The sequence below is a fragment of the Monodelphis domestica genome, chromosome 3, assembly GCF_027887165.1.
Source record: "Monodelphis domestica isolate mMonDom1 chromosome 3, mMonDom1.pri, whole genome shotgun sequence".
NCBI lineage: Eukaryota > Metazoa > Chordata > Mammalia > Didelphimorphia > Didelphidae > Monodelphis > Monodelphis domestica.
Window position 1 is genome coordinate 208,538,204 of NC_077229.1, and position 144,179 is coordinate 208,682,382.

At 38.9% G+C, this 144,179-nt stretch overlaps 2 protein-coding genes and 1 pseudogene across 3 annotated transcripts; all 3 read right to left on the reverse strand.

Annotated features, from left to right (window-relative positions):
- Positions 1-10,458: 10,458 nt before the first annotated feature.
- MCUR1 (mitochondrial calcium uniporter regulator 1) lies at positions 10,459-33,457 on the reverse strand. 2 transcript variants are annotated; one of them, XM_001376992.4, is made up of 9 exons: positions 32,811-33,457; positions 30,299-30,418; positions 27,767-27,870; positions 27,006-27,107; positions 26,076-26,117; positions 22,929-23,000; positions 19,731-19,784; positions 14,767-14,881; positions 10,459-14,120 (listed from the first exon to the last, which is right to left on the reverse strand). In XM_001376992.4, the coding sequence occupies exons 1-9, from the start codon at positions 33,322-33,324 to the stop codon at positions 14,065-14,067; spliced, it is 1,179 nt and encodes a 392-aa protein (XP_001377029.2). In that variant the 5' UTR covers positions 33,325-33,457; the 3' UTR covers positions 10,459-14,064. The 2 variants fall into 2 exon arrangements, with proteins under 2 accessions (XP_001377029.2, XP_007487986.2); XM_007487924.3 differs by lacking the exon at positions 19,731-19,784.
- A 2,375-nt stretch (positions 33,458-35,832) lies between these two features.
- Positions 35,833-45,314, reverse strand: LOC100617362 (protein kinase C and casein kinase substrate in neurons protein 3-like; annotated as a pseudogene).
- An 8,619-nt stretch (positions 45,315-53,933) lies between these two features.
- Positions 53,934-101,079, reverse strand: LOC130458090 (T-box transcription factor TBX21-like). The gene is made up of 2 exons (XM_056821054.1): positions 98,858-101,079; positions 53,934-54,016 (listed from the first exon to the last, which is right to left on the reverse strand). The coding sequence occupies exons 1-2, from the start codon at positions 100,653-100,655 to the stop codon at positions 53,934-53,936; spliced, it is 1,881 nt and encodes a 626-aa protein (XP_056677032.1). The 5' UTR covers positions 100,656-101,079.
- Positions 101,080-144,179: the final 43,100 nt, after the last annotated feature.

Consider the following 144,179-nt stretch of genomic DNA (forward strand, 5'->3'; position numbering starts at 1 on the left):
TTACATGTAAAATCTATGTCATATTTCTTGCCATCTTGGGGAGAGAGAAGAAAGGGAGTAGGATAATTTGGATCAAACTTTAAAAAGAGGTGAAACAAAATTTTTTTCATGTAATTGAGGGAAAAATTTTTTTTTAAAAGAAGAAGGTTGGAGAGTGGTCTGACACAGGGCAATATAGCTCAAAAAACTATCAGTAACTTTTCACTGCTTCTAGGCTAAGTGCCATATTCTTCAACTTGGAACTTAAGGCCCTCAATAATCTTATATGTCTGCCTTTCCACATTTATTTTACTTTTTTCTCTTTATGTATTTTATATTCTAGTCAAACTGGGCAACTAATTGCACCTCAAAATCAGTCCATTTTCTGCTTCTATACAGGGATTTTTTATCACAAGAGCAACTGCCTATGAATGAACCAGAGCCTTCCTAGAATGAACTCAAATTAACTTAACAAGCAGGTTTTAAGCATCTATTACATCCAAAACACTGCATTAGGTGTTGGAGATACAAAGACAAAAATGAAAACCAGGTCTTGCTTTCTCCTCATCTCCAACTTTCAAAATCTTTATCTGAATCCTTCTCTGATCCTTCTTCCCCAAACCAATTGCTTACTTTTTCTTTGAATTACGTTTTAGCATATTTAGCATTGTATCTATGGGACTTCCCTCCCCACAAAGGAAGCTCTATAAGGGAAGAATGATTTTGTTTTAGTTTGTATCCCTGGTTCTTGGACTTGGTAAGTGCTTAATAAATATTCATGAAATGGAATTCATAGGACAGGATTGAGAGTTTAGGTATCTTGGAGATCATCTAATTTAAAGTATTAAAGAAAATTTTAAATTATATTTGTGAAATAAAACAAAGGAGAAGCATATTACTCTGTTGTGTAATCAAACATGCTAACAACTTATACTTAACTGAATAGTTCAATTGGTCTTAGTGAAAATTAAGTGACCATCATGTTTGCTTGTGTCCAGTTAAAATAAGTATAGACATTTACTTTGAATGAAATAATCCCTTATTTAGTTGTTCATTAGATCACTCAGATAGACACAGACCATTATTTTCTAGGACATCCATTTAATATTTAGCTTTCTGAGATGGACAGCTAGAAGGCACAGTGGATAGAATGCTGGACCTGGAGTTAGGAAGATTCATCATACTGAGTTCAAATCTGGCCTCAGACATTTACTAGCTGTGTGACTCTGGGCAAATAACGTAATCCTTTTACCTCAGTTTCCTCATATGTAAAATGAGCTAGAGTAGGAAATGGCAAACCACTCTAAGATCTTTGCCAAGAAGAGCTAAAAATGATTGAATAACAAAAGATATTTCATTGATTAGGGGAGAAGGATGCTATAAATTAGTGTAGTGGGGAATAATTGTATAGGTCCATCTGGGCCCACTGGATAAAAGTCATTGTTTTCAGGGTGTACCCCCACGGTTTCCCCTTAAAACAGAAATAAATAGTGCCCAAGTCTCAGCTCTGGTCACAACCCTGCAGGTTTTTATGACTAGAATTCTTATAATAGAAAGTAGCAATATCTGGAAGTCTATCAGTTTATGGTAAGAAACCCATGTTTTTGGCAGACTAGGGGAAATTTGTACATGGAGGAGATTAGGATATAGGGGTCAGATGCACTGCTTTAGGCACGAGGAGATTAAGATATGATGGAGGAGTGGTTATAAAGGGAATAGGATTCTAGTATACTAATAAGTGGGTACTTGTAGCTGATGTAAATTATTAATTAGTTCTATATCTTGTAAGAAAGCAGCAACTGCTTTCATCTTTTTGGTGGTGGCCTTTGGGGGCTTTTGAGGGTGAAGGAGCCATGCCCTATCACATACAAGTAAGGCAAGACAGAATGTACAAACCAGGATATTCTATTTCTCATACTCTCTCCCTTGACAATCTCATTCTATCTCATCCCTTGAAGTGCCATAAAGTGTCTATAAAGATGACTACCAACTAGATTTCTAGCCCTGATTACTATTCTGGAATTAGACACTCATCAATAATCTGTTAGACATCTTTACTTAAGTAGTGAACTGGCACTTCACATTTAATAGTTTAATTCATCAGTACTTCAGGAGGTCTGTGATTTCATCAGTGATGGCATTCCTTCCATAGGTGAATATTGCAACATATTCCTACCTTCTCATTCTGTTCAACTCATCCATATTCTCCCAAAAGTCTTTCCTAGGGGAGTTCATGCTAGAAGCCTTCATTTAGAACACACACTGTGAATTTCAAAACTACTCCACCCTGTTCAGACCATTCTTCAGAGGATGGGATTTAGCTATTTCCTGATCAATGACAATGGTGTAACAGAGTCAGGTCTTGGAAACTGCAATCTCCACCCTACTCAGGTAGAGATTAGGAAGGGCTGCAGCAAAACTCAAGATTTTATTATTTGAGAATATGGCCCTCAACAGACATGTGCAAAAAAGGACTGCCCACCTGGGCTGTCCTAAGCTAAGCTTGAGCCACCATTGGCACTTGTGAGGCACAGGAAGTGAGGTAGGGAACAGCCTCTGGAATTCGCTCACTTCCTGTGGACAGAGCGAGAGGGCAGTTCGTGCTAGGAGCTTGAGGAGGGAGGAGGCCCGTAGACAGCTTCCCTTCAGATCAGTCACATGAGTCAAGGACTGATTTTCTTCTCTACCTTGGCCCTTTGGGCCTAAACTCCCTCTGGCTCAGCCAGAAGGTTGAGTTAACCCTTTCCCCTTTTCTCCTCTCTCCTTTCCCTCTCCCTTTTTCTTACTTCCATTGTGATTAAACCACCATAAACTCCGTTCTGACTTGAGTGTTTCATTTTAGGAATTTCATAAGTAAATTCCTTGGCGATCATAAATTAATATTATAACAACCCTTAAAGGTGACTTTCACCTTAACAACACAGACACACAGACACACATGCACACATTTCTAGTCAAGTACTTTGGCTGGCTGTCCATCTCTTACTTACCCTTGCTTTTACCATATGGTTAATTCATCCTTTTTCTTCTGATTTTACATATTTATTTTTACATTTTTTATCAGTCCCTTCCATTTTTTATACCATATTCATTCCATAATATATCTTATATCCCATTGAATCATTAAAACTGACTGATGCAATCAGTCTATCAATCAAGTATTAAGCATCTGCTATGTACCAGGCACTGTGGTTTATAATTTATAGTAGGAACAATGTCTCAACCCCTCCCCCTATACAAACTAGTCTATTTTTTTTCTATAAAAGTATTGAGATCATAATCAAGACTAGTTTGGCTCAGGGGACTAAAGGCTCAGGTTGTTAACATCCCTTCTATGTTGTTTGAGTACAAAACCACCAAGAGGTACTACAGACAACCTGTGGTGCTTGATTGGTGGTCTGAAATGGGCAACTTAAAACAAGGGATGTTCATTTAGCTGAATTAACTCAAGTAGTCCTCAGTGCCTTTCCTTGTTGAACAGTCTTCTACTATGCCTAAGAAAATCTCCTTTTGTTAACTGTTGAATGACCTATGAGTGTCTTATTTTGCTCCCACATCTAAGCTAAACTATCTAAGTCAGGTCCAGTCCAGAATAATTTTGTTTCCTATTGATTCTGCCTTTGTAACATTTCGTGTAAACACCTCTTTCTTCCCTCTTATATTGCCATCACTCTGATGCAACCCCTTATCACCTTGTACCTAGACTATTGCAATAGCTTCTTGTTGGGTCTCTCATGCAAGTGTCTCCCCACTCTAGTCTATCCTCTACTTAGCTGTCAAAGTAACCTTCCTGAAGTACAAGCCTGACCATATAGCCCCTTACTTAAATAATTCTAGCTGTTCCCAGTCCTTTCAGGACCAAACAGAAAATCCCTGCTTTGGCTTTTAAAGTTCTTTGTTACCTGTCCCCTTCTTATCTTTCCAGTCTCCTTACACTTTATTCTTCTCCATACAGTTAGTGAATCAGGGACTGTCTTTCTGGATATTTCTTGCACAAGAGACTACATCTCCCCACTTCAAACATTTTCACTTCTCATTTCTGTCTCCTGGCTTCCTTCACGTCTTCGCTAAAACCCCAACCTCTGCAAGAAGTCTTTCTGGGTCCCCCTTGATGCCAGAGCCTTCCCTCTGAGATGATCTCCAACTTATCCTGTTTATAACCCATTTGCATGCTATCTTGGGAACAGGAACTGTTATTGCCTTTTTTCTCTCTCCAGCATTTAATATAATGACTGGCACATAATAGACACTACATTGCCTTGACCTCTATTCCTTCACTAACATAAAAAGTGCTGTTATAAATATTTCAGTCTTTCTTTCATTTTTGACCTCCTTGGTGATATATGCCTAGCAGTGGGATCTCTAAGGTCAAGGGCTATGGACATTTTACACACTTATTTATGTAATTCCAAAATGCTTTCCAGATGGCTGAAACAATTCACAGCTTTACCAACAATGTATCAGCATGCTTGCCTTTCAATGTTCCCTCTGATACCTGCCAATTTGTTGGGTGTGCAGTGAATGCTCAGAATTATCTTTATTTTCCTTTCTCTTATTAAATATCTATAGCATTTTAAAATAGTTTTGTTAATAGTTTTCAATTCTTTTGAGAATTATTCATGTGCTTTTCTGACTTCTCAACTGGGGAACGCTTAAGAAATAAGTATTGATTTGGTTTTCACAAAGTAGTCTCTGCTTTAGTTGCCTCTTAAATACCATACCCTTCTTTCATCTTCCGCTCCCCTTTCCTTACCCCAAAGCCTGGGAGCCAATATGGGTGCATTGCTAAGGTACACTAGGAAAGACCTCTGAGGCAAAATAATCCACTAATATGAGAAGCAAGCTAGAATATTATGATAATGAGATTAAGATCAGCAGTTCATTCCCAGCATAATCTAAAATAGTTTGTCCTGGTTTGTGGAACTACAGTATTCTTAAATTGAGCCAGTGTTTATGAATAAAACACTGTTTTTATGAATAAAAAGTATTATCAATAAGTGTTTTATGTCACCTGTTAAAAAGGAGACTAGGTGAGACAATGAAGATGAACGGAACTTGCCCTGTTTCTGTATCTCTAGAGGACTTTTTTTCCCTAATGGAAGACCTTTACCTATTATTGTATCCCCATGGACAAGCTGACAGCCGAGTCATCATCAGCACTGAAATTCTAGTTATAATATGTACACAAGCATCTATTCAATTAAAATTTGCAGTGCTAGAATGTTCCCCCCCCCCCCCCAAAAAAAAGCAAGTACTCTGAAGACAATGAATACAATTCTGTCATTACTAGAAAAATCAGGACTGACAAAAAACAAAATGCCATTTTTTTCAACAGCTGATAAGGAAAAATTGTAAGCTCCTTTAGTTTTCCCTCTGCCAAAAGGTGGAAGAAACATTGAAAATGCACTCTTGGCTCTGATAGTTCTAATTCACTTGACCACTTTTTATTAATCACATCCTAAAGAGATAGAAACAAAGATAAAAAGGTAGGTCTTTGCTCACATGGAACTTCAGTTGGAGGACTGTACATGTTTAACAGAAACAGAATAAATGAGAACACAAGAGCACAGGGAATAGGAAAGGTCATGAACGATTTGTGAATTTCCTGAGGTACCCTGGAAAGGGCTTCTGAAATACCACAGCCTCCTGGTTTGGGAAGTGAACTGGATGCTCTGATAATGAGACTAAGCTCAGCAATTCATTCCCAATATAAGTAAACATATTTTCCTTTGCTTCACAGAACTATAGAATCCCAATGAACCAATGAATAATGAATAATTGCGTCTTATGAATAAAAATCACAAGGGAGACTAGGTGAGTCAATGATGATGAATTAGCCTAAATCCACCATTTGTATATCTTTTAGTAGTAATTTTTGTTTAAAAAAATGATTAACATTTTGTGATATTTTTCCACTGGCAGAGTCTGCAGTCTTTGTCTCTGGGCATAGTGGAATTTTAAGAATATTAATTTCTTAACCCATTGAGGTGTTCATTTCATCTAAGAGGTTGGAAACCTGCCTCTTACCCTTATTTGCTGTGTGACTTTGGGCAATTCACTCAACTCTTTCCTCATTTCTAAAATGGGGATGTTGTTCAGTAGTATCCAACTCTTTGTGACCCCATGGGTCATAGCACACCAATACTGTTCAAGAGGTTTTCTTGCCCCAAATCCTGGAGTGATTTGCCATTTCATTCTTCAGTGGATTAAGGTAAAAAGAGGTTAAGTGATTGACCCAGGGTCACACAGCTAGTGTTTGAGTTTGGATTTAAACTCAGGACTTCTTCACTTCAGGTCCAGCACTCTAACCAGTGGGCAACCTCACCACCTCCAAAATGGGGAAAGTTAAAATGCCTCACAGGGTTACTGTGAGGTTCAAACAAGATCATGTATACAAAGAGCTTTTTAAAGCTTAAAGGATATATGTCACCTTATACTGTTTGTAGGAGTAATTCTAATTCCTTTAATTCCTAAAAAGTTTTGGGAAGGCAGGCAGATGGAGTTTTAACTAAAATTAGTTTTTAATGAATGGACTTCCTCTTGCTTGTCTTTCCAAAACTTTTTACCCCAACTACGGAACATCTTTGACTCACCAATGGTGGTTGATCACAACCATTATCTAGTCTGGACCTATCTTAGAGTTGAAGTATTCAGTAGCTTGAGTAATTCCAGTTCTAAACTTGTTTCTATGACTGTCTTTGCTAAGCAAATAGCCAGTTGGGGGCGGGGCAGGGAATAGTATACAATTTACTGACATATAATATTGCTGCCAAAGCATAGTGGCTTGCAGAAGTGACCTTTGCTTTACACAATGGATATGTTTCTAATAAGCTATACAACAATTTGACAAAAGAAGGGCTCATTTCATTAGTTTTTATATTAAAGCAAAACAAATTTTGTTATATTGGTCATTTCATTCAATACCTTGAGTCCATCATGTTTCACCAAGAGACAGGAAACATGCTTCATCATGGAGTTGATTGGTCATTGCATTGATCAGAATTCATAAATCTTCCAGTTCTTTTCCTTGGTAATGTTGTGGCCACTGTATAGTTTTTATAGTTTTATAGTTTTATTCTCTTCACTTAGCATCAGCTCATACTCAGATCTCCAAATCTGTGCCTTCGGTCATTTCTTTATAGCACATTAATATTCTATTAGATTCTTTAAACAATTTATTCAGCTTTCTAGTTAGGAATCTATTATTTCTAGTTCTGTGCTACAACAAAAAGTGCTGCTATAAATATTTTTGAACACGAGTCCTTTTATTCAATTTTTGTCTCTTTTGGGGATTACATGCCTAGTAGTGAATAAGTTTAGTGACTTTTGGGACATAGTTTCAAATTGCTTTCTAAAATGGTTGGACCACTTCACAGCATCAACAGTGTTATTAGCATGCCCATCCTCCCACAATTGTATCATCTTTGCCAATCCTGATATGTATGAAGTAAAAATGCAAAAATGTGTTAATTAGCATTTCTCTTAATTTTTTTAGCATAGTTTTCATTTGATTGTTGATTGTTGATACTTTGTATTTCTTCTGTTGGAACCAGCCTGTTCAAATCTTTTGGCTATTTATTAGAAAATGGCTCTGGTTGTTATATATTTGTATTAGTTCCTATGGCTATTAGACCTTTGTCAGAGATACTTGCTGCAAGACCTTTCTTCCTCTTAACTGTTTCCTTTCTAACTACATTATTTTATTTGTCAAAAACTTTTCAATTTCATAAAAATCACAATTGTGCAAAATCACAATAATGCATTTTGTCTTTCTATACCTTGTTTTATCAAAAATTCTTCTTTCTGAAGAGTCATTATCTTCCCTTCTCTAATATCTTTTTTATGGCTTTTAAAATATTGGTCCATTTGGAGTTTATTGTAGTATCTAATTGTGAAGTGTAGTATATGTTGATCAAGGTTTAATTTCTAAGTCAAGCTTTAACAGCACTTTTTGTCAAAAATTATTTCTTAGTCCATTAGTCAGTGCTCTGAGAATTACCAAACATTACACTGTGTTCAAATAGATGGAATGTTATTTGAATTAACCATTTATTAAGTGTCTACTATATGCCAAGTACTGAGGATAGGAGTACAAAGAAAGAAAATTATCTCACAAGGAGCTAAAATCCTAACAGAGGAGATAAGTACATATAAAAATACATACAACATAAATATAATGTGAATAAACATAATAGTATCAATATAGTTCAATACAAGGTAGTTTGGGAGGGAGAACCATGGCACTTGGGGTATCAGAGTGGCCTTTAAACATAAGTTAGGCCTTGAGATGCATCCTATGAAAAGAAATACTATGTATTTGAGATGACCAGGGCAAAGGCACAGAGAAGGGGAATGGAATGTCATGTGATGAGAGGCCAGTTTGGTTGTATTGCAGTGTAGGGATAGTATGAAAATGGAAAGAGAGGTTGGGGCCAGATTGTATACTACTTTAAAAGCTAATTGAAGAGTTTATATTTTATCTCAGAGGTAATAGAAATTGTTGGAGTTGTTTCTGTAGGCATGACATAGCCAGATCTATGCTTAAGTAGAATTACTTTGACAGCAATGTATAGGATGGAGTGGTGAGAGCTCAATTAGAAGTTTTTGCAAGAACCTGGGTAAGAGAAGAAGATGGATTAAGGTAGAAACTGGGTGAGTAGAGAGAGACTTGGATAAAAGAGTCGTGGAGAAATGGTAAGACTTGGCAATAGATTGGATATAAGCTGATGGAAAGTGAGAAGTTGAAAATAATGCTAAGGTTATGAACCTGAGAGGCTGGATCAGTGATGTCTTCAACAAGAATATTTAGGTTTGGAAGGTCGAGGGCTTAGGGGGATCAGCAATTCAGTAGTGACATTTTGAGTCTGAGATATCTCCAAATGTCCAATAAGTTTAGAGAGACTGAGACTAGGGATATAGATCTGTAAGTCACTGGCATAGAGATGGAAGTTAAATTCATGAAAGCTTATAAAGTTATTGAGAGAATATAAAGGGAAAAAAGGGCTGGGAAATGAATACTAGGGAACATGCACATTTACATGGCATAATGTGGATGATAAGTCAGTACAGATGATTAGGAAGTAATGATCAACCAGATAAGAGGCTAATAAGCAGGAAAGAATACCATCACAAAAACCCAGAGAAGAAAGAGTATCCAGGAGAGGATGGTCATCAGTGTCAAACGCAGAAGATACAGGAAGAATGAGGACTAAAAAAGGTCATCATATTTGGCAGTTCAGAGATCACTGTCAACTTTGGAGACAGTAGTTTCAGTTGAGTGATGAGATCAGTTGCTAGACTAGTTAGGCTTAAGGAGTAAAGAAGTAGATTGGAGGCAACAAGAGTAGAGAGCTTTTTCAAGTTTAGCTGGGAAAGAAGGAGATAGGATACTAGCTTGAGAGGATGATAAGGTTTAGTGGCTTCTTAAGGACAGTGGAGTCTTGGGTATGATTGAAGGTATAAGAGAAGGAACTAGTCCTAGATTCAAATCTGGCCTTGGATACTTCCCAGCTGTGTGATCCTGTACAAGTCACTTAACCCCCGTTGCCTAGCCCTTACCATTCCTCTGCCTTGGAACCAATACACAGTATTGATTCTAAGATGGAAGGTAAGGGTTTAAAAAAAAAAGAGAGAAGGAACTAATAGTGAGAGGTTGAAAATTTTAGTCAGAAAGCAGATGATTTAGGATGCAGTCTACTGAAGTTAAGAGTAGGGGATGGGATGAAGAAAAAGGAGAAGGCCACTTTTCTGTCTGAGATTGTTGAAAAAGTTGAAGAAGAAACAAATCAAGTGGCATTTATTTTCCAAGAAGCAATGTTCTTAGCTGAGAAATGGAAGATGGTTGCAGAGTTTTTGTGGAGGTGTGAAGGGATGGTGGTAGAGCCTTGAGAAAGGAAAAAGTTTATGTTGCTCTGGGTAGTGATATCAATTTAAGAATAAAGGAATTGCCTCATTGAAGATGGAAAACATGAATTTGCAATATAACTAGTCACTATGACCAGGAAATTCCCTCCAACTGCATTCATCAGCAGTAGAAGTGAGGAGTAATCCAGGGTTGAAGTTTGGCAAGAGATGAAAAGTGATAAGGCAAGAAAACAAGGGCTGATAACAATATAGAGTTGAAATGGTTATCTAGTGGACTGAGAATGGAGAGGAGGAAAAGTCAAGCCAGAGCAATAATAATGGCCTAAATGGATTAGAAATCTTGATACAGGCAAAGAACAGGTTTAGGAGGGATGAGGTGAAGGGAGAGATAGAATGATGAAATTATAGTGAGATCGGGGAAGTCACAGAGTTTCTAATTAGGGAAGTGGGTAATATGAAGTATAATATGGGATCATTCCTATGTGGCTAATGTGGAATGAAAGAGCAGGTCATTAGTTTAAGGAAGCTAAGGAATCAGAACAGAGGTTTGATGGACAGGGTACTGAGTAGTTTTGATTCTGAATTACTCTGATTAGAAAAAAAATTCAGTAATCATAATGTTCTCAATATATTTTATTTTAAGTATTAAAAATATTTCATGGCCTCTATTATAAAGGCCATTTCCACTCTTTGTATATTTAAATTTAACTCAACATTCATTGAATAAAAGTTAAAAATGATTTAGGAATGGAAAAAAGACAATTTGTTTCAAATAGCATACATATAAGAGACCCCAAATAGTCTTAGACATTCATGTACATGATGAGAGTTGTTTCCAAAAATAGATTTTTTCCTAGTATCACCAAGAAACTTCCATGTTAAATTATTTAAAGGCTTGATCTATCTAAGACCTAATTCCAAGGAGTCTTCGGTATAATACGTCAAATGTTTTAAAAAGAAGGAATAATAATGGAGGTATTTGTCAATACTGACATGGTTAATTATAAGGCAGAAGTGCTGAGGGAAAAAACAGATTAGAAATCTGAGAAGTTATCTGCTATACATTGTAACAAAACTAAATTCAGCTAACATTTATTAAGCACCTGCTGTATACAAAAGCACTATGCCAAGTGCTAGGTGTGGTACAAATTTTAGATAAGACATTTTCAATTATGTCATTGTTGGAGTGAGAGCTCACATCAATGAAATAAAAGATTTGTGAAATTATCAAAGTACAGAAACAAGGAGCAAAGAACATCTTCAGTAATAACAGGAGAGAGAAGGTAGGTTAAAGTTGGAGATATTCACTATTGCTCAGAAAAAGCATGCAGGATTTTACTTTTATTAAATCTTTAATGCCAAATTTCAACTGCATTTTTAGTTTCAGTAAAATCCTTCTCCTCTAACTTCTTGTTTCTCAAAAGAGACATTTAAAACACTTGAGGGAAACAATGAATACATTCAGATGCCTTTACTAGATATTAAAGTAGAAACCCAGCTAGATAATATCTAGCCACTAGATATTAAAGTAGAAACCCAAAAAGAGCACAGTAATTTAAATTAAAACATGTTTCCAAAGGAGAAATACTACAAAATATACCAACAGGTGACACATTATCAGAGGACTAAAAGAGTAAGTAATGCCTTTTGGTTGTTTTGATTATAATTATTTTTTATTTTATATATAAAATTATATTTGATTATAATTCTATTTTTAGGGGCAGCTAGGTGGCTCAGTGGAGAGAGCCAGATCTGGATCCTGGGTTCAAATGTGGCCTCAGATACTTCCTAGCTACAAGACCCTGGGCAAGTCACATAATCCCAATTGCACAGTCCTTATGGCTCTTCTGTCTTATAGAAGGTAAGAGTTTAAAAAAATACCTCCCCCAACTCTATTTTTAAAGGTATGAAGCAACTCCCCCTCCATTATTCCCCACTAAGACTTAAGTATTCACAAACATCCCACATCAGAAAGGAAGAAAACCCTGACTGTCTAGATTCTAGAGACCATCTATGCTGCTGTTTTGAAGGGATTTATTTTTAACATCTAATCAGAGCAAGATGTTCAATGTATTACAATGTGCCTCTACCATTCCTATCTACTCCCCCCACCTTCTTTCTCTGCAATTATGACAACCTAATTAAGTCCTAAGTAGGACAGAGTTCTTTCCTACTATTGGGTAGGATATAGCTTTCTGAGTATACAGTAGAAAGGAATCTGCAAGGAATTTTGGCTTGAAAGCTTTTAAAAGCGAAATAAAGGATGTAAATATTCCAAGCTTTCCTAATCTTCAGATATATGTGCAAAACACATAATAGAAAGGAAAAAATACTGGACCAAGATCCTTTTTACTATAGTTCCAAGTCAGGATAGAGAAGTTCAATCTCGCAAATTACCTTCTGCTAACAGTAAAATGCCGAATAAATAAATAAATAATTTCTAACGTCATAAATTATAAAATACATTTTTATCAGTAAGAAATGTCAATTCAGCAATGCTTTGATATACATGGTTTGACAGACATCCTTCTTCCCAAACTCACCAGAAAGATGTGAGGACTTTAAATATCAAGAAGGAATCTTTAGATATGTATTTAAACAAAACTCTAGTTGATACATAAGATTTGGTCAAGCTATCATTACTGCTGTTGAATATCATTACTGTTGAATATCTAACCCTTCCTGAAAAGTCTTTTCTGAAAAGGGGTAGAGTGGGAAAGATGTTTTTTCATTCAACAAGAAAAAAAGAAATATTAATATTAGATTAATTTGTCACTTGGTTGCTGATATCCCAAATAAATTCAAGGGTGTGTGTGTGTGTGTGTGTGTGTGTGTGTGTGTGTGAGAGAGAGAGAGAGAGGGGGGGGGGGAGGAGGAGGAAAAGATTGAACTTTTCCTGTTTGTTTGAGTGTGTAAGTGGGTGGTCTTAGAATTTTTCAACCCAAATTTCTGGAAAAGCCCTCTGTATTACTCTAACAATTAGGAACTGGCATTGATTATATTATCGGCAAAATTCTAAAACATAGCTAACAATCTAAGTCTCTTAACTTTTTTACCTAATCATAGCAATTGTACTAAAGTGTTATATTAATGCAAAAATTGACTTGAAATTAAAATGTTTATTCTTATCTGTACATGAAGGATTCAAATTAAATTGGGATGGGAAGAAAATGCTTTTAAAAACTGGGGCTTTGGCTGGATTGAAAACAGAAAATTTTCTGATGTTCTTATGAAAAGAAAAAGCACATACACCTTGGGGAAAAAAACTAATGATACAAGAAGAATTACATTTCAAAACTTAAGGTAAGTTAATGTTTGAACAAAGATAATATTTGGGTATGAAGAATTTTTGGGCTTGAGTGCCTGACTGAATTAGTGACAGATGGAAACAAAATCATCAAATGGATCAGTTTCATTTCTACTGAGATAGATGTGTATAGATCACCATAAAAACAAGACCAAATTTTTCCACCGTAAAAAGTGGATAAAAGTCTAGAAGAAATAGACTTATCATACAAAACAGAAATCCCATATGCTCATCACTAATAAGTTTTCAAGGTCACTAGAAAACAACAGAATATTAGTTCCCAAGTCACTCCACTGATAGGGAAAGAATTAAAAAAGAAAATCCCAGAATATTTCAAGAGGTAGAAGAAATTCCATACTATGCCAATACACTATATCAGACAACATGATTTGGATATCACATATGTAAACTACTACAATAATTTAGTTTAGTGAACAGAGCAATCAATCCAGGTTTCAACAAAATGCAGGGAAATAAAAGCATTCTGGTACAATGCACTAGCTACTTGTTGCTAGAAGTTTTGAGTCAAGAGGGAAAAAAATGTTGTGGTCTTAGACCAATTAGTCTATAATTCTTTGTCACTCATGAAGCCAAGATGACTTCTTAATAAGTAAATTCTTTAAAGAGTAAGTATATGAAAAGTGGAACATCACTCTTGTCAAGGTGAATAGGTTCTTCAGTACTTCTGCCAGTGGTTATCTTCCGGGAGAACATAGTGAGGTCAAAGGATATAAAAAGAGATAAAGAGCCACAAAATGGATTTCCTGATACTTTAAAATTGGTTATACATCATAATTTGCCTTAAAAATTAGTAACATAAATAAAATCAAAATAGGGCTAAAATTTGAAACAAGTAAAAAGTAATAACCTCAGATTCTTAAGGCAAGACAATAAAAGTCTCTTTAAGGAGGCACTTAAATCCACAGACGATAAAATCCCAGAGCTACAGTTAGGCATGTAAATATAGAACCTGTTAGGAAAAAAAAAACAGCAGGGAAAAAGTATTAGTTCTTTTAACAGCTACTTCTTTAAGAAATCTTAAGTATAGGGGGCAGTTAGATGGCTACGTGGATTGAGAGCCAGGTCCAGAGATAGGAGGTCCTAGGTTCAAATTTGACCTCACACTTCCTAGCTGTGTGACCCTAGGCAAGTCACTTAACCCCCATTGCCTAACCCTTACCACTCTGCTGCCTAGGAACCAATACACAGTATTGATTCTGAGATGGAAGGTAAGGGTTAAAAAATAAAAAAAAACAACCTTAAGTATATACATGCCTAATCTTTTCTCTTCGCACAGAAAACTAGCAGTTCAATTTATCTGCTATATTCTATGAAATATTTGCTTCTAAAAACCACAGTTGTTCAAAAGCCCCAAACCAACACTAAACAATTCGTAATCTCCAAAGTATAAAAGAATGCATTTGTTTTAGAAGAAAAAACCCTTGAAGACACCAAATCTAGTATGTAAACATCTTGCGGCAGAGAGCAAAAATTTCATTTCTAAATGGTTAAACTTTAAGATAATTCAGGATTTATAAGAGGTAAAAATGCTAATTACTTCTGTTTTTGTTTTGGAGGCTTATCTTCAATTTATAGCTAAATATAGAACATCTTACCTGCTAAGTATTTAATATTATCAAGCTTGTGTGATTCAAGCATGGTTTTCAGGCCAGCAACTTCAGTGTCTATCTTTCTGTCTATCTGAGTAATTGTCCGATCTTGTTGCGAGTGCTATAAAACAAAAAGATAAGTGACGTTTTATGACTACAGGTTATCAAGTTCCATTCAACTCATACATCTAATTTAAGAATCTTGACTTGACCCTACTACACTGTAGGAAGCAGTATTCCACAATGGATAGAATGCTGGACTTGGAAGTGAGGATGAAGTGTGTACAAAAAACTCTGAGCCTTAATTTCTCCATTTATAACATAAAGATTATCTCCAGGAATATTATAGGGTATCAGTGAGAGAATATATATATATAAAAGGACTTTCAAAATCTTTTGAGACTTCCCCCTAGCAACCACATCTAGTTTCTACCACATTTTTAATTATTTTGTACCCCAATTGATCTATGAATCTGTTTACTTATTATACTATGAGTTTAAGGGCAAGGATCATTTCTTGGCTTTTAAAAAAATAGTGTAGTAATGGCTACAGAAGAGACAAGCCAAAGATGCCTATCTGAAGTTAATTTGAAAAGTGTTTTGCTATTTTATATTCCCAAGTTTTCTAAGATTCTTTATTCATAAACAAAGAACAGTATAACCTATGTGGCTGAGCATTAGTGGTTTGGACACATATAGAGATATATATGAAAAAAAGAAATGTTAAACCTGATTACAGAATAACCTCTACAAGTTAGTCATGTTCTTCCTTGAAATATTATATTCCTGTTCAATTTACTTGCACACAATGAAACCCTGCATTTAAAAAAAATGCTGAGTGGTAAGTACTTTTATACTGCTACCATTCTAATAAAAAGAAAATCTACATAAGTAGTTTTCTATTGATCATTAATGAATATGCCATACTTCCTTCATATGGACCTAAGAAATCTCCTTTTATTTCAAAGGGGGTATTTAGCTTCAAAATTAAAATAACACCCACCATTTATATTTCACTTTAAGATTTGCAAAGCACTTCAAATGCTATCTGATTTGACCTAACAATGACCCTGTGAGGTAAGAGTTATCATAGCACTTTCAGTTGAGGAAACTCACTCTGAGAAAGCTTAAGTGATTTGTCTAGTCAGGGTTGAATAGCTAGTACATGTCTAGGCAGGATTTGAATTCAGGTCCTCCCAACTTCAAGTCTAGCATTCTATCTAGTATTCCATCTAACAGATAATGCACAAGCAAATTTGTTGGTATTCTAGAAAGGGGCTGAGGAGGTGGGGGTTAGCTCCATTTGAATTACTGAGTTTACAATCATAACTCTTTTTTTTTTCACAGTCAGAGTTTTAATTTGACGAAAAACTTACGATCTATAAGGGAGAGGAAAGCTGCCTTTTGGAAACAGAGTAATCATCTTTCAAAATAGAAAGGCTCTCCCAGATGCTTAGTACTACTAATAATTGAATATTAGTATCTAAATGGTTCAGATGGAATATAAGAATTACTAATTTATCATTTGAACATTATTGAGTCATACTACCACTAGACTTTTACTTATTTTTAAAACCATTCCTTATCTTTGAACTGGCACTAAATGATAATTCATATATAATGCAGATTGAATTGAAATGCTTACCAGCTCTGGGAGGGGTAAGGGAAGAAGGGAGGGAGACAATTTGGATTATGTAAATTCAAAAACACTTGTGGAAATTTGTTATTGAAATAATAAAAAAAAAGAACTGACACTAAGTATTGATTCTAAGGCAGAAGAGCAGTAAGGGATAGGGAATTGGAGTTAAGTGTCTTGCTCAGGATCACACAGAAAGGATTGAGAGCCAGGCCTAGAGACAGGAGGTCCTAGGTTTAAATCAGACCTCAGACACTTCCCAGCTGTTTGACCCTGGGCTAATCACTTGACCCCCATTGACTAGCCCTTACCACTCTTCTGCCTTGGAACCAATACACGGCATTGATTCCAAGACGGAAGGTAAGGGGTTAAAAAACATTTATCACTTTTCTAGTAAAGGAAATATTGGCCAATCTGATATGTATGAGGTGGTATCTCAGAGTTCTTTTAATTTTTATTTCTCAAATCAAGAGTGATTTAAGAACATTTTTTCATATGACTATCGACAGCTTTGATTTCTTCATCTGAAAATTGCTTGTTCACATTCTTTGACCATTTTTCAAATGGCGTGTGTGTGTGTGTGTGTGTGTGTGTGTGTGTGTGTGTGTATTTGACATAGGGGGCAGCTAGGTAGCTCAGTGGATTGAGAGCCAGGTCTAGAGATGGGAGGCCCTAAATTCAAATCTGGCCTCAGACACTTCCTAGTTACCTAGGGAGTGACCCTGGGCAAGTCACAACCCCTGTTGCCTAGCCCTTACTGCTCCTCTGTCTTAGAACCAATACTTTGTATTGGTTCTAAGACAGAAGGTAAGGGTTTTATAAATAAAAATTTTTATTTAGTTCTCTATACATTTGAGAAATCAGACCATTATCAGAGTTATTTGTTATGAAAATTTCCCCCCTAGTTTGTTGTTTCTCTTCTAATCTTGGTTATATTAGCTTTGTTTGCACAAAAGCTTTTTAATATAATCAAAATCATTCATTTTACATCATGTAATGTTCTCTACCTCTTGTTTGGTTATAAATGCTTCTCATATCCATAGATCTGCCAGGTAAACTAATCTATGTTGCCTTAATTTATTTATGGTATCACTCCTCAAATCTAAATCATATAACTATTTTGACCATATCTTGGTTAAAAGATGTTTGATATTATCTATACTGAGTTTCTTCTGATCTGCTTTCCCATTTTCCCAGCAGTTTTATTAAATGGCTAGTTTTCATCTCAAAAGTTGGGGTCTTTGGGTTTATCAAACACTAAGTTGCTAGGGACATTTACCCCTATACATTATGTATCTAATCTACTACACTGGTCTACCATCCTATTTCTTAGCCAGTACCTGTTTTGATGATTGCTGCTTTATAGAATAGTTTGAGATCTAGTACTGCTAGGCCACCTTCCTTCACATTTTTTCCCAATAATTCTCTTTGTTATTTTGACCTTTTGTTCTACCAAATGAATTTTATTATTTTTTTCTAGTTCTATAAAATAATTATTTGGTAGTTTCATTGGTATGCACTGAATAAGTAAATTAATTCAATAACTGACATTTTTAAAAATAATTAGCTCAGGTCAACCCATAAGCAATTAATATTTTTCCAGTTACTTAGATCTGATTTTGTGTGAAGTGTTTTGTAACTGTTCATATAATTCCTGGTTTATCGTGGCAAGTTGATTCCCAGTTATTTCATATAGAGTTATTTTATTTTATTTATTTTTTTAAATCCTTACCTTTCATCTTGGAATCAATACTTTGTATTGGTTACAAGATAGAAGAGTGGTAATGACTAGGCAATGGGGGTTAAGTGACTTGCCCAGGGTCATACAGCTAGGAAGTTTCCATGGCCATATTTGAAACCAGGACCTGTTGTCTCTAGGTTTGGCTCTTAATCCACTGCTGCCCCCTTTAGAGAGTTATTTTAAATGGAATTTCTCTTTCTATGTCTTGCTACTGAACTTTGTTGGTAATATAAAGAAATATTGTTGATTTATGTGGATTTATTTTGTATCCTGAAACTTTTATAAACTTATTTCACCTGATTTTTTAGTTGATTCTCTAGGATTCTCTAAGTATATATACCATTATATCATCTGCAAAGAGTGACAGTCTAGTTTCTTCATTGCCAACTTGAATTCCTTCAATTTCCTTTTCTTTTCTTATTACTAAATCTAGCATTTCTTGAGCAAAACTAGAACATTGTATACAGTAACTGAAACATTGTGGGATGATCAGATATAATAGACTTTGCTACTAATAGCAATGCAATGATCCAGGATAATCCTGAGGGCATTATGAGAAAGAATACTATCCACATTGAGAGAAAGATCTGTGGGAGTAGAGATGCAGAAGAAAAACATATGATTTATCACTTGTTTACATGGGTACAGGACTGAATAATATGGAAATACATATTGAGTAATAATACATGTATAACCCAGTGGAATTGCTTGTCATCTCCAGGAGGGGAAAGGGAAGAGGGAAGGGAGAAAACATGAATTATGAAACCTTGGAAAAATACTTTAAAATAAAAAAATAAATTTAGCATTTCTAATATAATATTAAATAATAGTGCTGATAATGGGCATCCTTGCTTCACTCCTGATCTTATTGGGAAGGCTTCTAACATCCTTACTGCAGGGGATACTTGCTGATGGTTTTAGGTAGATACTACTTATTAAAAAAAAAAAATCCTTACCCTCCACCTTAGAATCAATACTATGTATTAGTTCCAAGGCAGAAGAATGGTAAGGGCTAGGCAATGGGAGTTAAGTGACTTGCCCAGGGTAACACAGCTGGGAAGTGTCTGAGTTCAGATTCAAACCCAGGACCTCCCGTCTCTAGGCCTGGCTCTCAATCCACTGAGCAACACAGCTGCCCCCACTACTTATTGTTTTAAGGAATGACCCATTTATTCCTATCACTTTTCATTTTTAAGGAGATGTGGCTGTACTGCCAACAGGATTCAGATATCTTTACTTTGGAATTATTTCAGCCATGAAAGCAATTTTCAAATCCCAAAGCTCTACAATCCTCATAAACACTGCCTTGGAATTCAATTCCAAAAAATGCAATGGAAGCCATCATGGCAAAGGAGAAAAGCAGGGAAAATCTCTTGATAATTTCTTTTTAAGAAACCAGTACAAAGGCCAAATAATGTTTGCTACTAGTTAAGAAGGAATTCTGAATCTTTAGGATGTGATTCTACCATCATTGATTCTGAGTTCATACTCTTACCACAGGCACACTGTCATTATCCATCAATACATTATCCATAACATGAAGCAAAGGTGAATTTAAGATACAATACAACACCACTCAGTTTAACTTCTTACCAATGCTAATACTTCTGTTCTAAGTTGAAGTAGCTTCTTTTCACTAACTGAATTCTGAAACGATAAAATTTAACTTGTGTTAGACTACAATTTCATTTCTGTATATCTTTTGCTCTAGTATCATAATTAATATCATGGTTGAGTGCTGGGCCTGCAATCGGGAACTCATTTTCCTGAGTTTAAATCTGGCTTTAGACAATAGTTGTGTGACCCTGGGCAAGTCACTTAACTTTGCTTGCCTCAGTTTCATCTATAAAAATGAGCTAGTGAAGGAAATGGCAAACCACTCCAATATTTCTGCCAAGAAAATCCCAAATGAGGTCTCAAAGAGTTGGCCACAACTGAATAATAGCAAAACATTCCAGAATCATCTGATGGTATAGGAACAACCAAATTACTTTTGTCTAGGGATGAAATATTAACAATAAAATGAAGATGAGACTTAATCCTCCAAATGTGGTATCATAATACTCTGGACTCTCCAATTCTTATTGCTGTTTCAATGTTAATTTCTATTTTGAGAATTTAATTTTGGGGAGAATGAAAAAGTTGAGGAAGAGCAATCCAAGACCCATGTTAGATGTTGTAAAAATCAATAGACTATCTAAGGGATGGACAGAAAGATTGGAGGGATAGGGGAATAAATTTTTTTTTTAAGAACATTTTGATTTACATGCCAAACCATATAAATTCTATAGCTTATTTAAATATAGTTATATGTATATATATAAAACTATATATATATTTACCTCATATAATTGAAATGAGAACAAAACAATGACTTTCTTCAACTGTTAATTATTAACTGTAAAAGAGCCATACTACTAGGTCACAGTTGGTGCTACTTTATATTCAGTGAGAATACTTAGAGCTATGCTTGTCTTTTCCCTTTGGCCATAGTTTAGTACAATTTTTTGGCATGCAGATTACTTTAGTCATATTACCAAGTAATTGCCATTCTTGAAATGAGGGATGGTTAGGAGACAATATGATGGGCAAGTTAAGTGGCTCAGCAGATAGAGCACCAAGCCTGGAGACAGGATGTTCTGGTTCAAATATGGTCTTGGACCCTTCCTAGCTGTGTGATCCTGGGCAAGTCATTTAATTAACCCCAATTGCCTGGTCCTTATCACTCTTCTTCCTTAGAACTGATATTTAGTATTGATTCTAAGACAGAAGATAAGAGATTTAAAAAAGACAATTTGTAGTTTGAGTGGCAAATGGAAATGATTTAACTTACGTTGTTTTTTTTTTCAAACATATAAGAAATGCTAACATTAAAAAAAAATCCTGCTACATTTTCTATCTGTGAAGAATAAAAAGAATCAGGGAAGTGATGAAGAAGAGGTCCCTAACTAAAATTAATCTTAGAAGTAAGACCATGAAAAAGGAGGTAGCTGTTGAGCACATTAAGTGGATAGTGGTTACCTCCATTTTTTAAGATACAGGTTCAGTGCAAGTAAGCTCACTACCTGAGGGTAATGTGACACCGTTTTCTAGCATGTTTACTGCTCTAGCCTTAACTATCTAAATATTAAGTAGTTTTCTTCCCACAAGAATACTCCATGCTGTTTTACTTTTTATCCAAAAGGAAGGGGAAAATCAGCTGAAGACTAAATAATAAAAGTAACCTGTTTGTATTAGGTATCTAATCAATAGCTCCATGGAAAAAACAATTACATTGATGGCTTCAGTTGAAAATAACAAGAGCAGCCCTTCAAGCAGGGGAAAAAATAGTTCTTGACATTTCATTGGTTTTGTCCATTTTTCATCCAACTGCAAGGGCTCCCCTTGATCCAACTAGATTAAAAAATAAGCTGTCTGTAGGAAATACAGTTTCTTGCTTGCAAAACCATTAAAATCAAAAGGTACAAACAAAGAAGTATGTTTTTCTTTAGGAATTTGTCCTATCCTAATGGCCACTTGGCATATAGTAAGAATTTGAAGTGTAGCTGACACTTAAGACTCCTAGTCACTGCTCTAGGTTAAAAAGTGACTGTCTTTTTATTGCACTTTGGCCTCAGTTCTCAGAGCAACACCACTTGATTATGAGAATATTATCAAGAGAAGAAAAACAAGAGGTTAATAACTCATACCTTCTGTCTTAGAGTTGATACTAAGTATTGGTTCTAAGGCAGAAGAGCCGTAAGGGCTAGACAATTAGTGTTAAGTGACTTGCACTGGGTCACAAGGTTAGGAAGTGTCTGAGACAAATTTTGAACCCAGACCTCTTATTTCTAGGCCTTGCTCACAATTTACTAAACTACCTAACTGCTTTTAATAATTATTCTTTAGTTTTGTATGTACCAAGTCCTATGCCAATAAAAATAATTTAGAAACATACCTTTTTTTTTTAAACCCTTACCTTCTGACTTAGAACCAATAGGTTCTAAGGCAGAAGAGTAGTAAGGGCTAGGTAACTGGGATAAAATACCCTACCCAGGGTCATATTAGCTAGGAAGTATGTGAGGCCAGATTTGAGCCTGGGACCTCCCATCTCCAGGCCTGGCTCTTTATCCACTGAGACATCTAGCTGCCCCCAGAAAAATACATTCTTTAGCAAAAAAGACAATGAGAACTGAGTTATATAGAATTTCATAGACTTGTACTTAAATCACGAAACCCACAGGTTATTTTTCTATTAAAATATTTTGCTGCTAATAAAGATGAGGCCAAAGAATATAATTTCAAAAGGAGACACAAAAAACAAAGAGTACCAGTATAGAGTTAAATCTTTCCCAGTCCAGTTATCCATATCTCTTAGTTAATGACTTAAACAGATTCGGAAGAGATAATCTTATTCAATATAATACTGGAACTAAATTTGATTCTCATATTAAGGTCTAAGTAATACACTAACAATTTATAAGTATAATCTCAATTCAAGTATTTTTTCAAAGTATCCAAGCTGAGTTTGACTATGCTTTAAATTTTTCATTCTGATAACATATGCCAAATTAAATGAAAGAAAAGTTCCTGCTAATAGAATAAGAATCACTCTAAAAGCTATTTGAAATTTAAGGAATAATGGGGCCTGAGGAAAATTTAAAATTCCAAAAATAAAAGAAAAGCTTTTATATGTGTTCAACACAACCAGAGAATTATGCACAGGATGGTCTTATATGTTCAAACTGCATGCAAATTCAGGTTACATCTAGAATTTTATGTTAAAATGAAACTCAGTTCCAAAGAACATACCAATTCTTTTACTCTGCTCTTTTCTAGATTGAAATCCAATTTGTTATCTGTCTTGACCTTAAGTATTTCATCCTGAAAGGAAGAGAGGTGGAGAAAAACCAAACAAAACAAAACATCAGAGAAGAGTTAGAACCAAAAGATGGATGATAATCAATTCTACTTTATTAGAATATCACTGAAAGGCAGGTAACATATAATCCTTTAAATATTCTAAGAATTTATTTTTCACAGGGCATTCTAAATCTGATAATCTTGATCTATCTCAATTCATAAAGAAGACCTTTAATGAGATACTATATGAGCAGTGGATAGTTATTTCTATATTTACAAAGACATGGGTTCAAGTCCAAACTCCAATACACACATCATGTGTACATCTTTAACTCTCTTTATATGTATACATATTGGTGTAAAAACACATACATATACACGCAGGTAGTTAGGTATCATAATTGATTAGAATAAATTGACTACTGTCTCCCTGAAAAACCACATAATTGAATAATCAGCATCTAGTTTTTGTGGTCACTAGGGTCCTGTACATTGGTAAAAAATAATAGTAAAGAAGTTACCTTAATTTATTTTGTATCAATGTGTCCTCTTCTAGACAAGGAAGAATAACCTGAGTTAGGAGTTCTTAGTCGGGAGTATGTCAATTTATTTTTTTGATAATTTTATTTAGCCATAACTAATTTCTTATGTAATTCTAACTATTTCATCTTACATAAATACATCAATTTGAGAAAGGGTCTAAAGGCTTCATTAGACTGCCAAAGGGACCGAGACCCAAAAAAAGTCAAAAATTCCTCATCTCATTTGAGTGAAGATATTTTTCTATCTTTTTTGAACAATCAGCAAACATTAAGTGCTTGTTCTGTACCAGTCACTGTGCAAGGGCTGAATGCATGAGAGGCAAAAACTCATATCTCTGATCTCAAGAAGGTAATACTGTGAGCGAGAAGACAACATACAAATAACTATCTCTATATAAGATGTGTGTATTGTAAATGAAAGATAATCCATTTACAGAGAAGGGACATAATGAGGCATATCCTTGGATCTATGGGCATCATGAAAAAAGGGGATCCAAGCTTAAATAAGGTCCAAGAAAAAGGTTTTCTGGAAGAATAAAGATAGATGAAAGAGAAATAGGAGTTCAAGTGGCAGATGGATGTTGAACAGAGGAAGTGTCAGGTACACTGGTTCCTTTGAAATGCCTCCCTTGCATCTTCATTCAGGGGACAGGTAGTGTAGATGCAGTAATATGACCCATATATCCATTGTAAGGATATTAGAAAATAAGTATTGATATCCATTCAGCAGCTTTCCTACTCTAGAAAATGTCTCCACCTCTATAGCCCACTCTACAAACTGAAGAGTTTCTCTCTAGGACCTCTATTGGGGGAAGTTACTGAGCCAGTCATTCTCATTTTTCTCCTAGTTCTGCTCTTGACTCTCTAAACTTGTCTACTACCACTCTAGCAGTCTTCTCACTTTGGAAAATGCATCTTTCTTTCAGTTGGTGAATAGCGTATTTCTATTTGGTGAAATGCCTAAGTTAGCCATGCTTACTCCTCTCCTGGTTCCACTCCTTTTTATTCTTGATTCCCATGAAGATACCATACCAATGAATAAGAATTCACTCCTCCTCATTCCCATTTATATACTGTCTTCCTCTATTAGAATGTATGCCCCTTTAGGGCAGAGGCTTTCTTTTTTACTTGTCTTCGTATTTCTGGCCCTTATTAGCACAATGTCTGACATATGGTAAGCTCTTAATTGATGTTCTATGTATTTATATATATCTCAGAAGAAAGGCATTAAGCCATGGTAGGGAGTGGGAGGGATCAGGGGTGGTAGAAGAAGCAGGAAGAGCCTCCTGCAGGAGGTGGGATTTGAATTGAGTCTTAAAGGAAGCCAGGGGCAGAAGTGAGGGAGGAACATACCAAGTATGGGTCACAGCCAGTGGGAACAGTAGGATATAGAGTGCTGTGTATGAGGAAATACAAGCAAGATGGATTGGCTGGATCATAGAACACATCAAGTATAAGACAGAGAGGTAGGAAAGAGCCAGGTTGCAATGGGTTGTAAGTTGATCCTGGAGGAAATGGGGAGGCAATGAATTATTGAATTGGCACGAAGGGTAATATCTTCATATTTTAGGGAAAAACAAAACAAAACAAAACCTTTAGTAGTTGAGCAAAGGAGAGATTGAAGTGAGGAGACCTGAATTAAGGAGTCCAAGCAGACGGCTATTTCAGTGACTCAAATATGAAGAGCTGAGGGCCAGCGCCAGTGAGGCATCTGTGTGCATGGAGAGAAGGGAACTTATGTGAAAGCTGTTCTAAGAGTAGAAATGACAAGTCTTGATAATAGACTAAATGGGGAGTGAGGAGAAGAAGATACCATAGAAGTTACAGGTCTGCATAATTTGGAATATGGTGATGCCTTCAACAGTAAGAAGAAAACCGGGAAGAGAAAAATGGCTGAAGGAAGTACAATTAGTTTTGTTTTGGACATGCTGAATTTGAGATATCTTGGGTTTATCCCAAAAGATAACCCAAAGGCAGGTGGTGATGTAAGACTGGTACCCAGAAGAGGTTAGGACTGGATACACAGATCTGGGAATTATCTGTATATTGAAGATAATGAACATAGGGGAATAGATAAGATCAACAACTAGGCTAGTATGGAGGGACAAGAAAAGAGGACAAAAGTTGAAGCTACTCATTGAACAAAATGTTTTAGCTACGTCGAGATAGTGCTTCTCTAACATAAAAGGTCATTTCTTTAAAGTCTTCTGGGAAAAAATATGCTGGAAAAGAAATTCTCAAATATTAGTAAAAAAATCAAAATCTTGAAGAAAAAGTTGAGACTTGTCATAGGTTGTCTTTCTGGTATAGGAATTCCTACTGTTAAAGTCTGTTTTTTTAAAACTAAACACTAGAAGAACAAGGCAAGTCAATTGTCCCAAAAATATTATATCAAACTTTGAGTAAAACTGTTCATCCTACTATCTCTATTTTCTTTGTCTCATGGATTAAAAAACTGCATTGTTTCAATTGATGCAGTGTGATTTTTTGAGGTATTCTTAAATTCTAATGCTTCTAATGTTAAGGATGTAATAACAAATACTTTTAATCTTACCGTTACTTGCTGTTTTAATTGCTGGAGTTCAAGCTTTAATTTCTAAAAACATCAAAAAAATAAAGTGTCAAATGGAATCATAAATTAAAGGTTGGGGGGGGGGAGCTAAAACTCAGTTTCTTTCTGTTGGACCAGGATCTTTTCTTTCTTTCTCCTCCAATTTTATGAATTTCATGTTTGTTCAAGACAACTCATTTATGTCAATATATTTCTCAATCTAATAGATTAATAATAATACCACTAAATTAATTACAGAATGTTCCTTGAAGGAGTGTAGTAATAAATATTAAGTCAAAAAGTTTTTGTGTTGATTTGCCTCTAAGGCTTAGCTTTCCTTTTTCGGTACCTCATTCAAGTTTCTTTCAACTATTCTAGCTCTCGGTATAATATCAAATTATAGCCTTCAAAGCTATAAAAATAAAGCTTTAAGTCTAAACATTTGGCCAAAATGAGAGTATTAATTTTGAGGTTGAGACCAAACAAAATGAGCCTCTTTTTTAGATTTTTTGAAGAGGAGTAAGAGTATACACAGTATTGAGTAAAGCCTATGAGTTAAGCTATAATAAATGGAATATTTTCAGTTAAATGGCAAATTATGAACTAGAAATTATCATAGAACCTGGACTTTATATCCTCTAAAGCAAGATTCTTAATGTGACACCTGTGAACTTGTTTTAAAAAAATTGGTAACTATTTCAATAGAATTAGTTCTATTTTGTAGTCTTATATAGTTTATGCCTTGAAAAATATTATTCTGAGGTGTTCACTGGTTTCACCAGACTGCCTAATCTTTAAGAACCCCTGCTCTAGAATATTGAGATTTTTTTTCACTGTATAAGGAATTTTAAAACTTACATCAACAATTCAATTTGACAGCAGTGCCTTAAGATAAAAGGTTTTACTAGTTAGGAGGAAATTATATGGATTTACCTCATTTTCTGCTCTGAGGGCTGAAAATTCACTCTTTTCTAAAATGATCATATCCTTTTTGACACCAGCAATCTTAGACATTATCTGCTGTACACTGATCTCCTAGGAAAAGAAAAGCCCACACACAGTTGACTTGCATTGCCTTGAATGTTTAACTTATCCTCTTTGTGCTGGAGTTGTGGTCAAACTTTTACCCATCTCTAGGTCTGAATGTAACATATCAGCTGTTAACCACTAACAAGAAGATAATTAAAATTGTGAAACTGAAAATGTCTAATCATATTTTTGAGAACAAACTGCTAATTTTTGGTTACTTCCAAGTTTACTAAAATAAGAAAACCTTTTTGATACCTAGTTTAAAGATTGTGTGCCTAGATTAAAAAACATTATCGAATATATGTAAAATGCTTTTCAAATCTTAAAGTGCTATATATGCTTTGGCTATTGGTATTACTAGGAAGGCTTAGTAGAAAACTTAACTCTGACTTTCTTTGTTCCCCAAACCATACCATACAACACCACAGCAACTATAGAAAAAGCAGTTACATTCTTGTTTTCAAAAGCTGAATTTTCATAGCATTACATCTCTATCTCTGAAGACTTCTGAAATGACCACAGGGCACTTTTCATTTGAAAACAGGTGCTCAACAAGTGTTCAAAACACACATGCATATGTGCACACACACACGTATACCCCCAATTTACTTATTTTAAATTGCATTAAGTACCCATAGATCTAGAAGGCTTTCCTCTCATCTAACCTGCTGCATCTTGCTGACCATATCCTGGTAGACAATATCCATGTTGGTACTCATGATCTTCATTAATATAGAGACAATGATTTCTGCTTGTTGAATGGTAAACCCTAAATAAAGAAAACAACATTTTGGAAAATTCAACTCCTCAGATAAATTTTTCAAAAAAAATCCCAATTAAAAGACTATAAAAAGGACATATTTAAACCAAAGGCTTTATTTTTGTGTGTCAACTTGACCAATCTGTACCAATGCTACAAGAGTCACAAGAAAACAGTTCTGTGGGTATAGGAAATATATAGGCAATGTAGCAGAATGTAAAGAATGAACAGGATTTTTGTCAAAAACTTATATGGCAGGCACTGGGGGACACAAAGATTAAATGAAGAAATAAACAAAAAGAGTTTCTGTTTTCAAAGATCATAAATCTAGTGTGGAAAGAGAATATGAAAAATACAGCCTAAACATTTCATTTTAAAGATAAAGATATTAAGGACTCTGAAGGTTAACAGACTTGCCTCAGGTCACATAGGTAGCAAACATAAAAGGTGGAATTTGAATATAGGCACCAGTGCCTTCTACTTGATTATGAAGAGCTTACATTCTGTTTGGGGAAATAGCATGTACTTATTTAAGTAAATACAAAACACAGAGTAAATAGGAGATAATGATGGGCAGAAGGAAGACTATAAAGGCTTTTGAATACCAGGAATTTGTATTTTATTCTAAAAGTAATAAATAGGAGCCTATGTAGCTTTTTGAGCAAGATAGTGATGTGGTCAGACCTTTGGTTAGGATAATCAATTTGCCAGCTGTATAGAGAATAGATTGGTGAGGAAGACCCAAGGAAGGGTGTCCAATTAATAAGTTATTCAATAAATCAAAAAGTGTTGATAAAAAATTAAGTGCTTACTATATACTAGGCATTGTGTAAGAAGCCTATATTCCAATGGGAAGATAAATATATATGTAAATAGATACAAAATAAATATAAGAGATACAAATAGATACAAAGTAGTGAATTATCAAGTCATGGAGAGGATACCAGTAGTTGGGTAGATTTTGAAAGATTTCTCATAGAAGATGGTGCTTGAGATGTGTCTAAAGAAAGAAAGGGATCTATAAAGCAGAAATGAAGAGCAAGTGCTTCTAGGAATGGGGGTGGCCAATGCAAAGTGGTGGAGACAAGAAATGGAGAGTTGGATCATAGAATGCAGGAAAGGTAGTAGTACAATGAGTCTGAAAAGATAGGTTGAGGCCAGGTTCTGAAGGACTTTAAAACCTCAAACAGATTAGTTGAGTTCACTGAGTAGAAGGATAAAATAATCAGATGGGATTCTTCAGCAGAACAGAAGACAGCCTAAAGTGGGGAGAGACTTGAAGCAAGAAGACCAATTAGAAAGCTATCAAAATAATCTGGGCAGGAGGTGATAAAGACCTGAATGGGGGTGTGGGGGTGGGCTGGGGGGGGGTGGCATTATGTCTATAGAAAAGATCAGATGTGAGAGATGTTACATAGATAGAATAGCAAGATTGGCAGCTACCTGGATAGATGGGATGAGTTGAAAGTAACAGTAAAGCTATTAATATGGGATTCTAAAAGAACAGTGATGCTTTGCCAGAAATAGTAAAGTTTGAAGGACCAGGTTTTGGGGGAAAGAGAATGAGTTCTTTTTTGTATATGCTGAGTTTGTGATATCTTCAAGTAACTTAGTTTGAAATGTTCATTGAGAAAATGGTGATGCAAGGCTCAAACTAAAGGAGAAACTAGGAATATCTATCTTGTCATATCAAAGGGATTAATAAATCCCATTGCCTCACCTCTCCTAAACTTATTCTTTACCCTCATCAATATCTCTCAATCTTTTAATTTTATTATTCCTTTATCAGGTCATTTACTCTTGCTCTGATCTGACTTCCATCCCTCTCCAATCATGATCATATAGTTAGTAATCCCAACTCCTTATTTTCTTCTACTCTTGAATGGATTGTAAATACCTTACTAAAAGGAGTTGTTTCATTCACTATATTTGTATTCTCAGCACCCAGTATAGTATCAGACACATAGTGTCTAGCAAATACTTGCTGATTGACTACAGAGTTTGACTGACTAATAAGGTAGTCACTGGAAGCATAGGAGAGAGAGAATGATAGGCAGTTATGGTCAGACACAGGAACGTCAATTTTTGATTAAAGAAGTGGAACATGTTACTATAAGCATTCAAGGAAAAGGGGGCATTGAGTAGCTCAGAGGATTGAAAGCTAGGCCTAGAAAAAGAGGTTCTGGATTCAAATATGCCTCAGATATTTTCTAGCTGTATGTCCATGGGCAATTCACTTAATCCCCATTGCCTTGCCCTTACTGCTCTTCTGCCTTGGAACAATACATAAATACATAGTATTGATTCTAAGATGGAAGATAATGGTTTTTAAAAAATTGGAGCAATAAAAGAATAAGTTTCATGGCCTAGATAAAAAAGTGAATTAAATTGTATTATAATGCATTCTTTCTGATCAATACATATCTAAAAAAATTACCCTTTTTCTCCAGAAGACACACTACAGCATGGGTATCGAAGAGGAGCTTCTTATTCAATGCAATGGAATATTCTATTATCTTTTTTTCTTCAGGTTGTGACCCAGTAGAGACATTCAGATCTAGGGAGGAAAGGAAAAAACAAGGACAAAAAACAGAACATATTTAACAGCAACCAGAGGCAATATAACATGAAATAAAGCACACATAAAAAATGAATTACTTTAGAAAGACCCTATCAACTAACTTATATGCTTAAAAAAATACTTTTAACACATGGATGAGTCATTCCTTAATTGTTCTATTAATCTCAACTCTTAGATTTAAGATCATTGAATCTTTGGCCATAGGAATCACCCATATAGCTGGGAAAAATACCTCAGAAACTATCTTTTCCCAAATCTTTATCCCTTAAATACTGTAAAGAAAAAATTCAGAATCTGTCAGGGTAGTGTAGAAAATACAGGGTAAAAAAGACAAATGGGAAGCTGGAACAGATAATTTCTAGGGTTCCTTTCAAGTTCCCATATTTTATGATTCTACAAAAATGGAAATATATGAATGATACAGTGGTATTCTCTTTTCTTCCTACCTAATTTCTCTAAAATCTAACACTAAATTAGCACCTCATCATTTCACTTTTATCTCATGCTTAGATTTGGTATAGCCTCTACTGGAGACTGCCTCTCTTTTACCTTCCACATTATTAAAATATGATTTTCCCCCCTCCCTCAGGGTCAAAAAGATTGCAAATATCAATAGATCTTTGGTATGAGATTATTCTATTTCCAATTTCTTATATGATAATCATAAATGAGGACTTAAAAAAACTACAAATGCTTTCTAGCAAAAATTGACCCTTCTCTGAATAGTATTTGTACATGTTGGACTGCAGATTATAATAAAAGGTACTTGGTCCAAGAACATTAAAATGAATGTCACTTTATGAAATGTTAAATAATTGTTTCACTTGACAACCTCACACCCATAGATTAGAGGCATAAACTGTTTAGACTTCAGTCAAATATATTCTAAGGGCAGCACATTTAGTATTTGGATTGCCAATTTTCCTCCAATAACAAAACGGGAGATTTTGTCAATCAACTGAAAATGAATAGATTCCACTGAATTAGAGTTTCAACAAGACTCAGTATATTTAGTTCTCAGTGGTTCTTAGTATATCAGAGAGAATATTTTGAACATCTCTTCAAAACAAAGAAAGTAAAAAATGGAAAGAACAGTAGTTTTAGAGATAGAGGATCTGGCTTCAAGTAGGGACCTTGGACAAGTCAATTAACTTCCTGAGATTTCCACATCTGTAAAATAAGGGGGTTAGATTACATGCCTTCTCCAGTGTCCAATGAATAATTTAACTTTTCATTTCCAAAACACACTTTTTTGAAAATACAAAAAGGCCACTAGTAAAAAACAGCAAATAATAAACCAATGAGTAGAGAATAGAGGCTTAATACTGGGCACTAATTATTTCCTTTCTGGGTTCCTTTTGGTTTTGATCTTCCTTCCATTCTCTTTGAATTTATTTACTGGTCATTAAGGGAAAGTAATGTCACTTTAAGGGGTAGAGACTATTGCAGGCAAAAAAAAAAGTTATGTGATTTGCTTTGCTGATGGTACTACATAGTTAATGACATAAAAAAGTTGGCAAAACATTAAGAGAAGCTAGAACACACTCCCAGTCCAAAATTCTATAGGTTATAAACATTATACAAATCAGATTTCCCCCAGAGTATTTCAGCAGGGCTCCAACAAGAAAGACTATGTAATCAAAGTACAATACTATTAAGATCAAATACTTCTGGCTCTGAATTGCTAGGTGACCTTGGGACCAGGAGTACTAATCGTGTACAAACAAGACTAACTCACTATTATCTCTCCTCAAGACAGCTGACCTTTGGCAACTCTAATTCCTATCAAAAATCAGATGCAATTTAGTAGTTTTAGGGGTTATTTAAACTTCTGCATCTTAATTTGGCAATGCCAGCACTCCAAAGTTTCAAGTTGACAAGCAAAAAAGTCTCTTCACTTTTTCCCTCCATCTCCCTTCCCCAATCCTTATTTCACTTGTAAGGGGGGGGGGGGGGGGCAAAAACCAGAGATCGCAGTTCAAGGTGTCCCAAGTCCAAGATCAAGTTCATCCTACACTCGGGTTTCCCCCCACTTCCATCCCATTAAAAACTAAAACCACACACACCCTGGGCGCACTGAATCGATGTTAAATTTTAAGATCTTCTTAGCTTGGGAGAATGATTACTCAGTTCAGGGAAACTTTTTCTTGATGAGTCAGGGGCGAGGCAAGGCCCTTTGCTTTCTTTCCTCTGGGAAGAGCAAAGAACTCAGCAGACCTAGTCCTCCTCCTCCTCCTTCCCCGAGGCTTCTTTTCCCGAAGGCGAGACCCCAGACAGTGGCTGCGGCATCCGCGTGCTTCCCGGGGGCCGGGGCGCCGGGCCTCCCCCACTCAGCCGACCCCCTCTCCTCTCCCCACCTTCACCTCACCTCTCCTCCTAGGAGCCAACACCAGGAAGCTGCTCGGGTGAAGGGAGCCGGCGACGCGGGGGACGAGGCACGAATAGCACCGCCGCGACAAGCCCCCGCCGCCTTGCCCCCTGCCCGCGGGGGGCCCCAGGGCGGCGGCCCCAGCCTGCGGGAATAGGCGAGGAGGCGCGGGCTTCTCAGTCTGACTCCGGCTTGGGCTCCCGAACATCTCGCGGGGCCTCAGGTGGGAGCGCTGCCAGTCTCCAAGGTAACGGCGCGAAGTTGTTGCTGCCACAAGTCGAGGGGAGGGCAGGAGGAAGAGGAACAGAAGAGGGGAGGCGCGAGACAGGCAGTCGAGGCCTACAGAGGAGATAGGGGGCAGCCGCCGGAAACTAGCCGGAAAAGCGGTCAACCCACGGAGGGTCCGCCAACAGCCGACGCCATTGGTTCGCCACCGCCTGGCAGGCAGCAGCAGCAACAGCAGCCGCCGCCGGAGCCCCTTCGGCCCGACGGCGGCGATGGCTTTCCCAGTCATCGCCGACGCGCTCTTTCACTGATACCAGTACACGTACATTCCTTCCCTGCCGTGGGTCGCGTAGAACAAGCCTTCCCGGAATAGGGTAGTAGAAGTAGGAGGGAACGACTGTCAGACGCAGGACGCGCCCCACCCTTTCCGGAGAGGGCGGGGAGTGGGAGGAGCCGAGTTGCGGGACCTAGACGTGCCTCCCGCCGCCAGGGGAGGGTGTGTGGCCTGGAGCTGCGCGGAGGCGGGGGTGTTGGACCCCAAGTAAACTCTCATTTGCTATAACAGGAGCCGGGAGAGGCTGAATCTTCTTGCACCTACTGTGTGCTCCCAGCATCGGAAGACAGGGCTTGGGAGAATTGAGTCCCCCGAGCTCCAAGCTGTGAGAGAGAAGGATAACTGGTTGCGGTAGTCAGTGTTAGGGAACTACGCAGCCTTCTGAGGAAACTACATCCATGCTCGGGGCTTGCAAAAAGTTCTTAAGCTGGTCAATGGGTTTCTCGTGCTTTGAGAATACTTTGCTTCTGGGAAGAGCTTCTTTATTGGGGGGAGGGGCGTATAATTAAATAATAGCTTGCATTCATATGTATGTGGAAAGATAGAAACATGCAGAGACAGAGAAAGACAGATATACAGAGAGAGATGGCAGGGATGCCATAGATTTCCCCAACAGGGCTATAGATAGTTCTACAGCTACTCCTTTTATGGGGCCCTACGTTCATCAACATTCCCATTTCGGGGGCAAAAACAGTCATAGCTAGTGTCAGCAGAAAATTACAGCTATGGAGTTTTCAATTTGTATGAATATCATTCCTTGAAATTCGGGATATCTGAATCTCTTTGACACTGATTAGTTTGTTTCCTTGTAGCCAGGAAAGGGCCAAGTTAAAGATATGGTGGGGTCATGAGAACATACAAAAGTTTCCTGTTCAGACAGGCAAAGTTTGGTAAAGAGCACAGGTATACTACAAAATAAATGATTTTGTATTTATTGTATTTGTAACCGTGAAATTTTGGTTTGCCAAAACTGTAAAGGTTTCAGCCAAACTGTAAAGATAATTTTTAGTGTCGATTTAAAATTTAAAATTAAGTGGTCGCCATGGGAAAATTCCCAAATATGAAAATACCCAAGTCAGCTGGGTTTTATGGAGATTTTAATTAATATAAATGAAGGAATTAAGGGAAGGAGAGAGAGAGGGAGAAAGAGAAAATAGAAAGGGCCTAGGTATTTGGCCTAGGCCTGAGCCTAGGGGAGAGCAAGTCAGTCTTTATCACTCACCACAAGATCGTCTTAAGCAAGCTCCAAACCTCCGAACTCCAACTCCAACTAACTTCCAATCCAAAAAAAACCTTCAAACTAACTCCCTTTTAAAGAAATTTTCTCTTGTGTCCCCTAAATTTTCACATCTACCAATCACAGTAGACACTTTTTCCCAGGACTGTCCATTCTTAGTTCACATCTTCTTTTGTTCTCATCTTCTCTGGTTAGATTAAATCCTCTGAGTACTTTACACCTCTTTTGTTAAGCTTGCTTTTTGTAAGTTGCTTGACCTTTTAGTGACTAATTTAACCTTTATAGGTACTTAGCAACCTTTTGTATTAGATCTAAAAATAGACCTAGCTTAAGGCTCTAGCTTTACTATAAGATATGAGTTGGGGACTTTCATTGTTCAATCAGGAGTTTGCAATTTTATCTTCCCCTAAGGCACTGTCTGAGTAGGGGGGAGTAATTTTAAAAGTTCTCAATATGTTCCTGATCAAGTACCTTCATTGTTAAAAATGGGGAATAGCTAGACCAAATCTTCTAAGGTACAGTCTGAGTAGTTTTAAGATTCACATATTTCAAATCTCTGTTTTGAGAAATTTGGGAGTTCTGGATATTTTCCTCAAATAAATGGAATTTCCTTTCTATTTATGACTTGAACAAGGACAAAATAAGCCTAAAAATAAATTCTGGCATTACAAGCCTACCAGCTGATCAGCAGTCTCCCTACTACCTGAAATAAATAAATAGGAGTGGGGATAGAGATACTATACTACATAGGTCCCTCTGATATTTGCCAGATTTGCTGGATGTCTAAGCCCAAGCCTGAATCTGGCTTAGAGATTTATTTATTTATTTTTTAATTCTTGTTTTCAATTGTTGTTTTTCAGGTTTAATGCACATTAGGAACAAACCATAGTTAAAGGGGAGGAAGGCCATGACACCAGAGCTACCCCATCCCCTTGGCACAGGGAACCTCTGGGCCTGGGTGGCTCAGCTCCCGGAGCTACAGGGAGAAGGGAGAAGGTGGGAGGCCCAGAGCCTCTTACTCAGCCCTGCAGGTTCCCTGCCCAAGGTTGGAACCTTTTCCTCCAGTAGTCTCCCTCTTCCCCCCAGGGCTCCACAGCTCCCTGACACAGGAGAAAGATGATGATTTGGGGCTTCAGGAGCTGCCCCCATAGTTGGCCATGGGGGGGAAGAGGGTGGCTGAACTCTGACCCAGGCTGGACAGAGAGGGAATATGGAAGAGACTGCTATCAGGCACCGACACACTCCACACAGTTCACAGGGTACAGACCAATGTGCCCACTCTGTAGCTGGCCCTGGCACCAACTCTGTTCATCTTTGTTGCTCATCTTTAGCAGTTCCTCACGTGCTCTGAAACTCAGCTCATCCGCTTCCTGACCTACATAATCATATAGTGCTTGTACTCTGATCCCCATGGCACCCTTCCAGGACTCTCGTCATTGTTGTCTGACCACTCTTCATTCTGCCCATTCCCTGAGGTTGCTGGGGACTGCTGGGGGACCAAAGAGCCATCCCTCGGTGCAATGCTGGTCAATGTCACTTCATCTGGGTTCTGGCTGCCCTTATCCTTCAGGCTAATTGTCTGCTGAGTGTCTAGGGACGACTCCTCAAACTGCAGCCAGTTCATGACCATACCTTGTCCATGGGTGCTGCACCACAGCATAGGTCGTCCTTGTCTTTGGCAGCCAGGATGCCCTGGTGCAGGTGCCAGTGGAGCTGCTGGAACCTGCATTGGCAGAGAGATTGAAATGCTGGTGGAAAGTCAACAGCATGTCTTTAAAGAAGTCGCTGCCTCTCTGCTGTCTGGCAGTCCTTGAACACTTGCTCCATGTCCTCCATGTAGGAAGGGGGCTGGGGTGAGGGTGGGGGGTGTGGGGGTGTAGTATAGTGTGTGTAGTGGTAAAGCTCCTCCAGTGTCTGCTTATAATGCACTTTTATCTTCTCGGCCTCCTTGGCACAACATTCCACCTGCTTCTGTAACTTCCACAGCTGGTCCTGGGACACAGAATTGTCGGCCCTTGAGTGACTCTCTGTGACAGAGGCTGGCACTAAGAGTTTCCCCTCCTCAGGGGAGGGGCCCCAGGAGGCTGGAATCCCAAGGAGCCAGAAGATTCCTTTCTGAAGAGCAGTTGGTCTCCCAGTTTGGAGAAGCTGAAGAGAGAGGGCAGGTTAAGACTTTCTCTTGAGGGTTACCCACCTTTTTTCTGCTTGTGACTGGAAATCCTTCCCTGCAACATTTCCCAAATGGAAAAGACTACTGAAGAGAAACTTGAGAAAGACATTTGGAGTTTCTGCCAGTCTTTACCTCAGTTCCTGTTGCCCTGTGTCTGAACTGTGGCCAAGGGGCCAAACCCAGGGTCAGTCTACCTGACTATCTCTCAGGGGTCCCAGGCTGCCAAAGCCTGAGGAAAGGGGAAACAAGTCTATCTGTGAGAGCAGCCATATCTGAGGAGGGAAGGTTGAAGGGGAAAATTCTTCAAACCCCCTCTCCTCTCTCTGAGCCAACCCTAAACATCAGCTGTTTCTCCTAGATCCTGTTTCTTTTGCCATTGACAGACCTTTCTCCATTACATCTCCTGCGTCTGCACCATTTTCTCCTCCTTCCCTACCAGGTGGTAGCTCTTCTTGGAGGCTTCCACCTCCTTCAGCCTCTTCACCCAGGGCTTCTGGGCTTTTCAGAAGCTGTCTTCTGCTGCCCGACTCTCTCAGAAGATTTAATTTTCATTTTAAATTCAACTCTATTAACAAAAATTTTATTACTTAATACCCATCTACTTAGTACCCATAGAGAGTGTTCTGTGTGCCATCTTTGGCCCATGTCATAGGTTCACCATCATTGCCCCAACATATCATTAATCATACCTTGCCAAACCTCATCCTTAGATGACACTGATTATCCAGTGCCTTTAATACACATACGACTTAAACAAAGCTGAAGAAAATTACTAAACCATGCCGACAGGATCCACTACAAATTTGTTATATAACCTCCACTAGACTCCAATTGTTGCAGGGCCTAATTTACTATCTCACTCATCATAACTTCTACCAAGCCTTTTCATCCTTCCAATCACCTTTCAGTCTGCAAACCTCTAATGGTTCAATCCACCCCACTCACCATCATCTTCTCAGCCAAGAAGCTTGCCCCACGTTTTGTTGAAAAAACTAACATTACTGAGACCTCCATCTTTCTTTGTTTCACTTCACCTCATCTTACATGGAGGGATGGTCTTACTCTTTTCAAGGAAAACTCCTCTACCTGCACAAGCAATCCCATTTCATTTCTCTTCTTCAGCAGGCTGCCCCTTCTATTGCTTCTTTAACTTTTCTTCAAATGTCTCCCTGTCTTCTGGCCATTTCCCTACTACCTATAAATATGTATATATTTCCCCCATCCTAAAAAAACCCTTACTTGATTCATCCACCTATGTGGATCTATTCAACTATTTTCCCCTACCTCCTCTCCCTTTTGTGGCTAACCTCCTTGAGGTAATTTATGATAGATGTCGCTACTTCTTTCTTTTTTACTTTCTGTACTTGCTGTGGTCTGGCTTCCAATTACATCATTCAACTTTTTTCCCTTTCCAAATGGGCAGCTAGATGGTACAATGGGTAAAGTGCTGACAGTGAGGAAGACTCCTCTTTGTGAGTTCAAACCTGGTCTTAATCATTAGCTGTGTGACCCGGGAAAGTCACTTAACTTTGTTTGTCTCAGTTTTCTTCTCTATAAAATGATCTGGGGAAGAGAATGACAGATCACTCTAGAATCTTTACCAAGAAAACCCCAAATAGGGTCATAAAGAGTCTGACATGACTGAAAATGACTGAACAACAGCTCTTTCCAAAGTTACCAATGATCTCTTAATTGCCAAATCAAATGACCTTTTATTAATCTTCTTCCTTCTTCATCTTTTTGTAACCTCTGACTCTATTAATCATTCTCTTCTTGAAACTATCTTTAGTTGGATTGTTTTTCTTCCTAGAAATAGCTCTCTCCTATCAACATGACTATGCCTTAATCTCTCTTGCTGGATCCTCATCTAGGTCATGCCCTAAGTCTAAAAGGATTCTGTCCTAGGCCCTCTTCTCTCATCTCCTTATTACTATTTCACTTGATATTGTGAATTCCCATGTAGTCATTTTATCATATCTGTAGATGATCCTTCTGGCATTTCTAACTTCCTATTAGACATCTTGAACTAGATGTCTTGCAAATTACTTAAACTCAGCATCTCAAACAATTCTTTCTCTTCTCTCCACCAGTTCTCTCTCCTTCCAAGCTTCTCTATTGTCAAGTACACTAGCATTCTCCCAGTGACCCAGGCTGGGTGTTATTCTTGACTTCTTACCATTTTCTTTCCCTCCCTCATTCCTCAATCTATTGTCAATGCCTTCAAATTTTACCTTTATCTCTCACATATACTCCTCATTTCCTGACAATGCTAAAACCCTAGTAGAGACCTTCCTTCAATGGGATATCTGGGCTATTGAAATAGCCTGCTAGCCAGTCTCCCTTCTGGTTCCCCTAGCTTCCTTCAAGTCCCAGCTAAAATTTCATCTTCGGTAGGAAGCTTTTTCTCAAGCTTTCTTAATTATGGTGCCTTCTTTTTTTTGAATCATTTCTAATTTATTTTTTGCTTCTCTCCCACATTAGACATAAGCTCCTTGAGATTTGGTACTGTCTTTAACCTTTCTTCCTATCTTTAACACTTCCTACAGGGTCTAGCACATAGCAGGCACTTAAATATTTATTGACCAACAACTTCTCAGTGCTCTAGGCAACTCTCCAAGACAATAATACATAGAAAATGTGCCAAACTGAATTAGTGGAGAGAATATCCTCACCTGGGAATACCATGGAGCAAGGTAATCACACTTGTACCTTTCCCCATCCTATATGTAGACCACTGGGTTATATATGAGGGACTCAAAGTTTAGATAAGACTTAGTCCCTGTCTTCATGGAACTTTTAGTATGGTAGGAGAATTTCATAAACATAAACAAGTACATACACTTTAATATATAGTACAAAATAATACTTAATTTCTCCATTAATGTCTTACTGTATTTATGGGTTCCTATAGAGAACAAGCTTTATCAGATCCCAGCAAACTAGAAAAGGTTTCAGTATCTCATTTCCCATTAGGCCACATTCCTCTGAGCTTTTCTACCAATATTCCAAAAACTTTTTCATCCTGGAAGATCATATCTACTCTGGAACTCACATTGTGGAAGTACCCTTTGCCCTGGGGTTCTTCTATCTTATTAGAGGGCTCTTCCCAGAAACCCCATTAAGGAGGCTGCCCAGGCTAGCCATATCTTCATTTCCCAGTAGGCTGCATGCCTCTGGATTTCTCCATCTTGTTGATTTCCTCCTGTCCCCAACACAAATACCTCCTCTCCCTTGACTCCCTTTGTAGCTTCCTTTTATGTCATCTTCTCCATTAGAATGTAAGCTCCTTGAGGGATGAGACTGTCATTCTTTTTACCTTTAATTGTATTTCCAGTGCTTTGTACATTGCCCAACACATAGTAAGTACTAAAATGCTTGTTGACTGATTATGGATATCAGGACAGGTAGTGAAGGACCAGACTAGATCCTTCTAATTGTATAGGCTTATTGCCCAAAAGGTGGCTGTAGGTAGATCAACTTTTTCAGGCCATCTGCTAATGTACTAAGAACTATGATAATTGTTCATGGAGCATCAGAATCCACATTAGCATTAGAAAGTATCTTTGGGGTATTGAAATCTAATATATGAAAAAATACATTAAAGTTTATTCCAGCTTTAGGACTTATTAGCTGTGTCACCAAGGGCAAGTCCCTTAACCTGTCTTAGCATCAGTTTCCTCACCTGTCAAACAAGGTTATGCTTGTAAAACAAGCATTGCTATTAATGATTATACTATTTTCTTCAGGGGGGTGCTTGTGAGGGAAGAGTTTTGTAAACCTTAATGAGTTGTAGAAGTGTGAATTATTGAATAGTGAATAGTGTAGTGATATAACTGTTGGGTTTTGGGGATGAATTTGAATGTTACTTTAGGACAGTAACCTGGTTTGAGAAAGCTATTCAAGCCCAGTGCACTCAGAGCCAGACCCTGAGATCACACACAAATACACACACACACCCACACACACAGAACCCTAGGTTATAAATTACAGGTGTTTAATATAATGATAGGTTGGAAAGGATTTGGATATACCTTACTCTATATCTCCCCAGATTTACAAATCTCTGCACAGAGATTGCGTTTGAGTGGTTTCCTACTCTATTTTCTATACTCACTATATAACACAAAATTACTATATTTAACTAGACTAACACTAACCCCCCTCCCCCCTTCCTTTGGATAATCTAAAGGTAAAAGGTCTGTGTGCAAGTCTGACAGGGCCCAACGATGGTATTATGATCAGCTGTTAGTTGTCACAGTACAGGAATTCAGTAGATGTCAAAAGACCAACAGGTACAGGATAAATCAAACAGCAATAAGATGTGATGAACAAGCAGTCAAATCCACAGGGAAAAGCTAATTCTCCTCAGGTCACCCAGAGGGAAAAAGCCATAGCCCTAGGGTTAATTGTCTCTAACTACAGCAGCTGCTCTCCCAGAATTCCAGAACTCTGCCCTTTTTCTGTCAGTCTGCAAACTCACACATATTTAACTTTTACTCATAACAGTAGAGACCCACTCTATATAAAATTCCCCTGTGGGTATGAGTCACCTACGGAGGGGAGCTGAAAGCTGGAAAGTAATTGGTTAAGTTTATAGGCTAGAGAGAGTAAACCATAGAAGGAGCAGAGAGAGAGAGAGAGAAGGAACACAAGGACAAAACTTTAGTGTGGTCTCAGCATGTCAGCAGGTCAGCTCTTCCTCCTCAGATAGTCAGAGAGAGAGAGAGAGTGACTGAGCTGAATTGATTTTATTGAGGATTGTAGGAATGGGGGTTGTAGGATGTCAATCAAAACAGTTGGCATATCAGAAGTTATAACATGGTACTGACAAGCAAAAAGAACAGGTGGCCACAATAGTATAGCCAGGTACTCAGGTAAGAAGCATATGTGAAATCCTTTCCTTTCCAGCACATTGTCACCAGCTTATGCAAATATAGGGGTCAGTTTTTGACATTACAAAGGACCTGTAGAACTGGTCTGATAGCTTTCAGATTGCAGATCATAGTAAAGGCTTGATTCTTAAGTTCCACAAAATTTAAGACCCAATCAATTTAAGGATTCAGAAATCAATCATGTGAAATATTAGAAATATGTCCATAAGTCTGGTTCATGAGCACTTTGTTCATTAGAGTCAGCTTTTGAATACATCTTTAATACTTTCATGATTCATTATAACTGAAACCCTACAAACAGAGTGCTGGATGTAGAGTAAGGAGATCTCAGTTCATTCCCACCAGAGATACTAATAGTTCTCTTATGAGCAAGTCGCAACCTCTTAAAAGCCTTTGTTTTCTTATCTACAATAAGAGGATAAATAACTAAGCTGAGTCTTTGCAGGCTCTAAAATAGGCTATTCAAGCAAACTTAAGATGATCATTTTCAGAAATCTATAAGCAGATTGTTATATGATATCTAAGAAATGAAAAACCATTATCAAACTGGAGGAAGCAGGGAAAGCTTCTTGGAGGAGGTGGAATTTGTGTTAGGGTTTCAATGGTTGAGGCAAAACATTCTACCATAAGAATTATTGTAAGTATAAAGGCACAAAGGTACAGGATATGTGTGAAGTTTAGTGAGTAATTAGCTGGAGTATGGAGTACATGGGACAGTAAGGTGGCACAGTGAATAGAGTTCTGTGCCAGGAAGCCAGGAAGAATATCTTCATTTTGTGATTTCAATTTTGGCATTAAACATTTAATAGCTATATGACCCTGGGCAAGTCATTTAATCCTTATCTGTAATTTAATCCTTATCTGTAAAATACCAAGAAAACCGCAACAGTGTCACAATGCATGAGACACAACTAAAAAACAACTAACATCAACAGAGTACATAGGAGTGAGTACTGTGAGATTGTTGAGGCATAGATTTAGTACCAGAAGGGATCCCAGTGATCATTTAATCCAACTCTCTAATTTTATAAGAAATTGATGCTCACTTGCCAATGGTCACAGTGCTGATAAATGACAGTGCAGTGATTTGAATGTAGACATTCTAAGTCCAAATCTAGTACTGTCTCAACTACATTATGCTATGTAGATGAGATGCTACCTGAACAAATGAATTAAAAAGTATCTATTAAGCACTTGCTATTTGCAAAGCACTGTTTTAAATACTGAAGATTGAAATAGAAAAGACAGTTCTTGTTTGCCAAGAGCTCATACCTCAGTAGGGGGAAATAACATGTAAAGGAGGTTTTAGCCATATCCTATGGAAAGACTCACAGTAATTAGGATACAGCAGCACTACAGATGGCAATGCATCTTTTAAAATACTATCTTCACTAAAAAACAAACAAACCATAATTTCTGATGTTGAGCCATTTGACAGTGTCAAGGACTTTTCCTGGAGGGGCTACAGCACTTGCAGAGGTAGTTGCTAAGTACCTCTCCTCAAGGACTGATTTCCTAGTGCAATACATACTTAGTGATATGTACTGCAAGCAGAGCCAGTGATCTGGAAGAAGCTGGATATTTTCTGGAGTTCTTGGGTTTACTTACTCATTGGTTGCAAAATTGGTTAGCACAAAACACTTTGCAAACTTTAGAGTACTATATAAATGCCATAGTACAGTTTGCTACTGTATTCATAAGTATGCTAATATTTTCAGAGTGTTCCTGTCAAACTGGGTTTGTGACTGGATTCTGAAAAATTAGTGCCCTCAGACAACTTTCTATGATTACAAGTTTCAGAGTCGGTACTGACCTGTAATGGTAGAGGAAATTGCTTCACCAGGACTTCCCAATACTGTGGAAATTACATTTCCTACTGTGACTGTGAAAATGTGGGTTTCAAGACTGTGAATTGCCAAAACTGTAAAGATAATTTTTAGTGTCTTGATTTAAATAAAAAATAAGTGGTTGCCTTGGGAAAAATTCCCAAATATGAAATACCCAAATCAGCTGGGTTTTGTGGAGAATTTTTTAAAAACATTATTTTATTTGGTCATTTCCGAGCATTATTCATTGGATACAAAGATCATTTTCTTCCCCCCACGCTCCCACGTATCCCATAGCCCACACACGATTCCACTGGGTATCACAAGTGTTCTTGATTTGAACCCATTTCCATGGTGTTGGTGTTTGCACCAGAGAGTTCATTTAGAGTCCCTCCTCAGTCATATCCCCTCAACCCCTGTAGTCTAGCAGTTTGCTTTCCTCGGTGTTTTTACTTCCAGTTTGTCCTCTGCTTGTGGATAGTGTTTTTTCTCCTAGATCCCTGCAGATTGTTCAGGGACATTGCATTGACACTAATGGAGAAGTCCATTTCGTTCGATTGTACCACAGTGTGTCAGTCTCTGTGTACAATGTTTTCCTGGTTCTGCTCCTTTCGCTCTGCATCACTTCCTGGAGGTTGTTCCAGTCTCCATGGAATTCCTCCACTTTATTATTCCTTTGAGCACAATAGTATTCCATCACCAACATATACCACAATTTGTTCAGTCATTCCCCAATTGAAGGGCATCCCTTCATTTTCCAATTTTTGGCCACCACAAAGAGCACAGCTATGAATATTCTTGTACAAATCTTTTTCCTTATTATCTCTTTGGGGTACAAACCCAGCAGTGCTATGGCTGGATCAAAGGGCAGGCAGTTTTTTGTCACCCTTTGGGCATAGTTCCAAATTGCTCTCCAGAATGGTTGGATCAGTTCACAACCCCACCAGCAGTAAATTAGTGTCCCTACTTTGCCACATCCCCTCCAGCATTCATTACTTTCCATAGCTGTCATGTTAGGTGTGAGGTGATACCTCAGAGTTGTTTTAATTTGCACCTCTCTGATTATGAGAGATTGAGAACACTTTCTCATGTGCTTATTAATAGTTTTGATTTCTTTATCTGAAAACTGCCTATTCATGTCCCTTGCCTATTTATCAATTTTTGGAGAATGGCTTGATTTTTTGTACAATTGATTTAGCTCTTTGTAAATTTGAGTAATTAAACCTTTCTCTGAGGTTTGTATGAGGATTGTTTCCCAATTTGTTGCTTTCCTTCTGATTTTGGTTACATTGGTTTTGTTTGTAAAAAAGCTTTTTAATTTGATGTAGTCCAAATTATTTATTTTGTATTTTGTGACTCTTTCTAAGTCTTGCTTGGTTTTAAAATATTTCCCTGGGGCGGAGTCAAGATGGCTGCTTAACAAGCCGCAAAAGTTCAGACCTGGGAAGACCCTTCCTTACCAATTACAGACTGAATGCTCCTAGGACACCAAAATTCAAGCTGAGCAACAGGACAGAGGCGGGGAACCCTCATTCTGGACTCAAATCAAAAGGTACGCCCCCCAAAAGCTGGAACCTGAGAATTCTCGGGTCTAAGGGGAAGGCAGAGGGAGGGTCCCAGGACCCCTCCCCTCCAACCCAGAGGGCTGAGCCCCCAGCAGCAGCGGGAACCTCTGAGCGGGCAAAGGTGCTGGTTTGGAGGGTCTACCTTGTGATCAGCGGGGTGCCGGGCACCGAGCATCCAGCATGGACAGCGGGGAGGAAGCCAGGGAGAAACCGGGGCCATGGCTGGGCCCCTATATCAGGCTCCAGTCTCACCATTGCCTTGGAGCACATCCAGACCAACCCAGTCGAACCTAATCCCATCAGGACTCCTCAGAACTCAGGGAGGCTGGCAAAGGCACTGGGGAACCTTGCAGATAGTAGAGAAGCAGCTGGAGAGAACTGGAGAGAGCCTGGGCAGCCCAGTCTTCCAGGAGTCTTCCGTCTCAGAGAACATACAGCCCAACCCAGTTGAACTTAATCGATCAAAAGCCTCCAGAGGACAGGGAAGCTAACATTCCTCCCCTAGAGACTGTACCAAGAGATCTGACAAAGCTCCAAGAGGGGAGACTGACAGCCCCAAAACCAAAAAAAAAATGAGAGGAGAAAGAGCACAGACAAATACAGGGAGCAAAGAAGGGGTAAACCCGAGCAAACAACAGAAAAAGAAGAAAGAAATCACAATAGACACTTTCTGCACAGGTAATGAGCAAAGAGCGAATGAAGCAGAGGGGGAGGGATCAGCAAAGGAAAAATCAGAAATCCCAGTGAATTGGATACAGGCTTTGGAAGAACTCAAAATGCAATTCAAAACACAATTAAGAGAGGCTGAAGACAATTGGGAAAAGAACTTAAAAATTAAGATAAGTCTTCTGGAAACAGAGGCACTTGAACTAAAATGAGAAAATAGTGTCTTGAAAGCCAAAATCAACCAGCTGGAAAATGAGGCAAAGGAGATGAAAGATGAGGCAAAGCAGATGAAAGATGAGGTGAAGAAGATGAAAGATGACCTCCAAAAAAATCAGACCAAAAGGAAAAGGATGACCAAAAAACTAAGGATGAAATCCAGTCTTTAAGAACCAGAATACAACAACTAGAATCAAGTGATCTCACAAGGCAGCAGGAAACTATAAAACAAAACCAAAAGAATGAAAAAATTGAGGAAAATATGAAGAAGAAAAAGAAATTGAAGGTATTAAAATCGGCTATGAGGAGACCAAGCTGTCACACTCTTTGCAGATGACATGATGGTTTACTTAAGGAATCCGAGAGAATCAACCAAAAAGTTACTCAAAATAATCAACAACTTTAGCAAAGTTGCAAGATACAAAATAAACCTGCACAACTCATCAGCATTTCTATATATCTCTAACCCATTTCAGCAGCAAGAATTAGAAAGAGAAATACCATTTAAAATCACCCTAGACAATATAAAATACTTAGGAATCTATCTGCTGAGACAAACACAGGAACTATATTACCAACTACAAAACACTTTCCACACAGTTAAAACTAGATCTAAACAATTGGAAAAACATTGATTGCTCATGGGTAGGAAGAGCTAACATAATAAAAATGACAATCTTACCCAAATTAATTTACTCATTTAGTGCAGTTACCCATTGAACTACCAAAAAGCTTCTTTACTGAATTAGAAAAAACCATAAATAAGTTCATTTGGAAGAACAAAAAATCAAGGATATCCAGAGAAATCATGAAAAAAATGCAAAGGAAGGAGGACTTGCAGTCCCCGATCTCAAACTATACTATAAAGCAGTGGTTATCAAAATAATTTGGTACTGGCTAAGAGACAGAAAGGAGGATCAGTGGAATAGACTTGGCGTAAATGATCTCAGCAAGACAGTTTATGACAAACCCAAAGACCTCAGCTTTTTGGACAAAAATCCATTATTTGATAAAAATGCTGGGAAAATTGGAAGACAGTGTGGGAGAGATTAGGTTTGGATCAACACCTCACACCCTACACCAAGATAAATTCAGAATGGGTGAATGACTTGAACATAAAGAAGGAAACCATAAGAAAATTAGGTGAACACAGAATAGTATACTTTTCAGATCTTTGGGAAGGGAAAGATTTTAAAACCAAGCAAGACTTAGAAAGTCACAAAATGTAAAATAAATAATTTTGACTACATCAAATTAAAAATTTTTTGTAAAGACAAAACCAATGTAAATAAAATCAGAAGGGAAGCAACAAAGTGGGAAACAATCTTCATAAAAACCTCTGGCAAAGGTTTAATTACTCAAATTTACAAAGAGCTAAATCAATTGTACAAAAAATCAAGCCATTCTCCAATTGATAAATGGGCAAGGGACATGAACAGGAATTTTTCAGATAAAGAAATCAAAACTATTAATAAGCACATGAAAAAATGTTCTACATCTCTTATAATCAGAGAGATGCAAATCAAAACAACTCTGAGGTATCATCTCACACCTATCAGATTGGCTAACATGACAGCTATGGAAAGTAATGAATGCTGGAGGGGATGTGGCAAAGTAGGGACACTAATTCATTGCTGGTGGAGTTGTGAATTGATCCAACCATTCTGGAGGGCAATTTGGAACTATGCCCAAAGGGCGATAAAAAACTGTCTGCCCTTTGATCCAGCCATAGCCCTACTGGGCTTGTACCCCAAAGAGATAATAAGGAAAAAGACTTGTACAAGAATATTCATAGCTGCACTCTTTGTGGTGGCCAAAAATTGGAAAATGAAGGGATGCCCTTCAATTGGAGAATGGCTGAACAAATTGTGGTATATGTTGGTGATGGAATACTATTGTGCTCAGAGGAATAATAAAGTGGAGGAATTCCATGGAGACTGGAACAACCTCCAGGAAGTGATGCAGAGTGAAAGGAGCAAAACCAGAAAAACATTGTACACAGAGACTGATACACTGTGGTACAATCGAAAGTAATGGACTTCTCCATTGGTGTCAATGCAATGTCCCTGAACAATCTGCAGGGATCTAAAATACACTATCCACAAGCAGAGGATAAACTGTGGGAGTAAAAACACTGATGAAAACAACTGCTTGGCTGCAGGGGTGGAGGGGATATTACTGAGGAGAGACTCTAAATGAACACTCTAATACAGACACCAACAACATGCAAATGGGTTTGAATCAAGAACACATGTGAAATTGAGCTTTGGCTATGGGAGAGGTGGTGGGAGGGCGGGGGAGGGAAGAAAAGAAAATGATCTTTGTTTCCAATGAATAATGTTTGGAAATGACCAAATAAAACAATGTTAAATAAAAAAAATAAAGTTAAAGAATTTCAGACTCCAGTGGTTTATAAAAATTTCTGTATTCTATTGCATTTTTTGTTATGGTTTAACTTTGTGATTTTAAGTTCATATATTACTGGATTCAATATTATTCTGCTTGAACTGAAGGTTGATTGACTTTATTTTGAATGTACTGAGTTTTGAAATTCTGTTGTTTTTCCCCTATAACTGTGTTGAAAAAATTTTAGTGATTAAGCCCATATATGAAAAAACAGCTTTTTTTCTATTTTGCCAAGGATAGATGGACTTCAGAACTGGTTATAATTTTATTAACAACCTTGGAAAAAATTAATGTGCTAAATACCTCAAATGATTTTATTTTAAGGGTTTTTTAAATATGATTTTTGGAACTTTTTAAAAACAATCTCTGGTTATTTTTGCCTGCCCCTACCACGAGGTAAGGCCTGAAATGCCTTAGAATATAGCCACTAGTCTTTAAAGTTCCTTAGGTGTGTTTATCCATTTAAATGTCTATTGTCCGAAGGCAGAGTAGTAAGAGCTAGGCAATGGGGGTTAAGGGGTCTGTCCAGGGCCCCATAGCTGGGAAATATCTGAGGCCAGATTTTTACCCAGGACAGAATGTCTTCAGGTCTGGCTCCCAGTTCGTTGAGCCACCAATTTGACTCCCCAAAGTTGAATCTTTGGGCTGAATCTTTCTTCTGGCATGCAGGTGAAATCAACGAAATTACCAGAACAGTCAAAAGGGATTCTTTTAAACAGCCCATTGCTATTAAGTTTCTGTTTGAAAAATCTGTTTCTTCTCCTATCCCTTTTCTCTCTCCCTGCTCTGATACCCCTGTGGCCAATACCCCCATCGATGTGGAGGCTTATCCTAAAGGAAAATTACCTGGTCTCCTTTACCTCTCTCCCCTCCACCCACGTGGCCAATACTGTTACCAGCTGGTAGCAATGAGTCCTCAGCAATCTACTCCAAGGATCTGGGTGATGAGGCGGCTGGTGTCATGCTCCTGGGTCTGGGGCTGGGGTGATGAGCCATTTGGGTCAGAGGCCAGATGGGCGAGAGACAGACCTCCGGGGTGGGTCGGGCTGGGAGCCGGAGCGCAGCTCGGGCACCAGGTGAGAGGCCAGGAGCAGAAGCAGGAGCCAGAGAGGGCCCCAGGCAGGAGCTGATCAAGATGGTTTTCTAAAGAGCATCTCGCAGAACCGAGGCTTTAAAAAAAATCATTATCTAGGCTAAAAAATTTGAGAAGTTCTCATCCAATCTAGTGGTCACCAAAACTGTAAAGATTAAAATTAGGGAATATGTCGGTAGACTGAGGCAGGTAGAAATTAGTTTCTCTCTGCAAGGAGTATTATATTTTTTAGAGGTTTATTAAGGATTAAGGATTAAGGAATATACAAGTAAGAAACATGTGCCTAGGCCAGAGGCCTAGACAAAATAACCTCACATCACTGAAGAGACGTGTCTGCTCCAAAACAGAAGTCCAAAAGAGAGAGCCCCCAAAAACCTTTGCCACCAGCTTAAATCCTTCCTTGATCTCGGCCTACCTCAGAATTCCCGTGAGATTGCAAAGCATTTTGGGGAAGTGGAGCAAAGGCTTGTGGGGATTGTAGTCCTGTAATCGAGTCTATTTTTTTACAATAGGATACTAGCAAAAGTCATAGTAGATCAACTAACCAGATGGCCAGAAGCATTTCCTAGGACCCGAGCCACAGCAGATTTTGTTGCAAAGATACTTTTAAAGGAAATTATTCCTCATTTTGGCCTGCCAGCACGTATTGACTTCGATAGAGGGAGTCGTTTTACCGATTCTGTCTTAAACCAAATATATTCTTGCTTGGGGATAACTCCCAAATTCCATGTTCCATATCACCCCCAGAGCTCAGGCCAAGTGGAGAGGATGAATAAAGAACTTAAGACTATGATTGGCAAATTATGCACTGAGACCCATTTAAAATGGCCTGAAATTCTCCCTCTGGTCCTATTTTCTCTTAGAAGCAGGCCTAGAGGAGACTTACATATTTCACCATTTGAGATGCTTTTTGGACATCCCGCCTATACAGGCTAAGCCTTTCTCCCTGGCTTATACATCACTATTAGGGGGAGATATTACTATTGCTTCCTATATACAGGAGTTACAGCACAAACTACGTGAACTTCATGAATCCGGAGCTGCAGTACAAGCTGGACCATTAGACTTTTCTCTGCATGATCTGAACCCAGGAGATAAAGTTTATATCAAGAATTTCAAGTGAACTGGAGCAACTCAACCTTCATGGGAAGGACCATTCCAAATATTATTAACTACTCCAACATCTATAAAGATTGGAGAAAGAGACTCTTGGATTCACTGCTCACATGTGAAGAAAGCATCTTCTGCTGAGACTGATTGACTCTATCCTATCATATGAATTGTGACTATATCTTATCATATGAATTGGAGATAATAATCCATAGACAAATGGATGCTGTTTTTTCAAGAACACATTGAATTACTGATTTTTTTCTTATTTTTCTTATTTCTTTTATTTTTCGATCAGAATATTTGATTTTTTCTCATTTTTTGTACTGAAGGTACACATAATTAATATTAATATTATTTTTATCCTGCAGTAATACAAGTTAATATATATACTCTTGCTATCATATCAATATATGCCTAAAAGCTTTAAACTATGGGAACCTGCCATTTATTGATAAAATATTATAGGACTGTGATTAATGTTTGTGTCTGATTCCAGGAAAAGGGATAAAAACAAGGAGCACAGACTAAACCTGAATAGTGCCAATAGAGCACACAAGAAATATTAAAGTGAGACTCAAGGTTGCGACGCTTAACTTATGTTTAAGTCGTAGGACTTCCTTGTATCTACACTCTTTATGATGTACTCAAACAAGTACAAAGCTTGACTATCATGCTGGCTCCCTATATCCCTGAGAATGACAAAAAAAATCAGACGAGGGAATGACATTTCCCCATCAGAATAGAATTCTAATTCTTTTCTTCTTATATTATGGCAACTTCCTGTAGTCTTGGCTACAAATGGCTAAGTGAAATATTACTGCATTCTGTCCTACATACTTGTGGGATAGAAATTACTTTAAACTGGACCTATACAAGGCGTATTTTGAATTTTTCTTATGTTTTTGATTATTTTTCTATTCTTTTGATAATTGGCACATACACCCCCATAACTGAACATTGCATTCTGAGCTAAACTTGATATTTTTTTAATACTTACTTCAGGGGGGATTGTATTTTAATTTAAATTGTAAGAGTTTTTGAATTTTTTTGTTTAAGATTGTATTTTTATAAAAATCCAAGAATTTTGAATTTTGTTTAAGATTGTACTTTTGTAAAAATTCAAGATTTGATTGTGTTCGAGAAAAGATCTTCAAGAAATAAGCTTGAAACTTTTATATCCAGAGAATGAACTGTTGCAGAAAGATGCCAAAAACCTACACTTCATCAAGAAGATCAAGAATGAACTTTGGATATGATTGATTGGACTGAACTTTTGATTGAACATTTATTGTAATTGTACACATTTATGCCAAAAGAGATGGCCCCTAATTTGGTACAGGTGGGGATAGGGGAGATAAGTGGGCACTGGGTCGTTAAAAGGAGGGTATGAGTGGTGGAATGTTAAGGGAGGGTAGAGAGGTAGATTGGGGGGAAAGGGGATGGGAGGAGTAGGGGATGAGTGAGGTCTTACTGGAAGAAGAGTTGAGGGGTTCAAGTCCTGGTTTGGGTCAGTTTGAGGTGAAAGCTTCTCATAGGCCAGGTGAGATAATAGAGTGTGTTTCTTGCTAGATTTCACTGAAGGAGTTAAGCTAGAATGATTTGCTTCCAAAAAAAAAAAAACGGTTTCCTCACTGGAGTGAATGGTCGATTTATCAACATGATATGCTCACAAGAACCAGTATTTATAATCTTTGGAATCTTTGTTTTTAATGGCTAACTTCAAGTATTTTAAGATCTTAAAGTCAAAAGAGCTATATTTTGGCCAGGTAAAAGATATGTCCATCCATGCCTTACAAAGCTTTCTAATTTATTTCTTTGTCATCCAGTTCTCTTTAGGTAAATTTGGATCATTCCAGCAATTTAAAAGTCTATACAGGGCTGAATCAGGAGGAATATTTCCTGATTTCTCTTGATTTGTTGCAGTATTTCCCATATTGTCTAATCTGTATGTCTTAATCTGCCTATTTAAGATAATCTGAGTGTTGCTAAATGGTCAGCTTAAACAATGAAAAGTTCCTAAAACATTAAAAAAAATAGAGGCACAAAGTTCTTCAATGGCATTGTGGAAAGCAATTAGAGGAGTTTTAAAACAAAAAGCTTATGTAAAGAAACAGTAATTGTTGCACAGCAATAGTACCAATAATGAATGTGTATTTAGTGTAATAATTATTGTTATTAATAATTAACAATAGGCATCTATTATAATTATTGATGGTGTTATTGATAATAATATGCATTTATTATAGTTGTTATTGTTATTACTGATCAATAACAATAAAAATAATAAACAAGTATCAATCAGCAATAATAATTATTAGTAATTAATAATAGGAGGTCATGACTAATAATAGTTATTGAAAATTAATAATTATTGTCATTGATAGTATTATGAGTACTATTGTGTTCTAAAATTATTCCTTAATATTGCATGTAATAAATTCAATTTAATGTTGGCTTTGTTCAATTTTAGAAATTTGGTTTTCAGTTAAATTCAATATTATTAATATTTAACTATTAATTATCCTTTTATTTAAATGGATTTAATTTAATATCATTATTTTAGATCACTAGTAGCAGTAGCAAAGGAATTCTTTTTATGTGTGTAGAGTGGAACACACTTGAGAGTAGGTGTTTATATAAAAGCAGTCAGATAAAGGAAGAAAAAGAAAAAAATTGTGGCTTTTGATATGCTAAAGGAAGCAAGCAGTCTACAAGGAAAGTTTGAGGGTGGGGAGAGGGAGAGAAAATTCAAGAGAACTTCCTTGTAAAAATGCAGTCTGAAGGAACATGTGTGTGTGTGTGTGGGGGGATAATTCCAAAAAGCCTTTCCTCTTAGCCTAGTTCTAAGGACTGTTTGAGGTGGGGAGGGAGAAGGGAAAGAAAAATGGAATTAAATCCTGTCTCCTCCCCCAGAGCACACAGCCACATATTTCTTTCAAAAGTTGGGGGATACTGGTAACTGCCAGGGATCCACTCAATCAGTGCCAGTTTTTTTTTTTTAACCCAGGAACTCCTCCCTATTGGTCTGACTATGGAGCATATGAGTTCCCTGTTCCAGCCCCTCATGGCCAGATTCAAAAGTTGTGGCAGAGTGGGGGTCTTACACAAATTTCTAGGGGGCAACCCTGTGTACTGTTCCCCCAGTCCGCAAGGGCCTTGCTGTGCTGAGTGCAGTGGGAGGGCTTTGGGTCAAAAGTCCCAGCAACCAGGTTGGAAAAGTCAGGCCTGGGTCCTGTCTGTGCAAAAACCATCCTTCCCCTTCTCTACTGCTCCAGGGAGCCCCTAACTCTAATCTACAGCCTAAAAGGACCCCCAGGATTAATTTAATGGGTGTCTTTGTGCTCAGCTAAGCAGCTAGCTGAGCAAAGTGGCAGTAGGAATCACCGGTTTTGCGTGCCCAAGTAAGTCAGGGGCTGGGCTGGGTTCCTGTGCTCCAGCCAGGACTCTACAGGCCCACCCTCGCCTAAGGTAAATGAATGGGTGTGGGGAAACACATGGGAAGAAGTTTTCTCACCAATAGATCTGGGGAGGCAGAGAAGTTAGAAGACTCTGCTTTTATTTCTCAGTCAAGGTGTGTTTCATATATGCAAGCAGGCAAGCAAACTGAAGTCGTTTCTATTCACCTATGCTTACCTAAGCACTCACTCAAAACTTCTCAGAAGAAAATTAAAAGTTCGTTTAAAACCAAAGTGTTTGCCATCTGTAAGAATTGAATTAATATTTCTACCCAGATATATATTTTATAAAAGTTTATTAGAAAGGGTAGACAATCATAGTTTTAAATCTCATCATTCCTCTAAGTAACCTGACCATGAATTGACTGGCCTACCAATTCCTTCCTCCTTCCCTCTTACCTGCCTACTCTGTTCCTGCTTCTTCCAAGACTCAAGCCCAAAGTCTTGACTTTTATTGACGTACAACATGTACAGGGACGCAAAACCTGACATAACTGTGTTATTTGAGGAATGTTGACAGACAGGTCAAACTACTCAGGAGGGGGAGGGAATGAACTTCCTTGACACACATCTTAGATAAACCACTGTCTATCACATCTAATAATCGTGGTTGGGCTTTGGAGACAAACACAGTCATACTTGCTCCCATCTAAATAGTCAAACAAAAGTCTTCTACTTTTCAGTGGGCCCAGAGGACCAGAAGGCTCTGAATGCAATCAAGCTGGCAGGTCATCATTGCCCTTACTGCCACTGGTTGATGACTACCAGGTGGAAGCCTCAACCACATCCACTCATGCCTCCTGAAGTCTATGGAATCACAATAGTGGCGAGAGATGGGGTTCTGGAGTGCCGAGAGCTCAGAGCCTGCCTTGCTTATGGCTTCAGGGGTTCTCAGCCAGGTGTGATGGCAAAGGCAGAAATGAGTGACAGAAGACAGTTCTGTATCTGTCAGCCTGTGGCCAAGGTTTGCATGGAACTGCTTCCATCAGGCTTCCATCCATTGATTTCTTTTTATACCCCAAGGATTACATACTTTTTGGCACACAGCTACATTATTCAACATACATGCTCAAATGCAGATAATTGGATGTGATAAGTTAACCTTTAACAAATCATCTGATTAGCATTCTATGAAGATAATCGACAAACATTGTGGCCAAGTTGATGGATCAAAGGGGTAATAGAAACGCAATTCAGTTTTAATATTAACTAATCATTTTTCAGAATTTCATTGGGAGTACCCAAGATGAATTTCAGTTAGTAAATTGAGTCACTGAGGTATGATGTACTAAAGCATAGTATACAAGCCTCTCCCTATGATGATTTATGTACTGGCTTAAGGAGAATTTGTTTCTGTGCATGGGAGTAGGGGATTTTCTCAGCACAGCTTTGTTAAGAGTTATATGCATAAGCAGAAGTTAACTCATGATAGTGTTTTGGGTTTGGTTTTGTGAGTATGATCTTTTGGTGGTATTCTGGGGAAATAATGTGCAAATATTTGCTCTTATGTTATTTTTCCTAAAGCTGGGGAGCGAAAAATAATCATAGTGATTCTAGTAATAAGGTATGTTAGTGAGATAAGTCACACAGAGGGGCTGAGTGGGTATCTCCATCCTGCCAAGGGGTCATTTTGTGACCTCCAGACTTCCACGTGTGACAGTGTCAAGACATCGTGACTTGATAACCCCCAGCACTGAAGTAAGAAGCTCTCAGATATTGTTGCTAGGTATTCACCCCTGGAGAGGTAAGTGCTGCCTGCATACTGGGCTTTAATGACCAGCGCATCCTTAACAAGCACAGGTTTTATTACTCTAAGGGCTGAATTTCCCATACTGCCCTGGGTTAGGGAAAACACCCCCCAGAAAACTGTGGTCAGCTGGTGATATGTTATATGATGTAGTTATAATGGAAATGGTATTTCTAGGCCCTCAGGAAGTAAGCAATTTCCATGAGTAGGTGGCTCAATCCCCATTAGGGCCTCTTGTTCCAGGAGCTATGCCTCCCTCACTGCCTGACCCATTCACTGAGTGGAGCCCACAATGGAATCAATTGGTAAACACCCACAGGGATGAGGTTCATTTCACAGATGCCAATGTCTCTAGTTCTAGATTCTCCACTGAGTTGCTGTAGCCTTCCTTTGTACAACCTACATCCATTGGGGCAGAGCTGAAGGCCATACACCCAACTATGAGAGACTTTCTAAAGCTGTGGTGGGGTTTTCTCTAGACCCATACTCACTCCTGGACAGTTGTCAATGGACTTGCAGTATGTGTAGTCTGGCAAATAGACCAGGATGACTGGTAGATCCAAGGCTATCCAGGATGAGGTGCTGAACCTTTGGGGAGGACATTACAACTTATACACAAACCCACCCAATCTGGGTCAGTCATGTCTCTGTGCCTATAGGAAGGAATCCACTGGAAACAGAACTCAACCCTGTAGTTGACAAGTTCACACAACCAACATCCCTGACTGCCCCCTTTGTTGTACAGGAAATATCCCATGTGGAAACTGGATTTATGAAATGGGCACATGGATGCTCTGGACATTTAGAAGCTGCAAGTCTTACATTCTGGTTGAGGAGGCTGAGTGTGAGAGCCTACAGAACATTCATGGGCCATATTAGCAGGGAATCAGAGCTATGTAATACCTTCTGCCTATATAAGTAGAAATTTTGTATCCTTTGGACTTCATCTCCCAGAATTCTCTCCTTGTCCCAAGATTCTTTCCCCCTTTCTGTTTACGTGAGTCTTCTACATTTGTATATAATTTTTCATGGCTCCTCCCTCACGCTCCCTTTGTCACATGTGAGGCTGGTGAGATCTCCCTGTTTCTATAGCATTTTAGTTTCCTTTTTCTTCAAGTTAAATATTAATAAATATTACTAAATATAATACTTGGAGTATTGAATATTAATTTTTAATTTATATGCCCCAGGAAACAGGGACTCAAGGGCAGCATTGGTAAGGGACAAGCACCTTTGCAGATTTGGCAAATGGGCTTTTTGGAACCTTTGTTTTGGGGGGCTAGAACTATTAAATATGCCCTCTGGACTTTTTCTGTGTCACTTGTGTAGGGGTCCCTCATCCCATAATGTCACCACTTCACTATCAAAGGAAGTCTTTAAACCTTTTACTCCTCTCACAGTCATCCATAGTAACTGAGGCATATTTTATAGCCTACACCAATGATGGTGAACCTTTAAGAGCCAGAGAGCGGGGCCTCCCCACTCCCCACCCACCCCAGTGCCATGCCCCTCCCCCACCTTACCCCAGACAAAGGAGGGAGAACTGATATCACTTTACCCATGTTCCATTTCAGTCTGCATGGCTTTACCCATGGTTCACTCTGTTTGCCAATGGGGGTGGGGGAAGCAAACCAGTGTAAACGGTTGTTAATAAAATGTTAAATACCCTGGGGCAACTTTAGGTCAAGTTTTGCTCTTTTCTGCTCAGACTCTAAGGAAGGCAGTGAGCATGGAAATTAAGCATTGTTTGAGCCTTGTCCTGTGTGACTGGAAAACCAAACTATCTGTACTTGCTGTCCAGAGGCCCCCAACCAAGGACTTGGGTTATGTATAGTAACCGATGTGAATTTTCTCATAATACTGAATCTTAACAACTCATGTGTCTTATCTGAAAAGCAGCCCCATTCTAATTAACAGGTTATTGTTTCTATGTACTTTTGATTATGTATTTATGTATTATGTATTGATTATGAATTATATGGACATTTCAGCCTACATCACTACCAGTCAAAGGAGGCTTTTTGACTATGGCTCTAGAAACTGAGCATGGAAAAGCTGAATTCTTTGATTGTGGCAGCCCATAAAGCACAGATAAATATAAAATGGTCCTCTGTATTGTGCTTCTGCAGTCATAGTGGAAGAGCAGTAAACCAAGGTCTAGAAGCTGCTATAGACATGGCTTAAAAGAAGATGGATCTATCTTATGGGGAGTTGAAACCACATCATTCCATTTTAAACTTTATAATTTAGGTGAGAACATGTTTCAGGCAATCAGTCCTCATAGGCTTTTGAATAGGAATGCACAAGAACCATGGTGGAAGGCCAATGACACTTGATCCTTGTTCAGGAATTGTCTATAAATTATCAAGTAAGTTTAGAAGGAATTAAATTCCAAAAATTAGTGTGTGACTTTCTAGGGCATCACTGAGGCATCACTTTGTCTCCAGGGGAGTGAATATCTAGGAGCTTTCTGTCATTCTGTCATTCCTTATCAGCAAAAGGTTTAATAACTTTGCTAAGCTGCATTAAATAATGTCTTTGTCTTACTGAGAGAGTGTCTTGGATCTTATCTAAGTGTGTAGTTTATTTGCTATTCATGAGCTCTAGAAATAATTTGCCTTTGAGGGAAGTTTGAAATTGTTCATTTGATAAAATTTCCTAAGTACCACAAAAGAAGTCTGTAAATTTCACATTGTTCTTAGGTAAACTCTATTCAAAAGGATTAGCCTTTCTTAAGGAAAAATTCAATTAGGAACTTAGATTTTGATAATGTAAAAATTATACTCAGTTTTTGGAAACAACAGGTGATATATTTTTTTTAATTTAGCCTTCAAATTATTTTTTAAAAAGGATAAGCTAGCTTTCTGATGTAGTATTGTTGCAAAGCAATATATAAACTTCTATGCTGGAGGGGATGTGGCAAAGTGGGGACACTAATTCATTGCTGGTGGAGTTGTGAATTGATCCAACCATTCTGGAGGGCAATTTGGAACTATGCCCAAAGGGCGACAAAAGAATATCTACTCTTTGACCCAGCCATAGCACTGCTGGGTCTGTACCCCAAAGAGATAATGGACAAAAAGACTTGTACAAAAATATTCATAGCTGCGCTCTTTGTGGTGGCCCAAAACTGGAAAACGAGGGGATGCCCATTAATTGGGGAATGGCTGAACAAACTGTGGTATATGTTGGTGATGGAGTACTATTGTGCTAAAAGGAATAATAAAGTGGAGAAGTTCCATGGAGACTGGAACAACCTCCAGGAAGTGATGCAGAGCGAGAGGAGCAGAACCAGGAGAACATTGTACACAGAGACTAATACACTGTGGTATAATCGAACGTAATGGACTTCTCCATTAGTGGCGGTGTAATGTCCCTGAACAACTTGCAGGGATCCAGGAGAAAAAAACACCATTCATAAGCAAAGGATAAACTATGGGAGTGGAAACACCGAGGAAAAGCAACTGCCTGAATACAGAGGTTGAGGGGACATGACAGAGGACAGACTCTAAATGAACACTCTAGTGCAAATACTATCAACAAAGCAATGGGTTCAAATCAAGAAAACATCTAATGCCCAGTGGACTTACGCGTCGGCTATGGGGGGTGGGGGGGAGGAAAAGAAAATGATCTTTAACGAATAATGCTTGGAAATGATCAAATAAAATATATTTTTAAAAAAAATATATAAACTTCTAAATAATTGTCTTAAAGAGCAGGGAGGAAGCCATACAGAAATATAAACTACTGAGCTGAGAGGATTACAAGGATTTTTGAGAGAAGACAAAATTGATTAGGATCAGTGTTTGTTTTTCTTCAAAGGGAACTGCTTTTGTTAAAAATTTGCTACTTTTATTCTGTACATCCATACTTTTATCTACTACATTTCCTACTACACTTCCTCTTTTTCCTAGAAAAACTCTGAGAAAGTAATGTAAGTGGCAGTGATAGCTTAACAAATGAAAAGGAATTTCTAATTTACACTATTTTTTGTGATTGGTACCAGGATGATTTATTGTATATATCTGCCTTATTTATTAGTCCTAACATCTGTCTTGGTTTGATCAGCCAAGACAGAAGTGTCAATATAATAAAAATGGAAATAATAATATTTTCCTCTTTCCTCTTTTCAATGTTGGCCACATTGAAAGAGACTAGAAACAAAAGATAAGCATAAACTTAATTGAGAAACTAATCATATGGTAAAGAGAGAAATATTTAATTTCTCAATTGGATTTTCTCAGTTGTGTCTATTTCAAAATTAGATTGAATGTATATATATTTTGAAAATAACATTAATTCTTAATTGTGCTAAGTTTAGAAAACTTTCTGACAAGGAAATAATAATTTGGGATTTGCAAATTGTCTTTCTATCAGATTTTATAGGATTACAGATGTCATGTATATTATGGTTAATTGTATAAGTTTCAATAATCTCATGCTCTATAATGATCTTATATTTGGTAAATATCAAGTATGTAATTATACTTGTAATTTATTCTTTTAAGGGTTTTTACTTCTAAATTTTGTTGTAAAATTATTCTAATTCACATCAAAAGAGATTAATTAGATGTTATTTAACCCACTTTATTTGATATTGACCTCAAAGACAAAAGAGTATTGTTTCCTAACCTACCCTTATAAAAGAAAACAATTGTGATGATTTAAACTATTTATTTTATATGTTTAAACAATGTATGATGCCAGAGAATTATGAAAGATTAAGTGAAATGCAAATTATATCAACATGGTATTAACTACAATAATTAAGAGACTATGATATTATGAAATATTTCACTGATGGTTCGATGTGACTGTTTTCAATCTAATTTGTAGTCATTCCATATCCTAAACAACCAAGTGAATTGGTAATTAAACTGTCTGTTAATGCTTATCATATATAAACATATATAAGACTAAGTTCCTGAAATATCTCATTCTTTCAATATGTAACTAATGTCTATGTGAAATCTCATCATTTGAATGTGGTTAACAACCAAAGATGTTTTACTATAGACAATCCATTTGGTACACAGTATTCTCTGTATACAATTGGGGATTATTTAGTTAAGTGCATCACACCCAAGTTTTTGTCTTAATTGGAGTACAATTAATATCTTATGAACTAATCATTTGTGTAAGCATTGAACTGGGAGATAGGGAAATTTACTTGCAAAAAGGCATAGGTGCCTATGCTTTTATCTATATGGTTATATACCTAAAAGCGTCTGATCCTCCATAGGGAATTGAAATGAAAATTTTTGAGAAAGTAATAAGTTAGATAATCCTGTATATCAAATGTAAGTGATTCTAATGGGACAAGGTAAGACTCAAAGTGTCTGAATTTAAGTGCACTGTGAGTTCTGGCAGTTTAATAATATTTGAAAAGCAGTTCTGATTTATATTGAGATCTACTTTGTAAAAGATTTTAGTAGGGATATCTAAAGAATTTCTGCAAGCTATATGGTACCAAAGAAGCAAATTTACAAAGGAAGCGATCTATCCCTGGCTGTCAGAGAAAAAATGGTTTTGAAGCTCAAACAACTTTATAGGACACCTATCCCAGAGATCAGAGGTGAGTTTGTTGACATTGCAGGTGGATGCAAAATCCAAAGAAACCTAATGTTGGTTAATGTGTTCATTGCTACTATATAATCTTTGCTTTCTTTATTACTATGTCTATATGCTAAGTTCTTCTGTTTAAAGGTTGAGAGGATAAAAAGGGAACTTAAGACCATGATAACGGCACTTTAAGCCAAAAAACACCTCAAATGGCCTGTTACCTCTATACCTTACCTCTGTGGTAGAGGAAAAAGAGGGAACTTATATAATGAAATTTTCTTTCTAGTTGTTCTTTTTGTGATGACTTTAAAATATTTTCTTTAATTTGAATCTTTTCTAATTTTCTCATGCTTTTGTCTTGCTGACAACTACCTTCAGTTTGATTCTTTCCTAATATCTCCTACTTCCTCCTTTTGTGATTCCTAATAAAAAGAGCCATCACTCAGCAATCCTTATTTAAATTTAATATATGTTTATTATAACCTGAATGATCTTTACAATTTGAAACTTTATAATTTTGAATTGAGATTTTTGTCAAATCTACAAATTAATATTTTTCTTTCTCCCTTATTGGGTTAAAGAAACCCCAATTTATGAAACATGTGAGTAGTTTCTTCACTGGAAAAAAGTATTTAACTCATATTTTCTCTTTTATTACTTTACCCAACATAAAAAGATGCTGATCTAATAACTTTAGACATTTTAAATCTTTGCTCTCTACACTTGATGCCCCCCCCCCCCCGCCCATTGCTGCAAATAATTTCATTAAAGGACATATGCAGAAGAATGGTGGGTCCTGAAACTCTATATCCTACTACTCTGGCTGCCACCACCAATAGCACCCTTCCTTTCCCAACTCTGTCTCAGTTGCTGTTGGTATCTCACACTTCTGTCTTGGCTGATCAAACCAAGACAGATGTTAGGACTAATAAATAAGGCAGATGCATACAATAATATCATTCTAACTCCAATACCTACCTTTTATCTACTGTGTCACCTAGTTGCCCACGCTGTGAAAACAAGAGCAAAGAATAAAATGATCCTTACTTACAAAGAACTTATATTGCAATGGAGGAGACACTAAACACATATGTTGGAATATGGATACCCTAGATGTGAACCATTTGATTCTAATCCACATAATGATTTTAGACATTAGGATTCTGTTTCCAGAAAGTATGGGTTCTATCAAAAGTTTGTTCTCCTAGACAATGTAAGATCAAGTATCAGCCTGAAACTAATTGTCAAGTGGAATTCTCTTTCTTGGGTCCATCCTGATCAAGCTGCCAGAAGACTACAGTTCTCTATATCTTGAGCATCATACAAAGGCAGCCAACCTATTAGATCAAGCCATTAATCTAAATATAACTTTAATCAAAAAAGAATTACATTTTTACTTCAAAATACTGTAACCTAGCATTGTGGTATATACCATTTTGTTTATATTCTGCATCTCAGTAAGGAAATGTCCCTTCTTAATTATGTGCACTTCATAGAGGACTGCCCTCTGTTTAATAAAAATTGTAATCAACATACTTCTGAACATGTTCAGAATACGTTGAAATGGGATGAAAAGATGAATTGTATTTATTACTTTTAACTAATTATAAAATCAAGTCATATCATATGAACTTTTAAGAGTATTTGTAACTAGGATGTTAGAAAGGGTTGTCCCAGTTGTTAATTAACTGTGTATAAACACTGATCAATAAGGAGAAGAGTTAACTTAAGAAATCCTGTTAACAACCTTGGAAAGTTAAGTACACAACTTAGACTAAATCCTGATTCTGAATAAAAATGACAAAAAGGATAATACAGTCAATTGTAAAAGTAAGAATGTATTAATATTTAATTTTGAATATAAGTATTTGTTTTTCTAGTTATTTACTTCAATAACAGAGTACTCAGATTTTATAACTCAGAGAGACAACTCTGTTTATCTTTATGTCTCATATTAAAAGTTATTTTCTGAGAATATTAGTTATAAGACCAACAAAATGCTTGGATGTTATACTAGAATTTATCAACTATTAGCTAAGATACTTTGAGTATATGGGTTTTATTAATCAATTATTTGTATCAACTATCAAAAGTCTTTAAAAATAACTGAACATCCACAAGATGTCTTTTGTCACAGACTAGATGATGAGACCACTGACCGTATCTACCTACAAATAAAGTCAGTTCAAACTCAGAAAGATGGTCTAGTTTTCCTTCCTTTCTTACATTTCTTCCCTTTGCCTGGTGGCACAGAGGAAAGAACATGAAGCTTCGAGTCAGGAAGATCTGAGTTCAATTCAGTTATAGAAACCCCAATATCTCTATATTACATAAAGTCTCAAATCTGGTTCCTCAGCCTTCTCTTCATGGAAATATGTGGTCTACTTATATGGAAGTCCATATATACATTCTGTTATTATTGTTCAGTCATTTCAGTCATGTCTGACTTTTCCTGACTCCATTTGGTGTTTTCTTAGCAAAGATATTGGAGTGGTTTGCCATTTCCTTCTTTAGCTCATTTGACAGATGAGAGTGATTTGTCCAGGGTCACATAGCTAGTAAGTATCTAAGGCCAGATTTGAACTCAGGAAGATGTCATTCTAACTCCAACACCTACATTTTATCTACTGTGTCACCTAGTTGCCCACGCTGTGAATACAAGAGCAAAGAATAAAATGATCCTTACTTACAAAGAACTTATATTCCAATGGAGGAGACAATAAGCACATATTATAATATTTATATGTTTATATATATATATTAGAAGGTGCATATATGTATATTATATGTATAACATACACACATGCATACATAGACATCTATTTTTCAGCCAATCATGTGACATTAGAGGTGTATTCTCCTGGGGTGAAAGTCACTTGATTCAATCCCACATAATAGAGGCATAACCTAATAATATGTTTCCTAATTACCTAAATGAGGAGCCATATAAGTGTTCAGGAATTAAAGGTTAACAGAAAGAACTTATTAGGTTTCATTCATTCCACTGATAATTTTTTTGTAAAGCAGACATTGTAATGGGACTAAGGTCCTACTAAGGTAAATTGACATTGTAATAGGACTAAGGTAATATGCTAAGTCTACTTTCCCTTCTGAAAACGTTCTGCTTCCACAACCACAAAAATAGACTAACCAAAATACAAAGTTCTATCCACTGCATGACACATAGATCATTAAATCTCAGAGTTTGGAGGGAACACAGAAGTCAATATCTGAATAAGGACACTCCCAGCACATGCAACAAAGGCACCAAGACTTTTCTTGAAGACCTCCAATGAGGGGGCAGGGTGAATTCATTACTGCTTTCCACTTTGGGACAACTCTATTTGTTAGAAATTTTTTTCTGACATCAAATCTAAATTTGTCTCTTTGCAACTTCTATTCAATACTCTCTCTTTTACCCCTTGAAACAAAACAAAACAAATCTAATCCTTCAAAAAGATAGCACTCTTCAAACACTTGAAAGCAATCAATTAAGTCAAATCATATTTTAAATGCAAATTGGTAGTACTCTAAAAGGGATAATCCTATGAAGAACTTTTTTTGAGCAGAAAAAAAAACCCTCATAATTCTTTTTTATAAATCTACATTTTAACATACGTTATTAGGCTTTCTTAGAATAAGATATGCCTCTAAATTAAAGCTTGTATCCCTATGAGTGTGTAGGAATCTGAAAAAGCATAATGGGGAGAGATGAATGTAAATTGAAGCATACTATTTTTCACTTTATTTCTGTGTGTTTTTCTTTTATAACATGACTAATATGGAAATACGTTCTAAATGACTGCACATGTATAGCTTATATCAAATTGCTTACCATCTCAGGGAAGGGCAAGAAAAGGGAGGGAATAAGAGAATTGAGAACTCAAAATTTTTTAAATGTTAAAAATTATTTTTACATGTAATTGGAAAAAATAAAATATCATTTAAACAGTAAAAAAAAGGAATCCCCTGTATTGTTCAAGTTAGCAGTGGAACTTGAGCATCAATAATGCTTTCTCTGAAAAGAGACTAGAAGTTGCCCATACAAATGTTTTTCATTTATATCACTAATGGCATGCATGGCATTTCTGGCTGCGGCTGTCATACTCTCCAGCTGGGAAGAGTTGCTGTTTTTTTTTTCTTCCAAAGATTTCAGACAATTAGGACCATCAAGAGTTAATGAGTCTTAGGGGGAAGCTGGGTAGCTCAGTGGATTGAGAATCAAGCCTGAGACAGGAGGTCCTAGGTTCAAATGTGACCTCAGACACTTCCCAGCTATGTGATCCTGGGCAAGTCATTTGACCCCTATTGCCTAGTCCTTACCACTCTTCTGCTTTGGAACCAATACATAGTATTGACTCCAAGACAGAAGATAAGGACTTAAAAAAAAGAGTTAATGAGTTTTAAATGGTAGGTGGGTGACTCAGTAGATAGAAAGCCAGACCCGGAGACAGAGGGTTAGGGTTAGGGTTCAATCTCACCCCAGACACTTCCTAATTGTCTGACCCTGGGCAAGTCACTTAACCCCAATTACCTAACCCTTAACACTTTACTGCCTTTGAACCAATACTTAGTATCAATTCTAAGACAGAAGATAAAGGTTTTTTTAAAGATAAATATTATTTATGTTGTTGCTTGCCACCCAGATAAAATAAAATTGCCACCTCAAAGCTCAAAGATTATTTCAAATTACATATGCCATTTTAGTGCAAATACAAGTAACTCCCAAATATAAGTTGCACTCCTAAAAGGAAATATCTTTGAAATAACAATAATGTACATGAATACCAAGTACTAAAAGTAATATCAAGGATAAGCTTTACATAAGCCAGGTTTGAGAACCAGAGTGAAATCTACATTCAGAACAAAAAAAAAAATGAGAGAGTCTAAATAAAGATTATAAACTCCTTGAGGGCAGACCATCTTTTATAACCCAGTGACCAGTTAGATTAATTACATATAATAGGCACTTAATTAATGTTTATTGAATGCTGATGAATAAATTGTAATTCATTTTTTCTTCTGAAAACCTAGATTAGAAGGATCAAACATCAACACTACAACATCAACAGTGAAACATCTGGACATTTTTTTTCAGATGAAGGAGACTTCTAAAGGGACTGAATTGTTATAGTCTAGAGAGGATAATCTGGAAATCAATAATCAAACCATAATCATTAATCCAAAACTCACCAGTTACAACAAAGGCAATTCGAAGTGAGGAATAGAAAAAAAAAGCTGTAGAATGCCAAATATATATATATATATATATATATATATATATATATATATACATATATATATAATGAAGCTAGAATAATAAGTTGGGCTCAGACTTTCAAAAGGCTTTAGAAGCCAAACGATGTTGTTCTAGAGGACATTATGGGGTGATATCTTGACTTGTGCATGAATTGGAATTGTGAGGCAGAGTTGCAGAAAATTGTCAGCCTCACTCTCTTTTAGAGTCACCTAAATCCAATGGCAGAACAAAATCAAGACAACTGGTGATGGCTTGGAATGCAGCGAAGGATTCTGGCATGTCAAATATTTGACCAAGCTAAAGGGCTCCATATTACCTACTTCAGCTACCTTTCATGGCTGTTGGAACAAGTTGTTCTCATCCACCCATTCAGCCATAAGAAGTCTTCACATGCTTAGGGTAGACATCTCCGTAACTCACTGATGAGTTTGAGGCCTGCCAGTTACCTTCAACCTAGTTTAGCTCTCTACCAGATAGTTTTAGTCAGGATATGGTCACTGCTAATGCTACTGATTCTTGGAGCAGCCACAAGTGAGAGTTGGGTGAGAGGGAAACAGAAGATAAATGAGCATCTCTTAAAAGGGCCAAACAAGCCCTCACACCAGAGGTGTGAGGTATAAGAAGGACCCTTGCCTGACGTATAATTACTGTTCCATATCTTTCCTGCCCTTTGAAGCTAAACTCTTCATGTTGGTCTACAATAGGTTCCTCTACTTCCTGTCCTCTCACTCTCATCATTCAACAAAAACTGTTATCTCCAAAGTTACTAATGATCTCTCAATTGTCCAATCCAATGTAATTTTCTCATTCTCGAAGGAAGAAAGAAGGAAGGAAGGAAGGAAGGAAGGAAGGAAGGAAGGAAGGAAGGAAGGAAGGAAGAAAGGAAGGAAGGAAGGAAGGAAGGAAGGAACGAAGGAACGAAGGAACGAAGGAAAGAAGGAACGAAGGAAAGAAGAAAGGAAGGAAGGAAGCAAAGAAGGAAGGAAACCAAGAAGGAAGGAAGGGAGGAAGTCTGTAAGTATTTAAGGGCCTACCATGTGCCACATAGTATGATAAACACTAAGGATACAAAAAAAGGCAAAAAATAGTTCCTGTCATTTGGGTTGGGGGAATGATCATTAGGAATTTGGGAAGATCATTTGGGAATTTGGGAAGATCATTGGGAATTTGGAACCTTGGCATAGTACAATGGTCTTCAAACTTTTTTGATCTTATACCCTTTCAGTAAAAAGTTTGGGTCAATATGTTTACATTAGTGACTTAAAAATTATGTACATATATAATTATACTAACAACATATGTGTTATAAAAACTTTTATTGAAATAATTTTGAAGAGATGATGTAAAGATAAAAATAATAGCTGCTGCTGCTAGAGTCAATTAGGAGTCACTAAAATTTATTGAGTAGATATATACAATAATGCTGCCCCAGAACTTGATTTAACTTGGCTTTCCTGGCATCTTCTTATTGTCTGGGAGCATAACAAGTGGGAATCTGAGCCTCTCAGATTTGATGAATGTCTAAGACCATGCCAGTTGTCATTCCATGATGACCTATTGACTGGACATATTTGGAAATGAGGAAGGCATTGTTCAGAGAAGCTAAATATCACTGTGTTCTTGTTGCATATTCTTGTTTTGTTGGGACATAAATAAACATAAATCAATTCATTAAATATTCAATGATTTTCAAATACTTCATTCCATCCCAGCATCAAACCCAAAATAAGAAGTTCTTTTCATTAGGCAGAGTGAGCAGGACAGGATGAGATGATATAGCCTCAAGGTTCACTTCATTGCTGAGTTGGGGGAAGAGCTCTACAAATAATGGAGGAGAGTAGACTAATGAGATGGCAGAACACTGCATGACTCTCTGTCACCAAAACCCTCCTGATCATATATGAGAAATCTTTTCTGTGAGACAAGGAGCAGGCTCCTTCTCAGGCTAAAGACTAGCATGGTGGATGCTACTAGAGGCTACCCAGGAGGGTAAAAGAAAGTGTTTTAGCATTCCTTAGTTGTTGATGGTTGTAGACTTCAAATATAATTGAAAGTAAACTGGATCAGTACATTCAGTCAATAAAAACAGAACTCAGTTCAAGAGCAACTAATGAAACAGTGGCCTCACAAATGAAGAGATCTTTTCAGATGGGGGTGAGGACTGAGTGACCCCAGCCAGGAACTTACCCTATTGTCTCAGACCCAGGGTCTGGTTCCTTCTGAAGAGATAAGAGAGGAGAGGAGATTTGAGGCAGGGACTGGGGAACTCCCACAGATTGTAGGAAAGCTCCAGGCTTATCACATTATTGCTCCCAAGAGGAGGAAGGTGACTTCCTGCCTACTCTGAGGGAGTAGGCTATGTAAGTAAAAAATAGGGGACAGATAAAAAGTTATACAATAGATGTAAAAATGACAGGACTTGGAAAATAATGAATTTGTGGAGTAAAGAAAAATAAAGTCAAAGATTAATATGAGTTCTGCAATTTATCATAACCCATCCCACCTCTGCTCATCCTGTATAATATGCTCTACTCCACCAGGGCAAAAAGTAGGGAATCAAGACCCTTATTCACTGATCTGCACAAGGCCCAACTTCCATTAGGGATACCAGTCATAGCCACCAAGTGATCTCAGGAACATGGGTTGTAATGCAGTGGGGAGACAAATTTTCCAGTGGGGAGCTATGTAGCAATTACAGTTCAATGACTCAGAGGACCTGCTTTCCATATCATAAGAGAATGTCTGTGAGAGAGGGACTGTTGAAAGAATGTTGGAGAGTTAGATGTGGTTGTATTGAAGAAAAGAGCCATGGGTTGGTTGTCATTGAAAATTTGGGACATAGCTCATCTGCCTACACTCTAATTGTTGATCACATAGTTCTAGAGGTCAGGTAATGGGATTCCAGGGATCTCAGTGCCAGCTTTGGAACCCAGTAGGATAGTAGAAAGATTGTTGAACTTGCATTCAGAAAGACCTAGGGTCAAGCTCTGGTTCATTTACTTTCTGTGTGGTCCTAAATAAGACGATGTCTAAGAGTTTTGGTTTCTTTATCAATAAAATGGGAATAATACCTATGTCATTGGATTGCTTTCAAAGAATATATGTTAAACACTTTATGAACCTTATATAGTCTATTTACTGCATGTACATGTATTAATATACATTTGGTTTATTTTAGTTTCAACAGTACTGAAAGTGACTTACCTAGAACACCAGAAAAATTAACTTTGTTATTTTAAAGTGCTAATGTTTATGTTTATGTTGGATAGTTAAAAGTTTTGGACTTGCCCTAGCTGATGTCTGAAAGAGACTTCAAAGAGTTTCAGCCTAGAGGAGAAATGTAATCCATGTCCCAAAAGCCCACTGGTATGAGACTCTCTCCCCACTGGTAGAGATCAGTAGTGTCCCATGCCTGAATGAGTGGCAAGATGGAGTTGTTGAGAATAGGAGAGAAGAAACCTCATGTCTTTTTAATTTATTGAGTCTGAGTTCAACAGTCACTTCAGGCACTTCTGACTTCCAACTTGGAGTGAAGATGAATGATACCAATTCCACTTCAGAATGTTGAAGGGAAAAATAAGATTCTGGGGGAAAGCCAGCATAAGAGGAGATGGCAGTCTCTATTATGTCCCTATTCCCAGCTTGTTACACTGGAGACTTTGAAGAAGTTCCCTTTGGGTGAGATCTGAAATCCTCTCTTAGTTGAGCTGAATTGTCACTTTCAAATGGAGAGCTCCTTAACTTTGTATTGACTAGTATGTATTCTTCTACGTATAGTCTCTCTGGTTTCTATTTTCCTATTGAATTTGATAAATGAGTTTCTTTGCCCTTCCCCAAAAAGACCCTAAAAGCACTGAACTAGAAATTAAAAGACCTGGATTTGAGTCCAATTTACTACAATGCTTTTAGGATCTTGGGAATGTCACTGAACATCATTTATAAATCGATAAAATATGTATATAATATCTGTCCTGTTTACCTAAAAGGGATTATTGTAAAGTTCAAATGAGATCATTTATGTGAAAACACGCTAAAAAAGATAGAGCTCTATACAAATGTAAGAAGGTATTATTATTCAAACTTGAGTTCCTCAGGATAAAGGCATTTTATAGATTTGAAGTATTATGTCTTGTTCTTAGAACTTCAATAAATTTGTATTAACTCAGAAAAACACAAAATATATTGGCCAATTATATTGCAATAACCTATTGGTTAGGATATAAATCTCCTATTAATATGAGCATGAATTATTACCACAACATGGTATCTGGTTCCTTAGGATATTCAAGTAGTATTCATAAAACCACTCTATTTGCTGACATTATAACTAGCTTAGTTTTATAAATTCATTCTTTTCCTTCATCTCTCCTAACCAGCCAGCCTTTAAATTCTATTTTTCTTTCAAATATTCTTCATAACCTGTCACTTCCATTTTTTTTCTACCAATGCCACTCCAGTAAACTTTAAGTGCTAACCAAATTTAAATTACCCTCTTCTCCATCATCATCTTCATTATTATTCATCTCAGAACTTTATCACCTCAGGACTCTATCACTATAACAGTCTCAAAGCTTAATTCAATACATTCTACTGCCAGACTCAACTTTAAAAATTTTATGATATTATATCCATGTCCAAAAACTTCCAGTGGCTTCCAATGCTCTAGTAGATTAGATATAAACTATTTTGCCTTCACTTCCAATATTCTCTTAATATAGCTTATAAAAATACTTTCCCATTTTTCTCTAACACAATTTGTCAGGCCCAATCAAGCTAGTCTTCTCACAGTCCCACACACAGTCTATTATCTTTCCTACTTCCATACTTTTACCTACCTTGAATGTTTTCTCACACCATCATCCAAAAATATTAATTCCCAAATCTTCTCCATCTTCCAAGGTCCACCTTAAGTCTCATTTTTGCCCAGTGTCCCCCAATTACTCTAGCCTTAATAGATTTCCTCTCTGTAGTTTCAGAAAAATATTACATCCAAATTTATACTACATACTTTAACACAATCAGAAATTGGCATACTGTTTGTTATAGTTTCATGTGGATCATTGATAGTCATCCTAAAGAATCTATAAAATTCTTAAGGTCAGGAATCATCTACCAGTCTTTCCTGTACAACCATATTAGATAGCACAGGAATAGATAGTTGTAAAAGTAAAAATTCACTATGGCTAAACAAAATGCCATTATTTTCATTAAAAAATAAAAATATAGATGCAAAAATCTTAAATATAATACTAGTAAAAAGACTCCAGCAAGTCACCATGAGGGTTATTCACTATGACCAGGTAGGATTTATACCAGGAATGTAAGGATGGTTCAATGTTAGGAAAACCATCCACATAACTGATCATATCAACAAGCAAACCAACAAAAATCACATGATTATCTCAATAGATGCAGAAAAGCCTTTGACAAAATACAACACTCATTCCTATTGAAAACACTAGAAAGTATAGGAATAGAAGGGCCTTTCCTAAAAATAGTAAACAGTATTTATCTAAAACCATCAGCAAGCATCATCTGCAATGGGGAAAAACTCAAAGCCTTCCCAATAAGATCAGGAGTGAAACAAGGATGCCCATTATTACCTCTATTATTTAACATTGTACTAGAAACACTAGCAGTAGAAATTAGAGAAGAAAAAGAAATTGAAGATATTAAAATTGGCAATGAGGAGACCAAGCTATCACTCTTTGTAGATGATATGATGGTCTACTTAAAGAATCCTAGAGAATCAACTAAAAAGTTAGTGGAAATAATCAACAACTTTAGCAAAGTTGCAGGATACAAAATAAACCAACATAAGTCATCAGCATTTCTAGATATCTCCAACGGACCTCAGCAGCAATAAGTAGAAAGAGAAATTCCATTTAAAATCACCCTAGACAATATAAAATACTTGGGAATCTATCTGCCAATACAAGCACGGGAATTATATGAACACAACTACAAAATACTCTCCACACAATTAAAACTAGATCTAAACAATTGGAAAAACATTAATGGCTCATGGGTAGGATGAGCTAACATAATAAAAATGACCATCCTACCCAAACTTATTTACTTATTTAGTGTCATAACCATCAAACTACCAAAAAAAATTTTACTGAATTAGAAAAAACATAGCAAAGTTCATTTGGAAGAACAAAAGATCAAGGATACCCAGGGAAATTATGAAAAAAAAATGCAAAGGAAGGTGGCCTTGAAGTATCAGATCTCAAACTATACTATAAAGCAGTGGTCATGAAAACAATTTGGTACTGACTAAGAGACAGAAAGGAGGATCAGTGGAATAGACGTGGGGTAAGTGACCTCAGCAAGACAGTCTATGATAAGCCCAAAGATCCCACCTTTTGGGACCAAAATCCACTATTTGATAAAAAACTGCTGGGAAAATTGGAAGACAGTATGGGAGAGATTAGGTACAGATCAACATCTCACACCCTACACCAAGATAAACTCAAAATGGGTGAATGGCCTGAATATAAATAAGGAAAGTATAAGCAAATTAGGTAAACACAGAATAGTGTACATGTCAGATCTTTGGGAAAGGAAAGATTTTAAAAGCAAGCAAGAGCTAGAAAAAAAAATCACAAAATATAAAATCAATAATTGTGATTACATCAAAATAAAAAAATTTTGTACAAACAAAACTTATGCATCCAAAATTAGAAGGGAAGTAACAAATTGGGAAACACTCTTCATAACAAAAACGTCTGACAAAGGTCTAATTAGTAGTAGTAGCAGTCTCTCGGTGACCAAGAATGACAATTGTCTTTGTGCATTATCATCTATTGATGTACCCTCATGTGGCTTTGAAGTCCAATGGCTGAGGTGCAGAGTTTGTGGCACATGGGGCATGGGACACCAGTTGTTACAGGAGATGCGGTTGTGACGGCGTTCACGCACAGCGGCAAGATGTCGACGTCTTTCATCTTCAAAGGTGGTGGCAGCATGGTTAATGTGGGTTCGCCAGCTGCTTCTGTCAGAGGGAGCGAGTTCTAGTTGCTTTGGTGTAATGCCAGCCCACTTCAAGTTGGATTTTAGCTGATCCTTGAATCTTTTCTTTGGTCGACCTTGTTTCCTAGGTCCAGCTGACAGTTCACCATAGAATACCTGTCTTGGTATTCGCTGTGGGTCCATGCGGATGACATGTCCAGACCATCGTAGCTGGGTTTTGAGCACCATTACTTCGATGCTGGTGGAGTTGGCTCTGTCAAGGACTTCCTGGTTGGTGATACAGTCCTTCCATCAGATCTTCATGATTGACCGGAGGGAGCATTGGTGAAATTGCTCCAGCTGTTTCATGTGCTTCCAGTACAGTGTCCATGTCTCGCAACCATACAGGAGCAAGCTGAGGACACTTTGTACACTTTGAGCTTCATTGCAGTGCTTACACCTCTGTGTTGGAGGACTTTGGAGCCCAGCCGCCCGAGTGCCTGGCTGGCATTTTGGATCCTGGCATTAATCTCGTGGTCGAGGGACCCTTTGTTGGCGATGGTGCTGCCCAGGTACTTGAAAGTGTTGACATTAGAAAGCTGCATGCCGTCGATTGTAATGCATGGCTGGTTCGTTGGCCTCCCTGGCACAGGTTGGAACAGCACCTCTGTCTAGGTAGAGATAGAATAGTGAGTATTGTTGCTTGACAATTCTGGAATTTTAACCCAAAGCTATATTTTAAAATTGCATAGTCTTGGGCTTCCGGGTAAACATGGCTGCAATCTAGACATGAAGCGCTTCCTCTCCCCGGCACCCAGTGAAATAGACTACCTCAAAAGAGCACAAAAATCACCTTTGGAAGAACAGAGGGACTCTCCAGTACCCCCTCAGAAACGAAGGTATGTGGGGTTTGAACATTTCCACACTATAAGAAGGAGGAAAAGCTTGCACAAAAACGTGAACTGAGCTGCCCTTCCCCTCGCACCTCCCCCACCAAACCAGAGTAAGGTATCAGAGCACTCACTGGGACATGAGTGAGTGAGGAATATCTCTGTCTGGGGGGAAGTGGGGCACACCAGGGTCCTTGGGATCTAAAGACTGCTAAGAAATGACCTCTCAGGGTGGTTTCACAGGAAAACCCTGCACACTGGAGAACACAGATGGTGGGTCCCCTGCAAACTGAGAACAGTGAGGAGTCTCAAGATTCTGTAAAAACTGCCTAAGGCCAAAGCATTGCCCCTCGCTGTAGTGAAGGGGGGGGGTGCAAGCCAGGCTCCCTGGAAATGGACAGGGAATACCAGAGTTCCACCCCTCAGAGCGGTTTTACAGGAGATTCCTGCGCACGGGTGAGAAGAGATCACAGAGCACAGGGGCAGGGGTGCTAAACACAGGGGCAGTTGCACTGAGCACAGGGGAGGGCATGTTAAGAAACCTCGGAGGCTGGGAAAAACTAGTCTGAGGCAACCCAAATTCACAGAAAACCCGCCCATATCACCCAGACCTCAGACCAAAAAGGAAAGGGGAATAAAACCGCCATAGGAATGGCTCACATGGCCCAAAATCAAGCCTCCAAGAAGAAAGGGGGGAAAGTGACTATTGAAAACTTTTATGATGGGAGTACCCAAGGAAAAGAAGAGAAAGAGGATGAAATCCAAAAAAAATCAAAACAAAAATGGAAAGTATCCACAAGCTCTGGAAGAACTCAAATTGGAGCTTATCCAAAAGATGGAAACCTTCTGGAAAGAAAAAAAACTGGAGAAAGAGATCAGCAATCTGATACAAAAGACTTCACAATTGGAGAAAGAGCTAGAAGTCTCTAACAAAAGGGTAGAACAAGCTAAAAAACAAATCCAGTCCCTAAAGACCAGAAATAAGCAACTGGAAGACAGTGAGCTTGAAAAACAGTAAGAATTAATAAATCAAAGCCAAAAAATTAATGAATTAGAAGAAAACATAAAATATCTCACTGACAAGGTGACAGACCAGGAAAAGAGAGGAAGAAGAGACAACTTGAGAATTATTGGTCTGCCCGAAAAACCAGAGATAAAGAAAAACCTCGATGCTATACTACAGGAGATTATAGAAGAAAATTGCCCACATGTTCTGAAGCGACAAAATAGAAAGAGAAAGGGTTCATAGAACACCCTCTATACTAAATCCCCAAAAGACAACCCCCAGGAATGTAATTGCCAAATTCAAGAGCTTCCAAGCAAAGGAGAAAATCCTACAAGAAGCCAAGAAGAGGAGTTTCAGATATAGAGGGGCACCTATAAGGATCACACATGATTTAGCAGCTAACATGCTAAGAGACTGCAAATCATGGAACACGATATTTAGAAAGGCAAGAGAGCTGGGTCTCCAACCAAGAATTAACTACCCATCAAAACTGACTATATACTTCCAGGGGAAAATATGGGCATTCAACAAAATAGAAGATTTCCAAGTATTTCCTAAGAAAAGACCAGAACTTAGTGGAAAATTTTATATCCAATTACAGAAAGAAAGAGAAACATGAAAAAGTAAATATGAAAGAAAGGGAAAAGGAGAAAAATCTTATCTTTTTCTTTAAGTCAAACTCTCTTCTTTAAGGACTACATTTACATCAAATTATATATGTATATATATTAATATGTGGGAAAAATGTATTGTGTAACTCTCAAAAATTATATGCATCATAAGAGTAGTTAGAAGAGTCATGCATAGGGAAAGATTGGGGTATCAAGAAGATTTGGTGAAAGAGGGGCAAAGAAAGAAAAAGGGAGGGGGGAATTGTCGATGATACTAAGATTTACTTCAAGAAATAGGTGGAGGGAACTAAATAGAATAATCTATCCCATACAAAGATACACATGGAAAGGGGAGGGGAAGAACTCTCATATGAGAAGGAGAGGAAGAGAGCGTGAAGTAGTATTACTTAAACCTTACTCTCAGTGAAATCAACGCTGAGAGGGAAGAACATCTAGATCCAGTGGGATCCTGAATTCTATCTTAGCCAACAGGGTAAGAAAGAAAGGAAAATTAAGGAGGAGGAGGGAGAATAAAAAGGGAGGGGAGGAGAGGGGGGAGGGGAAGGGAGCATTTAAAGGGAGGGGCTAGAAAGGGAAGCACATCAAGGGAGGGGACTAGGGGGGCTGACCTAAAGTAAATCACTGGTTCAAAAGGTTATAGCTAAAGAAGAAAGGTCAAAACTAGGGGAAGATATCAAAATGCCAGGGAATCCACAAGTGACAATCATAACTTTGAACATGAATGGGATGAACTCACCCATAAAACGTAGACAAATAGCAGATTGGATTAGAACCCCAAACCCTACCATATGTTGTCTTCAAGAAACACATATGAGACGGGTTGATACTCACAAGTTTAGAATTAAAAGATGGGGTAAAACCTTTTGGGCATCAGCTGATAAAAAGAAAGCAGGAGTTGCAATCACGATATCTGACAAAGCCAAAGCAAAAAGAGACCTGATCAAAAGGGATAGGGAAGGTAAATATATTCTGTTAAAAGGGAGTATAGACAATGAGAAATTATTACTAATCAACATGTATACACCAAATGGTATAGCACCCAAATTTCTAATGGAGAAATTAGGAGAACTGAAGGGGGAAATAGCCAGTAAAACTATATTAGTGGGAGACTTGAACCAACCACTATCAAATTTAGATAAATCAAACCAAAAAATAAATAAGAAAGAGGTAAAAGAGGTGAATGAAATCTTAGAAAAATTAGAGTTAATAGACATATGGAGAAAAATAAATAGGGACAAAAAGGAATAAACCTTCTTCTCAGCACCACATGGCACATTCAAAAAATACATCATATACTACATCACAGAAACATGGCATTCAAATGCAGAAAAGCAGAAATAATAAATGCAACCTTTTCAGATCATAAGGCAATAAAAATATTGATCAGTAAGGGTACATGGAGGGCCAAATCAAAAATTACTTGGAAATTAAATAATATGATACTCCAAAATCGGTTAGTTAGAGAAGAAATCATAGAAACAATTAATAATTTCATTGAGGAAAATGACAATGGTGAGACATCCTTTCAAACTTTATGGGATGCAGCTAAAGCAGTACTTAGAGGAAAATTCATATCCTTGAGTGCATATATTAACAAATTAGGGAGGGCAGAGATCAATGAATTGGAAATGCAAATCAAAAAACTTGAGAGTGAACAAATTAAAAAACCCCAGAAGAAAAACAAACTAAAGATCCTAAAAATTAAGTGAGAAATTAGTAAAATCAAAAGTGATAGAACTATTGAACTAATAAACAAGACTAGAAGCTGGTATATGTGAATATTGTATATATATGCATGCACATCCTACTTAGCAAAGTAAGATATCTCATGGATTGGGTAAGTATACACCAAGCATAATTGCATAACAAAAGACAAACTGATGAAAATTTCTGTGGAAAATTCAAACAAAGTTATTTCTTTTCTGCATGAGTTTGCTCAGAAATCTAGAATGATGTACATATTAAATTTGTATGGATCCTATGTACACATGTAAGTACTAATAACTAACATGCTAACTTTATTAGAATAGTTTATTAATATATTCTAATGACTAACATAGTGACAGCCTAGTGAGTTTAAGGTTTAGGAAGTAGAGACATAGATGTTCTACAGTATAGAAGTTATATTGCATCATAATGGTAGATTAGCATTTGTTAGTATTACAAGATTTACTTAGTGAATTTATAGACTTTAGGAAATAGGACAGTTGCATGTTCAATATGTTGGTGGGATTGTTTGAATGATTTGAACGTTGTTAATTGACTTGTTGTGATGTATCATACAATATGCATGTAAATTCCTTTGCCTAAACCATTTTCCTATAGCCCATTCTTAGCTTAGCATCTAGATAGATAGAATAGCTGAGATGAGTTAGGATTTTGTTATTGGGGGGGTAAGGGCATATTTATAACAGAGCAGAGTTAAGATAGATAGATTAAATTGTTATTAAGGTAAGTATCATTGAAAAATGCAAGTTGCATTTTTTTTTCAGAATAAAAGGGGGGATTGTGGTAGAGACATGAAGAGAGAGAGGTTTTGCAGGACAAGCCAAGATGCAAGAACCAAGGCTGGGGACCTGTCTGTCAATCAAGGAGAAGGTTCCAAATGGAACATTCCCAGGAGGAGGAGGCAGTTGAGCTGGCCAGGGGGAAGATCTGATTCTCTCTGGCTCTAGGGAGTTGATGCTGGCTGAAGGACCCTTGGGGGGCTGGCTTGGCTTTGGGCTCCTGACCAAAGGGGAAACCTCTGCTCTCTCTGGGGAAACTGACCAAGAAAGAAGGCAAGCCTAGCTGTAGAGGGAAGAAGCTGAACTGATTTTGTTAGCTTTCTGTCTCATACTGAAGGACCCTTGAGGGGGGCTTCTGAAATTAGGCTGAGAGACCTTGGTGGCATTGTGAAGAAGGAAGATTTTTAACTGTTGTCCTCCATCTCTGATTGTCCCTTTGTCTTAGAGTCACAGCTGTGACTGGACTACTTTCCCAAACTCTCAAATTCTCCCTCATTATAGATTAGGGAAACCTTCATCCCTCTTTCCTCAGTTTCCTTGTCCTGTTATCCCAATAAACCCCTTACCTGAGAAAAGAAAGGAAGAAGTTTTTTCTCATAAATATCATAGTCCACTCAGGGGGGAGGGAGGAAGCCAAAGGCTTCAAGAAGAAACTGGGAGGGAGAGGGTTGGAGAAGGGAGGAAGTGAAGGGAGGAGGAGATTAGGAAATAGATTGATCCATTAGCCTCACATAGGGATCAGTAGGCAGCCCCCAGAGCATTCCCTGTACCAGCATCCCTATATCTCTCTCAGCATATCTATGTATCTCTCAGTATCTCTGAAGAAAGTATTTCTATCTCCATAACTAGTAGCAATTCTCCAGTCACAGTCAAGCCAGAGTACATTCCAGTTACTTCAACAACAAATAGTAACATAAATTACCTATTAATACAACCCCAGGTACATTTTTAAGGACAGTATCATAGATTCACATACTCCCAGAAAATTTATCTTGGTGCCTCTCAGAAAGAAAAATATTAGATTGGTCTGACTCAGTAAGTCAATGCCTATTTTCTTGTGATTTTCTTGTAAACATCTGTGTAATCTGAAGAACTTCCTTGGGTAATACACTCCTATTTGGTTTGTAATTTTGTTAGAACACTATTTAACAATCTTTGTCCATCAATTTTATTTTATTTTTTGCTTTCATTTTTAAAAGATTTTATTGATCTCAGTCATTTTCAGATACCCTTCCCATCACTCCTATTGCCATCTCTTCCACCTTTCTTTAATGACCTTCCTCTTGTAACAAAGGAAAACAAGAAAGTTTTAACCAACTAACAAATAAGTTGATTAAGCAAAGCCAACCAAAACAGCAACCACCTTTGACATCATGATGAGATAAAATAGCTAATACAGATAGGCTTTATTAACTACTCCCAACAGCAACTGAAAAATACTTTCCACTTAATTAGTTCCAACTGGCAATAGGCTAATAAATGTTAACCAACTCAACTGAAATGTATTCATGATGTACTTTTTCTTTCTTTGGGGTTTTTTTAACCCTTACTTCCATCTTATAATCAATACTGTGTATTGGTTTCAGAGCAGAAGAGCAGTAAGGGCTAAGCAATTGGGGTTAAGTGATTTATCCACTAGATGCTTGGAAGTATCTGAGGCCAGCTTTGAATCCAGGACCTTTGACATGACTCTCAATCCATGAACCACCCAGCCATCTCTCATAATATACTTTTAAGTACAATCCGCATTATTAAACAATTTGAGTTGGTTCTAGCACATCCCTGGTTCTAACCATTAGAACTTTACACTTATTGAATAACATAAGCAGTAATAACTGCTTTTAATTGCTGATTCTAGAGGGAAAATGTAGTCATTACATACTTTTAAATTTAATCTCCATTATTAACATTTTCTCCATTACTTTCTTAAGTCTAGACAATCAATACAAAAATAAAATAAATTCTTAATTTGTAGCAATTCCTGGTTTCCAAGTTAGTAAATGCTCACTCTGGAAATTTAATTATCAGTTATTGCAACCAGTTTGGGCTGCCTCCATCACACTTTTCCCCCATAGGAACTAATAAGCACTTCTGACTTGAAACTGGAAACAAAGGTTAACTTCTGATGATGAATCTATGATCTCATCAATGTGGTTATTGATCAGAACAGATTGCAGTCCATCCAAAGTATTTTCATCCCGAATAACTCTGGCCCATATCCTTCTAAATTTTCCACAGAGATCTAGCCAATATTCTGAAAGACTTCATTTAGTACTTTAACATCAAATAAGTACCAGTACAGCACTTAAGTATTCATCTGTTATCCCTCAACTAGTTAACATGATTATAGGCAAAGAAACATGCTTACATGATTGGCAAACCTCCTTTCCTAATCATTCTCTTTCTGGATATTTTTAGGTCACTTCTTGCATAAAATTAATTGTTGGTAATATGCTGCTTAAAGCCTATTATGTATTTTATCCATTGATCTTAGCCTTAAGTTAGATTCTACATAATTTAGATTCTGCAAAACATTATGATGTTCTCTTGTTTGCAGACTGATAACATATCAGTGTTTGAAGAAGAAAAAAAAGTGTGTCTATGTGGGGAAGATTGTACTAGAGTGTGGCTTGGGATCACAGAAAACACTATATACCATCCCAAATCTAATCTAGTTTGTTTTCTTCCTTTTGGGCAATTCTTGTTCAAATCCAATTTGTCCATCTGCAGTAAAAATTGTGGAAGAGGCATGAAGGAAGAGAGAATTGCAAGCATGCAAGACAGAAAGCTGGGGACATCATCTGTCAATCAAGGTGAAGATTCCAAATGGAATGTTCCCAGAAAAGTCAGTTGGAGCCTGGCCAGGAGAGGAAAGGGGAGAGACCTTGATGGGTCTGAGAGACTGGTGGAGAAGAAGTTGAGATTTCTAGCTTTGAACTACTTCTCTTGGTTTTGGAGAAAGTCTTCCTTGGATTCTGGCTGAAAGGGGAAGAAGCTGAGAAACTGATCCCTGTTAGTTTCTGTCCTAAGCTGAAGTCTCCTGGTTTTGGAGAGAGTCTTCCTTGGCTTCTGGCTGAAGGGAGAAGAAGCTGAGAAACTGATCCCTGTTAACTTCTGTCCTAGGCTAAAGGATCCTGGGGGGGGGGGCTTCTGGAATTAGGCTGAGAAGAAATTAACTTTTGATGGTGGTTTTGTGGAGTTGGAAGAAGAAAGGAGATATAAAAGTTGTCTTCCATCTCCCTGACAGACTTTATGTCACAGTTGTGACAGGTCTGACATTTCAAAAATTCTCCTAACCCTCATTATAGATTAGGGAAACCTTCATCCTTCTCACCTCATCTTACCTCAGTTCTCCATCCTGTTGTTCCCAATAAACCTCCGTACTTGAGAAAAGAAGAGTAAAGAATATTTCTCTGAAATATCATAGTTCCCCTGAGTTACTTAGAAGGTGGCTGACCAAAACCAGGGGAGGGGAAAGGGAGGCAGAAGGGCGTGGGTAGAAAACTGGGAGGTGAAGGGTGGTATTGAAGGAGGAGGAGGTTAGGAAGAATAGTCTATTAGCCATCATCAGTGATCATCAATAGGCAATCCCAGAATATCTCCCTCTAGTAGCATCTCTCCATCTCTCAGAAGTATTTCTATCTCCATTACAAATAGCCACCCTTAGGTTCCCCTAGCATCTCTCTAGTCACAGTCAGAGTATATCCCATTACTACAACTATAATTAGTTCTACAGATTATGTCTTTATTATAAAATACAAAATCTATATATTGATGAAATAACTCTTTATTCATTTGGCTTTTCCTATATAATTATTTCTAATTTTTTGAGTGGATCTCAGTAAGAATACTCTCATATTCTGAGGTTTGGTACAATGAGTGCAAAGTTAACCAAAAAATAGGAGGATCCAGAGGACTTTTGCTGAGTATTCAAAAGTATTTGAATCAGGATTTGGATAGTCTTCCTTAACACACAAAAGAAGAGAAAGAGCATGAAAAAAAAATCCATTTCCCCTCTTGGACAGAAACCTACTCCACAAAGAATATTCCAGGACATGTGGCATTCTTCCAATATGATACAGAACAGGTCTACTAAATGTTACTTCCTCACTCCCAGAAGAGAAAACTGTCCTCAGTAAAAACTCTTACATGATTATTTCCCTCTATGAATAAGGATATCCAAGAGGAAAAAAATTTCACATATTCCTTTCCATACAGAGCACACCAAATTTTCTCTAAGTTTCTCTATACCATACCATCTCCCAAAGGTGAGAGGTTCAGAGGAATTTCCTATGGGTTCTTATTCCCAATTTTCTTTCCCCCACAGATTCTTGCCATCATAACAGCAATCCAAAAGGGATCATAAACTCAGCCAACAGGACTCTTCTTTGACTTTAAAAAAATTGTTTACAACAATTTTATTGTCATAATAAAAATTGGATTTCTGGGAAGAGAAAAGGATATCAAGGGAATTTTAGGTGACATAAAACAAAAAGATAGCAATAAAAATTTATTTTTTTTAAAAAGAGAACATTGATAACTTGGAAACAGAACAATTTTATTTAAGTGTTTAGGTCAAAAAGTCAAAATTCAAAGGGTTGAGAATTGAGAAAGGAAGTGAAAGCAAGAATTCTTGTTGCCCAATTTATGATAAGTAGTTAGAGAGACAACCCATAGAACTAAATCTTGTTAGGATGCTGCAAATGGACAATAAGTTGAGCCTAGAACTGAAGAGGAAGAGGAAAATGAGATGGCTTGTCCATCAGAACTCGCACAGTGCTTTTGATGACCCCTAACTTGTGGAACAAAAAATTTATCTTTTTAAAACTAATATTCTTCTGATGATGCTCTGTGGAGGAGAGTTATAACATATAACCTTTAAAGATTTGAAATTAAGTTTCTAATTGATTTATTTATCTATTACCAAAATAAATGGATATTTGAACTGAACTTTGTCAATTTTTGAGTCACCAAAACATTATCTATTCAAGTTTAAATCAAAGAACTTTATCTGCATTGGGTAAAAGAGATAAATAAAACATCTTTTTAGATGCTATATTTCCCTAAGTCATGAAGGGCACAACTCATGCAGCAGGACAAAGGGTATTTCCCATTTAGGAGTGGAAGTCTTTAGGGAAACGACCTTTGAAGTATGGGATTTCATTTATAGACTACTTGGTTAGAGAACCTTAGGCTTTTAGTTTCCCTTAAACCTTAGCATGCTTCCCAATGCATGATCTTCAGGTATCAGAATTATTGCAACAGATCAACAAATCACACATGAATACATAAATAATAAGTAAATATTATAAATGAGTAAACTTATCTTCTGGAGACCAACATGTTTATACATGAGCTTGTCCAAAGCTAAGAACCTCAATGATGCAAGAATTCCAAAAGGCAATTTGACATTTTGGGAATTGAAGTCATCATTATCCTAGATGTATAGCTGTCCTTCAAAATACTTGTCCCTGAAGGGCTCTATTTTTAGGATATTATGCATGTATTATATACATATGGCAAAAATTATTTTAAAAAAGAATTAAAGTTGAAGTTCATACTGGTATTAGGGTATTAGAAAATAAGTCTTGTTATATTAGTTTAGAAATAAGAAGTAGAGAAGCTGGCTTGAGAAAGAATTGGAATTTCAAACAGAGTTGAGATCAGTTTCAAGTCTTATGGTTTTTCTGTGACAGTTGCTCTCTGTGTGAGGCAGTTGGTCTCTGGCAGTTGACAGTTAGACTCTCTGAGGGCTTGGAGGAGGTAACATTTTTTTCCTCTCTCTCCTCACTGTCTGAGGTAGAAGGATAGGAGGGAAAAACATGAAGAATGAGTGTTTTCCTTTCCCAACTTAAGAAACACTAGTGACTATCTATTGCTGTTTTTATAGATTGTTTTAACTCTATGAATACCAAAGAAAACACTGTTTTTTGGTTTGGACTCTGAGTCTGCTAAGGCTCAGAATCCTAACTTGGTTCTTGCTGAGGCTCAGCCAGCTAGCCTTTGTTATTTTTATAACATGGAGACAAAGTTGAGAATTGTAAGGATAATAGTGTTAGTTTATTTAGAATAGTAAAATGTTGGGTTATTCAGATCAGAAAGGATCAGTGTAACCTGTGGAAAACAGGAGAAGTGGCTCCTTGCAGAATCAGGGAGTTTTATTTGGGTGGAGTTAGAATCCCTTAGAGTTATAAAGCCCTTTTATACCCTTATATTTTCAATGAATATTTTATTTTTTATAACAAGAGTCTCTTTAGCATCCTTGCACCTGACCGTGAAGAGAGTTCACTTATGAGCTTCACTTATGTAAACTGAAGATATTTTGTAAGCACAGCAAGCAAGTAGAGTATTGTGAACTTTAAATTACTCCATCCTACTTAGATCTTATTACCTCATGGTGAAGATAAAGTTATAATCTCCTGATTGAATAATGAAGGTACTTAGTTCTTACTTTATAGTGAAGCTAGAACTTTAAGATAAGTCTATTTTAAGATCTTAATACAAAAAGATTTTAAGTAGCTTATAAAGGGTAAATTAATCACAAAAAGGTTAAGTAACTAATAAAAGGTAAACTTAAGAAAGAAGTATTAAGTAACTCAAAAGATATAATCTAATCAAAGAAGATGAGAACTAAAGAATGGGCAGACCTGGAGGAAAGCCTCTGATGTGATTGGTAGATGTGAAAATTGAAAGGAGGGGACACAAGAGTAAAAGGTCTATATATTTGGCTCACTTCCTCTCTCTGGTACCTTTGGTGGTGGAGAGGTGGCTGGTGTCATCATGCTGGGTCTTTCAGCATCTTGGCATGGCTACAGCTATTGTCTGATTTGGTGGTGAGTCTCTGGCTGAGTTTTTCCTCCTTTACTTTCCAAACTTTATCCTCTTAGAAGCCTCCAATCTCTTTCAGAGACCCAGAGGCAGAGATCTTGATTTCTCCCCGGCACAGACTGGGCAGGAAAAATCCTATATCCTCTTCCCTCTTTCTCCTTAAATCCTTCCCTCTATATTAATTAAAATTATCATAAATTTCCAGACTGACTTGGATATTTTATTTGGGATTTTTCCCTGGTGACCAATGATTTAGATTTTAAGTCACAGCCCTAAAATTATCTTTACAAATGATGTGAATAGGCAATCCTATGCAGAAATAAAAATCTATCAATAATCACAAGTGTTCTAAATTACTCCTTATTGGAGAAATAATAATAAAAAACAACTCTGAGTCCTAGCTGTGTGACCCTGGGCAAGTCACTTGACCCCCATTGCCTAGCCCTTACCACTCTTCTGCCTTGGAGCCAATACACAGTATTGACTCCAAGATGGAAGGTAAGGGTTTAAAAAAAAACTCTGAGGTACCACCTTACACCAAGAAGATTGACCAATATGACAGCAAAGAAAAATAATAGATGTTGGAAGTGATGTGGTAAAATTGGGACACTAATACATTAATGGTGGAGTTGTGAATTGATCTAACCAATCTAGAAGGCAATTTGGAATTATGTCCAAAGGGCTTTAATGGATTGCATGCTCAATGATCCAACTATAACTACTGGGATTGTACTCCAAAGAGATAAAAAGTTTGTACAAAAATATTTATGAAAAAAACTGCATATATGCTTTGATCCATCAATGCCATTACTGGGTCTATATCCCAAAGAGAAAAAAAAAAGGTGGGGGAAGAGACCTATTTGTACAAAAATATTTATAGTACTTCTTTTTTTGTTAACAAATAATTGGAAATGGAGGGGTTGTCTAACTGATGGGAAATAACTGAAAAAGTTGTGATATGTGATTATGATGGAATACTATTTGTGTTGTAAATAAATAAGAGGGATGATTTCAGAAAAATCTGGGAAGGCTTACATGAACTGATGCAAAGTGAAGTGATCAGAACCCAAAGAACATTGTACATAGTGACAGTGATGTTTTTTGATGAACAACTTGTAAATTGACCTGGTTATTCTCAGCAATGCAAATATCTAGATAATTCCAGAACTTTATGATGAAAAATACCATCTGCCCTCTGAGAAAGAACTGATGGAGTCTGAATGCAGACTGAAACATATTATTTTTCATTTTTCTACTTTTTTCTTTTTATTTGAAATCTCTTCCACAAGAAGGCTCATTTGGAAAATGTTTATGTGATTGAGCATGTAAAATCTATGAGACTTTTATCATCCAAGACATCCAGACAGTTGTGGTTCTACCATATTTGGGTGCCTGTGGAAGAGAGGGTGATTCTCTGCTCACTCATTAATACTCTGCCTCTCTTCAAGCAAAAAAAAAGCTCATGTCAAGACTTTATTCAGTGATTTCAATGTTCCTCTTCAGAAGGGAAGGATAAACAACAGTCTTACCTACCACACCCTAAACACACACACACACACACACACACACACACACACACACACATCTTTTTCCCTTTCTCTGAAACTTGCACCCTCAGTCTTTGTATCTCTCTCTCTCTCTCTCTCTCTCTCTCTCTCTCTCTCCCTATTTCTCTCTCTCTCTCTCTTTCTCTGTATATCTCTGAGTGAGACCAACTAGACTGAAGTCTGAAAAAAGACAAACAGAAAGAAAGAAAGCAAAGAAAGAATGAAGGAAATATAGAAAGAAAGAAAAATAGGGGGAAAGAAAGAAACAAAAAAGGAAGGAAGGAAGGAAGATGGAAAAAATGAAAGAAATTAAGAAAGTATGGAAGGAAGAAGGAAAAAGGGAAGGAAAAAAGAAACAAAAAAGAATGAAAGAAAGAAAAATAAAGAAGGGAAGGAAGGAAGGAAGGAAGGAAGGAAGGAAGGAAGGAAGGAAGGAAGGAAGGAGGGAGGGAAGGAAGGAGGGAAGGAAACAAGGAAGGAAGGAAAGGAAAGAAGATAGGAGCTCCTGAGGAAACTTGTGGGCAGAAAGTCCTAATAGGCTGACTGGCCAGCCACTTTACCATCCTAACCACTTTTGCTAATATGGAAAGGATTTGGAGCTGCTGAGGGGCATTGGGGGACGGAGAAAGATCCATCCAGTGTGATAATTGGTCAGCCCCTTTACCAGCCTAAGCCCTTTTCCAAATATGGTAATATGGTGGAGCCCTTCAGAGGTCTTGGGGCCAGGGTATCCAGGGAGATTGATTGGCAAGCCACTTTACCATCCTAACCACTTTTCCTAATATGGTAAGATGGTGGAGCCCTTGAGAGGTCTTGGGGCCAGGGTATCCAGGGAGATTAATTGGCAAGCCACTTTACTATCCTAACCACTTTTCCTAATATGGAAAGATGATGGAGCCCTTGAGAGGTCTTGGGGCCAGGGTATCCAGAGAGATTAATTGGCAAGCCACTTTACCAACCTAAGCCCTTTTCAAAATATGGTAAGATGGTGGAGACCTTGAGAGGTCTTGAGGCCAGGGTATCCAGAGAGATTGATTGGCAAGCCACTTTACCAACCTAAGCCCTTTTCCAAATATGGTAAGATGGCTATCATGTCTGCCCCTGCCCTAGGCATCCCAGATTACAACAAGCCATTTACATTATATGTGCATGAGCGAAGAGGAGTAGCCTCAGGCATGGTAACTCAGACTTTGGGACCTTCTCAGCACCCAATTGCTTATTATTCTGCCCAACTAGACCCAGTAGCAGCAGGAGCACCACCATGCCTTAGAGGAGTAGCTGCTACAGCCTTACTAGTAACAAAAACCGTTGATTTAGTATTGGGATGTCCATTAACAATAATGTGCCCACATGAGATAGAAGCATTATTGATAAAACATAGAACACAGGCATTCTCGGATCAGAGAATTACAAGGTATGAAATAACCTTATTAAATAGTGAAAATATTACCTTGAAACGCTGTTCAACTCTTAACCCTGCCACCTTGCTTCCAGATTTATTTACTTCAGGAGAACCATTACATAACTGTGAAACATGAGTGTCCATGTCAAAAAAAGCCTCGAGATAATCTCTTGGACACTCCCTTAGACAATGCAGATCTGATTTTATTTACTGATGGTTCCTCTTTTATGAGGGATGGCATACGTTACACTGGAGCTGCCGTAGTCTCAGAATTTGCCACTGAATGGTCAGCTTCACTACCTTCTAACATTGGTGCTCAAGGAGCAGAACTCATAGCTCTAAAACAAGCTTGTATAATTGCCAAGGATAAAAAGGCAACACTTTATCCGGATTCTAGATATGCTTTTGGCATTTGTCACTCAGTCGGGATGCTATGGCTCCAGAAAGGATTTTTAACCTCAGCTGGAAAATCCATAGCTAATGCAGAAATTAGTAATGAAGTTCTTTCTGCTCTCAAACTGCCTAAAGCCCTAGCTGTAGTTCATTGCTCTGCCCATACAGGTGGCTCTGACCCTGTCTCTAGGGGAAATGACCAAGCAGATGCCACTGCAAAATTAGCAGCCATAGAAGGACCTGGATTAATTTTAACATTAACAACCACTGATAATTTAAATGTATCACTTTCCTATAATGAAAAGGAAGTGGAAAAATAGAAACAAAAATTTAAAGCAAAACAGATTAATGGAGTATGGGTGTCATCTGAAGGAAAAGCCCTGCTCCCTAGAAGTTACTATAACCAAATTTGCCAATCTATTCATAAAAATGGTCATTTTGGCACCCAGGGCATCGTGGACTCTGTCAAGAGAGTATGGATAGCCTCTGGTATAACTACTATAGCCTCTAAAGTACGTTCAGCCTGCTCTATTTGCCAGGCATATAACCAACCTGCAGATTTCATTTGCTTCTCTCACCTCTTTCTTATTTATTTTTTTTTATTTGATTTATTTGATTCATCTAGTTCGGATAGGGGAAGGTTCAGATCTCCCACTAGTATAGTTTTTCTATCTATTTATTCCTTGAGCTCCTCTAGTTTCTCCTTTAAAAATTTGGATTGTTAGATTTAAATTAGTTTTGAGGAAGGATTTAAGCTGGTGGCAAAGGTTTTAAATGGATAAACACACCTAAGGAACTTTAAAGACTAGTGGCTATATTCTAAGGCATTTCAGACTCCAATGGTTTATAAAAATCTCTGTATTCTATTGCATTTTTTGTTATGGTTTAACTTTGTGATTTTAAGTTCATATATTACTGGATTCAATATTATTCTGCTTGAACTGAAGGTTGATTCACTTTATTTTGAATGTACTGAGTTTTGAAATTCGTTTGTTTTTCCCCTATAACTGTGTTGAAAAAATTTTAGTGATTAAGCCCATATATGAAAAAACAGCTTTTTTTCTATTTTGCCGAGGATAGATGGACTTCAGAACTGGTTATAATTTTATTAACAACCTTGGAAAAAATTAATGTGCTAAATACCTCAAATGATTTTATTTTAAGGGTTTTTTAAATATGATTTTTGGAACTTTTTAAAAACAATCTCTGGTTATTTTTACCTGCCCCTACCATGAGGTAAGGCCTGAAATGCCTTAGAATATAGCCACTAGTCTTTAAAGTTCCTTAGGTGTGTTTATCCATTTAAATGTCTATTGTCCGAAGGCAGAGTAGTAAGAGCTAGGCAATGGGGGTTAAGGGGTCTGTCCAGGGCCCCATAGCTGGGAAATATCTGAGGCCAGATTTTTACCCAGGACAGAATGTCTTCAGGTCTGGCTCCCAGTTCGTTGAGCCACCCATTTGACTCCCCAAAGTTGAATCTTTGGGCTGAATCTTTCTTCTGGCATGCAGGTGAAATCAACGAAATTACCAGAACAGTCAAAAGGGATTCTTTTAAACAGCCCATTGCTATTAAGTTTCTGTTTGAAAAATCTGTTTCTTCTCCTCTCCCTTTTCTCTCTCCCTGCTCTGATACCCCTGTGGCCAATACCCCCATCGATGTGGAGGCTTATCCTAAAGGAAAATTACCTGGTCTCCTTTACCTCTCTCCCCTCCACCCACGTGGCCAATACTGTTACCAGCTGGTAGCAATGAGTCCTCAGCAATCTACTCCAAGGATCTGGGTGATGAGGCGGCTGGTGTCATGCTCCTGGGTCTGGGGCTGGGGTGATGAGCCATTTGGGTCAGAGGCCAGATGGGCGAGAGACAGACCTCCGGGGTGGGTCGGGCTGGGAGCCGGAGCGCAGCTCGGGCACCAGGTGAGAGGCCAGGAGCAGAAGCAGGAGCCAGAGAGGGCCCCAGGCAGGAGCTGATCAAGATGGTTTTCTAAAGAGCATCTCGCAGAACCGAGGCTTTAAAAAAAATCATTATCTAGGCTAAAAAATTTGAGAAGTTCTCATCCAATCTAGTGGTCACCAAAACTGTAAAGATTAAAATTAGGGAATATGTCGGTAGACTGAGGCAGGTAGAAATTAGTTTCTCTCTGCAAGGAGTATTATATTTTTTAGAGGTTTATTAAGGATTAAGGATTAAAGAATATACAAGTAAGAAACATGTGCCTAGGCCAGAGGCCTAGACAAAATAACCTCACATCACCGAAGAGACGTGTCTGCTCCAAAACAGAAGTCCAAAAGAGAGAGCCCCCAAAAACCTTTGCCACCAGCTTAAATCCTTCCTCGATCTCAGCCTACCTCAGAATTCCCGTGAGATTACAAAGCATTTTGGGGAAGTGGAGCAAAGGCTTGTGGGGATTGTAGTCCTGTATTCGAGTCTATTTTTTACAATAGGATACTAGCAAAAGTCATAGTAGATCAACTAACCAGATGGCCAGAAGCATTTCCTACGACCGGAGCCACAGCAGATTTTGTTGCAAAGATACTTTTAAAGGAAATTATTCCTCATTTTGGCCTGCCAGTACATATTGACTTCGATAGAGGGAGTCGTTTTACCGATTCTGTCTTAAACCAAATATATTCTTGCTTGGGGATAACTCCCAAATTCCATGTTCCATATCACCCCCAGAGCTCAGGCCAAGTGGAGAGGATGAATAAAGAACTTAAGACTATGATTGGCAAATTATGCACTGAGACCCATTTAAAATGGCCTGAAATTCTCCCTCTGGCCCTATTTTCTCTTAGAAGCAGGCCTAGAGGAGACTTACATATTTCACTATTTGAGATGCTTTTTGGACATCCCGCCTATACAGGCTAAGCCTTTCTCCCTGGCTTATACATCACTATTAGGGGGAGATATTACTATTGCTTCCTATATACAGGAGTTACAGCACAAACTACGTGAACTTCATGAATCTGGAGCTGCAGTACAAGCTGGACCATTAGACTTTTCTCTGCATGATCTGAACCCAGGAGATAAAGTTTATATCAAGAATTTCAAGTGAACTGGAGCAACTCAACCTTCATGGGAAGGACCATTCCAAATATTATTAACTACTCCAACATCTATAAAGATTGGAGAAAGAGACTCTTGGATTCACTGCTCACATGTGAAGAAAGCATCTTCTGCTGAGACTGATTGACTCTATCCTACCATATGAATTGTGACTATATCTTATCATATGAATTGGAGATAATACTACATAGACAAATGGATGCTGTTTTTTCAAGAACACATTGAATTACTGATTTTTTTCTTATATTTCTTATTTCTTTTCTTTTATTTTTCGATCAGAATATTTGATTTTTTTCTCATTTTTTGTACTGAAGGTACACATAATTAATATTAATATTATTTTTATCCTGCAGTAATACAAGTTAATATATATACTCTTGCTATCATATCAATATATGCCTAAAAGCTTTAAACTATGGGAACCTGCCATTTATTGATAAAATATTATAGGACTGTGATTAATGTTTGTGTCTGATTCCAGGAAAAGGGATAAAAACAAGGAGCACAGACTAAACCTGAATAGTGCCAATAGAGCACACAGGAAATATTAAAGTGAGACTCAAGGTTGCGATGCTTAACTTATGTTTAAGTCGTAGGACTTCCTTGTATCTACACTCTTTATGATGTACTCAAACAAGTACAAAGCTTGACTATCATGCTGGCTCCCTATATCCCTGAGAATGACAAAAAAAATCAGACGAGGGAATGACATTTCCCCATCAGAATAGAATTCTAATTCTTTTCTTCTTATATTATGGCAACTTCCTGTAGTCTTGGCTACAAATGGCTAAGTGAAATATTACTGCATTCTGTCCTACATACTTGTGGGATAGAAATTACTTTAAACTGGACCTATACAAGGCGTATTTTGAATTTTTCTTATGTTTTTGATTATTTTTCTATTCTTTTGATAATTGGCACATACACCCCCATAACTGAACATTGCATTCTGAGCTAAACTTGATATTTTTTTAATACTTACTTCAGGGGGGATTGTATTTTAATTTAAATTGTAAGAGTTTTTGAATTTTTTTGTTTAAGATTGTATTTTTATAAAAATCCAAGAATTTTGAATTTTGTTTAAGATTGTACTTTTGTAAAAATTCAAGATTTGATTGTGTTCGAGAAAAGATCTTCAAGAAATAAGCTTGAAACTTTTATATCCAGAGAATGAACTGTTGCAGAAAGATGCCAAAAACCTACACTTCATCAAGAAGATCAAGAATGAACTTTGGATATGATTGATTGGACTGAACTTTTGATTGAATATTTATTGTAATTGTACACATTTATGCCAAAAGAGATGGCCCCTAATTTGGCTTTCTGTCAATGTGCCTAGCAAAAAATTGGTTTTGCTGTCTTTTCTTTTCTATTTCCTCTCTCACTATTCTAATTCTCTTAGAAAATTGAATATTGTGTATATCTATAGTTAGAATTAAATTCAGAATTACAAAATTGATTATGTTGTTTGATCAATGGGGAGACTGGTCTCCCATGATCATCAGGGGGGATTGTAAACCTTAAAATTTCTTAGACTTATGAATGTTGGAAAATTCCCCATTGGGAAATTTCATACTTGAAAAAAGTTCCTACTGATAGTAAGAATTCTATTGGAATATGAAACTCCTTGGCATGGGAGGATCCTTCTCCTCCCTACTTAAGACTACTTTAGGACAGAAACCTTTTGCTAAACAATGGAAAGGGCTTTGACCTGTGCTTAAGCATAGAACAGGAAGTTCTTTGAGTCATGATTGATTTTAGAATTGATAAAATAGAGATACTTGGAATGACAGAACCAGGTCTTGGAAACTACAATCTCCACCCTACTCAGAGTAACAGGATTTAGGAAGGGCTGCAGCAAAGATCAAGATTTAATTATTTGAGAATATGACCTTCAACAGACATGTGCAAAGGGGACAGAGCTCTGGGCGGTCCTGGGTTAAGCTAGAGCCACCATTGGCACAGGGGTGACATTGACAGTGATTGGTAGATGTGAGAACTCAGGGGAGGGAACGTAGATTGTTTGCTTAAAGATAGGGGGGTCTGAGGACTAAGGAGGAGAGGTTTTGCTCTGGAAGAGGTCTGAGAGGAGAGAGGTTCTGGAGGGAGAGCTCCTGTAGAGGTCTTGAAGGAGGTAGTGAAAGGAGAACTCAGGAGGAGTCAGGAGGAGAATTCTCTGGAAACATTTCTTGAAAGGAGGCTCTCTTAAAGGTGGAGCCTGAGGTTAGTATGAGAAGGCCTTACCTAGAGAGATCTTGGGTGAGTGATAAAATCAACTGACTGATTTATCTCTTAGGACTGAGGTCTAGGCCTTATTGGCTTGTTCCTTTCTTCCTTTCTCTCTTTTTCTATTGATTAATCAGTGTATTATAAATTAAATTTCTCTATAAAACCCAGTTGGCTTGGGCATATTCATAAATTGGGAATATATTCCCTGGTGATCATCTTATATTTATATAAACCCAAGACACAGTAGAAAACATATTTCAGTGGTCATAATTGATATATATACTTCCCTTGTTCCCAAACATTTTAATTATCACAGTTTATGGCTCCCACTCTCTTATCTACAACTATTTAACGCTCAAAACTAATTTAAATCTAACAATCCAAATTTTTAAAGGAGAAACTAGAGGAGCTCAAGGAATAAATAGATAGAAAAACTATACTAGTGGGAGATCTGAACCTTCCCCTATCCGAACTAGATGAATCAAATAAAAAAATAAATAAGAAAGAGGTGAGAGAAGCAAATGAAATCTTAGAAAAACTAGAGTTAGTAAACATATGGAGAAAAATAAGTAGTGACAAAAAGGAATACACCTTCTTTTCAGCAGCACATCTTACATTCACAAAAATTGACCATGTACTAGGACACAAAATCATTGCAAACAAGTGCAAATGGGCAGAAATAATAAATGCAACCTTCTCAGACCACAATGTAATGAAAATAATAATTAGTAGGGGTATATGGAGAGATAAATCAAAAATTAATTGGAAATTAAACACTATGATTCTCCAAAACCAGCTAGTAAAAGAACAAATTGTAGAAACAATTAATAACTTCATTGAAGAAAATGACAATGGTGAGACATCCTTTCAAAACCTATGGGAGGCAGCCAAAGCAGTACTCAGGGGGAAATTTATATCCTTGAGTTCATATATAAACAAATTAAGAAGGGCAGAGGTCAATGAATTGGGCATGCAGATTAAAAAACTAGAAAGTGAACATATTAAAAACCCTCAGATGAAGACTAAATTAGAGATCCTAAAAATCAAAGAGAAATCAATAAAATTGAAAGTCAAAGAGCTATTGATTTAATAAATAAGACTAGAAGCTGGTACTTTGAAAAAACAAATAAAATTGACAAATTACTAGTCAGTCTAATTAAAAAAAGGAAAGAAAAAAGCCAAATTGACAGTATCCAAGATGAAAAGGGAGACCTCACTTCTAATAAAGAGGAAATCAAGGCAATCACTAAAAACTACTATGCCCAATTATATGGCAAAAAATATGGCAATCTAAGTGATATGGATGAATACTTACAAAAATATAAATTGCCTAGGCTAAAAGAAGAAGAAATAAATTACCTAAACAACCCCATATCAGAAACAGAAATTGAACAAGCCATCAAAGAACTCCCCTAAGAAAAAATTTCCAGGTCCAGAAGGATTCACAAATGAATTCTATCAAGCATTCAAAGAACAGCTAACCCCAATACTATACAAACTATTTGACAGAATAAGCCGGGAAGGGGTTCTACCAAATTCTTTTTATGACACAAACATGGTACTGATCCCAAAGCCAGGCAGGTTAAAAACAGAGAAAGAAAACTATAGGCCAATCTCCCTAATGAATAGAGATGCAAAAATCTTAAATAGGATACTAGCAAAATGACTCCAGCAAGTCATCACAAGGGTTATCCACTACTATCAGGTAGGATTCATACCAGGAATGCAAGGATGGTTCAATATTAGGAAAACCATCCACATAATTAATTATATAAACAAGCAAACCGACAAAAATCACATGATTATCTCAATAGATGCAGAAAAAGCCTTTGACAAAATACAACACCCATTCCTAGTGAAAACACTAGAAAGTATAGGAATAGAAGGGCCTTTCCTAAAAATAATAAATAGTATATACTTAAAACCATCAGCAAACATCATCTGCAATGGGGGAAAACTCAAAACATTCCCAATAAGATCAGGAGTCAAACAAGGATGCCCATTATCACCTTTATTATTTAATATTGGACTAGAAACACTAGCAGTAGCAATTAGAGAAGAAAATTAAATTGAAGGTATTAAAATTGGCAGTGAGGAGACCAAGCTGTCACACTCTTTGTAGATGATATGATGATTTACTTAAAGAATCCTAGGGAATCAACCAAAAACTAATCGAAATAATCAACAACTTTAGCAAAGTTGCAGGATACAAAATAAACCCACATAAGTCACCAGCATTTCTATATATCTCCAACTCAGTTCAGCAGCAAGAATTAGAAAGAGAAATTCCATTTAAAGTCACCCGAGACAATATAAAATACTTAGGAATCTATCTGCCGAGACAAATGCAGGAACTATATGAACACAACTACAAAACACTCTCGACACAATTAAAACTAGATTTAAAAAATTGGAAAAACATTGATTGCTCATGGGTAGGATGAGCTAACATGGTAAAAAATGACCACCCTACCCAAACTTATGTATCTATTTAGTGCCATACCCATTGAACTACCAAAAAACTATTTTACTGAATTAGAGAAAACCATAACAAAGTTCAATTGGAAGAATAAAGGATCAAGGATATCCAGGGGAATAATGAAAAAAATAAAAAAGGAAGGTGGCCTCTCAGTCCCAGATCTCAAACTATATTACAAAGCAGCGGTCTTCAAAACAATTATTACTGGCTAAGAGACAGAAAGGAGGATCAGTGGAATAGACTTGGCGTAAATGACCTCAGCAAGACAGTCTTTGACAAACGCAAAGAACCCAGCTTTTGGGACAAAAATCCAGTATTTGATAAAATCTGCTGGGAAAATTGGAAGACAGTGTGGGAGAGATTAGGTTTGGATCAACACCTCACACCCTACACCAAGATAAACTCAGAATGGGACTTGATATAAAGAAGGAAACTATAAGTAAATTAGGTGAACACAGAATAGTGTACATGTCAGACCTTTGGGAAGGGAAAGATTTTAAAACCACGCAAGACTTAGAAAGAGTCACAAAATGCAAAATAAATAATTTTGACTACATCAAATTAAAAAGGTTTTGTACAAACAAAACCAATGTAAATAAAATCAGAAGGAAAACAACAAATTGGGAAACAATCTTCATAACAAAAACCTCTGAAAAAGGTCTAATTACTCAAATCTATAAAGAGGTAAACCAGTTGTACAAAAAATCAAGCCATTCTCCAATTGAAAAATGGGCAAGGGACATGAATAGGCAATTTTCAGTTAAAGAAATCAAGACTCTTAATAAGCACGTGAAAAAGTGTTCTACATCTCTTATAATCAGAGAGATGCAAATCAAAACAACTCTGAAGTATCACCTCACACCTAGCAGATTGTTCAACATGACAGCAAAGGAAAGTAATGAATGCTGGAGGGGGTGTGGCAAAGTAGGGACATTAATGCATTGCTGGTGGAGTTGTGAATTGATCCAACCAAACTGGAGGGCAATTTGGAACTATGCCCAAAGGGCAATAAAAGACTGTCTGACCTTTGATCCAGCCATAGCACTGCTGGGTTTGTACCCCAAAGAGATAATAAGGAAAAAGACTTGTACAAGAATATTCATAGCTGTGCTCTTTGTGGTGTCCAAAAATTGGAAAATGAGGGGATGCCCATCAATTGGGGAATGGCTGGACAAATTGTGGTATATGTTGGTGATGGAATACTATTGTGCTCAAAGGAATAATAAAGTGGAGGAATTCCATGGAGACTGGAACAACCTCCAGGAAGTGATGCAGAGTGAGAGGAGCAGAACCAGGAGAACATTGTACACAGAGACTGACACATTGTGGTACAAGAGAATATAATGGACTTCTCCAGTAATGGCTTTACAATGTCCCTGAACAACCTGTAGCGATCTAGGAGGAAAAAAAAAACAAACTATCCACAAGCAGGGGACAAACCGAGGGAGTAAAAACACCGAGGAAAAGCAACTGCCTGACTACAGAGGTTGAGGGGACATAATCGAGGAGAGATGCTAAATGAGCACCCTAATGCAAATACCAACAACAAGGAAATGTGTTCAGAGCAAGGACACATGTGATACCTAAATCTCCATGTCTGTTATATGCAGTATAAGGATTAAAATACAGCAGGGGCATCTCTTAGAGAGAAAAGACCTTTATTTGAATCATCTGTGGTAACAGCTGCTTAATGTCTTAAGTAGGGAGGTGAAGGATCCTCCCATGTCAAGGGGTTTCACATTCCAATAGAGTTCTTACTATCAGTAGGAAATTTTTTCCAATATTCATAAGTCTAAGAAATTTTAAGGTTTACAGTACTTACAGTGGTTCCTGGGCAGGTTTGAAGAGGTAATGGATCTCATTTTTCGTGAGAAACCTTTGTATTCTATATTTCCGTGGCTGAAAGAGTGTCAATGATTGTAAGCTATATATAGTTGGTTTTTGAAACAGTATTATTATTTTTTTGCTGGCATGTGCTATATACTATTTCAGTTTTATTTTTCCTCTCCATTCTGTATTTGAAGCACATGTCACCAGCATTGAGAAGATTTTCTTTACCTTTTTTTTTTATTTTGCAGTAATATAGTGTAATGGGTGTTGTTGCCAGTGGATTCACTGGCTCCCAGATACTTGTTTTCTTGTTCTCTTGTTTTCCAGGCTGAAGCTGAGGAATCTTTGGCTGAGTCCAATGGAGATAAGCATCTCTTCTTAGATGGTCTTTGCCCCAGGTGGGAAACATCTGAAGGGGAACTGGGAATGGATGGGCAGAGTGGCTCTTGTAGTTTTTCTTCTTCCTCAGTCCCTCCTTGCTGGGTCATTGCATTTCCAGATTGGAGAGATTCCATACCGTTCCCATTGGAGGTGCTATTTGAGAGGGAAGATGACCAGTTCCCTTGTGTGATGTGGGTACCTGGTCTGTGGTCATTAGCCATGGCAGGTGGATAGCTGTCAGGAAATAGATCACACAGAGCAGCATGCAGGACCATGTCAATGGAGTCAGAAGGAAGCTCTGAAGGTGACTGAGTCTCCTGGATGGAATTCCCAGAAGTTGGGTTCATCATCTCTTTGGTTTGATCAGTATCCTCTTGCAGGACTACTGGATAGCAAGAGCCTTCAGCAACAGCTTCATGGAAGTTGTTGCCACTGGATTCACTGGCTCCAAGGCCCTTCTCTTGTTCTCTGGTTTTCCAAGCTGAAGTTGAGGAATACTTGTCTGAGTCTACTGGAGATAAGCATCTCTTCTTTGAAGGTCTTTGCCCCAAGTGGGACACATCTGACAGGTAGCTGTAGTTGGAGGAGAAGAGTTGATCTTGAAGTCTTTCCTCTTCCTCAGTTCCAGTTCTTGCTTGCTGAGGCTTTGAATTAACAGACTGGAAACATTCCATACCATTCTCATTAGAGGTGCAATTTGAGAGGGCACATGACCAATTCCCTTGTGTGATGGGGGTATCTGTGCTGGGGTGGTAAGACACATCATTTTGAGATGTACAGGGCAGAAGGTCAGGGTTCAGACCTTCCCCAGTTAAGGGCAAGACCAGGCTGGTGGTACTTCTGCTGTCACTGGTTTCATAGAGCTGTCCTGATGGTGACTGGGATCCACACATGAAATCACAGTCCTTCTCTTGGCCAGGTCCCTGTTGGACCTGGAGGGGGTAGTTAGAAACTAACAAAGCTGTTGGAGATGAGGTGGAGCCACTGCACTCCCCAGCAGGAGGAGACTTCTGCAAGCTTTCTCCAGGACAGGAAGGTTTTCGTCTAAAACCACTAGCGAAGGGATTGTTTTGAATTTTGAGGCGTCTGATCCCAGGATTTTGATAGACGGTCACAGCGATAAACTCTGTGTCAGGGAAGGTGAAGTTGTGCCTTGAGGAGGAGGCATCGCTGACTTCTTCAATGTGAAGCCTGGGCTGGTATTTGTGGAGAGACTTCAATAAGATCGGGGCCTGGCTGCCATTCTTGCAAGCTGTCTCCTTGTTGGTGAGCTTGAGGTCTTTAAAGGCTATCTCCCTGTCCATCCAGTGGGCCCCGGTGTTGGGTGAGTCAGGATGTTGATAGAAGCGGTTGCCTGGCAGTTTATCCTCTCCATTTTCGTCTTTGAGGGGGAGCCATTGCCCCTTCTGATATCGCCAGTGATGTTTGTCTACGGGTTCCACTCCGATAAAGACGTGGTAAAGGGCACTGGGGTCCATACCCTGGATTTTGTAAACCAGGAAGGGGAACATGTTTCGACCTTGCTTGCTGAGGATCATTTCATTCTGCTGCCTGGAAAACTGGAGCCACAGGGTGTGGTTGCAGAGGCGCACTTTCAGTCTTCCAGAGCTTGAAGTGCCTGGAATGTGCAGAGAGTTTTGGACACCCAGTCTGGGTGCCAAGGAGCGATTTGCTTCGGAGCCAGGCGGGTCCTGACAGCTGTCAGCGTCGATACCCTCCGGGGCCGTGTCATTCTGGGCGGGTTGCAGCAGTCCAGGGCAGCTGGCTGAAAGGATGCCCTGGGCCATTCGGTTGCCTTCCGTGGAGGAGTCATCGTTGGGTCGGCAGGTGCTTTCAGCTCCTCTCGTGCTGAGAGAAGACCCTGGGTCGGGCTGGTCAGAGGAGAGACGTTGCCTGTCCCTTAACCTTGTTCGATACTTCTTGGCCTCAGGCATGCCGGAGCTGCTGTCTCTGCCCAAAACTGGAGAGCGAGTCTTCAGCACTGGTCAGCACTGGTCACGCTTTTGGCAGCAGGCAGGGTTGCTAAGCCCAGAAAACTTGGGGCTGCCCCTTCCGCTGGTCAGCTCCCTCTCCACTAGCAAGGGCTCTGCACTTCAGTCCCAACTCGACTGCCCAAATGATTCCCTAGCCCTAGGTTGGCGGCGGAGGAGAGAGTGGTGGGGGAGCGGGAATGGCGTACCTTACCTGGTCGATGGCTATCTGTCCCTCGATGTCCCTTTGAATTTCTTTCGAAAGTGCAAGACTCCTTTCGGCTTGGTGCAGAATCAAGAGGAGTCGCAAAGTCCCAGAGGCTGAAACTCTGAGATTCAAAGTTTTTCAGGCTCTATAGTCTCAAGCGGGCCAGCGTGGATCCGGAAGGATGTGTTGGCTCGATAGACTAATGGGTTTCGCGCCAGTGTGTCCTCTTATAGAGAGTCAGGCAGCCTATCCCAGGATGCTACGTCAGGCCACTGGAGAGCCTATCAGGTGACTGCCCAAACAGACTATCTGAACACTCTGCCCCCAAGGCCCCTCAAGGGCTCTACCATCTTACCATATTAGGAAAAGGGTTTAGGAAGGGCAAGTGGCTGGCCAATCAGTGTACATGGATACCCTGGCCTCAAGACCTGTCAAGGGCTCCACCATCTAACCATATTTGGAAAAGGGCTTAGGTTGGTGAAGGGTCTGGCCAATCAGCATATAGGATGGATCCTTTCCCGCTCCCCCAAAGCCCCTCTGGGGCTCCACCATCTGACCATATTAGGAAAAGGGCTTAGAATGGGCAATTGGCTGGCCAATTAGTTTATCTGGACACACCACCCGACAAGCCCCTCCAGGACTCCAACATCTTAGTATATGAGGAAATGGGCTCAGGTTGGTAAAAGGGATGGCCAGTCAGCATATCTGGACTTTCTGCCCACAAAGCCATTCAAGGGCTCTACCATCTTTCCATGTACAGAAACAGGGCTTAAGATGGCCAAGTGGCTGGGTAATTATGGTATAGGATGCCCCAACCCAAGGCCCCTGAAGGGCTCCACCATCTTTCCATATTAGGAAGTGCTTAGGATGGTAAAGTGGCTTGCCAATCAATCTCTCTGGATACCCTGGCCTCAAGACCTCTCAAGGGCCCCACCATCTTACCATATTTGGAAAAGTGCTTAGGATGGTAAAGTGGCTTGCCAATCAATCTCTCTGGACACCCTGCCCCCAAGACCTCTCAAGGGCTCCACAGTCTTACCATATTTGGAGAAGGGCTTAGGATGGTAAAGTGGCTTGCCAATCAATCTCTCTGGATACCCTGGCCTCAAGACCTCTCAAGGGCTCCACCATCTTACCATATTTGGAAAATGGCTTAGGTTGGTAAAGTGGCTTGCCAATTAATCTCTCTGGATAGCCTTGCCCCAAGACCTCTCAAGGGCTCCATCATCTTTCCATATTAGTAAAAGTGGTTCGGATGGTAGAGTGGCTTGCCAATTAATCTCCCTGGACACCCTGCCCCCAAGACCTCTCAAGGGCTCCACCGTCTTCCCATATTTGGAAAAGGGCTTAGAATGGTAACGGGGCTTGCCAATTAATCTCTCTGGATACCCTTGCCCCAAGACTTCTCAAGGGCTCCATCATCTTTCCATATTAGGAAAAGTGGTTCGGATGGTAGAGTGGCTTGCCAATCAATCTCCCTGGACACCCTGCCCCCAAGATCTCTCAAGGGCTCCACCATCTGACCATATTAGGAAAGGGTCTTAGAATGGGCAATTGGCTGGCCAATTAGTTTATCTGGACACACCACCCGACAAGCCCCTCCAGGACTCCAACATCTTAGTATATGAGGAAATGGGCTCAGGTTGGTAAAAGGGATGGCCAGTCAGCATATCTGGACTTTCTGCCCACAAAGCCATTCAAGGGCTCTACCATCTTTCCATGTACAGAAACAGGGCTTAAGATGGCCAAGTGGCTGGGTAATTATGGTATAGGATGCCCCAACCCAAGGCCCCTGAAGGGCTCCACCATCTTTCCATATTAGGAAGTGCTTAGGATGGTAAAGTGGCTTGCCAATCAATCTCTCTGGATACCCTGGCCTCAAGACCTCTCAAGGGCCCCACCATCTTACCATATTTGGAAAAGTGCCTAGGATGGTAAAGTGGCTTGCCAATCAATCTCTCTGGACACCCTGCCCCCAAGACCTCTCAAGGGCTCCACAGTCTTACCATATTTGGAGAAGGGCTTAGGATGGTAAAGTGGCTTGCCAATCAATCTCTCTGGATACCCTGGCCTCAAGACCTCTCAAGGGCTCCACCATCTTACCATATTTGGAAAATGGCTTAGGTTGGTAAAGTGGCTTGCCAATTAATCTCTCTGGATAGCCTTGCCCCAAGACCTCTCAAGGGCTCCATCATCTTTCCATATTAGTAAAAGTGGTTCGGATGGTAGAGTGGCTTGCCAATTAATCTCCCTGGACACCCTGCCCCCAAGACCTCTCAAGGGCTCCACCGTCTTCCCATATTTGGAAAAGGGCTTAGAATGGTAACGGGGCTTGCCAATTAATCTCTCTGGATACCCTTGCCCCAAGACTTCTCAAGGGCTCCATCATCTTTCCATATTAGGAAAAGTGGTTCGGATGGTAGAGTGGCTTGCCAATCAATCTCCCTGGACACCCTGCCCCCAAGATCTCTCAAGGGCTCCACCGTCTTACCATATTTGGAAAAGGGCTTAGGATGGTAAAGGGGCTGACCAATCATCACACTGGATGGATCTTTCCCCCTCCCCCAATGCCCCTCAGTGGCTCCAACTCCTTTCCATATTAGCAAAAGTGCTTAGGATGGTAAAGTGGCTGGCCAGTCAGCCTATCAGGACTTTCTGCCCACAAGTTCCCTCAGAAGCTCCTATCTTCTTTCTTTTCCTTCCTTCCTTCTTTCCTTCCCTCCCTCCCTCCGTCCTTCCTTCCCTCCCTCTCTCCTTCCCTCCCTCTCTCCTATCTTCCTTCTTTCCTTCCTTCCCTTCTTTATTTTTTCTTTCTTTCATTCTTTTTTGTTTCTTCCTTCCTTCCTTTTTTCTTCCTTCCTTCCATGCTTTCTTAATTTCTTTCATTTTTTCCATCTTCCTTCCTTCCTTCCTTCCTTCCTTCCTTTTTTGTTTCTTTCTTTCTTACCCCCTATTTTTCTTTCTTTCTATCTTTCCTTCAGTTTTTCTTTGCTTTCTTTCTTTCTGTTTGTTTTTGTTCAGACTTCAGTCTAGTTGGTCTCACTCAGTCCAAGATTCCCATGAGTTGCTTGACTTCATCTGTAGTAAATTTGATGCTTCCATTTGTCATCAAGTATAGAAAGAAAAGAAGACATTGATTGAGAAAGAAATGTGTGAGGCATCTATGGGATCCCATAAGAATAGCAAAACATGAAGCAAAAACAAAAGACAGAGATCTCCTTCAAAGAGACAAATGATTGCCATGACAAGAATTGAGAGAGGCACACAAACAAGGTGGTGACAACTTTCATACAATAATCATTATTTTCACTTAGTGTCAAATTGGCTAATCTGATAGGTATGAAGTGGTACCTCAGTTTTTCTAATCAGGAAGAATTTAGAACTATTTTCTCTAATTATGAATTTGATGAAACTGATTCATTCATCTATTAAATGCCTATTTGTATCCTTTGATAATTCATCCATTGGGGAATGACTTAGTTTCTTAAAATTTGCCTTAGATATTTATATATTTGAGAAATGAAATATTTATTGAAGAAAGTTGTAAGGTTTTTTTTTAATTTTTTATGTATGTGGCTTCACTTATAAACTTGGTTGCATTGATTTTGTTTGTGAAAATCTTTTCTAAATTAATATAATAAAAGAAAGAAAGAAAGAGAGAGAGAGAAAGAGAGAAAGAAAGACAGAAAGAAAGAAAGACAGAAAGACAGAAAGAAAGAAAGATAAGAAAGGAATGAGACAAAGAAAGTGTGAGAAAAAATGAATGAAAGACAGAAAGAAATAAAGAGAGTGAAAGGAAGAAAGAGAAAAAAGAAGCAGAGAAAGAAATAGAAAAAGAAAGAAGAGGAAAAGAAATAAGGAAAGAAAAAGAAAAGGAGAAAGAGAAAGAGAAAAAAGAAACAGTGAGAGAAAGAAAGAAAGAAGTGGAAAAGAAAGGAAAAGGAAGTTAAGAGAAAGAGAATACGAGAGAAAGAAAGAATGAAGGGAGGAAGGGAGGAAAAATAGAAGGAAGGAAAGAAGCAAGGAAGGAGGGAGGCATTGAAGGTTGAATGGAAGGAAGGATAGAAGGAATGAAAGAAGGATAGAAGGCAGCAAAGAAAGAAGTGAGCAAGGAAGAAAAGAAGGATGGAAGGCAAGAAGCAAGAAAGGATGCAGGGAATGATGAAAGGGAGTAAGCAATCAAAGAAGAATGGAAGGAAGGAAGCAAGGAATGAATGAAGGAATGATTCCTTGATACCTTCCTGACCCACCCGCCCACACCCCACCCCCCACCCCCTCCCCGCCACCCAGCTGACACCACCACCACTCTAAGAATGGTCTGACTATGGCCAGGATGCTCTAGGGTCTGAGGAAGTATTCAATGATCTGATGGAAAGTAAATTGAGGAAAGGGAAACTGGAAGCCAGAAAGGTTAATGCAAAACTTGGGTAAATCAAGAAAGGCGCATCTAAGATCACCGGATGCCTCCATGTGCATTGGAATGGCCTTGAGTTTCAGCCGTGTCCAATCTGTGAAGACCTGAGAGAGCCAAAGGCATGTAGGAGTACTTCAGGGACACTCCTTCCACTGCTGATAAAATGTATGGATATGTTGAATTTTTAGGCCTGCCTTGGAAGCAGCCCCAAAAGCCAATTTCAGGGGATATGAGAAGGTTGAGGGATTGGCCAAGCTAAGTGCAGTGAGGACTGTGCCCATTCCTTTGACATCACCAGGGTGAGGCCCAGGAATGGGGTCCACACCTTCATAGCTTCTGAGAATGCCATAGAGGTTCCAGGCTAAAGCATCTACTCCTTCCATCAAGGGTCTGAGGGACTATGGCCCCAGCTCTACCTGACACCTAAGGTACCTGTTCCTTTCCTTCAATTCATTTTCTAGGAAGGGCAGAGCTTGGCGGGCACAGGGGTTGCCAGGTGTTTGATTTGATTTCGTCCAACTCATCAATGACTATCCTGGGGATGATGATGATGAACTTCCCACTGTGAGCCAGCTCACTTACCAAAGAGAGGTAGCAGCAGAGCGCCAGGCTGTCCAGCATGAGATAAGGGGAAAGTGCCTTCCGAAGCTGGAGCCCCAGGAGGTCTCTCTCCATTGATTCCAATTCTTTTTGCAGTTGCTGCCTCAGCACATTTCTCTTGAGGTGGCGTTCTTCCCTACTCTCCTCAGCATGCTTAGCGGGAGCAGGAGCAGTTGGGAAGGCGGCGGCAGCAGGAGCAGTTGGGGAGGCGGCGGCAACAAAAGCAGCAGGAGGAGGAGGAGAAGGAAGAGAAGGAGTGTGTCCAGGGGGCGTCGTCTTGACGGAGAGGCCTGTCCTGGAGTCAAAGGTGATGAACCTTTGGGGTAATTGGGCGGAAAAATGTCCAAATGCGCGAAGGATGCAGGCACGAAGAGCCACTTCATCTCTGGAGAAAGGAGCAGGCATGTGCAGCTCAAAGTTGACCTTCTCTCGGGTAGGCGGTAGGGGGAGGAGGGGTTGCAGGACTACATCCCCTGTCAGAGGCGGGGTAAAGGGCGAGTCGTGCTGTTCAAAGTGTGGCAGCAGTCGCTGGAGCTGAGGGCTCAAGCCGAGGCTGGGATGCTCGAGTTCCTCTGCTGTGGGCATGAGGTTCAACGCGACCAGCAGGTCACTCCAGAGGCCTGGACAAGTATGCATGCTGAGTGTGATGAGGTCTGGATGAGTGCGGAGCCACTGCACGATGACTTTGAGGGTGGGCAATAGCCCCTCTCCACAGAAAGCATCCAGCTTCTCTTGCAGTCCACGGGACTTGTCCAGGGTCCTGCTGCTGGAAAGGCTGCACGTTGCCCCAGAGAGTGTCTCACTTGGCTTTCCTCCACAGAAGAGCGGGTTCAAGTCGTCATCGCCATCAGGGAGGGAAGAGAAAGAAATGTCAGCCCACTCCGCGCTGACATCTAAGGCATTGTAGGAGTCACAGTTGCCATCGAGATCGGAGACTTCTTCCTGGTTGGGGAGGCTAGGCTCCCAGAAGTCTGTGGGGTCCCCAGGGAGGAGAGGGAAGAACGGGTGCTTCCCGGCACTCTGGGAGAAGTCGCTTGGCTCTAACTCCTCCTTGGCTGTGCGAAGCTCTGCGGCTCTCTCACCTCGCAGGCCCAAGGGACCCCTTGACTCCTCTGAATCCTCCGCCCCTGGGATCAGTTGGTTCTGCAGTGCCGCCTGAAGGCGCAGACTCCCGCAGTGGACAACTTGAGCGAAGAAGTTCAAGGAGAAGGTGGTGGCAGTCTCGCTGAGCTCCAGCTCGCCCTGAAGCTTTAACTTCCGCACATTCAAGATACAGAGGATGACCATCTGAAAGATTATTTGATCCGGAAGCAAGGAGCCATGCTCCCCCTCTCCTCCAAGTCCACCGTCCCAACTTTGGCCGCCTTTGGTGGCCAGGTAGGGGAGGCAGACGGGAAGGGTCTCCAGAATCTCCTGGCACAGCCTCTCTAGGCTACAGCCTTTTCCACCACCTGGCTGCAGGAGGCTGTGAAGATACAAGAAACTGACCAGCAGCCTCTTCGCTTCCTCCCGCTGCTTCCCGTCTGGAGTCCACCGTTCTGCCAGACTTCTTCCAGTCGGGCACAGGTAGAGTTTCTCAACTTTGCTGTAGACCAGTTGGAGGCTCAACGATGCTATCCCCTGTGGAACTGGCGAGGAGAGACAACACTGAAGAAAATATGCCGCCTGCATGTAAGAATACTTCGGGCCACACAGGGTGGCCAGGTGTAGGAAGGGCGGCAACCCCTTCTCAGGAATGAGTACCAGAGCTTTGTAGTAGTATTTTGCAGTTTGCTCCTCCGCTCCGGGGTCCAGGACCTCCGTCCCATAGTGGTACAAGTCTCCAATGCGCAGCAGACACCAGTGACAGAACTTGCGAGGCCAGTGCATGTCTTCAGCATCGGTTGAGTGTGCCTAAGAGGTGGCATAACTTCCGGGCTTCTCCCTTTCAGTGCAGTCCAGATAGCCGTCCAAGGCCAGCTGGAAAGAGGCTTGCACGACAAAAAAGATCCTGCGGTAGACATCAATTCCTCTCTTCAAGTGGCTCTGGTAGGCCCCCTTGGAGCTACAGAAAGCCTTGGTCTTCCAGAGCTTCTGAACTGTCATCATACACTTTCCTCCAGAGCAGCTCTTCTGCCTGCTGACCATAATCTCTTGGGCTGAGGAAGATCAGCTCAATGCCCAGTTGTTCCACCTTCTCCTGTCTTCTGAGGGCCACACTCTTGGGCTGGAAGGCTTCTGGGTGGGCCTTCTCTCTTTCCAGCATGCTGTCCAGCTGCTGAGCCGATTCCACCATCTGCCACAGAATCTGTTCAGCTCTGCTGGTAGGCATGGTTCCAAATCGTTCCTCACCTCCTCTTTGCTAACTGGTGCTGTCAACACCTAAAGTACTCTGTAGAGTCAAGCCGGGAGCCAGGCGGAGGGTAAGCCCCTATCTAGGCTCCCTCAAAATGGGCCAATATCTGGCCCAATAGCACCCAGACTAGAGAAATGCTAGCCTGTTTCAGAGGGTGTCCTCTCCGTGGCAAGTGTGCCCAAACAGAAGCCCGATTCCCCTTGGGACACACAGACACACACACCATCAGGACCTGACCTCCAAATGCCAGGAGGTAGGCATGCCTCCTCTTTTATATCTTTTCCAAATATGGTAAGATGGTGGGGCCCTTGAGAGGTCTTGAGGCCAGGGTATCCAGAGAGATTGATTGGCAAGCCACTTTACCATCCTAAGCACTTTTCCTAATACAGAAAGATGGTGGAGCCCTTCAGGGGCCTTGGGGTGGAGCATCCTATACCATGATTACCCAACCACTTGGCCATTCTAAGCCCTGTTTCTGTACATGGAAAGATGGTAGAGCCCTTGAATGGCCTGGTGGGCAGAAAGTCCAGATATGCTGACTGGCAACCCCTTTTACCAACCTGAGCCCATTTCCTCATATACTAAGATGTTGGAGTCCTGGAGGGGCTTGTCGGGTGGTGTGTCCAGATATACGCTAATTGGCCAGCCAATTGCCCATTCTAAGCCCTTTTCCTAATATGGTCAGATGGTGGAGCCCCAGAGGGGCTTTGGAGGAGGGGGGAAGGATCCATCCTATATGCTGACTGGCCAGCCCCTTCATCAACCTAAGCCCTTTTCCAAATATGGTTAGATGGTGGAGCCCTTGACAGGTCTTGAGGCCAGGGTATCCATGTACACTGATTGGCCAGCCACTTGCCCATCCTAAACCCTTTTCCTAATATGGTAAGATGGTAGAGCCCTTGAGGGGCCTTGGGGGCAGAGTGTTCAGATAGTCTGTTTGGGCAGTCACCTGATAGGCTCTCCAGTGGCCTGACGTAGCATCCTGGGATAGGCTGCCTGACTCTCTATAAGAGGACACACTGGCGCGAAACCCATTAGTCTATCGAGCCAACACATCCTTCCGGATCCACGCTGGCCCGCTTGAGACTATAGAGCCTGAAAAACTTTGAATCTCAGAGTTTCAGCCTCTGGGACTTTGCGACTCCTCTTGATTCTGCACCAAGCCGAAAGGAGTCTTGCACTTTCGAAAGAAATTCAAAGGGACATCGAGGGACAGATAGCCATCGACCAGGTAAGGTACGCCATTCCCGCTCCCCCACCACTCTCTCCTCCGCCGCCAACCTAGGGCTAGGGAATCATTTGGGCAGTCGAGTTGGGACTGAAGTGCAGAGCCCTTGCTAGTGGAGAGGGAGCTGACCAGCGGAAGGGGCAGCCCCAAGTTTTCTGGGCTTAGCAACCCTGCCTGCTGCCAAAAGCGTGACCAGTGCTGACCAGTGCTGAAGACTCGCTCTCCAGTTTTGGGCAGAGACAGCAGCTCCGGCATGCCTGAGGCCAAGAAGTATCGAACAAGGTTAAGGGACAGGCAACGTCTCTCCTCTGACCAGCCCGACCCAGGGTCTTCTCTCAGCACGAGAGGAGCTGAAAGCACCTGCCGACCCAACGATGACTCCTCCACGGAAGGCAACCGAATGGCCCAGGGCATCCTTTCAGCCAGCTGCCCTGGACTGCTGCAACCCGCCCAGAATGACACGGCCCCGGAGGGTATCGACCCTGGCAGCTGTCAGATCCCTCCTGGCTCCGAAGCCAATGGCTCCTTGGGACCCAGACTGGATGCCCAAAGCTCTTTGCACATTCCGGGCACCTCAAGCTCTGGAAAACTGAAAGTGCGCCTCTGCAACCACGCCCTGTGGCTCCAGTTCTTCAGGCAGCAGACCGAAATGAAACTCGACAAGAAAGGCCGAAACATGTTCCCCTTCCTGGTTTACAAAATCCAGGGTATGGACCCCAGTGCCCTTTACCACGTCTTTGTCGAAGTGGAACCCATAGACAAACATCCCTGGAAATATCAGAGGGGGAAATGGCTCCCCCTCAAAGACAAAAAAGAAGAGGATAATCTGCCAGGCAACCGCTTCTATCAACACCCTGACTCACCCAACACCGGGGCCCACTGGATGGACAGGGAGATAGCCTTTAAAGATCTCAAGCTCGCCAACAAGGAGACAGCTTGCAAGAATGGCAGCCAGGCCCCGATCTTATTGAAGTCTCTCCACAAATACCAGCCCAGGCTTCACATTGAGGAAGTCAGCGATGCCTCCTCCTCAAGGCACAACTTCACCTTCCCTGACACAGAGTTTATCGCTGTGACCGTCTATCAAAATCCTGGGATCAGACGCCTCAAAATTCAAAACAATCCCTTCGCTAGTGGTTTTAGACGAAAACCTTCCTGTCCTGGAGAAAGCTTGCAGAAGTCTCCTCCTGCTGGGGAGTGCAGTGGCTCCACCTCATCTCCAACAGCTTTGTTAGTTTCTAACTACCCCCTCCAGGTCCAACAGGGACCTGGCCAAGAGAAGGACTGTGATTTCATGTGTGGATCCCAGTCACCATCAGGACAGCTCTATGAAACCAGTGACAGCAGAAGTACCACCAGCCTGGTCTTGCCCTTAACTGGGGAAGGTCTGAACCCTGACCTTCTGCCCTGTACATCTCAAAATGATGTGTCTTACCACCCCAGCACAGATACCCCCATCACACAAGGGAATTGGTCATTTTCCCTCTCAAATTGCACCTCTAATGAGAATGGTATGGAATGTTTCAACTCTCCTAATGCAATACCCCAGGAAGCAGGTACTCAGAGTGAGGAAGAGGAAAGACTTCAAGATCAACTCTTCTCCTCCAGCTACAGCAACCTGTCAGATGTGTCAAACTTGGGGCAAAGACCTTCAAAGAAGAGATGCTTATCTCCAGTAGACTCAGACAAGTGTTCCTCAACTTCAGCTTGGAAAACCAGAGGACAAGAGAAGAGCCTTGGAGCCAGTGAATCCAGTGGCAACAACTTCCATGAAGCTGTTGCTGAAGGCTCTTGCTATCCAGTAGTCCTGCAAGAGGATATTGATCAAACCAAAGAGATGATGAACCCAACTTCTGGGAATTCCATCCAGGAGACTCAGTCACCTTCAGAGCTTCCTTCTGACTCCATTGACTTGGTCCTTCATGCTGCTCTGTGTGACCTATTTCCTGACAACTATCCACCTGCCATGGCTAATGACCCCAGACCAGATGCCAACATAACACAAGGGAACTGGTCATGTTTCCTCTCAAATAGCACCTCCAATGGGAACAGTACAGACTGTCTCCGATCTGAGAGTCCAAAGCCACAGCAAGCAAGCACTGGGACTGAGGAAGAAGAAAGACTTCAAGAGCAATTCTGCCTCTCCCGTATTAGGTCCCTTTCAGATGTCTCCCCTCTGGAACAAAGACCTTCTAAGAAGAGATGCTTAACTCCTGTGAACTCAGCCATGGATTCCTCAACTTCAGCCTGGAAAACCAGGGGAAGAGAAAAGAAGCTTTTACCTAGTGAATCCAATGGCAACAACTTCCATGAAGCTGTTGCTGAAGGCTCTTGCTATCCAGTAGTCCTCCAAGAGGACACTGATCAAACCAAAGGGATGATGAACCCAACTCCTGGGAATTCCATCCAGGAGACTCAGTCACCTTCGGAGCTGCCATCTGACTCCACTGCCTTAGACCTGCATGCTGTTCTGTGTGAAATATTACCTGCCATTTATTCACCTGCCATACCTCCTGACCCCAGTCCAGATATGCACATGACAGAAGGGAGTTGGCCACATTCCCTCTCAAATTGCACCTCCATTGGGAATGGTATGGAATGTTTCCAGTCTGTTAATGCAAAGCCTCAGCAAGCAAGCACTGGGACTGAGGAAGAAGAAAGACTTCAAGAGCAATTCTGCCTCTCCAGTATTGCATCCATTTCAGATGTTTCCCCCCTGGAGCAAAGACCTTCTAAAGAGAGATGCTTAACTCCTGTGAACTCAGCCATGGATTCCTCAGCGCCAGCCTGGAAAGCAATCGAACAAGAAGACAAGTACCTTGGAGCCAGTGAATCCAGTGGCAACAACTTCCATGAAGCTGTTGCTGAAGGCTATTGCTATCCAGTAGTCCTCCAAGAGGACACTGATCAAACCAAAGGGATGATGAACCCAACTCCTGGGAATTCCATCCAGGAGACTCAGCCACTTTCAGAGCTTCCATCTGACTCCACTGCCTTAGACCTGCATGCCGTTCTGTGTGAAATATTACCTGCCATTTATTCACCTGCCATACCTCCTGACCCCAGTCCAGATATGCACATGACAGAAGGGAGTTGGCCACATTCCCTCTCAAATTGCACCTCCATTGGGAATGGTATGGAATGTTTCCAGTCTGTTAATGCAAAGCCTCAGCAAGCAAGCACTGGGACTGAGGAAGAAGAAAGACTTCAAGAGCAATTCTGCCTCTCCAGTATTGCATCCATTTCAGATGTTTCCCCGCTGGAGCAAAGACCTTCTAAAGAGAGATGCTTAACTCCTGTGAACTCAGCCATGGATTCCTCAGCGCCAGCCTGGAAAGCAATCGAACAAGAAGACAAGTACCTTGGAGCCAGTGAATCCAGTGGCAACAACTTCCATGAAGCTGTTGCTGAAGGCTTTTGCTATCCAGTAGTCCTCCAAGAGGACACTGATCAAACTAAAGGGATGATGAACCCAACTCCTGGGAATTCCATCCAGGAGACTCAGCCACTTTCAGAGCTTCCATCTGACTCCACTGCCTTAGACCTGCATGCCGTTCTGTGTGAAATATTACCTGCCATTTATTCACCTGCCATGCCTCCTGACCCCAGTCCAGATACCCACATCACAGAAGGGAATTGGCCACGTTCCCCCTCAAATTGCACCTCCATTGGGAATGGTATGGAATGTTTCCAGTCTGTTAATGCAAAGCCTCAGCAAGCAAGCACTGGGACTGAGGAAGAAGAAAGACTTCAAGAGCAATTTTGCCTCTCCTGTATTAGGTCCCTTTCAGATGATTCCCCGCTGGAGCAAAGACCTTCTAAGGAGAGATGCTTAACTCCTGTGAACTCACCCAAGGATTCCTCAGCGCCAGCCGGGAAAGCAATCGAACAAGAAGACAAGTACCTTGGAGCCAGTGAATCCAGTGGCAACAACTTCCATGAAGCTGTTGCTGAAGGCTCTTGCTATCCAGTAGTCCTCCAAGAGGACACTGATCAAACCAAAGGGATGATGAACCCAACTCCTGGGAATTCCGTTCAAGAGACTCAGTCACCTTCGGAGCTGCCATCTGACACTACTAACTTGGACCTGCATGCTGTTCTGTGTGAAATATTACCTGACATTTATTCACCTGCCATGCCTCCTGACCCCAGTCCAGATACCCACACCACAGAAGGGAATTGGCCACGTTCCCTCTCAAATTGCACCTCCATTGGGAATGGTATGGAATGTTTCCAGTCTGTTAATGCAAAGCCTCAGCAAGCAAGCACTGGGACTGAGGAAGAAGACAGACTTCAAGAGCAATTCTGCCTCTCCCGTATTAGGTCCCTTTCAGATGATTCCCCCCTGGAACAAAGACCTTCTAAGAAGAGATGCTTATCTCCAGTGAACTCAGCCAAGGATTCCTCAACTTCAGCCTGGAAAACCAGGGGACAAGAAAAGAAGCTTTTACCTAGTGAATCCAATGGCAGCAGCATCCATGAAGCTGTTGCTGAAGGCTCTTGCTATCCAGTAGTCCTCCAAGAGGACACTGATCAAACCAAAGTGATGATGAACCCAACTCCTGGGAATTCCGTTCAAGAGACTCAGTCACCTTCGGAGCTGCCATCTGACACTACTAACTTGGACCTGCATGCTGTTCTGTGTGAAATATTTCCTGCCATTTATTCACCTGCCATGCCTCCTGACCCCAGTCCAGATACCCACATCACAGAAGGGAATTGGCCACGTTCCCTCTCAAATTGCACCTCCATTGGGAATGGTATGGAATGTTTCCAGTCTGTTAATGCAAAGCCTCAGCAAGCAAGCACTGGGACTGAGGAAGAAGACAGACTTCAAGAGCAATTCTGCCTCTCCCGTATTAGGTCCCTTTCAGATGATTCCCCCCTGGAACAAAGACCTTCTAAGAAGAGATGCTTATCTCCAGTGAACTCAGCCAAGGATTCCTCAACTTCAGCCTGGAAAACCAGGGGACAAGAAAAGAAGCTTTTACCTAGTGAATCCAATGGCAGCAGCATCCATGAAGCTGTTGCTGAAGGCTCTTGCTATCCAGTAGTCCTCCAAGAGGACACTGATCAAACCAAAGTGATGATGAACCCAACTCCTGGGAATTCCGTTCAAGAGACTCAGTCACCTTCGGAGCTGCCATCTGACACTACTAACTTGGACCTGCATGCTGTTCTGTGTGAAATATTTCCTGCCATTTATTCACCTGCCATGCCTCCTGCCCCCAGTCCAGATACCCACATCACAGAAGGGAATTGGCCACGTTCCCTCTCAAATTGCACCTCCATTGGGAATGGTATGGAATGTTTCCAGTCTGTTAATGCAAAGCCTCAGCAAGCAAGCACTGGGACTGAGGAAGAAGAAAGACTTCAAGAGCAACTCTGCCCATCCATTCCCTGTTCCCCTTTAGATGTTTCCCACCTGGGGCAACGACCTTCTCTGAAGAGATGCTTCTCTCCATTGGAATCAGCCAAGGATTCATCAGCTTCAGCCTGGGAAACCAGGGAACTAGAAGACAAGCACTTTATAGTCAGAGAATCCAGTAGCAACAGCACCCAAGAAGCTGTTTCTGAAGGTTCCTGCTATCCAGTAGTCCTGCAGGAGGACAGTGGTCAAGCAAAAGAGAAGATGAATCCCACTCCCTGGGATTCCGTTCTGGAGAACCATACACTTTCAGACCTTTCCTTTGATTCTACCCTCTATGATGTGATCCATCAATTTTTTCCTTCTTTTTCTCAACCTGCCATGCCTTACTACACCAGCCCAGATACCCCAATCACATCAGCAAACTGGCCACCTCCCGTCTCACCTTTTACTTCAAATGGGATCCATATGGACTTTTGCCAGTCTGGCATTCCAAAGCATCAGCAAGAAGACACTGTGACTGAGGAAGAAGAAGGACTTCAAGAGCAACTCTGACCCAGCCACCTTCTGAGCTCTCCTTTGAGTCCTATGACTTGGACCTGGATGCTTACATCTGACCCATTTTTTTGATGCTTCTCCATCTTCATTGCCTCTTGAACCTTCAGAGCATGATCTTGGGGAGGCCATATTCTCTCTGCTATCCTCTTATCCTCTTGGCAATAGAGGAAACCAAGGCTAAGGGCAGATCCTTGGCTTCATTTCCCACACTCTTTAATAATATCTATCTATCTATTTATTCATTCATTCATCTTCTTAGTTATCTATTGGTTCATGTATCCATTTGTAGATTTATTTCAATAGTTTATTCTTCTATTCATTCATCTATTTATTCATTATTCATTCACTTATCTATTGAATCAATCATTATTTATTTATTTGTTTGGATTTTTCCATGGTAATATAATTCTTGTTCTTTCCTTCTCCCTTTTCCTCCCCGTCATGAAGATACCAAGTAATTCCACTGGGTTTTGCTCAGTACCTATTTACATGTCATTCATTTTTGTTATAGAGTAATCTATAGATGTAGCATGTTTCTTAACCTAAAATTACTCTGAAAAAGAATTTAATTTTAATTTTAATTTAAAATTTAATTTAAATTTAAAGAATTCAAATTTTGCAATTTAAAATAATAATAATACATTCCTCCCCAGAAGAGCGTGTTGAAAAATACAGGGATCACTTAGGGATGTATGGATGAGTTATGAGGTATATAAATCAATTGGCAAGATAAATAAAAAATATAAAAAATACTCCAAATTAAAAAATGAGTTCTGGATGAAATATAGACAATCACAGTCTTATATGTAAAAATTCTATGTAAAGGAAAAATAAATCCATAACAGGTCCTAGCATCAGGGCCCAATTAAAATGAGTTAAGCACTCACTCATGCATTTACCCAATCAGTAGCCAGGATTATAGAAAGTTGGCCACACCATGAAAGACAGAAAAGTTATTTATATGTGGGACAAGGAATACCTGCCTTTAACACATCTTAAACAGCTGCATCCCCAAACTCCAATTTCATGAATCTCTTTGGAATTGGTTGGTCTCTTTGACCTTGTGCTCGATAATCACTATGCAGTTTAGCTTTGTTCTTCTTTGGCACTGTGCAATAGCTCTTTTTGTATTCTCTTGTCCTGGAATCAGACAGCATCATTAAGCAAAGTCCCATGATTCTTTTTAAACAATCGGTGGCATCATTTTTATAGTCAAAAGTTTGGGGGGGCATGCATTGATATTATAGCAAATATATTTAAAACTATATTACTGCAAAATCAAAAGAAGGTAAAGAATATCTTCTCAATGCTGGTGACATGTGCTTCAAATACAGAATGGAGAGGAAAAATAAAACTGAAATAGTATATAGCACATGCCAGCAAAAAAATAATAATACGGTTTCAAAAACCAACAATATATAGCTTACAATCACTGACACTCTGTCAGCTAAGGAAATATAGAATACAAAGTTTTCTCACCAAAAAGGAGATCCATTTCCTCTTCAAGCCTGCCCATGAACCACTGTGAGTACCAGCAAATGATTTTCACAAAGTATCATTTTTTTTAATAAAGAACAAAAGTATAAAATGTAGTGCATATTGAAAAAGTATCAAAATCCCCAAAATTATAATGGCCCATTTAATTACAATAGCAAACAAATCCACTATCATATTTCAGATGAGTTGCTGTGTGCCAAAAAAAAAAAAACCTATGAACTTATGGATATCTGATACAATTTTTACAGACATAGCAAATGTTTCAACCTTGGCAAGAATATCTTTGAACAAAGTAAAACGTATTTGGGTCTAGAACATCACCAAGAAATCTAGATTGTTCGGTGAAAGTAAATTAAACTGAAGAATTTTGCTCTTTTGGGCTTCCTGTTTCATCAAAATATCTTGGTAGGAACATTTCTTTGTTTCTCTACCTTTATTACAACATTCTTTAAAATATCAATATAAAAAAACCTCATCCATTCAGAAACCACTAGTTACTTAAAATTATTTCTGAAGACCCCTTAACATTACAATAAAATTCTTCGCTTATTAAATTCTCTAAGGGTTGTTAGCCATGTTGAGTCCATTCATTATCTATGTGACAATTAACAGATGCAAAATGGGAATGAAGGCTGTTGATGGGCTTTTACAGTATTTTAAAATATTTTATTTAGTAGTCATAAGGGAAAGGTAACAGAATATAGCTAATAGTTAAAATATAGTAGATTAAAATGATTCCGTGTAACAGAACAGTATTGAATACATTTAACATCTGAACTTGAAACAACAAAATTAAATTTTAAAGAAAGCAATCAGCAAAATACAATAAGACACGGAGACTTCCATTAAAAAAAAAATGGAGTCTGAAAAGGCTGAAAATTTTACTTCCAGACCTCTTAAAGTTTCTTTTTCTAAAGTTCAGATCCCTATTGTCAGCACTGTGGGATTTCCCATATGGAGGAAGAATATGGTTTTGAGGAATCTCAAACTTGGCAGACCCAAATGGCAAAGCATCTTAGAAGGATGAATTTCTCCCTGACTCTCAGGCAGGATAACTGAAAGGATCTTGGTAGAAAGAAAACAACATCCTAAAGGTGGAAGCTGTTTGAAATAGGTAATGAAGTGCTCTTTCATAGAATATGTCTTGATTATGATCAATTTCCTGTTTGGATGAGTCTATTCCTTCCCCCCTTTCACCCTGAGGTAAAATGCTAGTTTCCCCACAGGGAGTTAGGAGGCTAATTGTTGCCTAAGGGGTAACACCCTGGTTTGTTTTTTTTATTACCATCTGTCCTGAGGAGTGACCGCAAGGACTCCTAGCTACTCAGTGGCAGCAATCAGACAAGCAGAGTGATCAGGGTTGGGGCAGAGGCCAATTTAGGTTCAGAGCTGGGGATCAGGAGGAGGATTTCTAGAGGGCAGGGGTTGGGTGAGTAATCTGAGTCCAGAAGATCAGGAGGAAGCAGTATTGGAAACGCCAGTGTCAGCAGTGAGGAGGAACAAAGGAGGAACAAGGAAAAGAAGGACTCAAGCATTTGGACAAGAGAAGGAGTTTATTTCTTCTTTTCCAAGAGTCTCCCCGCTACAAATAGCCTGGCAAGCAGGGAGAGCAAGCAACAGGGGCAAAAAGTAGGAAAAGAGGACCTGGGCCTGTTACACAAGAGAGAGAATCTTATTCCTTTCCCTTTCTGTCAGCATGACCTGGGGCAAATCTTCTTCATCAACCCATGTGCGTTTATATGTAGAAGAAATGTTCTCAACCCTATTCATTAAATTATGAACCATATAGGCTCATTTTCAAACAAAGACATTTTTTTCCTTGAATCTCTTTATGTCTAGTGGAGAGAAAGGTATAGGATGTCTAATGTTTACTAAATCTCCATGTCTGTTATATGCAGTATAAGGATTAAAATACAGCAGGGGCATCTCTTAGAGGGAAAAGACCTTTATTTGAATCATCTGTGGTAACAGCTGCTTGGCCTGTGTTTTGGAGTTCAATGGAATGGATTACAGTGAAGCTAGTAGGGGAAGAGGGTGGGGTGGTTGTGTAGAGAGGGAGAGGCTGATCAGGCCATGGGGAGGAAGGGTGAAAATTTTGGGGTGGGGTGGGGGCATGGCAGAGAGGAACAGGGTCAGGACTGGGGAGTGGGATGGAGAGGAAAAGGGGGAATGGGTGGGGAGAGGGTGGAGAGAAGGGGGTGTGGACCTGGGTAGGAGGTGGAGAGGAGTAGGAAGTATGAGGTCTAAAGGAGTCCTAGTAAGGTGAGTGGGAAGGAGGGTATGTAAAAGAATTGAAGTAGGGATGGTACAGGATGAGATTGGGGAGATGGGTGGGCACTGGGTAGTTAGAAGGAGGGTAGGAGTTGTGGTATGTTAAGGGAGGGTAGAGAAGTAGATTGGGGAGAATGGGAATGGGAAGAGTAGGGGATGAGCGAGGTCTGACAGGGAGAGGAGCTGAAGGGTTCAAGACCTGCTTTGGGTCAATATGAGGAGAAACCTCCTCATAGGCCAGGTGGGATGATAGAGTATGTTTCTTGATAGATTTCACTGGAGGAGTTAAGCTAGAATGGTCTGGTTCCAAAGAAAGAATTGTTTCCTCACTGGAGGGAATGGTCGATTATCAATATGACATGCCCACAAGAACCAGTATTTATAGTCTTTGGAATATTTGTTTTTAATGGCTAACTTCAAATCTTTTAAGATCTTGAAGTCAATAGAGCCATATATTGGCCAGGTAAAAGATATGTCCATCCATGCCTTACAAAGCTTTCTGGCTTCTTTCTTTGTCATCCAATTCTCCTTAGGCAAATTAGGGTCACTCCAAGAATTTAAAAGAGTATGCAGGGGTGAATCAGGCGGAATATTTCCTGATTTCCCTAGATTTGTTGCAGTGTTTCCCATATTGTCTAGTCTGTATGTCCTATTTAAGCTAGTTTGAGTATTGCTAAATGGTCGGCTTACAAAATGAAAATTTTGTAAAACATAAAATAATTGGAGACACAACATTCTTCAATGTTATTGTGGAAGGCAATAAGAGGAGGTTTAAAACAAAAAGTTAATGTAAGGAAACACTAAGTGTTGCACAGCAATAGTATCAATAATGAATGTGTATTTAGAGTAATTAATGTTGCTCTTAATAATTAATAACAATATACATTTATTATAATCATTGATGATGCTATTAATAATATGCATTTCTAACAATTGTTTCTTATTAATAATCAATAACAATAAACAAGTATCAACCATCAATTAATAACTATTAGTAATTAATAGTTACTAATAATAGTTACTAATAATAGCTATTGAAAATCAAGAATTATTGATATTGATGGTTACTAATACTATCAATATTAATATTAATACTAGTGTGCTCTAAAATTATTCCTTATATTTATTCCTTATTATATATATATATAAAATTATTCCTTAATAATGCATATAATTGACGTGATTTAATGTTGACTTTTTTAATTTTAGAAATTTGGTTTTAATTTAAATTCAATATAATTAATATTTAACTATTAACAATTATTTTAGTGGAATGTATTCAATTTAATAGCATTATTTTAGATCACTAGTAGCAGGAGCAAGGGAATTCTTTTCATATTCCTGCAGTTTAAATGCTCTACAGTAGGTGGTGCTATAAATGCCTGTAGAGTGGAAGACACTAGGCCTTTATCTAACAGCAGTCAGATAAAGGAAGGGAAAGGAAAAAAATGTGGCTTTTGATAGAAAGAAAGGCAGACAGATTGCAAGGAAAGTTTGAGGGAGGGGAGGGAGGGAGAGACAAAATTCAAAAGAGAACTTCCTTATAAAAATGCAGCCTGTTTCCCCTCCCCCAGAGGTTAGTCAATGGCCTCCTGTTTTCAAAGTTTGGGGAGCAGGGACCCCCTAACTCTAGTCCACAGCTGTGAAGGATCCCCAGGATTAATTTAATGGGTTCCCCCTGTCCTGCAATGCACTAGTAAAAGGGGCACTAGGACCCTTCAAGGTATGGAAAGTAAAAGAGCAAGAGTTACTGTTGAGTCCTAAAAACCTCCAGTTTACAAAAGGAAAAATTAAGTTTGATGGAATATGCAGAGGGAGGAAGGGAGGAAAGAAAAGAATTCCAGAAAGCACTTTCTCTTAACCCAGTTGCAAGGATTTTTGAAGTGGGGGAAGGGAGAAGGGAAAGAAAAATGAAATTAAATTCCTTCCCCTTCCCCAGAAAACAGCCACATATTTATTTCAAAGGGTGGGGGGGCCTTTTTGGTGGCAGAGAGTTGGCTGGTGACAGCTTACTGGGCCTTTCGGCATCTTAGTGTGGCTACAAGCTATTGTCTGGTTCGGTTGGGATATATATGTTAAACCACCAACATTAAAATGTGTTATACTGTGGAGAATAAAAGAATAACTAAAGACCTGGAAGAAGGAGGTGGAGTCAAGATGTCAGCCTAGAAGGAGCAGAAGTTCAGACCTCTGAATACCCTCTGAATATCAATCATAAACTGAATGCTTTCAAGGGACTGAAAAACAAACTTAACAATGAGAGAACCAAGAAACCATCCTGCTGGACTTAATTCAAAAGGTACGCCCCTCCTCCAAAATCCAGAATCCAAGAACACTCAGGTTTAAGGGGAAGAAAGAAGCAAAGTCCCAGGACCCATCCCCCCTCCCAGCCAGAGTTCTGAGGCTCCAGCAGCAGCAGGAAATTCTGGGTGGGCAAAGGTAGTGGTCTGGAGGGCATACATTGCAACCAGGGCTGTGATAAGTTCAGAGCATCCAACACAGATGGCGGGGAAGGAGCTAGAGAGGGAGCATAGATCTGGCAGCCTGGCCAGAGCTGTGGAGATCCTCCATATTTGTTCCAGCCTTTTAGGAAGTTTTGTACTCAGAGCACACCCAGCCCAACTAAGCTGAAATTAATCCCATCAAAAGTCTCCAGAACTCAGGGATGCCAGGCACCATACCCATCCTCATTGACTGCTGGACTTTAATCCAATCAAAACTGTCCAGAGGACAGGGAAGCTCAAACCCCAACAAACCTCCACCATAGACTACATTGAGAGATCTCCTGTTAAAGATCCAAGAGGGGAGACTGACAGAAGCCCCCAAACCAAAATAATGAAAGGAGCAAGAGCAAAGACAAATACAGGGAGTAAAGAAGGGGTGAATTTGAACAAACAACAGAAAAAGAAGAAAGAAACTACAATAGACAGCTTCTACTCAGCAAATGGAACAGAGGGGGAGAGATCAGCAAACGATAAATCAGAAATCCCAGCGAACTGTATACAGGCTGTGGAAGAACTCAAAACACAATTAAGAGAGACTGAAGACAATTGAGAAAAGCATTAAAAATTAAGATAAGTCATCTGGAAACAGAGGCACTTGAACTAAAATGAGAAAACAATGTCTTGAAAGCCAAAAATAAACCACCTGGAAAAAGAGGCAAAGGAGTTGAAAGATGAGGTGAAGAAGATGAAAGATAAGAAAAAGGAGATGAAAGACGAGGTAAAGAGGATGAAAGATGACCTCCAAAGAAAATCAGACCAGAAGGAAAAGGATGAACAAAAAGCCAGGGATGAAATCCAGTTTTTAATAACCAGAATACAACAACTGGAATTAAGTGACCTCATAAGGCAGCAGGGCACTATAAAACAACAGGAAAGAACGAAAAAATTGAGGAAAATATGAAGCATCTGATTCACAAAACAGACAATTTAGAAAATCATTCGAGAAGAGACAATATAAGAATCATTGGTCTACCAGAAGACCTTGACAAGAGAATAAGCCTGGACATAATACTACAGGAAATTATCCAGGAAAACTGCCCCTAAATCCTAGAACAAGAGGGGAAAGTGGAGGTTGAAATAATCCACAGATCTCCTCCTGTATTTAATCCCCAACTGACAGCACGCAGGACTGTTATAGCCAAACTCAAAACCTATCAGATCAAAGAAAAAATAGGAGTCGCAAGAGGAATCACAAAGTCCCAGAGGCTGAAATTTGGAGATTCAAACTTTTTCAGGCTGTATAGTCTCGAGAGGGCCAGCATGGATCCCGAAGGATGCGTTGGCTCTACAGATTAATGGTCTACCCACTAGTGTGTCCTCTGATAGAGTCAGGCAGCCAATCCCGGGATGCCACGTCAAGGCACTGGAGAGCCTATCAGGTGGCTGCCCAAACGACTATCTTAACACTCAGCCCCCAAGGCCCTTCAAAGACTCTACCATCTTACCATATTAGGAAAAGTGTTTATGATGGGCAAGTGGCTGGCCAATCAGTGTATCTGTATACCCTGATCCCAAGATCTCTCAAGGGCTCCACCATCTCACCATATTTGGAAAAGGGTTTAGGTTGGTAAAGGGGCTGGCCAATCAGCATATTGGATGGACCATTCACCCTCCCCCCAAGACCACTCCGGGGCTCCACCATCTTTCCATATTAGGAAAAGATCTTAGAATGGGCAAGTAGCTGGACAGTAGTATATCTGGACACACCACCTCAAAAGACCCCTCAAGGACTCCAACATCTTACCATATTAGGAAAAGTGCTTAGGATGGTAAAGTGGCTGGCCAATCAGTCTATCTGGATACCCTGGCTCCCAAGACCTCTCAAGGGCTCCACCATATTATCATATTAGGAAAAGTGCTTAGGATGGTAAAGTGGCTGGCCAGTCATGCCTATCTGGACTTCCTGCCCACATGGCCCCTCAGAAGATCTACCATCTTACAATAATAGGAAAGGGGTTTAGAAAGGGCATGTGACTAGCCAGTCAGAGTATCTGTACATCCTGCCCCCAAGGACCCTGAAGGGCTCTACCATCTTAACCTTAGGAAAAGTGCTTAAAATGGGCAAGTGGCTGGACAATCAAGCACATCTGGAATGCCTGCCTCCCCACCCCCAAAGCCCCTCAAGGACTCCACCATCTTACCATATTAGGAAAAGGACTTAGGTTGGTAAAGGGGCTGGCCAATCATGGTATCTGGAAGCCCCCCCCCCCCCCAAGATCCTTCAAGGACTTCACTATATTATCATATTAGGAAAAGGGCTTAGTATGTCATGAGTTCTTCCAAGACTGTGTTCTTTAGGCTGGTGGACACCACCTCCAAATTTAGGTTTCAAATCCTCTCAAGCAGAGAGAGGATGTCCAGCCAGGTGGACCCCCCAAAGCTCCTCCCTGCTAGCTGTTGTCAGAGCCCTACCCCTTGTGGTCAGAAGTATTTCCCCATGGCTGTGGCCTCTGCTCAGGACCCTCACAGCCAGTCTGGTTTTATTACAGGTTTTATCATGTCTCAGCACAGTGAGTGGGGGCGGATGTTCAGCCAGCCCATCTCTCCTTTATCCTGGGAAAACAGACTCTCTGTGCCTACCTTTCAAATTGTCTTCCACAGGAGAATCTTGTGATTTCTTAGTTTTGTTGGATTGGGATTTCTATTTTTCTTTGAAATGTTCTTTAACAATTGATATGGAAGGATTGTTGGAGAGGATTTGGGTTTCAGTAATCCTAAACCATCATCTTGACTCTGCTTAGACCTTTGGGTTCATCACACACTAGATTAATAGTCATTTTCTACACTATACTATGTAGCTAAACTATTCCACTGATATACCTCTATTTGCTATTTAGTGTTGTTATTTATTTATAGTTATTTATATAGTAATTTAGTATTGATGATTGATTCATTCATTATATAGATATGTTTAACATCTTGTTCTTCAAGATAATAAAAAAATTTTCTAGCTATATGAAATAATTCTGTTGTTGTTTGCTTAGTGTGGATGATTAAGGAAATTAATGGAGAGAATTATCATTTTATTATATTATTTCAGCCTACTCATGAGCAATAACTATTTCTCCAATTGTTTATATCTGTCTTTTCAATGTGAAAGGAGTTTTGCAATTTTATTCTTATAATCTCTGTATTTGTCTTGGCAGGTAGACTCTCAAATATTTCATATTATATTCAGGTATTTTAAATCTCTGTTTTTCCCTTTCTGTAACTAGTATATGAATATGATAACAATTTGTATGGATATGTTTTATGTCCTGCAACTTTGCTGAATTTGTTGATTCAAATAGTTTTAAATTTTATTCTCTAGATTCCTCTAAATATGCCATCATATCATCTCTTATGTTGTCTATTTTTATTCCTTTAATTTTTTTATTGTTAAAGCTAGTATTTTCGACCTTCTCTCTTTTCCAGTCCAATCCAGTGTTTCATTGTACTGACTCCTTTATCATTATTGTTGTACACTGTAGTAGAGGGTTAGCCTAGTGGTAAATAGAGAGAGGTAGAAAGAATAGAGACCTCCCCTGTCAAAGCATGGTTCAAGGGAAACAGCTGATGTTTAACTTGACCAAAGGAGAGGAGAGGGGGAATGAGTAGTTCCCCCCTACTGCCTCCCTTCAGCTATGGCTGCTCAACCCTATACTGCCTCTTGACTTCCCTCTACTACTAAAATCTTTCTTGAGAGAGAGAGAGAGAGAGAGAGAGAGAGAGTGAGAGTTACCCTCCCCCCTCAAGCTTGACCTGGTTTCCACTCACACTAGAGTCAATTGGGGAAAGATGACAAACTTTATTCTAACTGATCAATTTGGGAATGTCACAGGAAAATGTCTTCGAGACGGGTTTTTGTTAGGAAAGAGGTAAAGGTGTCCCTATTCTTGATACCCTTACCTCCCTCCTCAAGTTAGGGAACTGTAGCAGTCCACAGTTGTGTTTACTCTAGAGAGATAATTAAGCTGTAAAGTTGGTCTTAGTAGAGTGCATTCACTGTCCTGCGCATGGCCAGTAAGGCACTGAACTTTGATCCCAACTAGTTTAAGCGAGAAATCAGGTTTCTTTGTTCTCACCAGGCTGTGAAAAGGCTATGCCCTTATCTTATGACAATTTACCTTTCTACCAATGGTAATCCACTATGTCTTTACTTAATATGTATTATGTATCTTTGCATATGAAAATCAATAAAAGATGAGCTCGCAGGTCCGGCCCAGCTTTTACCCACTCTTCTCTCTTCCTTACTACTATCTCTCTTTCTCTCTCTCTTGGAGCTGGCCTCTGGCCATGCTCAGCACCTTTGTTTCTCTAACCCCTATCATTAAGCTGTAACAGTCAGTGCTAAAAGCACGGTTTAAGGACTGTGGCTTGTCTCTATTGATCTCTAAGCTTATTTCTGATGCTCATGATGTTGTGTTATGGTCTTCTCGCTGTCTCATGTATCCATGAAGTGGAAGGCCGGAGCTAAAGTCTGTGAGCTCAAAATTCATGTATTCGGGGTGTCTGGTTCTCTCTCTTGCCATCCCTCCGGCTTCAGATCCTGTTCCCCCAAAGAGATAAAGTTCTCTCTTTCCTCTTGTGTGAGGGCTGCTGGCCAGTCCCTCTCACATTTGACTTTCAACTTGGGTTCCTACCCTTCCTTTCTAACACAGACATTTACAGGGAGCACTCCAGAAAATTGGGGGAAGATAAAGGACGAAGGACTGAAGCCCAAAAGTGTTTCCCTATTGGAGTGACCTACCGGGGTAAGATTTCAGTCAGGGATGGGACAGAATTCGTCATCTTAACCTTGCTATCTCAGACTGTTAATGTCGTTAATTGAGAATAACGGGAATAAGGTCTCAAAAGCCAATCTCAAGGCATCACTTAAAATGATTCGAAAAGCTTATCCCGACTTTCCACCTATGGGAGTTTTAAATGTTGATGAGTGGGACCTGATTGGTCAGAAACTGAAAAAATACAAGAGAGAGGGTCACCGGAATGAACAAGTAATTTTTAATTCATGGGCGTTCGTAAGAATGTGTTCAGTTGCTCTATCTATCCTAACTTCTGAGGCTAGAGAAAAGGAAGCCTGGCAAACTCCAGAAACAGAGCGGCAGGCTTTAAAAAAACAGGACTTCCGAGGCTTCAGCCCAGGCTGAAAGCAAGAACAATCAAGAGCTGCTCATAGCTCTGGAAAATCCCTCAGAACGGATAGAAACAAAGAGCGATTTAAAACCTCAGAAATTTGCTCTCCTACTCACTCTATCTCTGATAAGGAATGCCACTCCCCTCCCCCACTGGATCTCCTGAGGTTACAAAGCCTGTCCCTAAAAGGTAAGCTCGGAGATCAAGGCTTCTAAACAAATGCAAAATGGGCAGTATGTTAATCAAGTTCTCTTAGCCAAAGGATAAAAGGCTAGATAAAACAAACAGTACAGAATCTACGGCAAAATCATTCTTATCAATTGCATATAAGTTTATTGCAAAAGAGCTCTTTACTTAAACATTGCTTATTTCAAAAATTATGCAAGGAACAAGCCAAAAATCATAAAGAAAATTCACGTACCATAACTCTGTTATCCATCAGAAGTTATGTGGCACAGGTAAATTTGGAAGGCTCAATAGGCAATTGTTACAAGGAAGGTAAATGCAATTCACCTTGAAAGGCAGACCACATGTTTGCTGTGACTCAAACAAAAGATCCAAAAACTTTTTCTGATAAAACCACAGGTCTCAACAAAATTAGTAAATCAAGGTAATAATCCTGAGTTATTTTAAAATTCAGAAAAGCCTAGTTTGAAAAGACATTTTGCGATTCTGCAGTCAGACCGAGCAAATGGCTTTTTATCAGCAAACCCCTCCACTAAGTTAGCATATCAAAAAGGGATCTAGGAAACCCTTTGAAGTTCTGCCAGAGACTCCAGGCAAGCCAGGGTGTAAAAACAAGGGGGGAAATATGACTTTAAAAAGATAATTACAACAGGATGAAATTACAGTGAAGTAAAATTTAAAAATTAAATTGTTCTAATTTAGATTGGACATGGCAAAGTTATAAAGGAATGTCTGATTATATTTCTTGATAGAGATAGTTAAAAAGTTAAAAATATTTATCTGACTTTTGGCATATGCTACAGAATATCGGGACAAGAGATGTTTTCTCTGCAATGAAATTTTAACTGTAAATTAACCACCAAGGTGCAAACAGGATTTTTTAAGGTTGAGGCTTAGATATGAAGCTGCATGGAAATTTTTTTTTCTCTCAGCCACGAGGTTTACCTCTAAACATAAGGTGATTTAGCCAACTAGAGGGCAGCACCCCTACAACTGAAGTTACAAGCTTTTATCACAAACACTGGAATTGGCTAGAAGGAAATTTAATACTAAGAAATGATGAGCATGAACTGGAATATGCTTTAAAGAAGTTTGTAATGCATTCAAATTTTAAATATGTGGGAATTATTAAAAATCTCTTAAGCAGGACATAAGAGCAACAAGATAAAAATTTGGCAGAGATTAGTTAAAACACCTGAATGCAGTTCAGAAACTTTACATAAGATATATTAATGCAACTATATCCAGAAAGCAAATTATTTATAATTAGTATAGCTTCAATTATAAAAATGAGACACTCCCAGCAGTGTGGACACATAGTTGAAAGGATTCAATCTGTTCACCAGTAGTTAATTATCAAGGTTATTAAGTAATTCGTTAACCAGTAACATGATTTATTGGTGATTTAAAATGGGCACTACTGCCACTCATTCAAATTACAGATATTGAAGCTGATCATTATATTAATACAAGACCTATGATAATAATGCAAATTCAAATGCTACTGGCACAAGGTGATCTATTTTTGCAGTGAAATTTTACAAAGTTGGTAGATAAAATTAATAATTCGAGCCACAATATCAAAATCTGTTCAGTTATGAATTTAACTGTTATAGTTTAGAAATAATAACATCATTGCAACTGCTTGATAATGCTGTGCATACTTTTACAGCATAAGACAGTACTGTAATGTTAATGATGGCACAAGATAAAATTTTGCAAAAAGCAAAAATTGTATGCAGATAGACAAATGCTTAACATCACAGCACAAATTGGTAAAATCATATGTGATCTATGGTATGAGGTTTTTATGATTATTGGTCTGAAAAAGCAAATATTAAGCATCGATGTATGCTGTCTTGCAAAGTCAACAGTAAAACTTTTTCAAAGGCAAATAGATGTGAGGCCTCTGTGTTTTGACAAGCAGATCCTAACACTGTTCCAGCAGAGGGCCAGATCTATTGTACATCTATATCCTGTACAAGCAAGTGAAATTGTTTGCCAGTGCAAAATGTTGTGTATTATTTTCACCTCTGAAAGATATCCACTTCACATTGTGGAACAAAGGATGCATTCCAACATGCCCCTGAGATAAAAAGTTAAACACTGAAAGGTGATGGGAGATACTTACTCTCCTGGTTTATGGGTTTAAGCTCAAAATGAAGAAGTGTGCAAAGTGATTACAGAACTTGTAAATAATTGTGCACAGTTGCCTATTCCAAACATCTTGGGATAGCAGTGCTTTTAACAGCAATAGATGGGCTGAATTGGATAGCTCATGGCTTATAGGCAAGCTATGGCAAAAAGAGCTCAAAGGAATTTATAAGCCCCAAGGTTCAAAAACTGAAAGGATATATGTTCAGTCCCTTTCTAACATACTACGACCCAATGAGGCTTTCATTTGGGGTTGAGATTTTCTGTCTATTTTCTCAGATACGTGAAGTCCATGGAAGATGACCAAAAGCATCGGATGGCAAGAAAATCCGCTCCAAAAAAGGACAGACTTCAGAGATGTCTGGCACAGAACACCTGGAAGAACAGCAAATGAGCTGGAAAGACCATCACTGCCCTATAGGCAGATCTGATGCAATATCCACACAAATGTACTTCTATGAAAAACAATTTGCCTTCAGAAGAATATCATTAAGTCACTTACAGATATTCTGTTCTACAAAAATATGGGTATTTTTATAAGATCAAGCTTTATCATACACCTAAAGATTTCAAATGGTATTGCTACAATATGTAACTTACAATTATTTTAGTGGAATTGTTCCATGTTATCCAAATTTGATCAAATATCAAATGGTACAATTGGGAAGGTTATGACAGTATAATAAATACTTACTTCAGGGGGTACTGTATTTTAATTTAAAATCTAAGAATTTTTTTTTTAATTTTGAATTTTTTTTTGTTTGAGATTGTATTTTCATAAAAATGCTTATCTCCAGTGAAATCAGCCAAGGATTCCTCAGCGCCAGCCTGGAAAAGCAGGGGACAAGAAAAGAACCTTTTACCTAGTGAATCCAATGGCAACAGCATCCATGAAGGTGTTGCTGAAGGCGCTTGCTATCCAGTAGTCCTCCAAGAGGACACTGATCAAACCAAAGGAATGATGAACCCAACTCCTGGGAATTCCGTTCAAGAGACTCAATCACCTTCGGAGCTGCCATCTGACACCACTAACTTGGACCTGCATGCTGTTCTGTGTGAAATATTTCCTGCCATTTATTCACCTGCCATGCCTCCTGACCCCAGTCCAGATACCCTCATCACAGAATGGAATTGGCCACGTTCCCTCTCAAATTGCACCTCCAGTGGGAACGGTATGGAACATTTCCTGTCTGGTAATGCAAAGCCCCAGCAAAGAAGCACTAGAATTGAGGAAGGAGAAAGACTTCAAGAGCAACTCTGCCCATCCATTCCCTGTTCCCCTTTACATATTTCCCACCTGGGGCAACGATCTTCTATGAAGAGATGCTTCTCTCCATTGGAATCAGCCAAGGATTCATCAGCTTCAGCCTGGGAAACCAGGGAACTAGAAGACAAGTGCCTTATAGTCAGAGAATCCAGTAGCAACAGCACCCAAGAAGCTGTTTCTGAAGGCTCCTGCTATCCAGTAGTCCTGCAGGAGGACACTGGTCAAGCAAAAGAGAAGATGAATCCCACTCCCTGGGATTCCGTTCTGGAGAACCATACACTTTCAGACCTTTCCTTTGATTCTACCCTCTATGATGTGATCCATCAATTTTTTCCTTCTTTTCCTCGAACTGCCATGCCTTACTACACCAGCCCAGATACCCCAATCACATCAGCAAACTGGTCACCTTCCCTCTCACCTTTTACTTCAAATGGGATCCATATGGACTTTTGCCAGTCTGGCATTCCAAAGCATCAGCAAGAAGACACTGTGACTGAGGAAGAAGAAGGACTTTAAGAGCAACTCTGACCCAACCACCTTCTGAACTGTTAGATTAAAAATAGTTTTGAGTGTTAAATAGTTGTAGATAAGAGAGTGAGAGCCATAAACTGTGATAATTAAAATGTTTGGGAGCAAGGGAAATATATATATCAGTTATGACCACTGAAATATGTTTTCTACTGTGTCTTGGTTTCATTTAAATATAAGATGGTCACCAGGGAATATATTCCCAATTTATGAATATGCCCAAGCCAACTGGGTTTTATAGAGAAATTTAATTTATAATACACTGATTAATCAATAGAAAAATAGAGAAAGTAAGAAAGGAATAAGAATGAATAAATCACTCAGTTGGTTTTATCACTCACCCAAGATCTCTCTAGGTAAGGCTTCTCATGACAACCTCAGGCTCCACCTTCAAGAGAGCCTCAATTCAAGAAATGTTTCCAGAGAATTCTCCTCCTTCCTGCCTTTTCTCCTGGTCCTCCAACAGAGCAACCTCCTCAGTCCTCCTTCAGAGCCACCTCGCTCAGAGCAAAACCTCCCAGAGCAAAAAAACCTCTCTTTCCTCTCTCCTCTGACCCCTCTATCTTTAAGGAAACCATCTAAGTTCCCTCCCCTCAGTTCTCACATCTACCAATCACTGTCAATGTCTCCCCTGTGCCAATGGTGGCTCTAGTTTAACCCAGGACCGCCCAGAGCTCTGTGGCTTTGCACATGTCTGTTGAAGGTCATATTCTCAAATAATTAAATCTTGACCTTTGCTGCAGCCCTTCCTAAATCCTGTTACTCTAAGTAGGGTGGAGATTGTATTTTCCAAGACCTGGTTCTGTCATTCCAAGTATCTCTATTGTATCAATTCTAAAATCAATCATGACTCAAAGAACTTCCTGTTCTATGCTTAAGCATAGGTCAAAGCCCTTTCCATTGTTTAGCAAAAGGTTTCTGTCCTAAAGTAGTCTTAAGTAGGGAGGAGAAGGATCCTCCCATGCCAAGGGTTTTCACATTCCAATAGAGTTCTTACTATCAGTAGGAAATTTTTTCCAAGTATGAAATTCCCCAATGGTGAAATTTCCAACATTCATAAGTCTAAGAAATTTTAAGGTTTACAATCCCCCCCTGATGATCATGGTAGACCAGTCTCCCCATTGATCAAACAACATAATCAATTTTGTAATTCGGAATTCAATTCTAAATATAGATATACACAATATTCCATTTTCTAAGAGAATTAGAATAGTGAGAGAGGAAATAGAAAAGAAAAGAAAGCAAAAGCAATGTTTTGCTAGGCGCATTGACAGAAAGCCAAATTAGGGGCAGTCCCTTTTGGCATAAATGTGTACAATTACAATAAATATTCAATCAAAAGTTCTGTCCAATCAATCGTATCCAAAGTTCATTCTTGATCTTCTTGATGAAGTGTAGGTTTTCGGCATCTTTCTGCAACAGTTCATTCTCCGGATATAAAAGTTTCAAGCTTCTTTCTTGAAGATCTTTTCTCGAACAGAATCAAAACCTTTGATTTTTTATAACAGTAAAATCTTAAACAAAATACAAAATTCTTGGATTTTTATAAAAATCCAATCTCAAACAAAAAAAATTCAAAAATAAAAAAATTCTTAGATTTTAAATTAAAATACAATCCCCCCTGAAGTAAGTATTAAAAAATATCAAGTTTAGCTCAGAATGCAATGTTCAGTTATGGGGGTGTATGTGTCAATAATCAAAAGAATAGAAAAATAATAAAAAAGTAAGAAAAATTTAAAATAGGCCTTGTATAAGTCCAGTTTAAAGTAATTTCTATCCCACAAGTATGTAGGACAGAATGTAGTAATATTTCACTTAGCCATTTGTAGCCAAGACTACAGGAAGTTGCCATAATATAAGAAGAAAAGAATTAGAATTCTATTGTGATGGGGAAATGTCATTCCCTCGTCTGATTTTTTTTGTCATTCTCAGGGATATAGGGAGCCAGCATGATAGTCAAGCTTTGTACTTGTTTGAGTACTTCGTAAAGAGTGTAGATACAAGGAAGTCCTACGACTTAAACATAAGTTAAGCGTCGCAACCTTGAGTCTCACTTTAATATTTCCTGTGTGCTCTATTGGCACTATTCAGGTTTAGTTTGTGCTCCTTGTTTTTATCCCTTTTCCTGGAATCAGACACAAACATTAATCACAGTCCTGTAATATTTTATCAATAAATGGCAGGTTCCCATAGTTTAAAGCTTTTAGGCATATATTGATATGATAGCAAGAGTATATATATTAACTTGTATTACTGCAGGAAAAAATATTAATATTAATTATGTGTACCTTCAGTACAAAAAATGAGAAAAAAATCAAATATTCTGATCGAAAAATAAAAGAAAAGAAATAAGAAAAATAAGAAAAAAATCAGTAATTCAATGTGTTCTTGAAAAAACAGCATCCATTTGTCTATGGATTATTATCTCCAATTCATATGATAAGATATAGTCACAATTCATATGATAGGATAGAGTCAATCAGTCTCAGCAGAAGATGCTTTCTTCACATGTGAGCAGTGAATCCAAGAATCTCTTTCTCCAATCTTTATAGATGTTGGAGTAGTTAATAATATTTGGAATGGTCCTTCCCATGAAGGTTGAGTTGCTCCAGTTCACTTGAAATTCTTGATATAAACTTTATCTCCTGGGTTCCGGTCATGCAGAGAAAAGCCTAATGGTCCAGTTTGTACTGCAGCTCCGGATTCATGAAGTTCATGTAGTTTGTGCTGTAACTCCTGTATATAGGAAGTAATAGTAGTATCTCCCCCTAATAGCGATGTATAAGCCGGGGAGAAAGGCTTAGCCTGTATAGGCGGATGTCCAAAAACATCTCAAATGGTGAAATATGTAAGTCTCCTCTAGGCCTGCTTCTAAGAGAAAATAGGGCCAGAGGGAGAATTTGAGGCCATTTTAAATGGGTCTCAGTGCATAATTTGCCAATCATAGTCTTAAGTTTTGTTCATCCTCTCCACTTGGCCTGAGCTCTGGGGGTGATATGGAACATGGAATTTGGGAGTTATCCCAAGCAAGAATATATTTGGTTTAAGACAGAATCGGTAAAACGACTCCCTCTATCAGAGTCAATACGTGCTGGTAGGCCAAAATGAGGAATAATTTCCTTTAAAAGTATCTTTGCAACAAAATCTGCTGTGGCTCGGGTCCTAGGAAATGCTTCTGGCCATCTGGTCAGTTGATCTACTATGACCAGACAAAATTTATAACGTCCAGCCTTTGGCATCGTTATGAAATCTATCTGTAGATGTTCAAAAGGTGTGTAAGCCAGAGGACGTCCTCCAAAGGCTTTTCCACCATATGCATGTTGGTTATATGCCTGGCAAATAGAGCAGGCTGAACGTACTTTAGAGGCTATAGTAGTTATACCAGAGGCTATCCAAATTCTCTTGACAGAGTCCACGATGCCCTGGGTGCCAAAATGACCATTTTTATGAATAGATTGGCAAATTTGGTTATAGTAACTTCTAGGGAGCAGGGCTTTTCCTTCAGATGACACCCATACTCCATTAATCTGTTTTGCTTTAAATTTTTGTTTCTATTTTTCCACTTCCTTTTCATTATAGGAAAGTGATAGATTTAAATTATCAGTGGTTGTTAATGTTAAAATTAATCCAGGTCCTTCTATGGCTGCTAATTTTGCAGTGGCATCTGCTTGGTCATTTCCCCTAGAGACAGGGTCAGAGCCACCTGTATGGGCAGAGCAATGAACTACAGCTAGGGCTTTAGGCAGTTTGAGAGCAGAAAGAACTTCATTACTAATTTCTGCATTAGCTATGGATTTTCCAGCTGAGGTTAAAAATCCTTTCTGGAGCCATAGCATCCCGACTGAGTGACAAATGCCAAAAGCATATCTAGAATCCGGATAAAGTGTTGCCTTTTTATCCTTGGCAATTATACAAGCTTGTTTTAGAGCTATGAGTTCTGCTCCTTGAGCACCAATGTTAGAAGGTAGTGAAGCTGACCATTCAGTGGCAAATTCTGAGACTACGGCAGCTCCAGTGTAACGTATGCCATCCCTCATAAAAGAGGAACCATCAGTAAATAAAATCAGATCTGCATTGTCTAAGGGAGTGTCCAAGAGATTATCTCGAGGCTTTTTTTGACATGGACACTAATGTTTCACAGTTATGTAATGGTTCTCCTGAAGTAGATAAATCTGGAAGCAAGGTGGCAGGGTTAAGAGTTGAACAGCGTTTCAAGGTAATATTTTCACTATTTAATAAGGTTATTTCATACCTTGTAATTCTCTGATCCAAGAATGCCTGTGTTCTATGTTTTATCAATAATGCTTCTATCTCATGTGGGCACATTATTGTTAATGGACATCCCAATACTAAATCAACGGTTTTTGTTACTAGTAAGGCTGTAGCAGCTACTCCTCTAAGGCATGGTGGTGCTCCTGCTGCTACTGGGTCTAGTTGGGCAGAATAATAAGCAATTGGGTGCTGAGAAGGTCCCAAAGTCTGAGTTACCATGCCTGAGGCTACTCCTCTTCGCTCATGCACATATAATGTAAATGGCTTGTTGTAATCTGGGATGCCTAGGGCAGGGGCAGACATGATAGCCATCTTACCATATTTGGAAAAGGGCTTAGGTTGGTAAAGTGGCTTGCCAATCAATCTCTCTGGATACCCTGGCCTCAAGACCTCTCAAGGTCTCCACCATCTTACCATATTTTGAAAAGGGCTTAGGTTGGTAAAGTGGCTTGCCAATTAATCTCTCTGGATACCCTGGCCCCAAGACCTCTCAAGGGCTCCATCATCTTTCCATATTAGGAAAAGTGGTTAGGATAGTAAAGTGGCTTGCCAATTAATCTCCCTGGATACCCTGGCCCCAAGACCTCTCAAGGGCTCCACCATCTTACCATATTAGGAAAAGTGGTTAGGATGGTAAAGTGGCTTGCCAATCAATCTCCCTGGATACCCTGGCCCCAAGACCTCTGAAGGGCTCCACCATATTACCATATTTGGAAAACGGCTTAGGCTGGTAAAGGGGCTGACCAATTATCACACTGGATGGATCTTTCTCCGTCCCCCAATGCCCCTCAGCAGCTCCAAATCCTTTCCATATTAGAAAAGTGGTTAGGATGGTAAAGTGGCTGGCCAGTCAGCCTATTAGGACTTTCTGCCCACAAGTTTCCTCAGGAGCTCCTATCTTCTTTCTTTTCCTTCCTTCCTTGTTTCCTTCCCTCCCTCCTTCCTTCCTTCCTTCCTTCCTTCCTTCCTTCCTTCCTTCCTTCCTTCCTTCCTTCCTTCCTTCCTTCCTTCCTTCCTTCCTTCCTTCCTTCCTTCCTTCCTTCCTTCCTTCCTTCCTTCCCTTCTTTATTTTTCTTTCTTTCATTCTTTTTTGTTTCTTTTTTCCTTTCTTTTTTCCTTCTTCCTTCCATACTTTCTTAATTTCTTTCATTTTTTCCATCTTCCTTCCTTCCTTCCTTCCTTTTTTGTTTCTTTCTTTCCCCCTATTTTTCTTTCTTTCTATATTTCCTTCATTCTTTCTTTGCTTTCTTTCTTTCTGTTTGTCTTTTTTCAGACTTCAGTCTAGTTGGTCTCACTCAGAGATATACAGAGAAAGAGAGAGAGAGAGAGAAATAGGGAGAGAGAGAGAGAGAGAGAGATAGAGAGAGAGATACAAAGACTGAGGGTGCAAGTTTCAGAGAAAGGGAAAAAGATGTGTGTGTGTGTGTGTGTGTGTGTGTGTGTGTTTAGGGTGTGGTAGGTAAGACTGTTGTTTATCCTTCCCTTCTGAAGAGGAACATTGAAATCACTGAATAAAGTCTTGACATGAGCTTTTTTTTGCTTGAAGAGAGGCAGAGTATTAATGAGTGAGCAGAGAATCACCCTCTCTTCCACAGGCACCCAAATATGGTAGAACCACAACTGTCTGGATGTCTTGGATGATAAAAGTCTCATAGATTTTACATGCTCAATCACATAAACATTTTCCAAATGAGCCTTCTTGTGGAAGAGATTTCAAATAAAAAGAAAAAAGTAGAAAAATGAAAAATAATATGTTTCAGTCTGCATTCAGACTCCATCAGTTCTTTCTCAGAGGGCAGATGGTATTTTTCATCATAAGGTTCTGGAATTATCTAGATATTTGCATTGCTGAGAATAACCAGGTCAATTTACAAGTTGTTCATCAAAAAACATCACTGTCACTATGTACAATGTTCTTTGGGTTCTGATCACTTCACTTTGCATCAGTTCATGTAAGCCTTCCCAGATTTTTCTGAAATCATCCCTCTTATTTATTTACAACACAAATAGTATTCCATCATAATCACATATCACAACTTTTTCAGTTATTTCCCATCAGATAGACAACCCCTCCATTTCCAATTATTTGTTAACAAAAAAAGAAGTACTATAAATATTTTTGTACAAATAGGTCTCCTCCCCCACCTTTTTTTTCTCTTTGGGATATAGACCCAGTAATGGCATTGATGGATCAAAGCATATATGCAGTTTTTTTCATAAATATTTTTGTACAAACTTTTTATCTCTTTGGAGTACAATCCCAGTAGTTATAGTTGGATCATTGAGCATGCAATCCATTAAAGCCCTTTGGACATAATTCCAAATTGCCTTCTAGATTGGTTAGATCAATTCACAACTCCACCATTAATGTATTAGTGTCCCAATTTTACCACATCACTTCCAACATCTATTATTTTTCTTTGCTATCATATTGGTCAATCTTCTTGGTGTGAGGTGGTACCTCAGAGTTTTTTTTTTAAACCCTTACCTTCCGTCTTGGAGTCAATACTGTGTATTGGCTCCAAGGCAGAAGAGTGGTAAGGGCTAGGCAATGGGGGTCAAGTGACTTGCCCAGGGTCACACAGCTAGGACTCAGAGTTGTTTTTTATTATTATTTCTCCAATAAGGAGTAATTTAGAACACTTGTGATTATTGATAGATTTTTATTTCTGCATAGGATTGCCTATTCACAGCATTTGTAAAGATAATTTTAGGGCTGTGACTTAAAATCTAAATCATTGGTCACCAGGGAAAAATCCCAAATAAAATATCCAAGTCAGTCTGGAAATTTATGATAATTTTAATTAATATAGAGGGAAAGATTTAAGGAGAAAGAGGGAAGAGGATATAGGATTTTTCCTGCCCAGTCTGTGCCGGGGAGAAATCAAGATCTCTGCCTCTGGGTCTCTGAAAGAGATTGGAGGCTTCTAAGAGGATAAAGTTTGGAAAGTAAAGGAGGAAAAACTCAGCCAGAGACTCACCACCGAATCAGACAATAGCTGTAGTCATGCCAAGATGCTGAAAGACCCAGCATGATGACACCAGCCACCTCTCCACCACCAAAGGTACCAGAGAGAGGAAGTGAGCCAAATATATAGACCTTTTACTCTTGTGTCCCCTCCTTTCAATTTTCACATCTACCAATCACATCAGAGGCTTTCCTCCAGGTCTGCCCATTCTTTAGTTCTCATCTTCTTTGATTAGATTATATCTTTTGAGTTACTTAATACTTCTTTCTTAAGTTTACCTTTTATTAGTTACTTAACCTTTTTGTGATTAATTTACCCTTTATAAGCTACTTAAAATCTTTTTGTATTAAGATCTTAAAATACACTTATCTTAAAGTTCTAGCTTCACTATAAAGTAAGAACTAAGTACCTTCATTATTCAATCAGGAGATTACAACTTTATCTTCACCATGAGGTAATAAGATCTAAGTAGGATGGAGTAATTTAAAGTTCACAATACTATACTTGCTTGCTGTGCTTACAAAATATCTTCAGTTTACATAAGTGAAGCTCATAAGTGAACTCTCTTCATGGTCAGGTGCAAGGATGCTAAAGAGACTCTTGTTATAAAAAATAAAATATTCATTGAAAATATAAGGGTATAAAAGGGCTTTATAACTCTAAGGGATTCTAACTCCACCCAAATAAAACTCCCTGATTCTGCAAGGAGCCACTTCTCCTGTTTTCCACAGGTTACACTGATCCTTTCTGATCTGAATAACCCAACATTTTACTATTCTAAATAAACTAACACTATTATCCTTATAATTCTCAACTTTGTCTCCATGTTATAAAAATAACAAAGGCTAGCTGGCTGAGCCTCAGCAAGAACCAAGTTAGGATTCTGAGCCTTAGCAGACTCAGAGTCCAAACCAAAAAACAGTGTTTTCTTTGGTATTCATAGAGTTAAAACAATCTATAAAAACAGCAATAGATAGTCACTAGTGTTTCTTAAGTTGGGAAAGGAAAACACTCATTCTTCATGTTTTTCCCTCCTATCCTTCTACCTCAGACAGTGAGGAGAGAGAGGAAAAAAATGTTACCTCCTCCAAGCCCTCAGAGAGTCTAACTGTCAACTGCCAGAGACCAACTGCCTCACACAGAGAGCAACTGTCACAGAAAAACCATAAGACTTGAAACTGATCTCAACTCTGTTTGAAATTCCAATTCTTTCTCAAGCCAGCTTCTCTACTTCTTATTTCTAAACTAATATAACAAGACTTATTTTCTAATACCCTAATACCAGTATGAACTTCAACTTTAATTCTTTTTTAAAATAATTTTTGCCATATGTATATAATACATGCATAATATCCTAAAAATAGAGCCCTTCAGGGACAAGTATTTTGAAGGACAGCTATACATCTAGGATAATGATGACTTCAATTCCCAAAATGTCAAATTGCCTTTTGGAATTCTTGCATCATTGAGGTTCTTAGCTTTGGACAAGCTCATGTATAAACATGTTGGTCTCCAGAAGATAAGTTTACTCATTTATAATATTTACTTATTATTTATGTATTCATGTGTGATTTGTTGATCTGTTGCAATAATTCTGATACCTGAAGATCATGCATTGGGAAGCATGCTAAGGTTTAAGGGAAACTAAAAGCCTAAGATTCTCTAACCAAGTAGTCTATAAATGAAATCCCATACTTCAAAGGTCGTTTCCCTAAAGACTTCCACTCCTAAATGGGAAATACCCTTTGTTCTGCTGCATGAGTTGTGCCCTTCATGACTTAGGGAAATATAGCATCTAAAAAGATGTTTTATTTATCTCTTTTACCCAATGCAGATAAAGTTCTTTGATTTAAACTTGAATAGATAATGTTTTGGTGACTCAAAAATTGACAAAGTTCAGTTCAAATATCCATTTATTTTGGTAATAGATAAATAAATCAATTAGAAACTTAATTTCAAATCTTTAAAGGTTATATGTTATAACTCTCCTCCACAGAGCATCATCAGAAGAATATTAGTTTTAAAAAGATAAATTTTTTGTTCCACAAGTTAGGGGTCATCAAAAGCACTGTGCGAGTTCTGATGGACAAGCCATCTCATTTTCCTCTTCCTCTTCAGTTCTAGGCTCAACTTATTGTCCATTTGCAGCATCCTAACAAGATTTAGTTCTATGGGTTGTCTCTCTAACTACTTATCATAAATTGGGCAACAAGAATTCTTGCTTTCACTTCCTTTCTCAATTCTCAACCCTTTGAATTTTGACTTTTTGACCTAAACACTTAAATAAAATTGTTCTGTTTCCAAGTTATCAATGTTCTCTTTTTAAAAAAATAAATTTTTATTGCTATCTTTTTGTTTTATGTCACCTAAAATTCCCTTGATATCCTTTTCTCTTCCCAGAAATCCAATTTTTATTATGACAATAAAATTGTTGTAAACAATTTTTTTAAAGTCAAAGAAGAGTCCTGTTGGCTGAGTTTATGATCCCTTTTGGATTGCTGTTATGATGGCAAGAATCTGTGGGGGAAAGAAAATTGGGAATAAGAACCCATAGGAAATTCCTCTGAACCTCTCACCTTTGGGAGATGGTATGGTATAGAGAAACTTAGAGAAAATTTGGTGTGCTCTGTATGGAAAGGAATATGTGAAATTTTTTTCCTCTTGGATATCCTTATTCATAGAGGGAAATAATCATGTAAGAGTTTTTACTGAGGACAGTTTTCTCTTCTGGGAGTGAGGAAGTAACATTTAGTAGACCTGTTCTGTATCATATTGGAAGAATGCCACATGTCCTGGAATATTCTTTGTGGAGTAGGTTTCTGTCCAAGAGGGGAAATGGATTTTTTTTTCATGCTCTTTCTCTTCTTTTGTGTGTTAAGGAAGACTATTCAAATCCTGATTCAAATACGTTTGAATACTCAGCAAAAGTCCTCTGGATCCTCCTATTTTTTGGTTAACTTTGCACTCATTTTACCAAACCTCAGAATATGAGAGTATTCTTACTGAGATCCACTCAAAAAATTAGAAATAATTATATAGGAAAAGCCAAATGAATAAAGAGTTATTTCATCAATATATAGATTTTGTATTTTATAATAAAGACATAATCTGTAGAACTAATTATAGTTGTAGTAATGGGATATACTCTGACTGTGACTAGAGAGATGCTAGGGGAACCTAAGGGTGGCTATTTGTAATGGAGATAGAAATACTTCTGAGAGATGGAGAGATGCTACTAGAGGGAGATATTCTGGGATTGCCTATTGATGATCACTGATGATGGCTAATAGACTATTCTTCCTAACCTCCTCCTCCTTCAATACCACCCTTCACCTCCCAGTTTTCTACCCACTCCCTTCTGCCTCCCTTTCCCCTCCCCTGGTTTTGGTCAGCCACCTTCTAAGTAACTCAGGGGAACTATGATATTTCAGAAAAATATTCTTTACTCTTCTTTTCTCAAGTACGGAGGTTTATTGGGAACAACAGGATGGAGAACTGAGGTAAGATGAGGTGAGAAGGATGAAGGTTTCCCTAATCTATAATGAGGGTTAGGAGAATTTTTGAAATGTCAGACCTGTCACAACTGTGACATAAAGTCTGTCAGGGAGATGGAAGACAACTTTTATATCTCCTTTCTTCTTCCAACTCCACAAAACCACCATCAAAAGTTAATTTCTTCTCAGCCTAATTCCAGAAGCCCCTCCCCCCCAGGATCATTTAGCCTAGGACAGAAGTTAACAGGGATCAGTTTCTCAGCTTCTTCTCCCTTCAGCCAGAAGCCAAGGAAGACTCTCTCCAAAACCAGGAGACTTCAGCTTAGGACAGAAACTAACAGGGATCAGTTTCTCAGCTTCTTCCCCTTTCAGCCAGAATCCAAGGAAGACTTTCTCCAAAACCAAGAGAAGTAGTTCAAAGCTAGAAATCTCAACTTCTTCTCCACCAGTCTCTCAGAGCCACCAAGGTCTCTCCCCTTTCCTCTCCTGGCCAGGCTCCAACTGACTTTTCTGGGAACATTCCATTTGGAATCTTCACCTTGATTGACAGATGATGTCCCCAGCTTTCTGTCTTGCATGCTTGCAATTCTCTCTTCCTTCATGCCTCTTCCACAATTTTTACTGCAGATGGACAAATTGGATTTGAACAAGAATTGCCCAAAAGGAAGAAAACAAACTAGATTAGATTTGGGATGGTATATAGTGTTTTCTGTGATCCCAAGCCACACTCTAGTACAATCTTCCCCACATAGACACACTTTTTTTTCTTCTTCAAACACTGATATGTTATCAGTCTGCAAACAAGAGAACATCATAATGTTTTGCAGAATCTAAATTATGTAGAATCTAACTTAAGGCTAAGATCAATGGATAAAATACATAATAGGCTTTAAGCAGCATATTACCAACAATTAATTTTATGCAAGAAGTGACCTAAAAATATCCAGAAAGAGAATGATTAGGAAAGGAGGTTTGCCAATCATGTAAGCATGTTTCTTTGCCTATAATCATGTTAACTAGTTGAGGGATAACAGATGAATACTTAAGTGCTGTACTGGTACTTATTTGATGTTAAAGTACTAAATGAAGTCTTTCAGAATATTGGCTAGATCTCTGTGGAAAATTTAGAAGGATATGGGCCAGAGTTATTCGGGATGAAAATACTTTGGATGGACTGCAATCTGTTCTGATCAATAACCACATTGATGAGATCATAGATTCATCATCAGAAGTTAACCTTTGTTTCCAGTTTCAAGTCAGAAGTGCTTATTAGTTCCTATGGGGGAAAAGTGTGATGGAGGCAGCCCAAACTGGTTGCAATAACTGATAATTAAATTTCCAGAGTGAGCATTTACTAACTTGGAAACCAGGAATTGCTACAAATTAAGAATTTATTTTATTTTTGTATTGATTGTCTAGACTTAAGAAAGTAATGGAGAAAATGTTAATAATGGAGATTAAATTTAAAAGTATGTAATGACTACATTTTCCCTCTAGAATCAGCAATTAAAAGCAGTTATTACTGCTTATGTTATTCAATAAGTGTAAAGTTCTAATGGTTAGAACCAGGGATGTGCTAGAACCAACTCAAATTGTTTAATAATGCGGATTGTACTTAAAAGTATATTATGAGAGATGGCTGGGTGGTTCATGGATTGAGAGTCATGTCAAAGGTCCTGGATTCAAAGCTGGCCTCAGATACTTCCAAGCATCTAGTGGATAAATCACTTAACCCCAATTGCTTAGCCCTTACTGCTCTTCTGCTCTGAAACCAATACACAGTATTGATTATAAGATGGAAGTAAGGGTTAAAAAAACCCCAAAGAAAGAAAAAGTACATCATGAATACATTTCAGTTGAGTTGGTTAACATTTATTAGCCTATTGCCAGTTGGAACTAATTAAGTGGAAAGTATTTTTCAGTTGCTGTTGGGAGTAGTTAATAAAGCCTATCTGTATTAGCTATTTTATCTCATCATGATGTCAAAGGTGGTTGCTGTTTTGGTTGGCTTTGCTTAATCAACTTATTTGTTAGTTGGTTAAAACTTTCTTGTTTTCCTTTGTTACAAGAGGAAGGTCATTAAAGAAAGGTGGAAGAGATGGCAATAGGAGTGATGGGAAGGGTATCTGAAAATGACTGAGATCAATAAAATCTTTTAAAAATGAAAGCAAAAAATAAAATAAAATTGATGGACAAAGATTGTTAAATAGTGTTCTAACAAAATTACAAACCAAATAGGAGTGTATTACCCAAGGAAGTTCTTCAGATTACACAGATGTTTACAAGAAAATCACAAGAAAATAGGCATTGACTTACTGAGTCAGACCAATCTAATATTTTTCTTTCTGAGAGGCACCAAGATAAATTTTCTGGGAGTATGTGAATCTATGATACTGTCCTTAAAAATGTACCTGGGGTTGTATTAATAGGTAATTTATGTTACTATTTGTTGTTGAAGTAACTGGAATGTACTCTGGCTTGACTGTGACTGGAGAATTGCTACTAGTTATGGAGATAGAA

Bases quoted from the DNA above. Each gene is read 5' to 3' on its own strand.
- LOC130458090 (XM_056821054.1), bottom strand. From the start codon at position 100,655: ATGCCTGAGGCCAAGAAGTATCGAACAAGGTTAAGGGACAGGCAACGT. The intron at 54,017-98,857 runs GTATGGAATCTC...CATTTACCTTAG, and splicing joins TAGCACCTCCAATGGGAACG to GCGAGGGTGGGCCTGTAGAG.
- MCUR1 (XM_001376992.4), bottom strand. From the start codon at position 33,324: ATGACTGGGAAAGCCATCGCCGCCGTCGGGCCGAAGGGGCTCCGGCGG. The intron at 27,108-27,766 runs GTTAGATGAGAG...TTCTTTTCCTAG, and splicing joins TGGTCAGCAAGATGCAGCAG to GAGATCAGTGTACAGCAGAT. The intron at 23,001-26,075 runs GTAAGATTAAAA...TCTTCCTTTCAG, and splicing joins AATTAAAACAGCAAGTAACG to GATGAAATACTTAAGGTCAA.